General features: G+C 41.7%; 5 protein-coding genes across 10 annotated transcripts; 1 reads left to right on the forward strand and 4 right to left on the reverse strand.

Annotated features, from left to right (window-relative positions):
* Positions 1-9,025: 9,025 nt before the first annotated feature.
* Positions 9,026-57,974, reverse strand: OPA1 (OPA1 mitochondrial dynamin like GTPase). 4 transcript variants are annotated; one of them, XM_084212519.1, is made up of 31 exons: positions 57,846-57,974; positions 55,480-55,798; positions 55,078-55,174; positions 53,713-53,820; positions 52,443-52,496; positions 51,511-51,578; positions 46,774-46,872; positions 42,699-42,752; positions 42,218-42,322; positions 41,217-41,303; positions 40,225-40,338; positions 39,818-39,898; positions 39,357-39,431; positions 38,949-39,020; positions 38,707-38,806; positions 38,044-38,174; positions 37,442-37,514; positions 37,278-37,350; positions 36,399-36,514; positions 35,735-35,799; positions 35,077-35,153; positions 34,717-34,882; positions 34,055-34,207; positions 33,354-33,462; positions 32,641-32,720; positions 31,363-31,503; positions 29,925-30,041; positions 28,589-28,682; positions 28,161-28,271; positions 11,443-11,520; positions 9,026-10,933 (listed from the first exon to the last, which is right to left on the reverse strand). In XM_084212519.1, exons 1-30 carry the CDS (start codon positions 57,872-57,874, stop codon positions 11,456-11,458), a joined length of 3,033 nt encoding a protein of 1,010 aa, XP_084068645.1. In that variant the 5' UTR covers positions 57,875-57,974; the 3' UTR covers positions 9,026-10,933; positions 11,443-11,455. The 4 variants fall into 4 exon arrangements, with proteins under 4 accessions (XP_084068645.1, XP_084068646.1, XP_084068647.1 ...); XM_084212520.1 differs by lacking the exon at positions 52,443-52,496; XM_084212521.1 differs by lacking the exon at positions 46,774-46,872.
* Positions 57,975-61,496: 3,522 nt separating this feature from the next.
* LOC311157385 (putative cation-transporting ATPase 13A4) lies at positions 61,497-97,159 on the forward strand (the record flags this gene model as incomplete). Its single annotated transcript, XM_084212074.1, has 30 exons — positions 61,497-61,559; positions 69,045-69,218; positions 71,676-71,810; positions 73,980-74,050; positions 74,141-74,221; positions 75,066-75,135; positions 75,957-76,091; positions 76,501-76,573; positions 77,203-77,334; positions 78,512-78,682; positions 79,142-79,299; positions 80,746-80,934; positions 81,248-81,309; positions 82,038-82,188; positions 82,783-82,869; positions 83,526-83,679; positions 84,284-84,395; positions 85,500-85,624; positions 85,989-86,152; positions 87,156-87,278; positions 87,910-87,989; positions 88,774-88,816; positions 89,403-89,512; positions 90,314-90,410; positions 91,126-91,198; positions 92,461-92,635; positions 93,063-93,271; positions 94,219-94,307; positions 96,358-96,438; positions 96,938-97,159. The coding sequence occupies 30 exons, from the start codon at positions 61,497-61,499 to the stop codon at positions 97,157-97,159; spliced, it is 3,609 nt and encodes a 1,202-aa protein (XP_084068200.1).
* A 16,488-nt stretch (positions 97,160-113,647) lies between these two features.
* On the reverse strand, positions 113,648-115,421 carry LOC311157386 (phospholipase A and acyltransferase 1-like). Its single transcript, XM_084212075.1, has 4 exons — positions 115,385-115,421; positions 114,729-114,922; positions 114,275-114,543; positions 113,648-113,908 (listed from the first exon to the last, which is right to left on the reverse strand). Exons 2-4 carry the CDS (start codon positions 114,838-114,840, stop codon positions 113,801-113,803), a joined length of 489 nt encoding a protein of 162 aa, XP_084068201.1. The 5' UTR covers positions 114,841-114,922; positions 115,385-115,421; the 3' UTR covers positions 113,648-113,800.
* Positions 115,422-119,305: 3,884 nt separating this feature from the next.
* On the reverse strand, positions 119,306-125,973 carry LOC311157405 (phospholipase A and acyltransferase 1-like). 2 transcript variants are annotated; one of them, XM_084212099.1, is made up of 4 exons: positions 125,907-125,973; positions 121,068-121,275; positions 120,605-120,873; positions 119,306-120,226 (listed from the first exon to the last, which is right to left on the reverse strand). In XM_084212099.1, the coding sequence occupies exons 2-4, from the start codon at positions 121,183-121,185 to the stop codon at positions 120,056-120,058; spliced, it is 558 nt and encodes a 185-aa protein (XP_084068225.1). In that variant the 5' UTR covers positions 121,186-121,275; positions 125,907-125,973; the 3' UTR covers positions 119,306-120,055. The 2 variants fall into 2 exon arrangements, with proteins under 2 accessions (XP_084068225.1, XP_084068224.1); XM_084212098.1 differs by lacking the exon at positions 125,907-125,973 and adding an exon at positions 121,741-122,086 and having other exon boundaries at positions 121,068-121,277.
* On the reverse strand, positions 123,545-126,164 carry LOC311157406 (phospholipase A and acyltransferase 1-like). 2 transcript variants are annotated; one of them, XM_084212101.1, is made up of 4 exons: positions 126,123-126,164; positions 125,231-125,432; positions 124,765-125,033; positions 123,545-124,414 (listed from the first exon to the last, which is right to left on the reverse strand). In XM_084212101.1, exons 2-4 carry the CDS (start codon positions 125,346-125,348, stop codon positions 124,292-124,294), a joined length of 510 nt encoding a protein of 169 aa, XP_084068227.1. In that variant the 5' UTR covers positions 125,349-125,432; positions 126,123-126,164; the 3' UTR covers positions 123,545-124,291. The 2 variants fall into 2 exon arrangements, with proteins under 2 accessions (XP_084068227.1, XP_084068226.1); XM_084212100.1 differs by lacking the exon at positions 126,123-126,164 and adding an exon at positions 125,894-126,032 and having other exon boundaries at positions 123,546-124,414.
* Positions 126,165-143,723: the final 17,559 nt, after the last annotated feature.

The following is a 143,723-nucleotide window of genomic DNA, read 5'->3' on the forward strand; positions in this document are numbered from 1 at the left end:
GGCCTTAAATTCCTTTTTAGCATGTGACTGCATTAACCTCAAAGGCAAAGCTGTTGGTTTTATTCTCTGAGGCAGAAAGGAAAAGGAAGCACAGTAGTTCAACCCAAAAAAGCAACAAAGAGCATACGCTGTTGCTATCTGTGTCCCCATCAAGGATATAAAAAGCTGTGGATTAATTTTTTAATACTTCTGTGGAGGGGACCAATCCTCCAAGCTGGTGGGCACCAGTCTAGAGCAGCAGGATCCAAATGGCTGAAAATGCTCTTTCTTGCAGATTCACCTGCAGTTACTGCCTGGGCTAAAGTTTCACCTGTAATATTGTAACTACAGGTGTGCAGCCACACACTTTTCCAACAGGTCCAGTGGGTTATAGGTTACCAGTATAGCTTGCAAGCTGTTCTAAATAAAGATTCCATGCACTTTACATGCAAGACAAACTAGGGGAAAGTGAAGATGTGAGGCACAGGAAGGACAGATCTGTTTTAATCTTCATCCTTGACCTAAATGTGAAACAAATAACAAAGCTGTAGTGAAAAAAGCCCAGAGGTAGCAGGGAAGAAAACCATTGTGAATGACACCATTGCTATGGGACATGTCCCACTGGATCCCAGCCAGCTGCAGGGCTCCAGTCTGATCCACAGGGTCACTCCCAGGAGTGAGCCCCAGATCCTGGCAAAGCAGAGGGAGAGGCCTTGGACTGATGCTCTGGGTGCTGGGACACAAATGACCCTGGACCTTCTCTGCAGTCATGGGGAGGTTTAGTTTTGGGAAGGAGAAGGGAGAGGCAAGGAGCAGCGCTCAGCTCAGGTAACAGGATGTTTGTGATGGAATTTTTTCAACTCCATTTTGGCTCATTAGTCTTTTGTCTCTCCTAACATGCTCTCCTGGAAAAGAAAGAATTGCCAGTGGACTTGCTACATAGCATTTCCTTTCCAGTGGGATTAGTCTTAACTGTACCAATCCAGAGGGATTTTTTTTCTGTCAAGTATTATTTTTCAGATTCTTGAAGCCTAGTCTGGGCTCCTCAACATAGACCTGCAGCAAAATAAAGGAGGGTGGTACAGATAGCTTTCAAAAAGAGAAAAGAACTCCTTCAACAGCAGTCATGCTGTCATCCTCCAGTGTTTTCAGGAAGAGAGTGGATTGTTTCAATATCAGTTTGAAGTAACCATGGCAGAGACAGATGTTTGGTTTTAGAGAGCAGGCAGTAAGTTTATATTGTCAGAGCAAACACTTGGGACTCCAGAGCACAACATCCCGTGTTGTTTACCAAGTGTGTTATGCCAGAATCAGACGTGAAGATGCACTTCATGCTAACAAAGGGGGACAATGCTTTTATCCTGCAATTGTCAACAGTGTTACAGTGCTGAAGACTTTAGTTCAATATTTGCCAAGCAGTAAAATGAGCAACGCCTGTCAGTTTGTTGACCTAGATGCATCAGTTACTAGAAAAACTATATTGAGCAGACAGCAGTTCAGTTTCAATTGATGGGGACCAAATTCCAGCCACAGAATTAAGTGCTATTAGTTACATTCAGATTAACAGAAAGAACTGTTGAAGTATTGTTTGGATGCTGTCACAGGGACACAACAAACAAACACCCTTATGCTGAGACACTTCGAAAGCAAGTTTGTAACAACACTTTTGTCAGAGCCAGGCACTACAGCTCCTGCAGAAATTCCAAGAGGGATTTAAAATGATGTAAGCATCCTTCCTGGAAAGGCTAAAAACCTTTAAAAAGATGTTACCTTTGCCTTACTGCAGAATAATCACACTGGCTTCATGGAGAGATGTCCTGCAAGCATTAGGCTACAGCAAATGTAGGCATGAGGGTGCATTTTTACCAAACCATAATTCTGCAATCACCTGCCTCAGCACAGCCAGAAAAGCTTCAGCTGACCATCTATCCCTGCTGGGAAGGCTGATGGGCCTGGGAAAGTGCCTGCCCCTGTCATGTATCAGGGCACATATAGGGAGGATCAGTACTCCAGTTTCACCAGTCCAGGAAAAGTGGCACAAGCCTGAGGCTGACAGCAGCCTAAATGTCCTGTGCTTGCATTCACTGCAGCACCTCCCACTGCCAGATCACTGATCTATAGCTGCAATCCATGTACAAGAGAGTCACAAACCAGCAGAATGGGCTGACACCTTCCTGCAGAGAAAAAGCAACGACACTTTGCTGGAGCAAAGATCTAGCATGGTCTCCTCTGTTTACCACAGGCACTGTTTCAGGCTTCAAAGGTTTGACAATGCTTAGACTTCAGCTAAAGACCTGACAATCATCCCTACCCCACCAGGCTGAACATGCAACTTCGTGCCTGCAGGTAAAAGCTGTCAGGATCAGGACAGGATCAGCATTTGTGAGAATCCCTCTTCACCTACAGCGAGACAATTTTACAAAAGCTTCACTGATGTGATCTGCTATAGAATATGCCCTTGTGCTGCACTGGAGAAAAGCTGGCAAACACTTTTGCCCATCTTGTCCAAGGAATCTCCCTTTCACAGAGCATCCCCTGCCACTCACTGGCCTGGAACAGTGTCCTGCATCAACCCCATACTGCAGCTTCTTCCAACTGCATGGACTCCACACAAGGGTGTTTACTGACTAGCAAGCACACCAAAACAGGCATGACAAATACTCAGTATATTAAAGGCAGAGGCCCCCAGTTGGCTCCAACCCATGCTTTTCTGAGACAATGCACATATGTCACAGAGATTCCTCTCCAGCTTATCCAAGCTCTCAGAAAGGCTTTTCACTAAGTTTTAAAAGAGGCCTTGGATGCTAAGATACCATTCTGCTTTCTTAAGTAATGTCACAAGACTTCTGGTTTGGCCACACAGTTGCTTTTTAGAAATGAAAAGGAGATTCCGTGCTTCTGCTCAGGACAAGTGGCAAAACCACTGCAATCTTTTTTATAAAGAATGGAGGTGAAAAAAAGAGGAGAAAAAAAAAGGATCAGGAACTGAGTTCAGTCACTCTGGGAACTCAGCCTTTATGTACTGTTTACCAAAAGGATGAGCTGGGGAAAGGGGTGAGGGGCAATAGTGTGCATTAGGTCTCACCTGCTGATTCTCAGGAGTCATGAATATTCTCATAATCCCCATCTCTTGGCCCAACAGGCTACAGGCCTTTTCATCACAGAGCTTGATTTCAGTGAGGATCTGGGAGTTGCTCTAAGCTTCAGCAAGTGCTATAATATTCCCTTGTTTCCACATGAAAACAGCCTCTTGCCATGAACCACTCTCCAATGTTTCTTCTCTGTTACTCATCTACTAGAGGCATTTGTCTTTCAGACTGGATTAGATAAATTCTGGTTTGGGCTAGGCAGAGATCAGTCAGCAAGTCACGATTTCTGAGGCACTCAGCATGTTTTTTTCTTGCATAATTATGCATATGTAATATAAATGCTGAGATACAGGTATATTTATAAAACAAGATACATGCCTGTAGCTAAAACCAAGACATTAAAAATAAAACTGAAAAGGGACATGAGCAGTAATAGACAGAGAAATTTTACCATATATTTTCAAGGCAGATTATTGCAAGCATCTGATCTGACGTTCAGCACCTCACAGGCCAGAGAATGTCACCTGGTGAAGGTGTAATTTTTATTCCCATAGGGCAGAGAAGGACAGGGAAGGAGGTTGTGCTGGCAGGGAAAGCAAGCAGGGTGTGCAAAAACATCCAACAAAGCAGAGTCCAGAAATGAACCTCACCAGATAACCTATGGCTAGCTGTACTGCCATAAGCTTTATGGAATTCCAATTTTCAGGCACTAGGCAGTGGAAAATTATTTTCTTTTTCTGACAAGGGATGTGTTATTTCCTCCAGCTGAAGGGATGGACTTTGCATAAACTGACAGGAGGGAAAAAAGGACTTTTTAAAAGGGAAGCTCTTATTCTCCTTATAGCAATAGTTTCCAGTGGTAACGAGTCTTGGGTCATAAAAGAAACATTTAAAAGCTTAAAAACTGCTGTCTTGCAAAAAGATCTAATTGATCAGAACTTCCAGATAAAAACTAATCTTCTGACCGTTGGTGAGAGCAGAGTTACAATAAGAAGAAAAGGGATAACATTGTCTTCCTGGTTATTGTTGGAAGATTAAAAAAAATCAGTTATTTATATGTGTTCTTGAAGGGCCTTATAAAGATAATATTGCTGCTGGTCTTGCTTGTGAGATCATAAGGATGGCCTACACAAAGCTATACATCTGCAATGCTGGAATCTTGTGAAAGCATTAAGTGTTTTAGCAAGGAATTCAGGAAGTGGGGCAGCAAAGCTTTTATCCATTTGGATAAAAAATATAGTGCATAATTAGTCCCAAATTGCAAAATAGTTTGCACCTGCAAATAACTTCCAGTTTAGGTGGGTTTGAGATTACAATTGTTAGATGAACTCATCATCCCCCTGAGATATACAGACATAGCGCAGAGGAATCACAAATGAAGCATGAGCAGAGTTTGTTTTGGGGATGCCACTAATCTGTGCAGGATGTGGAAGTTTGCTTTTCAAACTTAATATTACTTACTCCATAACATGTCATTATTATTAGTCTATAACTGTATGCAGAAAATATGGTAATATGCATAGGCATGGATGTGATAGGTAACATCCCTTATGCTTCACTTTCAGGCTACAGTCCACCAACAGGAAATCATTAGTATCTACATTTTTTAAGGCAAGATGGGGTATGACCATCCTCATTCATCTCCTTTATGCCTGCGTCTTTTGTATCAACTCTGAGGCCTGATGCTCTTACAGATTTGTCCCACTGTCTGTTTTGGCTTGTGGAGCCTTCAGGAAAGGATACCTGCCCCACAAAGTGATGGGCTCAAATGACAAACAGGCCTCTCACCAGCTTTGTGCTGCCCTGGGCAGATGGGGACTTGCACTGGACACTCCAGGCATGGCAAACTTACCGTGTACACAATGAAGACGTGGAGGGAGCAGTATTTTTGCAGGGCCAGAAGCTGTGCTTCAGTGATCCTTGCGGGTCCCTTCCAACTCAGGGAAGACTACGATTCTATAATTTGTGCTCTGTTTGAGACCTTTGGAATCCATTACTCGGGAGGTATGAACAGTCCTCCAAACCTCATGGCACTGACAGTGCAGAGGGCACGTTTATGATTCTGCAGGCCAGCTGTAGTGGTATTTTCATCTTATGTTTTGCTCCTGGTCACATTCCTCTGGTCTTCTTTCTACAGAGGTATCTTCAAGGATTCAGAGCTCAGATGACTCTGGTATAAAAAGTCTCATTGCTCCCAAGATTCAGTCCTGGCATGCAGGAAAGCTTTGCCTTCCTTACCATCAAAGACATGATCCAAGATCAATCCCTAAAACAAACCTGACGCTCTTCAAGAAGTGCTGTCCCAATTTCAGACATCAGTCTGAAATACTCCTTTGAAAGGCACTGGTGTTTGGTATGTGCTGTAGTCAGCTTTTGCCTCAGCCTCACCTCCTGCCCAGCTAAAACACATAACGCTGGGCTGTGCAAAGGTCATTCTTTGTTTGCTTCTTGACTGCTCTTAAGGCAGATGTTCCAAGGCACGACAGAGGGTATAAACACGTGCATACTGGGGGGAAAAAAAGGTGTCCAGGTGTTTAAGCAATGCCAAATGTGAAAGAATTCCAATTCACTGCCTCCTCCTTTAATCTGGCAATTCCAAGGGACCAAGCGTGTCAAGACTTGTACCCAGAGCACTTTCCGCTCGGGTGAGTTCAGACAAGGTCTGCATTAACTCCCCAACCTGCGAGAAAATTATTTGAAACAAAAGGTTCAGATATGTCCTTCTCCCTCCAACAAGCCTGGAAACAAATGGTACAGGAACAAGGTCAGAAAGGAATCATCCGCCTACCATACCACTGAATTCATTTACCTACCTCAGAGCCCATTCAAGGAGAGGGGTGGGATGGGGAACAAGGAATGATATAAAGCGGAATGAAGCTCTGGGGTCGCTCGCTACATTACAAGATTTGACAGGCCTTTGCCAGCCTTCAGCTTCTTTGTGTCTTGCACATAATAGAGAAACACAAACTGAGCAGCCTGTGATCTGGGGGATGCACTATTAGACGGAGCAAACCCTTTGCAAATGCTAATAGTATTGTAGCATCCTGTCAGGCAGCAACACAAAAAAGGATGTTGATTTTCACATGAACCAGAACAGACTCATTGTAAAGAAGGCTGCAATGAATGTTCCATCTCTAAACATCAAAAGCTACAGGCAATTGGCTTGTGGACATGAGGCAAACACTGCTTCCAATGTTCCTAAATACAGGGGGCATACTGTTACCGTAACATTTATTTCATGAAGCTGGCAAAGAGAGGGCAGTTGCTTGAAACAGAAGTGAAAATGGTTTTCAGTTGTGATTACTCTACTGAAATAATATCTAGATCTAAAGAGGCTTTTGTTGTGCAATTTACTGTTTTCTAGCAGTCTGGAAGAGATGATCCTTTGTGAAACGTGAGTGTGCAGATTCAGTCCAAGGTAGAGCTTCTGTCACTTCCAAATTGTAAGGTTGGTAGTAATAGAGCACAAACATTGTCCTTTGCAGTTCTAAGGATGCAGCAGCTGTCAGTCCTGTCCAGTAATGCTCACTTAGTTAGTCAGGTGTTTCCTGAAAAGGTTTCTAAAATGGATGTTATCCTCAAGCTTCTACTCTAAAACTTTATTATAAAAGACCCTTTTAATTCAAACTTCACATCTTCCCCCGTACTAATAATGGTATAAGGCAAGGTGTTATTGCACCACACTGACTAACCTTCAAAAAGTTTGTTGTTGTCCTTTGGATGAAAAACCTGAACAAAGCTCACTTTGCTGGTTGCCACTACCAAGGATATTTTAGAAAGCTGTATTAAAGTCATACTGGGAAATCACCAGTGCTCTGGAAGTCCTCTTGGAGCCTACAGACTTCCAAGAGCAGCAAATAAACAGTCTTCTATCAGTGTTCTGCAACACAAACACACAAGCATTTGCAGCTCTGTGCAATGAACTGCTTTTCAGCAGGAAGGACTAGAAATATTTCTGGAAATATTGGAACAGCACCTAAAGCCAGTCCCAAGAAACTTGAGTCAATTTCAGAAATGTTTCTAGACCAATTTGTGAGTTTGGCTCTAGGACTGGTTCACCAGTACCTTCAGAACTACTTCCTCAATCACTACTAGTCAAAACTAAAATCATGTCTCTGACTTTCAGCACTTCTTACAGAACAACAGCCTGGATAATTTCACCTTCTGATGTGCTGAAGCACCGAGGTGATGGCAGATGCAAGGAAGATTTGTATACACAGAAATATGCATGGGTTTTCCATTCCAGCACCACAGTATAAACAACCATTACAATCTCCGTACCACTTCAGCTTCTTCCCATCCTTTCTGTATAATACTTTATACTAAAAATTTCCTGGCAACAGCTATATGCTGTGAAAGCTCTGTGATAACAGCCATCTAGACCTCATAGCACTTGTGAAACTACAGCTTTAGGACTTACCTATCTTGCAAAGGTTTTATGATGCATTTAATTTATCTTATTGAATAAAAACTAGCAAGTGATTGATCATGGTCTATAAAGATTACTGCAAGGGAAGATGGATTACTGGACTAATTAAAAGATGGAACAGGATCCAAGAACTTTAGACTGACATTTAAAAAGAAAAAGGTTCCTTGGATATGGTAATTCACCAGGTTGGTAAGTTTTTTCAGTCGGCCATTAATGTTAAGTTCTTGTGAGGGTATTCCCAGAATGAGTAAACTTTACCACTGTACATCCCATCTGTGCAAGGAAGCATAGCTGGAAGATTTCCCTGAAGCTCCTCAGGACCCAGAAACACATTCCAAACAGTCAAAAACCACTTCATGCTACAACTTCAAGGCAAGAACACAGAGGTATCTACAAAGACAGTTCACACAGCAGTACCTTCCATAACAACAACATCCCACAGACCTCTCCAGTACCAAATCCCACTGAGAACAAAGAACTCTAGATGACTCAAAGGGTCCTGGGGCAGGTTTAGAAATCCCCTTATTTTGACATTTCAAATTATGAAATCTCTTGCATCTTTTTAAATACAATTGTTAAGAATTACTAGCTACATTAAGATACATGAAAACTCACTAAAACTTTAACCTTGGAACTACATCATAACTCAGCTTATGTTCAAAACATACTCAGCAAAGAACCAGATTCATGTGGCTTTGATGGTGAAAGAGCACAGCCGTGTGTGTGAAATAACCAAGAACTTCATTGATGTATCCACCCTCTGTTTGGTTTTTATACTTCTAAACATTTCCAAAATATTAATTTCTCTCATAGTCTGATAACTTAGGATGAGGTTACTAGTAACCACTGAGAAGGAGTGATTCCTGACAATTGAAAAGACATTATTTGTATCTTTTTTATGAAAAAGTGTCAGAATACCTCTTGGCCATTAGTATTTCAACCTTGGCTCATAAACGGTTCATTTTATAAAAAAACAGAAATAACTTAGCATATCTACATGATAGTAATGAACATGCTTTGGAAATGAAATATCCATTTATGGAACAACAACAATATTTACATTTGGTGATTCTCCTCCCTCAACTTAAAAAGATACAGAAATTTCAGATTAGTCATTGCTCCTTAACAATGAACTGCTGTTTCCAGAATTTAAAGGTAGCCTATGAAATACAGAAAAATATTGTGAACTTGTGCAAACCAGTTTGGAATAATAGACTCTTCAGTACCACATGAATTTTAGGCACTTCAAATAATTGTGTTTTCTGTCTCAATACTGTTGGAATATTCAGCAAATCCTTATTATGCTGCTTGATATAAGATCTTTGTCTAACTGTATTACATAAATGGTACATTAATTTATACAGTAAAGATAACAGTTGGGACAGTCACCACTGACCTGGTGCTGACCCAGCTCTTCTCAATCAGACATTTTGATATCATCAACATATTCTGATATCATTAATGTACTTGTTCACAACTTGACAAACAAGAAAAAGAAAGTCCAAGTGACTTCTTAGTTAGGTGCAATAACACCATGTTCAAAACCCAAATTTTATTATTCCTTCAGTTACATTTTTATTCAATAAATACCTAGTTTCCATGGAATACATCATGCTAAGTCTTAGATGAGCAGCACAGAGAAGTTGGAACTAAACCCATAGGAACATCACACTAAAAGAAATGAGTGTTGGGCCACTGGATGCGATATTTTGCAACATTTACATTACACAGAAGTTTCAAACAGTGATCTCTAGGTAAATGCAAAAGTTTTTGTTTGTTTCTTCGTTTGGTTTTTTTTTACAAAGTACAGACTTCTTTCACTTGCTATACACAAAGGTGTCTGCCTTCAAAGTTGGGCAAACTTACATTCCTGAAGTTATCTTCAGAGGATGGTCATGACAAAAGCCATTTTTTCATCTTTCAGTTCTTGAACACTCATTTTCAGGAATTAATTTTAAACAGAAAATCTCCAAACATTCGGTTAGATCACCCTGAAATATTTAACCTTTCAACATAATCTTAGCTTTTTGTCCACATGGCTGAATATTTTATCTCCAAACATTTGGGGAACATCTTTCCAAACTTTGTTTTGTTTCCTCTCAGAGCAAACCAAAGGAATATCTGTTGGAAAACATTCAGATTCCTCTCTTTTCATTTCTACATATCAAAATCAATTGTCTTTTCAAAAGGGAAAATAAATCCAGGTCAGTTTTTCAATGTACATAATCAGACGACTGCAACACAAACTGTTTCAGGCCGAACACCTTCTTCCACACAAATATTCAGAAGTGTATCCAGATCATTTGTGGCAAATGTGGGCAGAGAAATATGGGGGTGATTAACCACCAGGCTCCTGTTATAGAGAGCCTATATCATGCTTAAATTTGGCTGAAGTAACATTTCTATGGCAAAACAGAAAGGCAGTTTTCAGTGCCTCATTGATTTTACTGAATGATAGACATCAAGTGGGTGTGGAAGGACCTTGTGCATAACATTCTTATAGAAGTGATTTTGGTCTTAGAGTAGCTATTAGTAAAAATTAAATAAAAGAAATTTTTCCTTTTTTTTTTTTAGTTAGGAAGTTGGAGAAGTTGGAATTGTACATTCTTTTTACATTTCACACCTATTCCATCAGGTTACTCTGTACCTATGGTGAAGGGAGGAGTTAACAAGGAAATCTGAGTCTCTGCAATCCCAGAAATGAAATGTAATGGGCTGACATTCAAGAGTAACAACATATATTAGGAAAGAACAGGTAAAAGGACCAGCTGCTGACATTATTTCCTGAGCCTAAACCTTTTAAGGTGTCATTGAATAGCAGTCTGTGCTTTCAGGTGAAAGAACTACAAGAATTGCTCGGCTGACATCTCTAAATAGTTTAGGAGTTTAACAAAATCCACCACTTCCTCTCAGGATGTCAATACAATGCTTTTAAATCTGTACCACAGTGATCAGCAAATGCTTCAACACAGAGCATAACAGATACAAATGGCATTACTTAGAAGGGCATTTTAATGTACATACAAATACTAAAATGTTATGTCAAACTCCCAGCATCATCCGCAGGCAAGAAAATGACAACAGATAAAATCATTTTATGAATCTGATCCAGCTCTACCATACAAGACACATACTAAAAATAACAAGCTTTTTTCCCCTTTCAGGAAAAAAACCCCTTAAATGTACAACTTCAGCAAGCTCCCAAGCTATCTCATTAATACACAAATCAGATTCTTCTGTGCATGTAGCTTCAAAAATTAAATGAGCAGGTGGATTTTAACTGAACTTCTCATTCTCACGAGACATTATTTTCTTTCTCCTTCAACATTTCAGGATGCTCCCCAAAAGACAGGAAAGAGAAGGGGACACAAAAGCCATTTCAATTCAGTCTTTGTGCAAGGTATCCTGGAGAAGGTTGCATTCTTGTGTAAAGTTGCTGTTGAAACAGAATGACAATTATTTTAAAATATGTACAAATGTATGACGGCACTTGAGCTTATGGATTTGAGAATTAACAGAGATTTGGAAATTACCTGCATTCAAATATTTTTGCTAGTGATATACAGTGTCGTGAAAAACAAAAGAACAAAAATGCTTCCATAGAAAAGTGTTCCATTAATTTTGATTCCAGCTAGGAATGCTTTCTTCTCGTAATACAAATAAAAATATTGAACTGAGAGTAATCAAATAGCCTACAATGATTCACAATACTTAAATAACTGGTCAATAATTGTATTTTTACTAAGTTTCATATCTGTAGTGTAAAAGCAGCAAGTATTGTTCTGCAGATTAGAAACAAGAAGCAGCAGCAGCCAGAGAATGGAATAAAACAAATAGGAATTTTCACAAAATCTGTATAAAAACATGCATTTAAATGAGATGTATAATTTTATATAGAGCAATGAGATAACTGTAGCAATCTCTTTATGATCAAAACATGATTACCTGCTTGAACAATCTACTTTTCTTGATGGAGGGCTTCTATGAAGGCTTCAAGCTTCTCCTGGATTTCCCGAACTTTTTCTGGTGGAAATAAAAAGATCCCTGTTCAAATACCTATTACTATTAAGTACCTGAGGACAGGTACCAAAAGAAAAGAAAACCCACACAAAAACCATGAACAAAAAGATGCAAATACAAACAAAAATTAATGCTGTCATCGATATTACCCTAAGCATTTTGTTTCTCAATTACAGAGGTTTACAACATTTTTCTGCATCAGAAAAAAGGAAACCGTCTCCCATTTGAAGAACTCCTACAGATACATTTCATGATTATCCTACTAATTTAATAATTCAAAAATTTCCTGAAGGAATCCAATACTAGAAATGTATTTCAAAACCCTGAAATTTCCATCAGATCATGCACAGCAGAACTACTGTACACTTGTTACACGCAGGGAGCTGTTTGGTTTTAAATAATGCCCACTAGCCCCTTTCTTCTTTAACCAAATGCCCTCATTGTCCACAGCAAGTGTAACAAACACCACTGATCATTCTAAATAAAGTTGAAAGCTCATGCCCTTTCGCCCAAGAGAATTTCAAGGAACCGCATGTCAGTATTCAAGACACCTCCTCCAAAGGGCACATATGATGTTAAGAATGTTTAGAACTTGCATTTTATTTTCTTGCATTTCAGTAGTAACCAGATGGATGCGGGGAGAATCTCATTTTATTAAGAACTAAATCTGGGAGTTTACTTCCCTACCAAAACAAGAATTGACCACAACTACAAATAGTTACTAGGAATGAAAAGGCAAAATAGATTGCAAAAAAATTCAGGGGTTTAGGCATTCTTCCACTCTTTTCTCAATTCCATACAACATTTGTCATCATATAACCTATTTGATTTATTAAATTGCTTATGAAGCAAGATTTAGAACACAGCTGGAATCCAAACCCTGTGAGATATCCTGATTCTCTCTCACCACATCCTCATTTGAAGCTCCTTCTGCGTGTGATTATAGGCATGAAAAACACACACTTCAGAAATATGAAGGAATGGGGGGAGAGCAATAGGACAGACAAAAATAAGTTAGACGAGCATAAACACAGACAAATATTTTTTCCAAGCTAAAAATACTATTGGATTAAAGCCATATGTTCCCTTGTCTGAGATACAGAGTTTGAGCTTTTTTAAAAAAACTTTTATTTTTTCTTCTCTTTATCAATACCATATGTTATCAACTTTGCTGGGCTGAAGTAACAGCAAAACAAAAAGAAAAATAAACCAATCAGCTTTAAATGGGATATGTACGAAAAAGTAGAAAAAAATGACCTCTAAAGAGAAAACTAATGTAGGTACAGGAACTGAAAGTTTGATCTAACAAAATGACAACCCCACAAACAAACATAAAACCCAAACATAAACATAAAATCCATTTTAGAGTAATAGTAATAATAATAACAACAAACTCCTGCAGTCCTGTTCTAACAGAAGTAGAGAATTTCAGTGAGCATTTGAAATAAAGTATGGGAAATAGCCTGCATGACCATGAAGAAACCTCAAGCTTCTCTCTTTATCTTGCAGCTCTGAGGTGATGAAGGGTAAGCCTCTGACACTTTCAACACTTCAGCGTGCCCTCCCCAGTGGTGCTTATCTACAAACACAAGTACAGTGAAGCTGAATCATACTCAAGTCCTAGAGAAAACACCAAAGAAGCTTAATGAATTTCAGCTGATTTTTTTTTCTCTTAAGGTACTTTGATATAAAATGAAGATTACAGTCAGTGTGAGGGCAAAAGCTGCACCTTGGCAATTAAGAAACTGCATTAGCTGATTTTTACGAGGTTAAAAAAAAAATTAATTCTGATTCAGTTCAGCAGAACCTTTGAAAGCCATCAGTGAAAAAAAAAAGGTACTCCTATGATCACTTCTCCTTACTAAGCACATTCAAAGTGCTTTCACTACTATATTTTTAAATAACAAAAAGAATATGGATTGAATGCCAGTATATAAACCTCTAGTGTATAGAAAATATTATTTCTATGACATTAATTCAGGCAACTTAATGAACTTAATTAGCTCAGCTCCCAGTACTGTTGCTCTATGAATGTTTACAAAATCAGCCTTTGAAATAACATTCTACTATTTTGGACAGAATTAATTAATTTTTTGACCACACTATGCTGCATGGTGCTTTGACCAACCTGGAAGGTGCCCCTGACCATGGCAGGGAAGTTGGAATGAGATGATCTTTACTGTCCCTTCCAACCCCAAATATTCTATAATGATTCTGGGTTTACAAATTATTAATCCTGGACCTGCTCTCCAAAATAACCAGCAGTTGCCCGTGATAACTGGGAATGAGATCTCACGACTCAGAAGCTCTCTTTATGTTGTGCTTTCAGTGGTTTTCTGTGGCACCTTTTTTCCCAATTGCCACATGTTTTCCCAAGTGTGTTCTTTGTATTGATCAAGCCATTAGACCCAGTGAAAGCAGGCTGATTTAGCAGGATTAAATGCAAGTATTTTCCTTTCTCAACCTCTTGCTAATGAAATATTCCAGCTCTGAAAATTAATAGCATCAGCAAAACCCTGTAATTATTATTTCACCCTTAAAAAAAGGTATGTGCCAACAAATCTATTCTAATTTTCTGATTAAGGCATATTAAAATAACAGGATAGCAAATATGTATTCCACCAGAATATACTGAATCAGCTGTGTTTGCTCAAAGAACATGTATACTAAAATTGACTGCATACTATGACCACTTTATTAGTTTTTATATTTGGACTGAATTGAGATGATTACTTAACTGTAGTAATTATGAGGTCTTGAGGTAATTTAATACTTTGAAATAATATGCTGGCTATTCTTAAAAAAGAACAGCTACAATGAGTGCCAAATAGCTGCAATTATTCATGCTATGTCCTGTGTTTTTAGCCATGGTAAAGCCTTTTGCAGCAGCAGATCCCAGGCAACCTGTAACACTCTTCTGCAAGTCCATTTTGTAACTCAGAGAAGCAGTCTGCTGAACTGGTTCACTTTTGAAATAGGCTGAGGGGGGAGTTATGCATTTTCACAACACTCATCCTAATAAACTAGTAAATATAAGTGCTTGGATAGAATTCCAATAGAGGAGTGCAAGTGCAGGCCCTGCAGTTCTGGGGTAACTGTCTACAGTTTCATCAGCACCATGTGACTTTGTATGTGCAACAACTATTCATTCCCACAATTCAAGAATCAGATGTTATCCACCTTTAGGGAAAGTGAAATGCACAAGCTCAGTACCCACAGTTGTAGGGTTTTGACTGACACCTAGATCAAGCTATTAGTCATTTATACTTGTAAATCACAGTACATTCTGAGGGAAGTTTATCAGCATGCCAAACACAGAAAAGCATCTGGGTTTCAGGAAAGAATACTTACTGCAGAAGTAAATTAAGGGGTAGACTTAGAGACCTGTTGCTCTATGTCTTGTGATACTGTGTTTTTCCAAGGATAAGTAAACCACAGATTAAAAGCATTCAGCTTGCTAGTAAATTACTTCTGTAACTGGTTGAACTACCCAATATACAATGCTCCCATGTCACATGTTAAGGGGACTTTAACAAAAGTGCTACACTTATTACAAGGTACTGTGTAAGTTTTAATACGCATATTGCTTACACTGGATTCTAGAAAGACGATGTGCTCTTTGCTAGCTCTAATGCAGACCTGAAGTTACAAATAAGCAATTCTTCCAGCACCTGTTAAACACTGATCAAAAATCAAATTAAATCAATGAAGAATAACTGTAACTAAACCCTTGTTTCCATCTTAGAACAGTAAAGTTCACAGGCCTAGGGGCCATGAATGGTTATTCTATTTCCCATTTACCCCATGTTTACCTAAAAGATAAGCTGGTTCATACATCAACTCATTATGCCTCTTGATCTGGTCATGAATATTCCCATAATCCTCCCTCCATATCCCATAAAACTTCACTGACAGAATGAGGAAATTCTTTATTCAGATGTCTTGAGATCCTCATTCATGCTCAGTCTCTCCTTATCTCCATATGAAATGATATTGCTACCCGCTCATTTTCTTTTCATTAATCCTGTGATCCCAAATCTAAGAGGCTCAAAACCAGACTAATTGAACTGTAATGAGGATTTGGAATACACTGTGAATACATAAAGATGCAGGCACAGATAGAGCTTGCTTTTCCTGCTATCATAACCTGGCCAGAAGGGAACCCCTCTGAAATTTTGAGTCTTACAAGGAAGGTTTGCTTTCTGATTGCTGCCTGAGACACCCAAGCTTAGCTAGCTAGCAATAAACAGTGCTAAAATGAAACGGCTGAAGCAAGTTATCAAGCAAATCTCCTGACGTAAGGCCAAATAATCCCAAATAAGAAACACAAATTACAAAAGCAAAGTATATTACTGATTTATTTAAAACACACTCCTAGAGGCAAGAAAAGGTTTTCTTGTACTTTCCAGCTGTGTTAATTGGTTTACTAAGACATGTGGCCTCTGTCCACAAAACCTGTCTTGCTTATGGTTCTGAAGATAAATTTATTTTGAGACATTCAAATACATATTCATCTGTAAAGAACCAATAATTTTAGCACAGAATTTTAAAGATGTTCATGTCTGTCTGTGCCAGAGTACATGAGTACTTTGGGCAAATCAAAAAGCTTTCCCTTCCCAATTCCAAATGTGCACATATGATATCAAATCTCAACTGCAGCAACAAAACAAATTCTAAGATCTTTCTGGACACAAATCCATTTTTATTTTGTACTTTGATGAAACCTACAGCATGAAATGACTATAAAAATGTGTTAATATCTTATAATAAATCCTCCCGTTCTACATTAAAGTGACTTCTATCTGCAAATCATGTTTACACAGCTTTGATATTTGAAAGCTCATGGTTGCTGCTCCTTTTGCTCTGGATTGTGTTTAGACTTGAGGAGTTCTCCCCTTCCCTTCCATTTTTTTTTTTTTTTTTCATCTTCCTTCCTTTCTTAATCCCTTCCTTGCCTATAAACATTCTCACTGCTTGCTGTGCTACTTCTATGTTATGGTTAGTTAACCACAGAGGCAGAAATTCGGAATTTACTGCTGTGAACGCATCATCTTTCCTCTAGTAAAAAGGAAAGCCCTGTCAGTCAGAATTCATCACAATGCCCAGAAATACACCATTAAAACTAGAGATGTCAATCCAAAGTTTTCTATTGAAAGCTGATTTTTACCTTAGGGCGATCTAAAACACAAACTCCATAGTTGTATAAACCCCTATGAACAGTCAGGTGGAGAAGGGGGGAGGGAGGAATCATCTCTTTGGAGTTCAGCCTTTTGTGCCACATTCCTTGATTTTCTAAGGGCCATGTGCAAGCTTTAGTTCTTGTTAAAATGGTATGAGATAGCACACTCCCAGGCACTCCAAATAATGCCTCAGAAAGCAGACTTCCCAGCCACAGCTACCTGCAGCAACACACTTACTCCGGCTTTGTGCAAATGCTGCCATAATTCCCTGATCACTGCAAGGTCATGTCCTGCTGAATTTTAGAAAATCCTTTGAAACTACCTATCACATATTTTGCCAGTTTGCTCTTGTTCACATACCATATTTTCCTCTGGATAAGACTGAGAGGAAAGCTAAAGTTTTAAGAGGGAAGAAGGAAAAAAAGGCAAAACCACCCAGGCTGCCCTTAAAGAGACAGAACATAATTTGTCAGCTGCAAAGACAGATTTATAAGTAGAGGGCCCCCTCTGGTCCTTTAAGGCTGCAAAACAGATGGGAAGTGAATGGACAGTCAAAGGGTCAAGAAAACACATGGGAGGTGCTGCTTGTATGCTGTATGTATGTTCCCAGCAAAAGAAAGAGGTCAAGATTGTAACTGCATGGCTGGGTGCTGGAAAGGTCTTTTCTTTAAGCTGTTACAAAGACAAACGCTGTTCTTCATCCTGCTGTCAAACCGCTATAAATATTGTTTGTCAAGAGAGTTTCAGCAGCTAAAAGTTTTTTTTTAAAAAGGCTGAGCAGAAGGATGAATCATGCGAATGATTCTTAAACAATTAGCTCATTAGTGTAATAAAAGCACTGCAGAATCCTGAAAAGTTTAAATGGAATTTATAATAGTTCATATAGTAAATCCACGAATCATTAAGAATATACAACCTTTAAAATGCAAGCTTGCAGAATGTAGCTGGCATGGTCATTAGTTACCAGTAGGTAGACTGAATGAAGATGCCAACTGATGCTACATGGTAGTACCTGTCCTTTAATGTTATGTTTTTTATATGTGTTGCAATCTATCAGGACATTTGAATTTGCATCCAGTTTGATCTCCTTTTGCATGGCCATAACAGAAGAAAACGTCAAGGAGCCTGTTTCCTACAAAGATACAGTTTTGTTTTCCCTGTTGTAGGCAAATCCACCTCTTAAACAGGATCCCCTCCAAATTGTATATTTAGCCTGATATAGAAATATAGTAAAATCAAGAAAAAAATCTTAGGAAAAAATCCCAAGTCACAGCTGCCATCGGTGAAGTTACTTTGTTGCAATATTACTATCACATGAATTATTAATCCCTTCATAGCACACCTGAACAAAGCTGTCAGCTGCCTGTATGAAACAGTATTACCTTTATTTCACACTAAAGATAACCTGGCAGCAACAGAAGCAGCTTGTCTGAAAACATTTCAGCTATTTTTGCAAGCTACTGAGCACTGCAACAATATTTTAGCATTACTAACAATGATCTTCAGCCCCAGAAATGGGAGCTGTGTATTGTGCTGTTGAAACAGTAGATTACTAATCAATGTCTTGATCTATAGCTGCTCCAGATTCACTGGCCAGAGCTCTCAGTTTAACAAAACAGTTTTGGCCACATGTTTTCCCCCTCTTTGGTGGAACAGAACAGAAGCTGGCTGAGCTTCTTGGAGCAATCCCTGAGGCTCCTCAGGCTGGTAAGCATGAAATCCTGTCTCTGACAGAGCATTTCAGAACTGAGCTATGAAGCTAAAGAAAAACTGGCAATTATGTAGACTACTGACTTTATGCAACAGACATTTCCATGAGCTAGCTATTCATGCTCATGGAAATCCTGCTTGTCTACAGAAGGAAACAAAATATTACCAAACTGTGATGTGAGGTCCCAAACTATTTCTACACTGTCATTGAGGTTAGCCTAATGTACCAGTGATCATTACCCTGTATTAAGTTTCAAGTTTATGAGAGTCACAAGGTCTGCAATATCAAGGTAGGACTTGGGCATCTTTCAGTCCTCTGTCTCCATCTCAGATGTTTTAATTAAAACTGCTCTAACAACTGTCTTTCAACAGAACTTAGCTGTGTTGCTTACTGGACAGCTGGAAAAAGCATAGTAGCAGAATGACAAGGCAACCTTACAAAACAATCTCATACTTTGAATCAGACTTAGAGATACAGGAAGATTGAACTTCCAAATCAAAACTGTTAAACTAGAATGAATCAGAACGTGGTGATGCTCATTATTTAGTGTGCAAACAGTGAAAAGTATAGAGGCAAATCAAAAATACTACCCAACGATTCATCCAGTGATGTAACAAAACATAAACTTTTCCTTATGCAGAAAGGATACACAGTGATGAAGATAAACTACTTATGTAAAGGCTACTGTAACCTTAAGGCTATAAAACTGTAAAGACTGTAACACAGAAAATAACTGGGATATTTTTGGGTGTTTCTCCACCCAAAAGAAAGCATACTCAGTAATTAGTTAGATAATGAAGTAATATGCCATCAGGACTATTTAAGTTAAAGTGTCTCTAGAATACGGCAGAAAATGAAATGGTGATTAGATGAATTTTTCGATCATAACAATGTTTAATAGTCAGAAATTTAAGTCACCTTATCCAAATGGTTCTATTATTTTTTCTTTGCTATCATTCCTAAGGGCAAAGTGGAGTCTACCACAATTGACAATGTGCAACATATACAACACTGACCTCTCCAGTTTTTGGAATGGGAATGTTACATTCCACAGTTCCATACTGCTTTAGAACAAAAGCATATATTGGTCCATTTGCAAGCCTGTAATTTATACCTATAGTAAATCTCTCCATGATAAGTAAATCTCTCCATGATAAGTACTTACATTTTGATTAATAAGTACCCTCACAAGGAACCAGTACTAAAGAGAAAATAGCATCCAATTTGATCCTTGCATCATTCAGAAAATTTTAGGAAAAAAATAAATTCAGCAGACAACACCACAATGACCCTCAAGTACAAGAGACATGGGTCTAGAGAAAGATTAATAGGCATTAAACATGTCATTATTCATGTAGCAGTTTATCACTATTTTTCAATGTCAACTTTAAGTGATAGGCTTCTTCTAGTCCGTGACAAATGTGGTGAACTTTGTAAGGATCCGTTTTAGGACCTGGACATCAGTGCCTAACTCTTCATCAATAACTAAGAAATCACAGCAGGCAGGCTTTGGTCATCGGGGATTCTTAAGTTAAGTAAACCATCACTCCATCACAGGATGTCTGCAAATGATGTATGCTCTCCCTTGAGGATTACTTCCCTCTGTGAGAAGATGCAGCTTTCTAAAGCACTTTCTGCCATGACACAAAGCAGGAACTACCTTATCTGCACTTTGACACACAGACCATCCTACACATTCTTCTGGTTTTAATTTATTAGTTTCATGCTGCTGCCCTAAAACTCAAGAGAAAAAAAAAAAAAAAGAGAACTTGAACATTTAACCAGTGTCTTTCACATCAAAGTACACTTGCTTGGGTCAATTTCTTAAATTATCTACAGGGAGTTAAAACCATGATAGTCATACAAAAATAATTAATTTGCATTCTAACAGGAAGTTTGCAAGGCTACTGTGAGATACTGCTTGGGTTCAAACTTAGGGGAAATCGAAGACACGACCATACGGACTGATTCCAAGCACACCGTCCCCAAGTTCCTGCATCACGGAGCACCAGGACCTCTACAGAGCTCAAAGGGAGCACAGGAATCATGCTGCCACCAGCACACTGGTGACACCAGCACAAGCCTGAACTCGTTAAGAAACAGACAGCCCACACTGTGACTGATTGAGGTTTGGGCAGAAATGAATGTGCTCTAAATGACAAGCGGCCCCTGATAAGACACAGGCCATACCAACGTCCTCAGGGAAGCTGCTGGCAGGGGACTGTGAAGACAGCAGCTCCCTGCACATGTTTAACAGAAGTTGGAGATCTGCTTGGGGATTCCCTGAGGGAAATGGCTGCTGTACATCTCTCTGGGTAGAAGGCCACACCATCTTCCTGGTGTAATGTTCTGCTAGCTCAGGACAACATGAGTGAGTGCTCCTCACTGCTACGACCAGGGGAAAGGAGAATGAGATCAAAACAAGACTGCTGATACCTCTGGAATTGTCTTACAACTATGAAGTAACCATATTTTTACTTAAGTAGCTTCTAAAACTCCAAAATTTAGGCACTGTGGAAGAAATAAGAGCACAATATAACCCTAATTAATCAGATTCTAATAAAATTACTGCTCCATTTCCATCTCCTAAGATGCTTTCCTCTTTCCTGTATCTGTCCCTGGGCAGCAAGGGTGGCATTTGGGCACTACCTTCAAATATCTTGAAAATGATACCTTTTTTCTGTATCGTGTAAACACTGAAAACCACTGTTTCTGATTTAAGAACTACTAACCACTGTCCTTTGAGCTGTTTTGTCTGCCTCTAGTTTCTACAGGAAAATTACCTATGATCTGCTTATTTGAGAGATCTTTCCCCCTACAGCTGAGCTTTGCCCCTATGAAACACTGTGACCTTTTTAAAAGAAGTTAAAGCTCATAACAGAAGAGCAAATGGAAGCAAAGGCTTTAGAAAGCCAAGTCAAAGCCTGATTTTAAGGAGCACATGTAATCAACAATGTCATGAAGGATGGAGGTCAAATCAAAACACGATTGGCAGTCGTCTGAAGGAACTGAAATTTAATTAGGCTACAGTAATGACCACAGTATAGGATTACTTTCACACAACATTTTTGTTCTACAGCTAACAGCAATGAAAGAAAAAATGTAACCATGGAGCAAGTAATTATATGCAAAGTACTCTTCACAGACCTTATCCCTAAGTTTGAATAAATGCATAACAAAAAAGGGGACTCACTTGGATTAAAACCAGTTTGTTACACAGAACAGACACAACAGAACCCACTCAGCTTAGCCAAATCACAGGAACTTCAGATCCTGAGTCAGCAACGTGCATATGGAAGTGCCAGCCTTAGCTTTCTAACTCCATTAAAATGGCAAGTTTATTATATGACTATACGATATTAAATCATTCACGCTCCAAGTTGGCAAATGGCTTACATTCAACAAGAGAAAAAGTAAATAAAAAATTTAAGGCTGCGACTGCAAAGCAATGACTTTAGATATAAAACTTGAAAGTATTTCACTGTAACTCTGGTTTGCTTAGTTTTTATATGTTTTAGTCTTTACAAGAAAATAATTAAGTTCTGCAAACTATTACATTTCATAGCTTGCAAACGTATGGCAGAATTGAAACAAATGGCCCTAAGCTGTATTTTCTTCATGTGAGGGCTTACTTCTCAAATGTATCAAAAAGCTTTTGTGCAGAACAAAGTCTCAGCCAGCCCATGACACCTGTACAGGTGTCAACATTACTGACAAATGAACTTGGAGCCTGATCCATTCACATTCATTCCTAGCAATTTCAGAATCAAGTTTCCACAGGCATTCTCACCTCCTGCCAATGACTCTCCCATGCACATGGTTTTATTTATAATTTGGTGAAGAACTGGGTTTTCTTTTCCAACTTGTAAGGACCCAGGATACTGGATGAATAGTATGCTGACCTAGGAAAGATGCTTTGTATGTACTATGCTTTGTTTATCCCGTGGCTTTGCAACATTCATAGTTTTGCTGTCCAAAAGGTCTAAAAGGAGAAGAAATAAATGAAGATAGGACATATGTATTTCGTTTGGGTGAGATTTCAACTCTAGTGAAGTGAATGGCAGAGCTCCTGCTGCCTGCCTGAAGCATGGATTCACCTGAAGCATTCAACATCTATGTGCACCACCTAGCAGGCTTTAGGCGCTACTGCAATAGGGAGAGATGGCACTTAGCTTTGGGATAAGACATTGGAAGATCTACTTCCTTTCTGAAACGATTAAAGGATTCAATTCTTAACAGTCTTTTCTTAATAAAGCTTACTAAACTGGTACTTTCCATGCAGTTCCTAACCAGAAATGTGCAGCTGCGAAAAAAAATTACAGTCCTTTACAATCTTCATAAATTACATGTCACACAAACAAACCAGAAAACCCCAAGGGGGAGTGGAGAACAAGAGGGACAAGGAGAGGCAAGCACATCTTCCTGCCGGCAGTGGGAGGGAGCCCCGGGAGGGGAGCCCTGGGAGGGGGCAAGAGTGTGCACGAGTGTGAGTAGCGTGTAAGAGTGTACGTGAGTGTGAGCAAGTGTGAGTAGTGTGCAAGAGTGTGCGCAAGTGTGCAAGACTTTGTGTGAGTGTGAGTAGCGTGCAAGGGTGTGAGCGAGTGTGAGTAGCGTGCAAGAGTGTACGTGAGTGTGCAAGGGTGTGTGTGACTGTGAGTGGCATGCAAAAATGTGCACGAGTGTGCAAGGGTGTGAGCGAATGTGAGTAGTGTGCATGAGTGTGCCCGAGTGGGCAAGGGTGTGCCTGAGTGTGCATGAGTGTGCCCGAGTGTGCAAGAGTGTGTGCGAGTGTGAATAGTGTGCAAGAGTGCGTGCGAGTGTGAGTTGCATGCCAAAGTGTGGGCGAGTGTGAGTAGTGAGCGAGAGCATGCGTGAGTGTGAGTAGCGTGCGAGAGTGTGCGCGAGAGTGTGCGAGGAGCTCGCTCCAGCTGCTCCGGCCCCGCGGGGAAACAGCACGGCCGGCACAGAGACATCCTGCAATCAGTGAGCTCCTTCTCCCAAGTGTTTTACTGGGAACTCAACATTTTCAAGAATGACCATGTTACAAATAGTCTACAGAAAGGTATGATTTATCTACGTGCTATCAGGTATTTCTGCTGAAATTACTAGTCTGTCATTTGTGTTAAAAATAAAACAGCAGAAAATACATTATTCATGTTGAAATTGAAGTCTTTCACCTAGGTATTATTTTCCTTTAAAAAAAAAGTATTTCCCAATACTGAAGAACATCATTAATACAGTTCGAGGGAAGGTGTGACTTCAAATAATTGTCTTTTATAAATAACCAACCAAGCCGCCTTTTACAAATACACAGAACATTTAAAATGTTCAGTAACTTCAGAGGCAGCCTGCACGAATATTCAATATCATTCACTTTGGAAAGTTAAACACAATTACAGGAGAAAACAGTAGGAACTTGCAAATACTGCAAATGTTCACTGATAAAATTAAAGGATATATATTGACTCATCCATTTTCAAAGGTACTGTAGAAATAAAGGGTAATTAATATCCAAAAAAAAGAGCAAGTGGAAAAGATTTGTGTAGAGGTGCACACACTTGTGTGTAACAGCTGCAGGATTTGAAGGGACTGACTTGCCACCATTAGATTTTCCCTCCAGCCCAAAGCAGTGCCTTAAAGCCTGCAATACAAACAGGGCAGTCTTGCCAAGAGGCTTTTCTGTGAAATTCTTCCTTTAAAAGACTAATGTTTACCATTGTACTTTCAGCTCTCCTTCTATCCCATTTTACTTCTTATGGAACACAGCATATTTAAGATACTGATATGGCTAAGCAAACACTTAGTTGTGTGAAATATAAATTTCAAATCAAAGTATTTTGTCCGTCAGCCATGAGCACAATCAAGATGCAGGTGCCAACTGGAAAGTAAATCCTATTTCTGGTGAAGCTATACAAGTCAGGGCTGTTTTTCCCAAATGGCAGACAACTTTGGTGAAGAACTTCTATAAAAATGATGCCCCAGTGTTGCAAGGGAGGTTGTGAACAACTGCATTAAAACAGGTTCCTATCAACTGCTGAATAAGTCTACAGTACCCAGTCAGGCATGTAAGAGACAGATAGCAAATTACTTTTGTTTCTGAATCCTCATATTAAAAAACCAATAAACATATCTCAACTGTACCTACAGTTTTAAAACATGACAAGAAAAGGAAAATATATCATGGCTGTTACTTTTCACACAAGAACTTGGGAGTTGTAGCAGATAGACAACTGCAGCATCAGCTCACTGTTCAGTAACTGGCAAAAGAGGAAACAACTACAAGGAATTACTGTAAAATACCAGAATAAACCCAGAAAGCATCATAACACAGGTGTATAAATCCATAACGTAGATACATTTCAAATATTTTGTGCAAGGTCTGCTCTTTCACCTCAAAAGGGGTTTAGTGGAACTAAGAAAGAGGAGAAAAGTGGCAAGGCTGATTGAAACCAGGAAAAAATGTCCATGCAAAGAGCAGCTACACCATGAGAACTTTTCAAGTCAGAAAAAAGAACATCAAGTGCAGGTAGCATACGCGTCTATAAAGTCATGAATGGCAAAAAAATGAAAAGAAAAAGATTACTGAATGTTTTTCACAGTGCAAGAATTAAGGAGAATCAAATGAAACTGGCAGGTGGCTCAGAAACAAACAAAAGGAAGTACTTTTTCTCACAATGTGTATTTGAACCCTGGAACTAATTGCCACAGGATGTTGCAGATGCCAAAGTTTACATGAGTTCAAAAAGCAATTAGAGAAATTCACAGGAGGAAAAAAAAAACCTCCATGAATGCCTATTAATCACAAAGATACCTCAGGATTAGGAAATCTTGGAAGCACAGACTGGGCTGCTGTGAGAGCACAACAGGCAAGTACTACTGTATGCTTTTGCTGTTCCCACGCTTGCTCACTGCCAGGGTCAGGACTCTGGGATACATCAACCACAGGTGAATCTTTCAGTACAAGCATTCTTATAGAGGGATTGCATTTTAAGACATTTTTGAATTCAATTTTCCCAATTCAGCTAATTTCCTCTGCCCCTTTTTGCACCTCATGATCCTTTCTTCCCAAAGGACTCTAATCCTAGGGCTTCTTTATTTCCATAAACTTAGTAACCATTCACTGGTACAAGTATCATGACAATACTTATATTAAGGAGTACATTTATGTTATATTTAAAGCTTATTTTTGAAGAAAAGCATCCTTCAGTATATTAAAAAATAACAATTTGTTTCAAAAATCTGTTCACACTCTTTAAAATACCTAGAATAAAATCTGACATATGAACAGTGAGAAGCAGCAAGAATCAGGGCATAAATGTCATATAAGGAATATTCTTATATAGGATTAAACTACCATTCAAGGCTGTAGAACACAGACAACAAAACCTGCTCAAGTAAGCTTTGAGTCCTGTGTGAGCTCTCATCATGAGTCTTGGTCACCCATGTGAGTAAGAGCCATTAACCAGTATCCTGAATAAACAATAAAACACTTTCAGTGCCTCAGCACTAAAAGACTGATAAAACAACAGAGAGACAGTGTTCCCATATAATGAACATCAAGAGGAGTCATCCCAACCTGAGGTGTATAAATAATTTACATTTGCAAGTTGAGTTTCTAATCAGGAAGTGAATCCCAGCCCCATATTTACAAATTTAGACTGGAAATTAGAAGTCTATTTGTAACCACCACAAGAATGACATCCTGGAACACGTTTTCAGGGTCAATACTGAGCCCCAACAAGTAACTGATTTTAAGACAGAGCTCAAGATACTCGAATCAGCTGGGTTATATAAACACAGCAGCATGGAATACAGAGACTGGACTATGTGAGATCACTGCCCTTCCTAATTAAAATATCAATATACTTTATGGAAGTGTGTCACAAGAGTCCTTTTCCTTTAGGAAAGTTCTGAACTTTTACTAAGTGCTACTAGAATGAAATTACAGCCATCTGAGAGTTCAATGCTCTATGCTATCAAAATCTATCTCAGGGGTATAAAAAAATCTTTTGCACCATAGAAAAGCATTCTATTTGCCAAGGGAAATGCAAAGAGCCCCCCTTTTCCAGTCATATTCCCATAAAAATCACTTAGCAATAAAAGCATGCAGAAAGAACACAGGTGATCTGAGTACAGAGCTAAGCAGCAGTAGTTTTAAAATCTTCCCACAGGTAAAATAAAGCAGAACATGTCATCATACATTGTTTTGCACTGAGTAACAATTATTTCTTTAGAATAATGTGTGGGGGATCTGTGACCTCCTGAATTTAAAGAAATACAGTGCAGTGACATGTTTTTGCTGTGCAGTAATTTATGAAATGCAAACAACACACTTCAAGCATTTACACCAGTGCACTGACACCTCAGGTTATGAACACACATGGGCTGCTCCTACAGGTCTAGTCTTAGTTTACAAAATAATGACCTCAGCTGCCACTGCTTTGAAATGGGAGCCTATTACTGAGGCTGGGGAAAAGCAAAGTTGACAATACAAAAATTCTAAGTCAATTTCAGTGCAAAATAAAGACATGTTAATTTAAACACCATGGGCATGTTAGGGTTTTTAAATTTTGTTTTAAAACACTGAATACTTGAGGATAAATCAAAACCACCAAGGTTCCCTCTATACCAGTGTTTGCACAGGAAAAAAGGCCAAAAAATCAGCATCCAGTATCAAAACAATAAAGCAAGAAGCACTGCTTGAAATAGAGAACTTCCTAAATTTTTTCCTTCAAAAAGTCTGCATCCTACTATGTAGCTACTACTCATTTTACCCCAAGATATACAGAGAGGAGGAGAACGGAGAACCTCTTATGCTGTAAAACATGTTCTATCTACTCTAAAAGACTGTTTACATAAAGGTTGATACAGGATTTCAAAAGCCACACAGGATGTTTGGAAAAATTATGTACCTATCATGAAAATTATACAGTCATAGCACCTGTTTCAGAGATCAGTCAAGAAAACCTAGGCAATTTGCCCTCGATCACCAAAACTTCTATTCACAATTCCAAAATATTACATTTTCTAAAGGAAAACAAATACAATTCACTGGGATTTCAGCAACAATACTTCCAGTACGTATTTTCAGTGTAGCCAAACCAGCACTATTAAAAGTAAATACTTAGATTTTGAGTTTATTTGAAATAAAACATTTACTTTATATTACATCTTAGATGTAAAATATGAAAAATATGATTCATACTTAGGTAACTAACAGTTATTGCAGACTTCTCTGTCCTACAGAACCCTGGATATAAGAACTTTCCTAATTACTTTGCTAATTGAAAGAAAAATCACTGATCACATTATTCATTTATTCTGAATTAAATATCCCAAGTCATGTTTTAAGACAAAAATTAGTTTCTACATCAAACACAAAATAGAGATCTAAGAAGAATGGTCACCTGTGATGTGAAAATGCAGGTATTTATGTAACTACAGGAACTTTATTTATCACTAGGTTTTTTATCTTTTCCCTTTTGCACAGCACTGTTTTTTCCCCTCTCAGACCAGGTACACAGCTGGGGTTTAAGCGGAAGTCTCACAGAACGGCAGAATGCTGCCAAAAAAACAATGGTTTGTGTGCAAGACAAAGTCCATCATCAGCTAAGTGTCAGTCTAAACCCAACTGTGCAGGCAGACAACAGGAGACAACCTCAACCTGGACTGTCACCGAATATTCTCAAGAACAGCAGTACAATTTACTTCATTTCAAGCTCATTCCAAAACACTGTAGAGTGGGTACTCACTGAGATCTTCTGCAAGCTGGACTCTCTTGCCAGTTAGGAGCATCACCTTCTTTTCATTGTCTTCAGCAAAATCTTCAAGCACTTCTTTTACATTCTTCTCCAAGCGCCTTACTGTAAAAGAACGAAACGACAAAGCAACCAAAAAAAAGTGAGTGGCAACACTTTTGCAACTCCAATGACCTAAGGACAGAATTTTGGGAAGGTCTGTTGGAGATACAATATATATTACCATACTTATTAATCTGATAGGAGAAAAAGCAAACTTCTGAACACAGAAGCCCCTTCTTTGGGCCATTAAGAATGGAAATTCTTTGAGAAAGATGTTTAAATTTCAATGGGTATTTCCCTCTAAGCAAAATTATTACTGGATGACTTCTCTAGAAGGAGATAATTTTTTGTTTCAAGCCCTTCCACTGAGGAAGCCTTACCTTCAGTGTTGGTGAGCTGCTGCCTCAGGGTATTTGCTGTAATGGCCAGCATTCGCTGTATTCGCCAGAAGAGGACGATGTCATTACATTCGAGCTGGAATGACAGAACTTGTGGGGTCAGATCCCTGATGGCCATCCTACACACAAGAATCTCTTGACACTTTTAGCAGCAACTGTAACCTCATGTATAAATACCCAGACCTTGCACAAAAATCCCACAGAATTACTGGTGTAGGTAACAAGGAAACACATCAAAAATACTTCACGAGAACCACAACAGCCTTATTTGATGCACTGCATCACCTTCACGTCTGCTATTTTCAACTGAAAGAGCTGTATCATGGGAAACCATGAACAAACAATTTGCACACACTTTATGCAGGCTGGGGAGCGTAACCTAATGCTCACTGGAACACCACTGCTGGTAGCAAATACTCTGAGAGACAACAGCTGAGCCCCAGGCTGCGCCTCCCCGCATAACAAATGGTTCTGAAGACAGGGCTGGGCCAAGGGCTGTATTTGCTAACAGAAGAGACAGTTTGTACACCTGCAAGGATGGCAGGTGGGAGCATTAAGTCCACATTAGGGCACCTTAGAAAAGACAGGAACACGATTAGGAGTTTAAGTGTCATGAAGAGGCAGCTCTCCATATTGAGATCTCCTTCTCTCTTGTCTCTTACAGGCAAAGATATTTCTAAAGTAACAAAGATTTCTGGCTTCATGGCTCATTAAGAGAAAAAGGTGAGGAGCTCTACCTTTCTAGCAATTTCTCTTTGATTTAAAATATAATGGTAAGAAAACAGTGCATTCTTTGAGTGATTTGATCCATACTGTCCTTTATTGCACAAGCTTGGGTTCACAAAACTAGAAAATCTATTTATAAAGACCTGTTTGGAAACTTCATAGCTGCTCATTTTTTTCTGCATTGATCACACCTGGTTCGAAGCATTAAACATTTACTGACCATAGTTTTCCTGAAAATCCATTGGGATGTTATCTATATTTTTTTGTAGAAGTGAAGCAAATAACTATCAATGGAAAAGTAGGAGAAATGGCTATCAAAACCATAACAGCTGTACACTACTGGTTTTAACCGTGCATTTTCAATGCACATGGATTAGAAACACATGTTTAGGTCATGGCTGATACCTAGTGGTCATTTTACATAATTACCACCAGGATGGCATTTTATCCATTACAAGCCTCATGTAAAACGTATCTGAGATCACCAGCTATCTGGTCAGGCTACTTTGAAGTACTTTTAGTTTCTTTTTTCAACTGAAATAGAAATATTAAGGCAAAACACGAGTGTAGATGAAGAACATCTGTTCTTTACCTCTGAGTCCACAAAATGCCTCTGATAATAATAGAAGCCTCTTCGACATAGATTGCAGTGGTTCAAAGCAGACTTCAGGAAGTATCTTCTATAAATTTGGTGCCATGTGTCTTTAATCTAGGAAAAGAGTATTTAAATTTGACTAAATAAATAAATACATACACTCACTATCGTGCTTAGATTAATGATTGCATTTAATTTTAAAATGTAACTCCAAATTCCACTGTTCCTATCATGTAACATACATCAAAATGTTTCTCAGCAATTTGTCTGCGATCAGGCTATGATTAATGTGTTAGTTACACTTGGCAAACACTACACATGACTTGTCAATTTAAAAACCTACTCTTCCAAGAACATAACTGAATGCTTAAAAATACTGTTTGTGGCCAAAACACGTTTAAATTATATATTAGAAAACATTCTTTACATTAACACTGAGAACATATTTTTGAGTTGTACCCATTAATTTACCAATTAAACCAGATTAAAGCTTAGAGAAATATTTAATGGGTCTTACGTAAACAAACATTTATAACTTTTCTTGATTAGGCTTATTATGTTTCAATTCTTCAAAATTAAACATGTGTATCAGGATGCCTTCCTGGAAACCCATAAAACATAATTAAGAAAATCAGTTGCTCAGCTAGAAAAAACCTCAGTTAGTACTCAGTCTCCTCATGCAGAGGATGTGGATCACTACTATGACCTTTATAAAAAATGGTAAGTGCTGCATAGGAAAGGAGTAGCAGATATTAAAACAACTCTTCTTCCTAGAAGTGCATGTATTAATGGTGCAAAGGTAGCCAAAGTTATTGCAGAAAATAAATCACTGCTATAGAAAATCTACATCTATTACTTATTAATGTCTGAATTCTCATTTATTTGAAATCTCACATTTAATTAGATAAGAGGTCTAATTACCCTTAGGGGCCTTTCATTGCAATGAGATATGTAATTTTCCAGAACATTTCAGATGTACAATACAATCTCTTGGGATACTCTAAAAGAATCCTGTCTTTTTCTAAGTATTTTTTTAAAAAATTCTCTCTATTGTACCAATGAACTGTAAACTTCACATACAACCACACTGAAAGCTTTAGGATACACACTATGTTTTTACTGTAACTTGCTCACAAAGGCCTTGATTACATCTGAACAATAATTTCTAACAAGCTTTGTTACAATGTAGGCAAGAAAGTCTGCTCAGCAGATTCTGATTCCAGTCTAAAGGGACAGATTCCAAAGTGCTGCACAGATTTTGTCTGCCAGCCAACAGAAGTGTGTGAATTGCGTGCAAGCAGTCACTTAGTGATTTGTTTGGACACATCTGCATTACAAACTCAGTATTCAGATGGAGTCTTTTCTTTGGCATCTAGAAAACATTCAGATGTTCACAGGGGGCTTCCATGCGTCTTGTTACAATTCTGCATCTCACCAGACATGGATCCACTGCTACTCCTCTTGCTTCCAGATTCTTTCTGACAGTCGTTACTTCATCATTTGCCAGATAAGCTGGATGATCTTCATTGCACTTGATTAATTTCTCGAGTTCATTTTTTGTTTCATTACGAATATTCTAGGATAGGAATGATTAGTTGGAATTTATTATTAGCAACACAGAGATCATCAGCACCTCCTCAATAAACACTCTATTTGCTTAATAAGCCAGGGCAGAAAAAACCTCTGACTCTATTAACTTTTACTTTTAAGTTACTTCAAAAGGAATTTATGCAAAGACACATAAATAAAGCATTTTTAATGGATAATTTACTGTCAATTTTATTTTTCCCCTTTTCAATATACACAGAAATGCAGAACAAGAGTAGAAGGGTGGGAAAAAAATCATTGGTGTTAGCCCCCTTTCCCCTAGATGAATATTTGCTAGCAGGTCTCACATTCATATATCACTTGTGACACTGATTAAAACTGTAATTTTTGACTATTAGCTAGCAGGAACTCTCCATGGGTTCATACCTTTAAGCTGCTGTTCATAAAAGTCAACTAATATAGGCTGAAGTCACTACCATGCTCCAATAGCTGGCTGCATATAGCTGACTGTAAAACTCCTTTCTCCAAAACAATTACTTCCTACTCTATCCTTTTAAATTCTGCTTACTTCTTTAAAGTATGAATCAGTTTGAGAAACATCTAGGAAAAGTAATATAAAAAGCCTATCATCTCTGGGCATTGAACAAAAAGTGCAATTAAAATTCAAAAGAAATTTCCAAAAGCTATGAGCAAATGAGAGGAGATGTTATGATGAATAGGGCCAATCAGAAGATACAACTGTGATTACAATGCAAATGATAATGCTATCACATACTAATTAAATCCAAGTAGAGCATGACAGGAAACTGCATCTGACTTCTGTTTAGAAGGCAGGCATGAAAAGTATAGAAGAGAATAGCCCAGTTTCCACCTGCTTACATTGATTTCTTTCTACTGCAAGAACTTCAATACACAGGTCAATGGCATAATAGCAAAGAGGTAACTCGGCTGAAAAATGGAAAACAGTTTACAAGTCACTCTGTAGATGGAGCACAGAAATGTATACTAAATTCTCCATGCTATTTAAAACAATGACAAGTGAGGTTTTTTTGTAGTCATCTAAATAGTGTGAAGAGAATTGATAGCTTTGAAAATTTATTGAGTAATAATCAAAGTTTTCTAAAAGTTGTGAACTGTAAATTCTTTATAATTTTTTTCCTTTTACCTGTTCTTTGGTGCGGCCTACCCAGTGCAACCATCTTTTTTTCCAGTCTGGACCCACCATATCTTCAATAACAGATTCAGCTGAAAAAGCAGGTATGATATTAACTATCAAACAAAATATATGCAACCAGCCAAATTAAAACTTTCAAAATTAGGTATGTGAATGAACATTTAATGTTGAAGAACTTAAAATACACCACACTGGGTTAAGTCAGGTGTATTTTACTTCAAGCGATGGTTGATGTATGTTATTAAAATGTAAAGATTACTTCCAACCAGTAGATTCTTCAAGAAGTATATAAAAAACACAACAACCCTCTACTGAGATCACCCTCCTGGTTCCAAATCGTGTATTAAAAAAACCTCAAATCTTACTTTGGCTGCAACTTGCATCAAAACTGATTATGTTAGAAACCATAAACAGACCAACTATTTTCCCTAAATTTATCCTGTTCTCCTACATGTGCATTAGACCACTTTTTGACTCTATAGATCTCTACTGCTTCTTATTCAGTTGTCTAATTTTAAGAGCAAGAGCATGAGAGCTTTTGAGGCTGTATTTTGCTAAATATTTCTGTCAGTATCAGTACTACCGCAAGCAGTCAGCACTGTGTCAGTTGGGCTGATATGAAGGCTGCCCTTCAGCGACGTGAGCTAGCTCAAGACTGGCTCAGATGAAAAGGGAAGAAGAGTGGAATACATGACACCACTTACTGTCTTTGAGCCGACTCTGAAGCGTCTCTTCCATGAAATGAATGGCTGCATCCCACTGCTGCTTGTCAGATATTGACCGATCTTCTAAAGCATTGTGCTGGATCACCCGCTGCAATGCACAATGTCACTTTAGCACAGAGCAAATCATTTGTTCAGGATTTAGTTAATAAGCCATTTCTAGTATTCTTTTCATTTTTAATGTCTGATAAAACAGATTCTATTGGGCATGCACAAGAGAGTCAAGAGGCACCTTTCAAAGCACTGCCAAAATTATTTTTGTGTGCCTCTGATTCTTTTCTACAGCCTCCATAAATAATGGAAAAAATAAAGCAAAAGATATGAAACCCCTCTGGATTACAGAATCTATTATGATGGAAATGAAATTATGTTATTTTATAGGGCTACACTGAACAGAACAAATAAGCTGATGCCGAACAATTCCCATCAGGCTGCCCTTGTGCAGCCAGTGGGTTATGGAGGACATTCATGAACCAACTAAACAGTTTTATTAGATAATATTTAGGGTAATAACTAATGAAAGATAAAAATGAAATGAGAAACACTAAATTAAAACATTATATTAAAAAGGTGAGATGGACACAACGATAATCATTTTATGATCACAGTGAAAGAATGCAAAAATACTGATTATTCAACTCTAATAAAAACATTTCAAGGCAAAAAAGCCCACTACATTATACCAGGCTATCCTCTGCTCTCTCATTCCATTTATGTCGCTTAATAGTTTCTTCTTTGACAGCTTGCTTCAGTTTATCAAAGATATCATCGTGCTCTTTTCCTTTTTTTTCTGTCATGAAACGGGAAAATTCTTCTTGCAAAGTCTCCCATGCCACCTGGAAAGTTAGTAAACAATTTCTCCTGAAATGGACCATTACACCATACACCAGCTGATACAGGCACATTTACTATAATTCTTTCAAGTTTGAAAATCTGGAGACTTTCCAAAAAAAACCACACAAACATAAATCCCTGGCTTTTCCTTTGCTGCCTTATCCACTGCTAATAAAAGCAGTGGATTGTACTGTAAAAAGCAGAATTCAGTTAAACTTGCATAAATCTATTAAATGGGAATACACCTACTTGAGGGGTTTGTTAACCTTGCAAAAATAGGTTTGGGGTTTTTTCTTTAATAGACAAAATTTACCAGAAGAGCAAAATACCATGATTTTGCTCTGAATGGTTCTGGGACATCAAGTTCTTCCCAGCCTTTTCTGACATGTAAGCTAGTTAAAAGAACTGCAGTTCAGCCATTCAAACATCATCTTACTTCTCTGGAGTTATGCTTTCATTTTACATTTTAATTAAGTTTTATTTTTTTTTATTTAAATAACTAAATTCTCACCTCTACTGCTTTATTAGGCAGTTGCTTGTCAGTCCACTGCTTCAGTTTGATGTCCACAGTGGTGTTAAATGTCCCTGAGTTTGCAGTCTGTGCTGCTGGCAGGTATATGTTCTCAATCACATGAGTAGATACCCTTTCCCATAAAGTTTTCTCAAGCATGTCCTCCCTAAAATGAGAATTATTGATGGTTTCCAGTACAAAAGTGACTAATAGGTGTGCATTCAATTTGTTAGGAACACAGAAAACAAGACAACAGATCACAGGAACACAATAATGTTGTTTCCTAGAACTCTATTTTAAAGGCAAACTTCTCCTAGTAAATTATGGGGAAAAAAAGAAAAAAGAAAAAAATTACTGTACCAGTGCTTTGGGGTGACCTGAGTCAAACTTATGACTTCATCAAGAATCTCATTCTTTGCTTTCTCAAACAGCTCATTCTGTGCAAAAGGAAATAATAAGATTAAGTGTCGTTTGATCACGTCTCCATACAAAAGGTAAAAAAATTCAAAACCTTTTCCTTAAGGCCTTTAAGTACCAAATGATGCCTCCTGGTCATGTGTGTGTCCATATCGTCAGCAACCCTGGTTTGCCATACATTTTCCCCCCCATCTCTTGCATGCCTTTGTCCAGGCATGGCATTTCAATATTCAGGATATCTATAAAAGAATTACAAAATGAGATCTCAATTGTTCTGTTACTCTGTCTGACAGACCAGGGAATGTAACTTCTCTTTGCCAGTTCTGTCATGATCACAAAGAAACACTGACCTATCCCTGGGGGCAAGTTAAGTCAGGTAACTGTATACTAGAAGAGTGAAAGACTTAAGTGATGAAGCATCACAATTTTGAAGAACAGTATTTCCTTCCCCTACAATAATCTACCCTGTCCTAACATTTTGAAATGTCAGTACTTTATGTTAACTTTAAGAAACCTTTACAAATGAAATTAAAAGGCATAAATTTAGATTCATAGTCTTCAAGCCTTTGTAGCACACAGTAAGAGCAGTAGTGTAATTTACCCTGTCAAGCTCTCGCAGCCGGGGGTAATTGTTCTTCCATTCCGTCTCAAGATTGAAACGTGTGGCTGCAAAAATCAGAAAAAAGGCCTTGTTTTTTTAATTGTCCATAGGCACTTCATGACTACTTTAGAAGTTCAGCAGGTCTTAAAACTGCCACAAATGTTGCTTATGAAAAACTCTCCAAGAACTTTAAGCGTGTCTGCAAATGAGCAGAATTTTTTTCTGTCTATGCCAAGATACTCTGTCTACAAATTGCAGAATTCAAGCACTAAAAAAGCACAGTGCAGTCATTCAGCTTCCAGCTCGGCACACATCAGCCCTGCCCTGGCTGACCAGACGGTACCTTTATATAGGAAGCCATTTTAAACATCTTAATCCAGTGGAAGAACTGTGTTTTGCCCACAGAAAAAAACCCAACTTGATTTTTGCTCTTCATAGTTTTTTACTCCTTTGGTTTCTAGAGTAAGTGGTACTTTGCAACATAAATTTTTTTTTTTAGTTTTTTTCTAGAAATTACCTGGGGCAATTATCAATGGGAAATGCTGATCATATAAAACATATGAAACAATTCCCAAGTATGTTGGCAAAACATCATATGCATATGGAAGAAATAATTGTTTAATAGCAAGTTGATATTTCCCTTTTTTTTCCCAAACATGTTTACCTTTAAAAGCATCTGCTTGCTGCTCCACAGACTCTCTCACCATTTTCCAAAAGCAGTCTGACACAGCAAGACTTAAGTTCTTGGTTGTTACCTGATGTGCTTTCAGCATACTTGTCCTGTGAAAAAAGACAGCCAGAGGAAGTTCTCTGCATATCCATGCTTGCAGGCAGGCCCCCAATTTCTGCTCTCTAGAATAAAGCTTTGCTTCTCAGAGCAGAAGATAACATGTAACTGTGTACCTAACCCAAATTCCAGTCTCTTCTTCTAAAATACTCAGCATATAGCAAGGAGAAAAAGCCCCAAACAAAAAAGCCCCAAAACAAAACATAGGAACAAAAAGGTCTACCCTAAGTAAGTTTTTACTCTAGAGGTTGCAGTGCAGGTACTATAGTCCCAAAGACCATGTACTGTACTTTCCTGAAGAATACCAGCCTGTGAAATCAAAACTCCACTCAGTGAGCCTCCCTCAGAACACACAAACCAACCCTCTGAATGCAACATTTTCACACCAAGACAACTGATGTTTAGAGGCCCTAAAACTCACTTTTGGGCTGGATTTACTCCTCTCAGCTCTAAATGCTTAGACAGGGTGAAACTTAATTCTTGTAGAGCTGATGGAGAGACACACAAACCTTGGAAGAGTGACCCAGAACTGCAGTGGAATCAGCTGCTGCCTGAAGATGCCTGTCTCCACTGACTTACAGCAAGCATTAGAAAACCAGGAAAAATTGGTCACCTCAACATGATACTTAATTTAAGCATATTAAATCTCGATTAGTGTTTCCACATTGCAATCCTTTTAAATTCCGCAAGAAAACCTGATGTTAGCATTTACCAATACTAGCTCATTTTAACAGAAAGGATAAAATAGCAACATACTTTAAAAGCTTTGAATTTTGAAAAAATTCCTCTTCATATTCTTTAATGGATTCAATGCTTTCACTGCTGTTTCCTGCAAAAAGAAAAGAGTGCTGCAACAGTTCCATTCAGACAGCTTTCTGGGCTACCAAGGACAAAATAAGCAGAGCTAGAGCTCTCTTTACCTTTTCCAGTAACAACTGCAAAATAACCCAAAGCTTTCATTGGGAAGAGTTTGCCTTCAATGATTTGCTGGATCTATGAAAAGAAAGCATTAAAAAAAAAACATCATTAATTTTGCACAGAGACATTCCACAGTTTTAAGGCCAGATCTAGTCATAGCTATGCATAGACTACAGCAGGAAGCAGTTTGTCATGGGACTATGAGCTCTACTGAGATTGAAAACAAAAGAGAATTAACAAAAAAAGGCATAAATCTAATAAGGCATAACACAGCAAAACACAAAACACAACAAAAATGCCTGTATCAGAATATCCTTAGCCTTTTTGGGAAATGGAACTTGCTCAGGTCACCTTCATGAAAGGAATCAGTATTATAGCAAGCTGAGACTGAAGTCTCATAGCTTATCATTAAAAGCAAGGCCTGAGAGAGATTAAAACAACAACTACCAAAAAAATCATCATACTGAACACAGAAATAAGCACACAAAACCATCTAGAATAGGCAGGTGAGGTCCAATATCTCTGCCAGCGTCACAGGTATTTTACCATGTGTGACTTCAGCCAGCACAATATGAGAAAAACAGTTTCACCTGTTTGGACTCACCCTGTTTGGACTAGCCACATTTTTCTCTGCAAGATCAACCTTAGTCAACACAAATATTGTCCTTTTTCCTTGGGGATCCATTTGGCTGACTAAGTCTGTGACAATACTGCGTTCTGCATCCACTGACCCATCTAAAATAAACACAAAGCTTATTTTAGGGACTATGTCATCTATGAGTACTGAAAACACAGTAAGCCATCATCAAGTAAGTTTCATGTTACAAATTTAATCCACTAAAAGTAGACTTATGTTCCATTTTTAGATACATTTTTAGTGGAAAAATTGCTTTGTTCCCAGAATCAAAACAAAGCAGCTTGTTATAGTTCTGTAACTTTTCAACAAGTACCAGCTTACTCAAAATATTCAACATTATATTATATTCAATATTATTGCATGCTACCTCCAAAAACACTTCTGCAGAAAATTTGCGTTTTAGTATCACTGCTATTTTTCTTTAATGCTACAAAAACTCTTAGCAAAAAGTTGCTTTTGCCACAAATTTTGCACAGATTGCCTTAATTTATAAAAAGACATTCCACAGCATGCTGTTTTGTACACTACACAAATTATCACAAAAGGAAAAATATCATCAGAACAGACTCTAGAGTAACATATGAACCATGATTAAAAATACAAGTGGATAATTGTTTAGACCCTTAATACCTTGAATACAGAGGATGATGGCATTAGGATTCTGCATGTAGGCTTTGCTGATACTAAAGATAGTTTCCTTTGTATCTGGAGCCATACCTGATGTCACAGTCTTTAATATGCATATGGAGACAAATATTTAAAGAAAAACAAAGAAAAAAAAAACATGTTAAAAAATCCCCAACAGCTAATGTTCTCATCAATAACACTACCTCATTTACATGTCTTCATTTTTGAAACTATTGCATACTCACACTAATGACTCCAGGTAAATCAACCAATACCATTCTCTGCAAACCAGGACCTTTAACACTTAAGGAGATGGTCTGCGAAATAAAATTGAAATTAGAAGTTTATACACCATCTACTTTGAATATAGTTACACAGACAAGCACATATACAAAACTATATGAACACATATTTACACATATGTTTTATTCAGCAACAACCCGTCATTTTAAATAGGAAGTACAACTTTTAATGCAAGTATAAATGCAGCATTGTTGTATGAAACTGATTTTAACAGTCCAAATACAGCTTGTACAATGCAAAACACAAAGTATCCAGCAGACTGGATGCATCACAGTCCCCAGTTGAAGAATACAGCCAAAACATACACACATACAGATATTTACCATGAAATATTTGAAAAGTCTTATTACCTCAGTGCTAACAGTGCACCCTTCTTTCACACTATTTCTCATTCTGATCTCTATTTCATTTCTCAAAGCTGCAAGCTGTTACAAGAAAAGCAAAATATCAAACAGAAAACTCTTTATAACAGTGATAGAAGAAAAATACTGTTAGTTAGGGATGAAGATCTCAGTTTATAAGTATTATTTCAAATGCATCTTTAGTAAGTCTGGTAAATAGGGAGGGCACTAAATGACAGATTACCTGCAGATCTCTTCATGCTTCAAAAAGTGTCTCGGCACAAGGAGCACTCAACATTTTATCCACTTCAGTGCCAGCCAAAGAGATAATTTAATAGCTAATACAATGCCTTGCCCCACTAAACATCTTTCACTCTAATTAAACAGGGGCTTAGAGATCACAGAGATACAAAATTATTCAGAGAATCAACACAAGTCTCATTAACTTCCAGTCACTTTATTATACTTACATCCTCCTCTTTGGTCAGATCAAACTCCCGAGAGCTGTCTTTGAATAAAGCCACATGGTGGGGACCTTCACTAAGGGTCACCTAAATGTTAAAAGTTTTAATGAGAAAGTATAGCCAATCTAACAGAGAGAAACATGAGAAGTACTTGACACATGTAGACTTCCCTCCGTAGAAACATAGTCATATGTAATGATCATTTAGCACAAACTTACTAAATGGCACTGCTACTACTCAGACATTATTCATGGATCATATACAGACCTGCAGAGCTTTTGTCATAGGCTGAAACAACTCCCTTGCTTACAGGCCATTTTATAAACCTATGTACATGTATGCTTCAATCAATGTCATAATCAGAGGGAGAACAATACAGCAAATGCTGATTCAGAGATGAGGATGTTTCTTACCTTGACAGGGGAACGTGTCATCATCTCCCCAGACCCTCGAGGGAATATGCGGGCCTGGGCGATCATTTCTAACACGCTGGTTTTTCCTGCACTTTGGTCTCCAACCACCACCACCTTAAGTGAAAGTTCAAACAAAGCCATTGGCTTTTGGAAGGATATTTTGGAAGTTTAGACAAAAGCTGACTAGGAAGACATACATCTGTATCAACATCAGCTGAATTCTGCTTGATAATAAATGCATGGATTTAAAGATGGAATCCCTGAAGAAATACTAACTCGTAGTCAAGCTAAAATATTGACTCATGCTTAAGACAGCACAGTCCACAAAGCACCCTGCAAGGGCATCTACTGAAGAAAGGGAGGGCTTGCTGCTCTCGTGGCAGACAGCTCTCCTCTTTCATGTACAAAATCCTTTCTGCAAGCAAAATGCTACTCATCTGGTAGATGCTGCTTCTGCCTGGAAAGAGCTGAATCCTGAGTTTCTCCATCTTAGTGGCTTCCTATAGAAGCTACCAAAGCTAGAGGTGGTTGTGAAAGCTGGAAGCATTCCTGGCTCTCTCCTACACCAGCAGTCAGGCTAACCCCCTCCCAAATCACCCCCCTCAACAGCAGCATGCTGTGGGGAGATGGACAGGGCACATTACTCACTCAGTTCTACTCACACACAGTGGGAAACAACAAACATTTTACAAAGTTGAGAAGGATGGGGTGCACAGAATGACCATTTAAAATGGAAAGCTGAGCACAGCAGCAGTAACTGAATCTAGACAGGGTTTATCTAAGTGCCAAAACAGGCTTAGCATGGTTAAATTTGTTATTTTCAAAAGTATCTTATTGCTTTTAAAATGAAAGACCTTTCATAGGCAAAAAGGTGGAGTTACAAGAAAATAGCCTAGCACTAACTCTGGATTATTCTGGAATATAATGAAATGCTCTATTTAATTGCAAAACTGGTGTTTCAGTAGAAATAATTGAACTTGTTATCTACTTACTCGAGGTAGGTGGTCTTGAGTGTTATAACTGGCATCATAATCAGACAGGATGTCAAGTACTTCAGAATACATATCAATCAAGGACTTCTACAAAAAAAGCAGAGAGAGAAAACACAGCCAAATAAGAGAACAAAGCTTTCAGACTACTTCTTCTGTAAATTTGTGTAAAAATGTTTTTACTTTCTCCTGATGGTGTGAAACCACAGCTGTCTATACTGCAGCTTTGTTCTATGAAATACAATACCAAGTAATGTCACTCCTTGACTCCTATGGATAAAGGAGAAAAATGACAGCTCCTATGTACAGCATAAGAGAACAACTGAGTGCAAACTTCACAGCTTTTAGGTTAAGCCAAATTGAGTTTCTTCCATTAAACATCTAGAATTATTTAGTTTGATGAACAATAAACATTAGCAAGGATACAGAGTTATCAAACTTATTATGCACAAGTAAGATTCATCTTTCAGTTCCCAGAGGAGAGAGTAAGATTCATACTGGTTAACAAATCACACAGAGAAGCAGAAAACATGTATTTTTAAAATGCTCAGGATGTTGGCAGACAAAAACAAAAGCCAGTCTCACTGGATTTTTACAGTCGTTAAATGATGTTCCCTGACCCCATAACTTACTCCTACCAAACTCAATGAGACCCATGACAAAGCACAAAGGTATCAGATTGTGTGTGCAAAAAGAGTTGGAAGCAAGATTATCTGAAAATATAGTGAAGCTACATGAAAAAACTGAGCCACATTTCCCAGTCTCTTAGGTAAGTTATTTAGTTTGACATGGTAACCCCTTTGTGGTTTTCAATTGAAGCCACTTCCAAAAGTTATATAGTTAAAAAATAAAGGATGTATGAAAGTCCTGATGACTCAAAAAATTAACAGAGGTATCTTAAAACAAATGTTAGAAGTTTATATATGAATTAGCAAATGCAATTTGGAATAGCATAATGGAAAATATGGTGTAATTATATTTCAATGTGGTTTTGTAACACTTACCTTTAACTTCCTCTGATGAATTCCCTTGTCATCTCTTTGCAGTACCAATTTTCTCAATTCTTTGTTCTCTTTCTCTAATCGCTCAAGCATTCTTTGGTATTTGAGCTATAAAAGCAGAACAAACATATTTGTGTAATTATGGACATAATAGATTCACATGAGCAAAGTTTTACCGATGAAAAACGTATGTGCATCATTCCTGAAAAAATCTAGCCTACAAATAACTAGTTCTGTCTTGCTAATCGAGGCGAGATTAAAACTTGGTTGGAATAAGGTCTTGCTTTCTGTAAGTCATTGTCAGAGAAGAACAGAGTTTTTGCTCTGACCTTTGCTCTGTGCCTACACAGGGGACTCTGCACTGATACATTGAAAAAAGCACTGCATTTTTACCAAATATACTTTGGGTGTGCTTTTGTCTAGTAAATCTGAGTCTGCTGCACATAAATCTCTACTTAAGGCATCAATAACTCAGAAAAGCCACCTGAGTGCGTAGTAGTTCTTCTTGAAGTTGATCAATCTTCTCTTTGTCAGAAACCTACAAAGAAAAATAATCATGGCTACCATCACTTGTTTAGTTTAAGCACTGTAAGCAACCAAATTATGAACTGAAAGTTTCATTCCACATAAGAAAAGTGACTTGACATGCATTTTACAGCAAGTAAAATTCTTCAATTAGCATTTGAAATTTAAAGCTGATGAAAAGCCCCATCTGCAACAGGAGCTTTACATCAAAGAATTGTCTGAATTTTAGTACATGCAAATGTAAAAATTAACCCTTCAAGACTTAATACTGGGAAAGTGGGCTTAAAGAAAAGTAGCTTCATATGGTGCTGAGATTTCTGGCCACTGAACTAAATGTAGTTTTAGTAGTCAAACAATCAGGATCTTGTATATCTATTTTCTGAATTAGCACCATCTTAATGTGATAAAATCAGTGAACAGCTGCTTGCTACAGAAAATACTTTTGGGTGAGTATACTATTTATGAATATTCATAAGCATTCTTATTTCATATTTGTTTGTCAGAATTCTAAACATGCTACACAACTTCATACATTTAAGATAGGCAGGACAGTCTTGAAGGGTTATTTCAAAATTATTTAAATTACATTAATACTACAAATATTAGGATATTATACTACAAGACATCTTGAGATTCAAGGAATTAACATAATAAGATCAAGCACTAAGAAACATTCTAAGCCAAATGTTCCTAAAATGTGTTCATCAAGATGCAGTAAACAGTTGTTTTAAGCAATCTCCTTTTAATTACACAAAGGCAAAAAGCATTAATGATGGAATACAAATTCTTATGATGTAGATATATACAAACAACAAAATCTAATGGTTGACTGATGAAATATTCAATTTAGAAAAAATGGTAACCTAAACAATTATTGTGTCAATATTTAAATAAAGTTCATGTGATAAAGCCCATGTGACATTTACAACTCAAGTTGGCTTCAAATGACAAAGAGCATATTATCTAATATGCAGAGGACAGCTGTCATTTAGACATAAATTAATTCCATTACTAAAACTTTACAAGAGTTGTTACAGACTGAACAAGAATTATAATCTACAAGTATTCATAGTGCTCAATATCATTTAGCTGTTAAGCCTGAGGAAATGTGTCTCCACTTTATAGAAAGAAATCCAAGCTGACACTTCCATCTTATTGCCATTATTTTCTTTCACAAAGAGCAAAGACAAAGTGCTGTAAATTAACTTTTGATTGCTGTTAATTAGTTCAGTGGTAGCAAAAGTACATCAGAAACAGGGTTAGTTGAACAGAGGACTTGATGCATGCAGCTACAAGTTGCTATATGTAAATAAACATTTACATATACTCACACCTCCAACACCCAGAGATAAAAGGGGAAAATAAAAACAGGAGGGCAAAAAGAGTGATGTGCAGAGCCAAAAGAAGCAAGAAAATTTAGGAAAGAAAAGGAAAACAAAGTGTTTCCATGTGCTGCAGACTTTCAAAGGAGGTAACATTTTCTTGCTCTCTGCTGTTCTCAAAGGACTTGTGGGGCCATGATGCCCCTCTGAAGTGCTTCCCAACAGACCCCTCCAACCACGGGCACTGTCTGTGGGCTGATGCTGCACAGCCTCGCATTGTGAGATCTGAAGCAAACATTCATCTAGCACTACATGATTAATTCAAACTTTAGGTAAGTTATGTCAAAACCAACAAACAGCTCTAGAATGATGCCTTTGCCTCAGTGCTCGGTGCAGGTGTGATTTCAATGTTAGTACATCCAGTATTTTGAACATGTAGTCCATAATATTGCTAGAAATTCTAAAGTTGCCAGTAAAAGCTAAAGTATCAATTTGAAGTACTAACAGTCACATCAGACTGATTTCTGATTTCTATCCTCCCCCCCCCCCCCCAAAAATCAACTATTAAAGTATGTTTATATAGGCACATGGCACACGAGTACTTGCTTAATCCAGTTCAATATGGTTTGTAGCTCAAGATTACTCCCTCTTTCCCCACTGCCACCATAAAGAATTAAGAGGAAAAAATGCTGGCGACTTATTTTTAATCAAGGGCCCTTGCACACAGATATCTGTTCACTGCAAATAATTTTAAACCGATTATGTGCAGAACTACAACAATTTCCAATAATTTAAATGAAAATATTAAGGCCCAGACAAAATGCATTCAAGCAGCCATGCACAGTGCAATTGTAAACAATTTTACTGCTAAATATTTAACAGGCTGCCTCCAAAAAAAAAAAATCAACAAGAGAATATTAAATTTTTATTTTTAGTATCTTCTCCTGATTATGAGATGGTTTGTACTGTTACTTAATTTACAACTGCAGTAGATTCAATACTGAGTAAATAAATTAAAATGGCAAAATATGCAAGTAAATTGGGCAACAAAACTTTCAAGAACTGAAATAAAAATACCATGTTTTATAATAGACATGCAAGCAAGACAACTCAGTTTAAAAATAAAAAGGGTTAGTTTATGCCCTGTCAGAAGGGCCTGCAATGACTTATTTCATTGACAGTCACAATTTGTTCTTCCAAAAGAGAATGTGGATCAATAATTGGATTCTTTGACCCATATACTCATATCAAGGTATTAAAGAAAATACTTTACCATCTCTTTCAAATTGATTCAAACATAAAAGTTAGTGTAACAAACAAGACTCATTCTTTGTCTTAAGGCATGTATGCCAAACAGCACATTGAACGCTAAGTGAAAATTTTCCATATGCAAAGGAAGGTAGACCTTCAATCCCATGAAAACACAATACTAGCCATGGAGGGGAAGATAACATTTACAAGGACAGCCCTTGCAGTTTCTTCACAGCTTGGGAATTGCGGAATTAGTTGCAACAAAGTACTAAAAAGCAGAATCTCAATCATAAACAAATGTAGTATCAAGCTCAATTTTTTCCCTGAATGTGTTTATCAGGCTGATAAATTTTTATATATCAAATATTGTGTTAGATTTCCAGCAATTTTACAAGTTCATACATTTTATCATTCAATCTATGAACTGTATACAATCTGACAAGGGAGCTTGTAACTCTAAACCATATAAAATAATATGGCAAGAAAGTAAAACACTGGAGTACTACTACACTTTCAGAGAACAGTGTTTTCCTCTGTTGATGGACGCAAAAGCATGACAATTACAGCTATGCAAATATGTCTAAAAGTTTAATTCATATTTAGTGCATTTCTCTTTCTGTGAGATTTATCTTCAGATGTACAGAAGATCAAGTTCTGTATTCAGTGCTCAATTCCAAAGCTGCTGAAAAGTATGACTAATTAGAAAGTTAAGGAGACGCAAAAGCAGCCAACAAAGCAATGCGGTCAAGAATTACAGATTGCCACAGATCAGACAACTAAAACATCCCAATTTAAGAGGGATTTCCAATCAGCCATATAATATTTAACAAAATGATCAGAGCTTAAATTAAATAAGTAAAGAGAAGTACAGATGTTCAACAAGTGCAACAAAACAGTAAAAATTCTGCTTTAAGATGGAGAACAGACAAGGGACTACCACTGATGAATTTACAGTAGATACTGTTATTATCAGCAGCATTCAATTGACTGTGCAAAATCATTACTAAGGAGATGCTGTCATTTTCAGATTGGCAACAGAGGAGCATCTGTCATTTTCAGATTGGCAATAAAGCAGAGGAGAAAAAAATCCCAGAGATACAGTCCCTGTAAACAGCTACACTCTTAAAAGACAGAGCTACCAGAAACAAGCAACACTAAACAGGTTTGACATTGATTCATATACTTTCCTTAAATGCATTTTTAATGTTTGAACTTTAAATAAAACTTTTTATAGAGGCAGAAATAATACCATTTTAAAGCGACACAAAATACTTGTTTTGCTTTTAACATCATGCTTTAAATGCAAATTGGTTAAACTGAAACAGGACTACCCATCTGTAGTGAAGCTGACCAATTACTTGCATCCACAATTTAATTAGTAAGATTTTTCTAGCTCAAATGCAGAGAGCTGAAGTATTGGATTAGAGTGAATGCAGAACATATCGTCCCTTAAGGCATCACCTTGCGCTTCTGCTGGGAAGAGAAGCCAGCGGCTCTGCGTGCTTCCTCTTCGTGCTGCTGGATTTGCTGTTGTAACAGAATGAGCTCCCCAAGCAGGCCCTGCCGTGAGTTTATAATAAAAAGGAGAGGAAAAATTTGGGGTGTAAGGAGAACAAAGTTAAACCAAAAGGCATGACAGACAGATGAAAACAGGTATGAACGGGTCAATTCAAATGCAAGTGGAATTTCATCAGCAAGATCTCTTGCTAGCTGGAGTGGACAGAGCCAGCAAAACCATGCATTTTGCAAATCCAGGCAGAACAAAGCAAACAACATTTATCTACATTTTACAATTATATTCAACTTTAACTAAGCATCTAAATATTTTAAAAATTCCACCTATCTCAGCTTTAAAATATTATCAAACTGTTCAGTTCAGCTTTGTCACTAAAAGTTCTTTAGGGTATTTTTGCTTTGTTTTTATTCCTAGCAAAATACAGACAGTTTATAAAAAGATTATTTTTGGCTGGTACTTGATTTTCTAAAACTAGGAGAAGAAAAATCATTTCTTGAGCATAAAAAAAAGAAAAAGCTCCCTCTCCACTTCCATAACACACTGCAATTTAAATTCATGCTGTCATAACTCTTCCTGATCATTCCAAAAATCCCTAAAACTTGATGCTTATTCTTTTACTCATTCAGCATTTCCACAAAGCTTAGTTCTCTTCTCCCTCCACACCAAACAATGGTGAGCTGCCTTTCAAAATTGGTTGAGAAATACAATGCCAGCCACTACCCGAAGCTTATGAACTGTTTATTTCAGAGAATTCAGAGAAGAATATTAATGAATTACTTAAATAAATCTCTTTAAAAAAAATATTACATCTTCTAAGAAAACATTCAGTGAAATGAAATGTTTCAAAAATTCACTTCAGGAATCAAAACAAGCTCTGAAACAGAACTTTGGTGTAAGAATTCAAGATATCCATCATCAAGGTATACATTTGTTGCATGAAATACACACACAGGCATGTACACATAAGGATAAACAACACAAGAGAATGGATAAAAGGAGAGACACAATCAAATGACCAAATATAAACATTTGTTAAACAGTGATTTGTATAATCTGAAGCAATTTGTTGTTTGCATTTTACTGAACCACTTTCAGATTTAATAAATGCCTCTAATGCCAGACTAGCAAATGCACTAAAACTGAGCCAGGAACTCAGGCAAAAGATTTCATTCCTACACAGCAGCAAGGAGAGGAAGCCTCATGGCTACATTTACTACTAGAAGAACAATAATTATATTTTGCAGACAAGGAAGCTCTTGGTATGACCCAACACATTCCCTTTAAACATTATGCTATGGGTCCAAAAATACAAGAAAAAACACTGAACAAAATCTGCCATCAAGGCCTTTCAGCATTTAAACAGGAAGTAACAAAAGGTGGAAGTCACCGAATTGAATTATTTAATCAGCAATTCCTTTCAAAGACATCTGGTACATGTGACTCCTATTCCACAATAAAGTATGACAAGAATAATTTGCAACTACAGCCACACCATTTTATTAAATATTCAAATAAAAAAATTATGTCATTTAAAAGACTTCTCTGATAGGTACAAAGAAGATAATGTTACAATCAATAATCACATTATTATTTCCTTTATATTTTAGATCTTAATTTACTGGTTTAGATTAAAAAATAAATTAATATTAAAAAATTAAGAACCTTAAATAGCACAGAACTATACACACAGCATCCCAGCTGGCACAAACCAAGACACATACAAAAATATTGATATCTCTCTGTCATTGGATACTATCAGTATCCCCTCCACCAAAATCAATCTATCCTTTAAAGAATTTTTTCTAGAAAAATCAACACCAATCAATTAATGCAATTTCAAAAATCAAGTTCTTTACAATCACTACATTGTTCTTTTCATTGTCAAAGAAACAATGTAAAGGGTAGGGAATAACGGGAGTTAAAAGCCTACAATAGTTGACATATTGGGACAAACCCTGACATTGTTACTATGCATTCTGTAAACTTCTCCCATCCCCTATTATCTTGAATTAAAAGTTAATATACTGTACTACAGCTGAGTATGACTCTCTCTTTATTTTAAAAGGAATACAAAGGAGTGAAAATTACAAGACAGGTAAAGAGATCAATTTTAAAGAATTTGAATAAATGTAACAATTTTATCCAGAGCATCTATAACATGAAACTGGAAATTAAGCTGGGAATATAATAGCACTCTTAATAAAACAGAGAAAATTATAGAAACTTTATTGCATAAATTGCAAGGAAGAACAAAACAAAAAAAATGTTAAAAAAGAATCCAAGTGAGTGACAGTCCTTACTCAAGTCTCTCTCATTCTCCAGCAGCTGTAGTCAAGGGCTGTGGGATATTGTGCAGCTTCTTACACCAACCGAAGGTGACCCTGGGCAGGCTGAGTGAGACAATCACACACTGCAACTGCTCCAGGGAGCAGAAGGGTCTCCACAGCACAACATGGTACCAAAGAACCAGAGCAGAGAAAGGACTCTACCCCCCACACCAAGACCTGAGTCACAGTTTTCAATCCATCCCCATCACAGCTATAACCACTGTATGCTTTTTTTAATGGTAAAGGCTAAGCTTTGGAATTTGTCTGCTTTAAGAGGAAACTATTTCTTAAAGAAAATTTTTGTGGAGACAGACAATAGTGCAAGATAACCTAAGAAGGTTACACAGCTGTTTCAAGCAGAAGCCTCAACTAGTTCGTCACTTACAATACAGTACTTTTACTTCACTATAGTTTTTATAACTTTGCTCTTCTTTCACCCAGAACAAAATTTCTTATTTAATCCAGGTAAAAAGAAATTTAGATGCCACATATTTAAACTACTTATCTGAACACTCTAGTAACTTTAGTTTAATTCTCTTTTAAAAATATTGTACTTTTTGGATTAAATGAGAGATCATGAGAGAAACACATTAGCTGACAAGAAGCAGTACAGCCTGATTTGGTGTTTAGGACATCCTTCACTCTCTTGAAGTTACTATGCAAAACAACTGGTTTCTCACTCAGTCTACTGGAAGCTTTTAGAGACCTGTCTGAGGATCACATCCTGTAACAATTCTTCAGAAAATTCCTCCAAACAAATAATTTCTAGATTTATTAGTTACTAATCTCTTCACAACAAAAAAAGAAAACCATCTCTCATCAGGCACATTGAGTATCATACTACAGCACACATACAATCATTTTATGAACCCATACAATCACAGTTTTTAAACTAGCATTGGTTGGCAGTGGTAAGCATTGAATGCAAAAAGGCCATCTTATCCATTGTCTTGAAACTAATAATTTTGCTTGCCAACAAACTTGATGATTATGCTCTGTTAGGGATTCAGATGTTCCTATAGTTTGAAATATTCTGTCCAAACTGATCATATTAATTAGCAAATTTACAGTTTCTTATCAGATATAATCATTAGACCAGACAAAATTTTCTTAATCATATTAATTTAATCTGGTGATATTTTCCACACCACAGTCAAAGTTAAAATGCAGATATCACTGCATCCAAAACAACCACAGGACCATAACAAGTTTTAATGATATTACTAGTATTCAATAAAAGTGTCAGTTATTTCAATCATCAGAGACAATAAACTAAGATGGCCACTTCTTCACAAATCAATAATAAAGTGTTCTTTATGTTTTATACAGTGAAACCTGTGCAAAGCAATCACTCTGGAGAAAAATATAGACAGTTTACAGACAAAGGGGAAATAAAAAGCTAGGTTAATTCTCATGTAAAAATCCATCAGTGTTCTACAGGGGGAAAAATGCTTGTAAGATCTGAGCTTTGTACATGTTTCACTATGCTACCATGCAGAATTAATGTAGAATAAATGTATACATGCCTGCATATACAGAAAAGTTGTTTATGGAAAAGCCCCAGTTATAGCTGAGAAAATTTCAGTTCAAAAATAATATGATAATTTACAAATTCCCTGATATACATTGTTTTCCTTCCACTTTTGTAAACCGATTTTTAAAAACAGAGACAAGAAAAATAAAAAGCTTTTAAAGAATGAGCAATATGACAATTGAGGAATTTAACAGAAATGTTCATGAAAACAGAAAAATAAACTCCACCTTCTTGACTTCAAGGAAAAAAGTGCTAAAACTTTAGGTTATCAAAATACAGTCACATTATTTTCCAGAAAATAGTAACAAAAATGTGATGTATGCTTTATCTAGAAAATGAAATTAAAAAACAGACTACTTTAAGAAATGGAAATTCTTTAAGGTAGAAATTCTTAAGTAAGAATTAAAACTGTGAAAATGTCAACAGAAATGTGTTTGAAGCAGAAATGCTAAAAAAATAAATATAAACACCTAAACCAACTTCAGTAATAAGTTAAAAACTCAAGTGCCATGGAGACCATGCCCAAAAAATTGCAAATGCACATACAATTCCTAAAATCACTTTCTTATAAAAGACCAATTTTCTTAATAATGCAATTACTAAATGTTTTCATGTCTGCCTTGTATTTCCTTACACCAAAATGTTTATTATCCCTGCAATACTTTTATATACAAAAAGCAGTAATGCATACTGAACTAATATTCAACAATAAATTCTTTTCAAGCTGCTTCAAATGAACTTCTGCAATGGCTACTGATGCACTTTTAAACAACAAATACCTGTTTATACAGACATTTTCAGGTTTGCAAGTGAGTAATTACCTTCTTGAACTGTTTGTCGTTGTCGTAGCCCTGGTCAGTAGCCCGGAATGCTGTTTCTCCTGGAGAACCTAGGACACAATTACACAAACTAATAATAAGATGCAAAAGGCACTTAAAAACTCTCAAACTATGGTTACTAGAAAATTAAAGCTTCAACCCTATGAGTTAGTAATTCAAGAATCTTTGAAGTTCCTATAAAAAAAATTCATCTTAAGAAATTGAAGAATAAAATCAGTTTAAAATGCATCTTGAAATTTTTATATCTAGTTTATGACTCAGATTAATTATATCACAACAGAGCAGGGAGCTTCAGTTAGATTATTAAAAGTTCTCAAAATATTGTAGAATTAGTTTTTGAGAAAGACAGAAGAATAATACAAAATCCACTGATGTTACTGTAATGGGGAAAAAAAAAAAATCTTTCCTATTGTAATGACAGGTTTCCAAAAGAAGCTTCTGGAACAAGCCTGAAATAAAAAGCATCTGCTAAGGACTACGGCAGAGATACATCAATCATTCATCTATTCATTCTCACAGAGGAGGACCTAAGTGAGGAAAAGGTTCTGCCCCCAGAGAGTGGCTGGGCACTAGAACAGGCTCCCCAGGGAAGTGGTCACAGCACCAACCCTGGCAGAGTCCAACAAGCTTTTGGACATCTCTCTCAGGCACACGGTGGGATTTTTAGGATTTCCCCGAAAAAGGCCAGGAGTTGGACTCGATGATCCTGATAGGTCCCTTCCAACTCAGCATATTCAGCGATCCTGTGATTCTGTGAAGTATTTTTAAAATAGTTGGAAAATTTTTATAAATCCGTATTAAATTATTGTAAATAGTTGTATTTATATTGATATTCACTCCTCTTAGTATAGTAGTGCTTTAACAGTTTGCTGTAAAAAGGCAGGTTAAGGGCAGGAAAAAGGGCTTTTACACACCTAACAACAGAAGTAGATCAGAAGCTCCTATGACTTCACTAACCAAATTGTAACCTGTGAAAAATCAGCAGAAGAGGGGAAATAATAATTATAAACACAAGACAAAATGCAAGATAAAGATGAGGGATCTTTGTTTCATTTGGAGGTCCACATAATCATAAATGGCCACTAGGCCAGTGTGAGTATGATAACAAGTAATAGGTGACATCTCACTATCGGTCAATAACAACACAATTTTAAACTGTTAGAATTTTGAACAGCCAGAATACATAGGAGATTGTAATCTACTTGTCACTCTGCTGACCTTGGCCCCTACTTAAATTCTTGCTGCATTTGTAAGATTAATAAATTAGGTCTGCCATTGACAGTATTTCAAAGAAACAAAACCACACTTCTTACACACACTGATATGAAAATATTTTCAAACACACTTAGAACAATGATATAACCCCTCACAGATAGAATCTTCCATGAATACAGATTTATGAGGTTTCATAATTACTAGGATATATATTACAAATAATGCAGTTTATTATAAGAATGAATAAGTTTTGAGTTGTGCTCATTAACAAGTCAGATATGAAGATCAAATCTAACTGTTCTCAGTTTTAAAAAGCCCAATGATAGGAATGTCTCATTTAAGTCTGCTAAAACCTGAAAACCATTGAGCCTCCTACTGCCTGGATACACTGAATAGACAAACCATCCCCATGCCTTTTCCGAAGGATTTAGAACTCTTACCTGCTCCTTTGAAACACTGCCCCACCTAACCTAAATCTCCAAGAAAGTTTTCCTGAGTCCATGACCAGATGGAAAACATCATTCAACCCAGAATACCTTTGTTACAAATCCCCTATTTCACACGCTTGGAACATTAAGAACCTTCACTGTTAATAATCCAACTCTTTTCTCCTGTAACAGCTGTGATATTGCTGCTGTTCAGTGGCACCCTCACCAAGTTCTAGCTGGACACATCCAGCTTCTCTGACTCACTGAAGAATTGAGCCCACAAGCTGAAGAAGAAGTTGAAACTGAATAGAAGTTTTCTATTCAATTTCACATTATAGTTCTCTGCACCTGCTACTAGAATTCTCACTTAAAAATACATTACACTTACCTGTGTCCACAGCTCTTTTGGGAGATATATTCAGTGCAAACACAAACATTTTCAGGATATGCTTTGGTTTAGTGTCTAAGGACATACCTACACCCTCATCTTCAAATATGTTCAGCTTTTGAAATAAAAACTTAGCTGAAAATTTGTTCTCACCAGGAGAAAGAAATCCTTTCAGTGAAGCAAGGCTCTCTCCAATCTTGTCAAAGTCAGGCATAAGTTTGGCAAGGTCATCTGCATCAGGGAGGGCTTTGAGAAGTTTTTCTAGGAAAACAGTACAACAGTTAGTGAGTTGGGCTTTTTTCTATTATTTTTGGGGGAAAAAAAGTCTTAGACTATAAAACCTAGCAACTGTTTCAGGACATGGCTTAAAAAAATTTTTTTAAACAAGTATGAAGAAGTTTCTCTCCATGTGCACCTCCCCCCACTACTGTTGGGAAAGACTATCAGATCTGAAAACCACTTGCTTTTTTAGACTTTGAACTTCCTGATAAGTTGGCTGCCTCAGGTACTTTATAATTGCCAAAAACTTATTGCTGCATTTTACCACATTTCATACATTATCCTTTCACATACTTTGTAGAGGATGTTTTAAAATTACATGACACTGTAACTATGCTCATGTCTTTAACCTTTTTAAGAAAAGCTTAGTTTTCAATTTCATAAACAAGCCAATTTTGTGATCCTTAAGGGTAAAAATCATTAGCTTTAAAGTACTATAAAAATGCAGTGTTCATTTGTAGTAAGAAAAAGAAAAACTTGTATCAGTTTTCAATATCTGCATTTATCTATGCAATTCTTACACATGGCATCGAGGCTGGAAGTAAACATCTATAAGGTCCCTCCCAATCCAAAGCATTCTACCATTCTGTGCAGTAAAATCTTAATTAAAAAAAAAATCATCACATTTCTACCCTGCATAAAAAATGTAAGTCAGAGCTTGATTTTCAAGTTTCTGTCTTTCATCTAAAAATACACAAAAGACTCTACTGCAACCTGAAGGGTCAGGAAAGCACATCTATATTTTTCACTTTCTTTTATTCTGTATCTTCAAGATAAATTTGTGGATAGGCAGGTCCACTATTCTGCATTTTCAACTAGTCTTTTACTCACACCTATTTTTTACTATCTATTTATATCTTCACTTGTAAGTCAATCATATAGAAAGAAAAAACCTTCAGCACAATACTACCAAAACCTGTGTGAGTCCCCTTGATCACGCTGCAACTCTCCTTTCTGGGAGACTAATGGGACCATATGGATTTATGAAAGGACCAAGAACCTCTTCAAATGAAAGGATGTATTAGGGAACATCCATGCTAAACAGAGCTTAATTTCTTCTTACAAACACACTGATACAAATTCTTTGGTGAAACACACATCAAACTCCAAAAATAAAAGTCCACTCAAATTACACCTGAAAAGCTACTCCTGGAGTGAGGCCCTGAGGACCTACACTCCTATGTTTAAGTTTTACACATGCCAGTCTTTAGACAGAGTAACATCATGGCTTTGTGATACCGATGTCAACAAGTTCATCAAGCTCCCAAATGAAGTCAGGAACAATCCACTTATAATCCTCGAGATCTGGTATCATGTCCTTCCACTGTTCAAATGTCTAACAGAGAAAGGAAAAAAAACATGGTAGAAATAGAAAAAGAAATGTACATAGAGAAGTGTATGAGCAACTACTACTGACACATAAAACATACTAACCCACCATCTTTAGCTATGAGTAGTACTTTGATCTTTTAAGACCTATAGCAGTTTCCTAAACAATGTTTTCCATATTCACTCATCATTATTATCATCAGTTACCAAGCAATGGCATCCCAGTATTTTTGTGGCTATAACAAGAACTTCTGTTCTGAAGTATGTAATAGCAAAGACGAAATGCATGAAGTAGCTTCCAGACATAAATACCTTCTTAGCCGTGTAGCCACCTCCTACTGCAGATCCTAAGATGAGATAGCGAACTCTGAGAAGCCTAGAGGCTAATCTGGCCAGCCAAAAGTTCCTGTGGGACTGGTATCCATGTTTTACATTTAAAAGTTTTGTTTTGTGAAGGGGAAGACGATTCAGAGAAGAGAACTGCTGAAATGAAATCCTTAAGGGAGGTCTCTGGAACTTTGCACTTGGATAGTAGGGATGATGTATACTTCGGGAAACAAGATGCAGGTTTTGAAGCGGTGATTTTCTCTTTATTCCATAGCTGCTGTTTGCTAGACTTCGGCAGATGACACTAAAAGAAAGAAATAAAAACTTCAACTGATTTCTTCAACACACCATTAACTCAAACACTTCTTTAGAAGCAATCCACATTATATTTCAGCTGGTTACAGATAATCTTATTACATCACCAGGAATCCACAATTTCCAGCTACGGCTGCTATGCTTATGAGGAAAATAAAAAGCTGCAAACATTGTTAATGGGTATAGTATTTCTAGTGGTTACAGACACAAAACCTTAACTACAAATTCTGACGTCTGTTATGGATTACATTTAACTTTCACACTGCAATAGGGCAACTAACATGTGGTAAAGCATTGTTTGGGCTACAGAGTCCACAAAACACTTCCAACATACAAGAAAACAGTCCGGCCTGTCTTACTCTCTAAATGAACTTTTAGAGAACATTAAGTTGGCACAGGATTTCCAAACTTTAAACCCAATACACAGAAAAAGATTCTTTGTAGAATACATTTGTACTATTTATGCCAAGCATGTGCTTAATGGCATCTTTCAGTTCCTTTCACTTGCTGTGGTTCTAGGATTACAAGATTATGGTTTGGTCTTGGGTCATGCATAGACAAGATTAGTTCTGGAGGTGGTTGCACCATGTGCATTGATGCTTTTATGAAGGAATTCAGATTTAAGAGGGAAAAGTCTGGAAGATTTGACTCTGAAAGCAGAGCTCATGAAAAGCACATGTTAAAACACAGGAGCCTAATCAATCCTGCCTATGTTATGTAAACACATGGTCTGGAATAATTGTGTACTATGTGTGAAATTACAGGCTTGAAATTTTGAAAGTTGAAATGAAATCTTGTCCTTTGATGCTTTTTTCAGGGTTTTCAATATTATCAAGTGCATTTACTTCCAAATGGGACAAATAAAAAAAAGAAGTGCTTTATATCATTGAAATGGCAAATTACTAATCACATAATCCTAAAACATTTAAAATTAACAGATTTTAACACGAACAAGTGAATCATACTTAGTGGAAAATATTACAGCACTTTCTAATAACATGCTTTATGAGCTATACAGTTCTTCTCTGTGATTTTTCTTTTAGAACATAGCATTGTCTGTGCGCTCAAACTGAAGGGAAAATTGAATTCCATTAAAGTTGTCCATTAAACTTCAATCCACAACTTCCTTTTGAGTGTTATTGCATATTTCAAATTCGGCTGCTTTACTTACACATCTGAAATCTTATAATTCATTAAAACCCCCACCACTCCTCCATCACACCAAAACGCCCATATTCTATTTCCTCCCTCCTCCTGCTGCTAAGCTCCTGATGAATACTGACCAAAAAATCACCTTGAGATCTCAGATGAAAAGTACAGCCAGATTGAAAAGGATGGCAGAACAATGCTATTAAATGAGCACTTAATGAGTTCCATATTTCAAGCTTCTGCTACGTTGGTTTTAACAGTAACAAAAATTATCCTTCCAGACACGAGTGGCTCTGTCTGATTACAGGCCTGCAACCTGCAACACTGCACTGAGATTATAAAACACAAAGTAAGTGGCTGGCTATGCCTGTGACTACAAAGCAAACGTAACCCAACAAAATGAACAGTGGAATTTTCTTTCTCCCTCAGCACAAGACAACGCTTATTTTCCTATTGCTGCTCCCAAATAGGGGCTGGAACTTGATGATCTTCACGTTCCCCTTCCAACCCAAACTATTCCATGACTCTATAAAATTTGCCAAGGAACATCGTGCTATTATCCACCAGTCACTGTCACTGCTCCAGCCGGGAATGCTGCAGTAGAACGGTGGAAAACAAGCGGGACGCAAGGCAGCTGCTGGCAGGGACAGCGCCTGGACACGAAAGCGGCCCGAGCCCCCCAGGGCGAGGATGCGGGAGAAGCAGCCCCCTGCACCGCCTCCCCCCGGTCCCAGGGGAGCCGGAGGGTGGGAAAGTGCCCAGCCCGGGGCTACCAGGCTGTCGCTGCAGCAGCCTCAGGCCCAGCCCTGCGCCACTCACACCCGCACCTCGCACCCCAACCCGCTGTGCTGCGCCGCCTGCAGCCCGCCGGGACCCGTCCCGCTTACCAAGCCGCCGCCGCCCGCGTCCGCCACATCGTAAGGGCCGGGAGGGAGCGGGAGCGGCCCGGGAGCCGCAGGAGCGCGGCCGCGCTGAGGGCAAGGGCAGCGGCAGCCGCTTCCGGGCACCGCGGTCCGCACGGCCCGCCCCGCCGGAAACCGCGCCTCACCGCGCAAAGGTTCCGGGCTCGGCTGAGGAGAAGGAGGGAGGGTTTAGAGGGAGCACAGCACGGGCTGGTCTGCCGGGAGCGGAGAATCGGGGAGTGCTGGAAATGTAATGCTTGGATCAGGGGGCCCCGCACCGGGATCAGGGGTACATCACACTTGGGTCATGGATCCTTCACAGTGGGGTTCTGGATCCCCCCACCACCCCCGCGATCGCCTCGGTACTCGTCCCGCTGTCCCTGGCTGCTCTCGGGCACCGCCGCGCGGCCCGGCCCGGCAGGACGGGCCTGCAGAGGGAGCTGAGGGGCAGCCCGGCCCGGATGGTGGTGCCCACGCTGTTACAAGATTCTGATGAGTCTCCAGCTGTTGTTGTGCCTGGAGAGTGCATGATATGGCTGGCAGCGCTGCCTTGAAAGCTGGAAAACACAAGGCGTTTCCCAGTGGGCTTCTGTGTGTTATTGGGGTTTTTTCCTGGCCACAATGAAGCAGGAGGCGAAGGCAGCATTAGAGGAGTTCATCAGCTCTGTCCATCTGCCCTCACACAGGACCACCTCTGGCTAGGGCATTTCTGAGCAGTGCATGCCACACCTGTCCCTAAAGACCACAGACACTGGAGTGTTCACCTGGCAATGCCAGCGCTTGCAGACTTTAACAGGGAGTATTCCCTTGTGCCTGATCTGAATCTTTCTTGTAACATGTCCACAGTGGACAGGGATAATGTTACATTCTCCAGTTACCTGTTGGAAGGTTGTTGCCATGACTCTTCTCAGTCTCCTTTTCCTTAGATAGAACAACGCTAAGTACCTCTTCCATATTTTATGACTCCTTTGTCATTCTTCTCGGTGCTCTTCTGTGGAATGTCACCAGTTGATTCACAGCTTCCTTTCTGTGATGTGGCCAGAACTGGGTGTCACGTGCTGAGAAACAGAAAATGAGATTTGGGGTGCTTTAGAGGTCAGGCTTCTGTTTATACTGTGAGATTTTTCAAAGCAAAATAAATTGCATAAGGATGACATAATACATACATGTATTTTCAGGACTGGGATAAAATTGGGTTGAGATGAGGCATGTGTTTTTGTCTCCTGCTTGCCTACTTTGTGACTATTTATTTATAAGTTTAAGGGACTATATTTTAAATCCTACTTTGCTTTTATATTTTAGCTTGACCAGTTATTTTTGTAATTTATGTATGATTTTTAAAGACACTTTTCAATTTAAAAATATGAATGATGACACTCCATAGGACATGCTAACAAATAACTTTTTATGAATAAATACTATGTAATTCTTACTCCAAACAGTAGAGAGCATCATATTACTAAAGATTCCAATTCAGGCTGCTTTCTCTCCAGACAATGTGAACGTGCTTAAGAAAATGAACAAATGTCACCATTTTCTTTGGTTCTAGATTAACAATTTGATGAATTATTATAACAGATTGTCAGACTCTGGAAATTATTAATGTTTTGCACCTTGAGACTGTTTTTCCTTCATTTTCAGTTGTGAAGGTATGAATACTCCTACAAGGGTGTTCTCTAGGAGTGCAGAACACCTTGGAGCTGGAATAAAACTATGAATAGTGAAAAGATTGTGTGAGCCTTTATTCTTCCCTGGACACCCTGCTTTGGTGGGAACTCTGCATCTCTCATCTCTGTGCCAGAGCAACCAAGGACCCCTGCTGTACCCTAGTCTGCTACAGGCACTAGAAAGAGCAAGGGTGATGTTTGGGAAAGCAGCAAAAGCTGACCAGGCAGAAAAAGCGTGTGTGGCCATCCTGTTTTCCACACCTGGCACCTCCCAAAATAATGAGTCATTTCCCAAAATCATCAGCCTGCCTTAGAAAAGGTACCTTTCCAGTTGTTCCCTGTCACAGCTTCTAGATAGCAATGCTCATTTTCCCCATGTAATCAGGTTTATCAGAAATGGAATTTAATATGTTCTTTTTTAGTTTTAGTTTATCTTGTGGCTCTCATATAACAACTGGAGTTCCCTTTGCTTGGTCTCAGAAGAATACAATGGTAAGTTGAGAGGCTCAGAGTGAGTTGCAGTGGGAGGAAAGAGAGGGTAGCACTGAAGTTGGGTCTGGAGAGAACCTTCTTCCCACTTGATCTTGTGCAATAAATCACCTTTACACAGCTTAGTACAGATATATCCTTGTCAGTCCAGCCTCTGGCCTGGGCTTCTTTTGGAGGTGTGGTAGGTTTCAAGGCAGAACAACTTGCCTCCAGTGCTTATCACCAGCATTTTCAGACACATCTGTCTCTGTGCTGGGCATGGGTGCACATCTCTTTGTATTAACTGTCCTAATTCCTTCATTTTCTCTTTGTTTCCTGCATTTCTCCATTTCAGATCCTCTGAGCCTGCCCACTGGAGGATAGGCAGTGCTCTTTCCTGTTGCTTGAGGTATGGACTTGGACAAGTCCATGCCTCATGGCAGCAAAATGCTGAGGAATAGGAACTAACTTGATAGCTCTTGATCTGTTTCAGTCACCCTAGAAGTAATGTTTTAGTTTTCTTAACATACTTACTGGAAGAACGGGTTTGCTTTTCCTGACCTCACTCCTGAAATATTTCTTGTGTAACTTCTTAAAAAGTAGCAAAGTACAAGGAAATAGTAGTGGAATGGGAATGAATCACAAGACTAATCAGCAAATGCAGCCCCAAAAAAAAAAAAAAAAAAAAAAAAAGAAGAGATGGGAAAACTCGGTGTTGTTTTCCTGCCAGCTTCCTTTTGGCTCTGATTTAAAGGTCAGAGACATCCAGCTTACTGACATCAGTGGGAAACTCCAGTTTTCCCCAGGAGTGAGTAAATAACCTCAGTGATGTCTCCCAAAGCTATATGGTGAGTTCAGAAGGCATTCTATGAGGAAATTCTCAATAATGAATAAAACTCCTGGTTACAGATCCCACCTGGCTGAATCCTGATACACAGTCAGTGTACAAATCCACCTGCACAAACTGGGGCCCCTGTTTACAGTGCCAGAGCTTGATTTATTTTCTACAGCTTATGTGGAGATCACTGCTGGACACTTAGCTCAGACTGGTTGCTAAGAGTGTTAACAACAGCAATGGCTATTTTGTTTCTTATTTGGACACACTCCTGGTCTCCAGTGATTCCATAATCTCTTGAAGAAAAATACTTCCCTCTTGCCCTCCCCTAAAAGTTTTGTGCCAGCAGTGCTTGCTTGCACCTACCAGAGTTATGCTCTGGAGTCATATTGTGTCAAACACTTGTAAGATTGAACTTTTTCTTTCTAGCATTTTTGACTGAATTCTGCATGAACCCTCACAATTGCAAAACTCCGACAACAGAATGGAGGGAGGAGGGATAAAGTGTTACCTGCTAACCCCAGAGAGGGAGGAGCTCCCTACTTCAAACATCAGAATTATAAGGAAGGTGTGTACTTAGAGCACTTCCTCAATGTAGAAGTTCAAGCACACTATGCTGAAGACCTGTCCTGAGGGTGCTGTAGAAAGTCTCCAGAGGGTCATTTCATGGGGGAAAATCCTGCCAAGAACCATTATGCACAGCTTAACCAGGGAGAAGAGAATGAGATGGTGAGTTGTATCTCTGTCTAGGTCTTTCTTAGCTTGAAGCAGAAGGTGGCACATGTTCTGCAATAAAATGCTACAGACTGTAATTGAGTTGTTGCTAGTTGGGGTGTTTCCTTTGCAGAAACATACAGTTAGAAAGGGATCTAATTTTTTTTTAGCACAAAGAAAATAAGGTTGATTGTGTCCATTGCATTTAAGTGGTTATCCCCTCCAACAGGGAATGGTGGCTCAACGGATTATTCATGTGGTGTTACAAATCTAGATGGAGATGGTTTAATATGAGCTTGAGGGATGGGCCAGACTGGCATCCCCAGCCATTTGACAGCTGGGTCTCCAGGATCAGCTCCAGTTAGAGAATTGGAAACCTTGGCTTTCTCCAAATCATAAAAACACCTGTTATGTTTGCATAAATTACTGACAAATGCAGTCTGTTGAATTGCCAACACTGTCTTAGAGGCTGGGATTCCTAGATACTGAAATACTATATTTCTTTCCAGAGTTTCCCAGGGAGAAATGTGTTTGTATGCATTTTGTAATATCTGGAAATAAGTCCTAAGTTTACACAAAATCTCTGGTCTCCTGCATGGCGATGCTGTTAAATAGTAAAGCCAGTACACAATCAAAGTGAATTCAGTGCTTCTGAGCTGCTTTGGCGTTACTGTGTGTTATGAGTCAGCTATTCACATGGATCCTGTCCCTCTGGTAGATTCTGCTGGAGATGTCAGATCCAGGACGCAGCTGTACAGCAACAGTTCTTAGGCATATCTGGTAAATGCAGTGCTTCTCAAAATTCCTGTGCTGCAGAGCCACTGGAGCACTGCTGTGAGCGCCTGCAGGATTACAATAACAAAGCTATTCAAACACAGTCACTTCCAAGTTGACACAACTGTTCACTTTCAGAAATCCTGGAGAAGTCTTCAAAATCTCCTCACTGACATTCCTGTTCTAGCGAAAGAGACTGTGTCACGTGCAAACATGGATACCTGTTATCTTGCAAAGAAAAAATGTAGATTTTCAGACTGCTCTCTCAGCCATCCAGGGAAGGGAAGATGCCACATTTTGCGTAATGCAAACCTGGGGAATGCAGTAGCGAGTCACCCAGCATCATGAAGTGAGCAGTGCAGGAAGCACAAGGCACTGGATCCACGGGTGGGGACTAATTAGCTCTGCGCAATGCAGAACCCGACTGGCTCCGCCGGCCAGTTACTAAACCTGCTGGCAGCACCCCGCTCTTGGCTCTAGCCCTGGTGCTGATGTGCCACTGCTCCCCAGCTCCAAACAGCTGCTGGGTTTGTGCCTCTGCTCCACCCCGCCCTGTCCTTCTAGGACTATAAACACCCTGTTGTGCTCTCACCACTATCGGTGCTGTCTCTAGCAATGCCAGAATTGAGCTGGAGCTAATTAGGTTTAAGTGGATTGTCTGGTGCTGCATACAGTCACACTATTGTACCCTGAATGTTCACTTCCAGCTGTGCACTGCAGGGGCACCCAAGCTGTGCTTGTATGGAGCCAGTTATCCCAAAGATGTTTTTGTTTCTCGCCAGTATCATACTGAGCCCATGTGTCCTGAATCTGGTGCTCAGGAATCTGTGAATCTGAGGTTTTCCATGCACAGCTACTGTGTGTGCCCAGTGTTGAGTCAGTCTTCACTATGAATCCAGAGTGTCTGGCAGTTGCCATGCTCTCCCTGCCTGTAGTGAGTAGGATCAGTGCTCATTCATCCAGGGTTTCCAAATGGAAATTGAAGAAAAAAGACTTGTAAAGCACTTGAGTTGAAAATGCAATTAAAACTGCAGCCAAATTATGCTAATTTAGGCAGGAATGCATGTGTGTTTGTTACATAGATGCAAGAGAGAAAAAAAAGTATGAGATAGAGGAAGATATCCCTGAGGATGTACGAGGTACTGTAAGAGGACAAGAAAAAAAGCAATGTGTGTATAGAAAAAAGAGACTAGCTAATGTGTGTATTTGTGTGAAAAGAAAAAAGAAAGTAGTATGTAAATGAGAGTAGTTGTGAAGAAAGAGAAGTCAAGTAGAGGAGTGAAGAAGAATATGTGAAGTAAATAGAATTTAATTTTTTTTAAATTCAAAGCCATAAAAATTACTTTTGATGCTGTTTTCAACAGTGAGTTTAATCTACCAAATTATTAACAAGCAGTTCCTGACTTTTCAAACAAGATCAGATCTCTTGATCTAATAATGTAACAGCTGACACTGTGCAAGTGCCAGTTCTTCCAGAGTGGAATAGTTCAAGTAATTTGAAGGAATGTCAGTAATTCACTTGAACTCTGGATGTGCAATGCTTCCCTCGGTTGAACCAGCTGTCCTGTTTGCTGAGGAAAGTTGGGGAACTCTAATAAGAGGAAATGCTTTGAAGCTTTCTTCTGTTATTTCCATTTCTTGGTACAGCTGAGGTGCTAGATAGTCCTGGATTTAAGAGTAATCACTCTGACTTAGGAAATCTAACCTGTATATCCTTGGTATGTCTTTGGGATTACTTTACAATTGCTGCAGAACATTTGCTTGAATTAAAGTTCACTCTTCTGCTATGTAGCTAAAACTTAGCAAAGTGTATTTAGAGCATGAGGTAAACTCTTCCTCCATAACCATTTGTAGTACCAGAAAGATCTTAGTAGTGTGAGAGAACTCTGGGCACAGCAGCTTGCCTCAGAGAGGGCTAACAGCATGCTTCCCTTCAGAGAAATCTGCCTGAAGATTTTGAGAAGAAGTACATTTACTGTGGAATACAAAGAGGAAGTAAAACCACAGCTTTATGCTCTCTGCCAATTTGATGTTCTTCTCTGCACAGCTTGGGAATAATCATTCCCTTTGCACAAAACCTAAAGTGTGAAGCTTAAGTCTTGCAGTGCAAAAGATTGTGATAGACTTTGACAGGCTGCTGCTTTGGGAAGGATTTTCCAGCAGCCTGTCTTAAGCATGTGTTCCCCCATTGCTTGTGGCTGAAGGAATGGGAGAACTGCAGTCAATCAAGAGGTGCACCCCAGTTTACTGCTGCACCTTGGCAGCTGTCTGCATCGCTTGAGAGGCCACAATTCTGAAGGGAATCTGATACAGGAATTTTATATACTTTGAATTTGAAAAATGTAACTTGAAAAATGGAAATAAAATCTGAAAGGTACAATCTTGTTGCTAATGGAAGAATAGTGAATGTCACTACTGATTTTGGAGAGAACAGGGACAAACCTCTGATGAAACAGGTTCTGGTTGGTAAGACTGAGATTCAGTTATTAAATTGCTTGTGAAACTTAGCCAGTCTTTCAAGTTTAATCCTATTAACTGTTGTTATAGCAACAGGTTGCTCATAATAGGGTACCTGGTGTTGCAGTTGCCAGAAATATGACCATTCCCAGGCACTGTTTAGGTTCCCTGATGGTAGCTACAGGCTTTGTTTTTACCAAAGAAAAAGGTGCTTGAGTTGGTTTGACATTTGCATTTAAATTCTGCTGTGCAGATGACCTGGCAGTTAGAGGCAGTTTTTATTTTAAACGTAAGTAACAAAGACGTGCTGGACACTAGAGTGATAAGCCCTTGAATGCTGGCTTTGTGTGATTGTAAAAACAACTAAGAACCTTACTTGCCACTGAGCAGGTCTGGCAGCTTTTTCTGTCCAATAATCCTGGCCCCTTCTTAGACCCTTCACTCACAAGTCAAACCATTTTGTTACAGTCACTCCTCTGACTGTTGCGAGTCTCAAGAGAAAAGGGATGTTAACAGATGAGGAAACAAAATTTTACTGTACGCGACAATTTATTAAAATTATTCTATAGAGATGAGATGAACACTGTATACCAGCCTATTCTGTAGATGGTGTTACCTCCTATGAGGAATCTTACAGACAGCTAGTCCTCGTTTTATTTTCCACCATTTCCTAGTCTGATGCACTCAAGAACCCAGAATTTTGACTGTGAACTGTTTTGTATGCCAAATGCACTCATTTGACTCTAAAAACTTGTTCATGCATTAAAAAAGTTGTCAAGGTGCAAATCTGTATTCATCAGATCCTCTTCAAAAGAAGCATGTCTGCACGAGTGCAACGAAATGAAACACAGCAAAAGTTATTTCCTTCACAACATAAAGCTAACCTGACAGACACGTTCTCACTGCAGTCCTCTCAGCAGGACTTCTGCCAGCCTTGAAAGTATTGTTTGCCATAGTGGACATGCATTTGCTTGGAGATCTTTGTAGCAGAGGCTGAGTGAATCCTAAATAAACTTCAAGAATTTCTAAGTTCATGTGGCTATACATACCTGCACCATGTGTGTTCCTGTTCCTCCCTTCTTCATGCACATTGTGGATACCTCTGTGATGGGTCTAATACTCACCTTTCTTGTGGAAGATAATAGTTTTGAGAATTCTTCTAAAGAATTTAATTTTTACTTATCTAATGAGTGAGGAGTTTCTGCTTTAACAAGGAGTTATTCATGTATTAATTTTTTTTTTTATGAATGCAGCATTCATTGCTATAATCCTTCCAGCTGAAAGCACAGGGTCAGAAAAACTCCTCAGCCTAACAGAACATTCTGTACTGAAGTTAAGCTTGAAAGGTTCTGGCTCAGAGAACTTTGGCACAAGTCAAAGTTGGAGCTCAGTCTATTTCTCTGCCTAACTTTACTTCTCATTTTTGTGGCCCAGGTGACCCACTCCAGACATTTCCAAACTGTGGTAAATTATTTCTTTTGGCAGTAGATTCCTTCATGGACACCCAGATGCATCAGTTAACATCTGATGTTTATTCTTTCCCAGCTTACTCATGGTAGAACTCCTAAACAGCTGTATTCAGAAATGTCACACTCATCAAGACACGAACCAACAAACCTGAACCAAAATCTCTGTTCATATGGCAATTCATGCCCTTCAAGGGTCAGAACAGCTCAATGGTATCCCTCTATCTGTCTGTCTCTCTGTCTGTGTCAGGAAAGTCCCTTGTGAGAAGCAGTAAGATCCAGCAAGATCCAGCAAGATATCTTAAAGAGCATGTCTTTTCTTCCAAGATGAGCTGCTTTCCTTGTTTCCCTCTCTTCTGTATTTCAAGATGAGGAATACTGATGCATGCTTGGTTCTGGGGAGTGTCTTGGAGTCTACGGATTCAAATTACTTTTTCACTTGCAACTAATCCGGAAAAAAGGCCTTAAAACATATGCTGGCATAGGGGGACTCAGATACATATTTTCATATATTGGTGCATGGTTTCCTAGGCAAAACCACAGAGAAATACAGAGTTTGCTCTAGTTTTGTGGTTATGTTGTTATATCAGACTTGGGAAACCATTGAACATTTCAGTGAAGAAGACTGCCAACAGATGATCCCAAATGACTGCCAATCATATGCAGAGCATTCACCCTCTCTCTTCTTAATTCTATTAGTACAGCCTCACTGACTTCTCAGACATCGGATGCAAGACACAAAAACTGAAAATTAAAGGAGTGATTCACGGGCAGAAGCTAGATGCACATGGCAGCAATCCTGTTCTTCCCCACCCTGATATTCATGCCCATCCCAACTTGAAAATACTATTCCAGTTATTCCAGATCTAGCCATATACTGAAGGGATCCGAAGGTGTGTTCTTTTAACAGTTCTTCCCTTAGGTGTCTCTGTCTCCTTGGGAGATCCTTTGCCTTGTTTACAAGCTGTGAAGTCTGGATCCAAGCTAGTAAGCAATCTGGATCCTGCTAGTAAGCAATTGCTGTGAAGAGTAAGTTCACATTGTCCTGTGTATTACTCTGCATGAGGGTGCTGACACTATTTCTTTAACCTTTTTGGTCAGGTTATAGCTAGAGAGAGTTGAATGGAGACTCTTTACCTTGTTGTAGGAGCATGTGAATATTAACTGCACGACTGCCACACCAACTGCCTCCTAGCAAGCTTGCCTGTCTGCTGTCCTCCATGGGCTTCCTTCTTTCTGCTGCAGAGTTGCCTTATTATCTTGGCTGCTTGGAGATTATAGAACCCTTTGAAAATTCTGTGTGTTCATCTCATAGATGGTATAACCAGGTCCTGTGCAGTGCAGGCCACTTTCCTGTGTTGTTTGCCATAATTTTTCCTCACAGTTGCCAATTTCTTCCCCTTAGAAACCTCTCGGAGATTGCCTAGGATGAGAGTGTGTCTTTTGGAGAATGCCACAGAGCAGGTGTGCCGAGGCAGCGTGTGGAACCACTGGGCAGGGCCTGCATTTCACATAACAAGCCAAGACACCAGCACAGAACCAGAATTATGCATTAGTCATCCTTACAATTACATTGCATTTTCTTCTCACCTTATAAATGGATCTTGCAATATCTGTGGCTGCAGATATCTGATCCTCAGAAGCAGATTATACAGTTGCTGCAGATATACTCAGAAGAAGGAATTGAGGAACCTTAACCCTTATGCTAGCAAATTCTCCTGGTCACCTGATGTAATTGCAGCTCTGGAATCTTCCATCTTAGCTTAGGCTGCAACTTCTCAATAAAGGCACTGTATACGTGTTTTGTTACACATTTATTGAGTCCCTGCTAGCAGTACTGAGAGGAAATTTGGCCATGATACCAAGACTTGCAGCTCTTAAAATGTAATGCTGACAGATGTGTTTTGGGCAAGTCACCTTACCTCACTGTAACAATTTCCCCAGCTTTAAAAATGGAATAATAATACCTACTCATACAACTAAAATGAGTAGCTTCCTTTGGCCTTCTGAACATGTAAAGCATTCTGCAAGGGTTCATTAGATGTTCTTTCTAATAGTTGTTATTATTATTATTATTATTATTATTGTTATTGTTATTATTATCATCATCATCATCATTGTCATCGTCATCATCATTAGATGTTAGGCCAATAGCACATTGACAAGCTCCAAAACCCCCATACTGGAGCTGTCATGGAAGTGGGTGACAGCTCCCAAAGCTGTGTCTGTGCCAGGTTGTGCACAGCAGCTCCAGCTGGTGCAGGCACGCAGTGTCCTTCGCCACCAAGCACAGACACTGGCTGAGTCCCTGAAGTGCAGGTCCATTAGTGCAGATCACTGCTAGAGGAGGGGAGCAGCCCTTCTAAGGCAGCAGCTCTGCACTGATCACTCACCATCTCCTGGTGCAGATATACGTAAGCACTTCAGCTGTCTGACCTTAAAAAAGCTGATGGTCAAATCAGATTTCCTGACTTGGAATAAAGCTTTGAACCTCTATATTTTGTCATCATCCCTGCTCATGCACACACAAAACAATGTCTCATGCCGAGTTTCAGAACTACATAAAAATAGTGGTCAGGCTACAGCAATCTGGATTTTGTGAAGGTGGATGAAAATTCTCTTGATTTTTGGTAATCATGCTTAGGATACTTAAAGTAGCCAAATGCAAGTTCTATGGCTTGTTTTTCACAGTACCATACCTAACAGTAGCTATGGCAGAGGAGGGAGTGACAGGAAGGTATAGTATTTCAGGCTTTTCTTTAAGAGAAATAGTAATCATTTTTGTCTTCTTTTTGCTGTACAGGAGATATTTGGCTACAGAACTCAAGGCTGCCGGAGGGCCTTGTGCATTGCTGGATACATCTTGTCCTGTGGGGCTCTGAGGCTGCTCTTTTACTGGAAGCCAGAGTGGCATGTGTGGATGAACTGCATCCAATGCAGCCTGGAAGAAGCAGATATTGTTCTGCTTAGGACAACGGTAGGTGCCTACTTTAATCTTTTAATTAGTCCCTGGTAGGTGGCTATTTGGAAGGTGAGTTAACTGTAAGGTATCCAGTTGGCTGAAATCTCTTACATTGCTGGTTTCCTGCAATAATATCTCATGTGTACCGTTGTTGATCTAAAGAACTTCAAAATATCCCACAAATTATCTGGATGATGATGATGATGGGAATGGAGTGTAACAGCTGATCAGACAAGGTGAAAGACATTGGGCTGATAAAACCTATAATATCTTGTGGTTTCAAGACTGTCATTTGTTCTCAGTCCTGCCTCCTCCCTTCTATGATTCCTTGTGCTTTCTACATTGTAGCCTTGTGCTCCAGATTCTAAAGCATCTGTTTGGCAGCCTCCAGCAGGTCCTGTTTCCATCACTTGGCTGTTCTGGCAAAGATGTCCTTCTCTCCCCAAATTTATCTACTGGGCCAAATTAAAGATTTGTCTAGCACTGTCCCAGCAGTGTCCAAGTGTGTCATGAGGGATACAGAAGTACACAGAAGAGGCCAATCCTACACTGACTGCTTATTTTCTTGGCTCTGTGTTTCCATTTCCCATCAGCCTTTCCCCATGTCCAATAAGCTTGCAGTCCTGCAGTTAATGCTTTCAGAACTGGCACATTTTGCTGTAGTTTCCCGATATGGGTCACTCCCTGTTGAGGACTGTACTGAAGCACTGCAACATATGCAAACCCTGGGTTTTATTTCATGGAAGCTAGTGCAACACTAAAGAAGTAAACTGAGACTTGGGTCTGAATACCAGCTGAGCCTGAATACTCCAGGAGCTGGCAGAGTTGGTTTACTTCCAGAAATTTGATTTGTTCTGCTTCAAAGATTTCTGAACAATGGCATTTTCAATGTTTGCAATTGCAAAATGGATCACTTGCTGCCTCTGTGTTTGAGCTGCCTTCTTAAATGAGCACAGCAGCATGTAGTGAAAATCCCAGGTTTTGAAAACCACAGATCTGCCTGTTGAATACTTTATAATGAAACAATCTGCATCCTAATAGTCTGGGGGTATGTTTTTTCTTTTATTAAAAACATCATATTAGGCTTAATATCCCTTCTTAATCTTCAATTCAGTTTGCATTTTTTAATTACCTATTCTTGTGTGTAATTTTAAAAAGATATGCCGTGCTAAGCACTTTTCAAATAAATGAGTTTTTAAATGATCCTTTGTGTAATTAAACAGGAATTGAATCATATTGTATGTTCTTGTTATCAAGAAGCTTTCTAAAATGTGCTCTGTTTGAAAATTTAAAATTTCCTTCATGATCCTTTGTGTTAAAATGACAGTTTTGTTTTGTTTTGCTACAATATGATTATATCAGTTCTCAAATGTGATGGCTACTGCTAATGAGGATATAAGTAATCTCATCAGCTTGATCCTTGGAATTATCTTTTGCTTCACATAAAACCTTAATTCTTAAGTCATCATTATCTCTGCATTTGCAATATAAGAGCCTATTAACTCACTTTTGTTATTGAATTTTGATTCACTTTAGTTCAAATGATGAGCACCTGTGTTATTCACTAGTTCCCATCTCAATCTGCATCCCAATGTCTACTCATTCTGAAATCTAAATTAAAGACAAATATCAGAAAATAAACGTTATTCTACTCAAAACAGCAGTTTAAGAAGAAAAACGGGCAAATAAGATATATAAACATTATTAAAGTTCTTTTTTTTTGCAATTAAATTATTCCAAAGGGTTCATATTTGGTACAGAAGTCTTTTTTATGCTTCCCTTTTCCCATTAAAGTTTCATAACAGCAAAACTGGTCACACACAGAGTGTAAGTCAATCTCATAGTTGGCCTTAATGCATGTAGTTCAATGTTTGGGGCTGAAACTTAGCATGAGGCTACTCAATACAGTAGTTGCTCTAATCTCTCAGACCAACCCTTGTCATCAGGCAGTTCTAATGTTCAACTTGCTTCATAAAAAATGGGAAGGTCGTGAACTCGGTTTGTGGTAAAGTTTGTCTAAGGTGCCATAAGTGCTGACACTTCTTCCAATGGAGTGTTAACTCAGGAGTGGCTGTAGAGGTATTGGCACTAAACATCCATTTTGCAGCACAGCACTGTGTTCCTTTTGATCTTCCCTTTACAGCACGGTCACTGCATCTCAGATTGTCCTGTGCTGTTTGCCTGCCCTAGATCTTGACCTGGGTGTTCACATTCCATCCTTATCAGCCAAACACCAGACCTGTGGTCACTGAAGTGTTTGCAGTACTCACGTTTTGACAGGACAGTGGTTCTGTCCCTATGCTAATGATTTTTCTCTAAATCTCAAGTGTTGGGAGGCTTCTGTTGGCTAATCCTTAAGAAAAGCCAGAGTAGTGCTCTAGAAAGGCTGCTGTAATCTTTGACTCCAAGGTGAAAGTGAATTTGGTCTGTGTTTGGGGCAAATTGTGACATTTCTCTTCCATACACACTTAGGATGATTTTCGGACTTATTCTCGTAAGACTGTGACATGGATCTCTGTGTCTGCATTTATCAAAAGTAGATCAGACTATCCAGCCACTGAGGAGGACTCAATCTTCAGCAAAGCCATAATGAAGCCAAGTTTGCTAGTAAGTAAAGTAATCTCTGCAGCCTCTGGGAGATGATGGCAAATCTCAGCCATGCTTCATGGAGTAAAAGTGAGCTGTGAAAAGAAAAGAACTGTATTCAACTGTACTTGCCTCTGTAAAAATCCTCTCTTATTCTGAGGGGAGTTATGAAATGAGAATTCTCACTATTTCTGAGAGAATACCTATGTTATAAGTAAGAGAGCTTCAGGAAACTGGGGTTTGCAGTGGAGGATCAGTTCCAAATTAAAAAACATTCTTGGCATAGGAATCAGGGAATTTAGGGGTGACTGTGTGTCTGAAAGGAGACTGTGCAGAACTGAATGCAGCTGCCCCAGTAACATGAAAACAGCAATGAATGCAGATAGTGAATAGAACAGAAAAGCACCTGAGCTAGATCAGTGTTTCCAGAAATGTTTAATCAACACATTTTGCTTCTTTACCTTTGTATGCAACAATTTCTTCTTTAAAGTACATTTGCTGGAGTTGGGTTAAGAGGAGTCACTGTTAACAGTTCTTGCAAAAAGGTATCCTGGTCTCTGCCAGTCCCATAGATTTGAGATCCCAGCGAGACATTGGGGAGAAGGTAGATGATGGATTGATCCAAGCAGATCTCAGTGTCCCCCATCAGCTGAGTAGATGTAATTATCCCATGTCTAAAACATGTACCAGACAGTTCAGCTATGTGCCTTGCTTGGCATTACATGCTAAGTTTGTTTGAGCAATAGGAATGCAAAATGATACGTTTGCTAAATCCGGCTCTTGATTATAGATACTAGAGCACTGCACTGAGGAATCCAGAAAAGAGCTATTTTCCCTTTCAGGAAATAAATTACTAACTTACTAAAATTACTTTTTATATCTACAACAATTTTTAGTAAATATTTTCAATATAAACCTAACTTTAGCTGAGCAAAGCTGTTGCTATTTCTACTGTGGACATATATTAATGTACATAGGAAAGTTTAGTGCCAACTAATTTAATCAGCTGGCACAATATGAAAAAACGTGGAGATAGGTCTGTAACATTCTTTTGAGGATCAAATTAGTAACAAAAAAAAGCCAAATATAGCCTCAAATAATAGGCCCTTCGAACACCACTTTCAACCTAAACATCTAGATAGAAAAGACCAGACCAAAAGCAGCAAAGAGAGAACAGTTTAATCCTTCCCTACTAATTCAAAAGTCCCTACTTATAATTAAATTTCAAAATGTTTTTTCCATTTAACTACCTGAGTGCACAGAGTTCTGTGTAGTGCCCAAGAGCTGTCCAAGGACCTCTTGGGACAGGGAGCTGAGTCCCTTTCTTCCCATTCCAGATTTTAGCATTGTAGATATTGCAGATCCTATTGCATGAAATCCTAACTTCAGATTTCTTGTTAAGTTAATGACTGTGGTTATAGCTCCACTTTGAGTCAGTGGATGAGCTGAGTCTAGATTTCATTGGCCTATAATAATGCTTATTGCGCTGGGTAGGGAGAGTTCCCTGGAGCAGATTTCTTTACCACTCATGTGTACAGGTGTATAGCCTTGCCTTCTGCCAGCTGATAGGAAGTGCCATTATCTTTAACAGGCTTTGTTATTGTTGTGCTGGACAGGACAGACTCCTCTTGCAAGTTATAAATGACAGCGTGTGCTCCTCATGGATAACTGCTCTGCAAGGGCTTAGCATCAGCAGTGACTCAGTATCCTGGGATGGCCTTTCTTGTCTGTTGGCACATCTGTTTAGCTGAAAGACTTAGCACCATGCTTGGAAATGCCCCAAAGCCCCCTGCTTTCCCCAAAACTAGACAGAAGACAAGGGAGATGTTGGTTTTTTCAGCTGCTTGTGTAGCCACCATGGCATCAGTGATCTCTTACATTCATTCTGTGAGATCAGAGTGAAGATTATTCCCTTCAGAAAGAACACTTCTTTGTACTTGCTTGACCTAAAGATCTGTAAAGCTTACTGGAACCTGCACTGTTCCCAAATTATAAATTTGGGATCCCAATCTAAAATTCATCTAGGGTGTCAGTGAATGCAATCCTGTCTCCTCTCCCTCCTTGCCCCCATAAAATTTCTTTATCTGTACTTGACCCCAGTGAGGATGCCCAGTTGAGCTCTGTGAGCAAGTCTCACAGTATTTTTGTTTGCTGTGTTGCATGCATTGTTGTACCTGTCTTGTTTTCCAGGTGAAAACTATCCAAGTACAAAAAATCCGCTATGTCTGGAATGTCTATGCAAAACAGTTCCAGAAAGTTGGGTGAGTTCACTGCACTGGTTGCACAAGTCTCTGAAGAAGTCAAGTGTCTTTGTGAATAACATCCTAAGGAACACATTCCCTTTCTTTTAGAGTCCTAGAAGACCACTACACTTGCTCAGCTATACATGATAAATTTGGTTCTGGTCTCACCTGCAATGAACAGAATGTCAGGTAATTATTGTAAAACATGAACACTCAGCATATTGATTTCAAGGATATGTAAATTTGATCTGCTGCTGCACTTCCCACAAGTTTTTTGTGTATTTATTAATATGCACATAATTTTAAATGAAAGAGTCGTGCATGGAAATATTGAATGAAAAGGGCTAGAGAATGTTGTTTATGCCTTGTTAAAGTTTTTGAAGTGTCTCAGTATTTATCCTTGTTATTGTTCTGAATCAGGAAATAACTATGTCCTGTAACTAACTTTAAGCAGTTCTTATTTGGAGTAAGAGAAAGCCTCTGTGGAAGAGTGTAGATAAATTGTGTGTTTGCTTCTTCACTGGAGCTCCAAATCAACTAGTTCTAGTCATTGAACTTATTCTCATAAACTACTGTATCATTAGGCAAGTTACACATGTGTTTATAAAACTGCTAGAGAAATAATCTTCAGTTGATTGAATACTGAAAATCCAGCTCCTGACCTTAGCTCATATCAAATCTTACATTCTGATCATTCTTAAATTTTGCAAAATTATTTGGGTTTAGATAATTTGGTTTTAGATGCAGAATTCCTTTGTTTATGGTCTCTCAAAGTAATTTGTGTATGATAGAAACATTTGCCTTAGAGGTTGTGTTACACCTCTTTTCTGCATAACTAAATGTCACTGGTACAGCCATCTTTTCTGATGTCAGCACTGGAGGGACATTTAAATTTCTTTTATTGAAAAAATATCCTCACAGCCTTTAGACTGGGATCTAAAGAAGCTCTCAGGACTACTGAAATCTGTATTTTCTTGAGCAAGTGACACTGTCACTATTTTATCTGTGAGTGATGTATCTTTATCCCATACAGGAGAGTTATGTGTGGGCCAAACACTATTGATGTTCCAGTGATCCCTATTTGGAAACTACTCATCAAAGAGGTTAAGCATTTCTGTTGCTTTTAGTCTAAGCTGCTTGGGAGGCCATGTGTGCATATAATTGATTCTATATCTGATTTGACTTCCCACTACTCACTCTTCAAGCACATTTCTTTTTTGCATCCTGTTTCAAAAGCTGTTCTATGAAATCATCATAAATTCCTTCATTCTCCCTTTTTCCTATCCTCCATCCCCATATCTGTGTGTCTGCTTGGTATTTCTATGTATCTGTGTCCTGGGAGCTCATTCTATTTGCCTTCTGAGGGCCCTTGAAGGTTTCCAAGCTGCACTGGAGATCAAACTTTCCAGACAAGGGCTGTCTTTTAATCAACAGAGGTTAAGTGAACAGCAGTACCTGGTACATGCCTATAGCTGCAGAGAGCTCCAATGAGCTCATGATTTTGGTCACAGCACCACACAAAGCACCAATATCTCTTTCAATCAGGAACAGCCTATACGTGGCCTAAACAGGGTGTTTGTGGCAGTGTGCTTATGGTAGGTGAGCTCCATGCTCACTGCACAATCTGCTCTTCTCTCACCTTTGTTACATTTCTTGTAAGAAGCAAACAAAACAAGGATTGGGCTGAGTCATTGACATCCCAAATAATATCCTATTGGTCCATTTGGTTTGTCCCTTCTGTCAGATGAAGATGGTTCGATCTGATTAGACTAAAGTGACTGCTGAGAAAATTACAAAGGGGGGTCAGAAGTCCCAATACTTAATGTCTCTTATTCCAGACCTTTTCTAACAGGTTGGACTGTCTAAATATATTGAGGCCATTTAAATGTGGCCACCTCTTTACCACTGCTATCTCTCCAAACAGGTCCTAAATCCATTTTACGTGTTCCAGCTGTTCAGTGTGTGTCTGTGGTTTGCTGAAGATTACATGGAGTATGCCATTGCCATCATATTCATGTCTCTCCTCTCAATATTTTTGACCATATATGATCTTAGAAAGGTGAGACACCTCACATTTTCCACAAGGCAGATTTAATGTCTGGGACAGGTCAGCATGTTACAACATGCACACAGTGCTACAAGACTTACTCAGAGGTTTAGTCTTGTGACATTGTGTAGTAGCAGGTGCAATGGCCTGGCCTCCTAGTCATCATAACCTCTGTGTGGTACCTTACCCACATCCTCCCTTCCCCATTCCAGTGCTTCACCTGGTAACATTTTGTTACACTCTCTGTAATTAGGGTGGGGAATTTCTTTCTCTCTGTGATTGTATAGTTCCTGGTAGAGCTGGAGCCCAGTTTCTGAAGGTTCTCATAACCACAAATAACAAAAGGAAATAATTGTTAGTGTACAAATTGCATCATGTAAGTAAGATGTAACACTTTTGTTTGTTCTTCTTTAATTTATAGCAATCTATTAAACTGCACAGACTGGTTGAGTCTCATAACAACATCATGGTCACTGTCTGCAGAAATAAGGAAGGTGACTCCTCTATGCTTCTTTTTTATAATGTTCTTTGTTTCTATAGCAATTTACATAAAGCATGTATAGTAACAGATTTATTCTAAAGTGGTTTTCATCTTCTGTTTCTCAGCTCAGTTAACTCACTTCTGCACATAGAGTTAATTTGACTTGGAAATATGTTGTGGCATATCAAACATATTAATAATTGAGTTCAGCCTTAGCTGAAAATTGTGAGGAAAATGAAGTAATTTTTCTTAAAGCAGTGCTGACGTAGCCAACAACACACCCATTAAATGTCCACCTAATTGCTCCCTGCAAAGTCTGTTCATTGTAAAGGTATCTAGAGCGCAATCCAAAGAGACAAAGTCAAATAAAGAAATTTAGATCCGAGGCTCTTCAGTTAGGTCAGTGAAATGGAACAGTAACCAGTGGTTGTGATCCTGGGTAGATAAGGAGGAATTCTACACTTGGAACTGAAGCCTAGGCTTGTCTTAAATATTGGAGGTTGTATACATAGCTCCTACTGTGGTCCTTTGTTTCTCATCCATTATAAAGAATTCTATTCAGCAATTAGTTCCTTGTATTTTTTCCCCCTTGCTACAGAGAAATATATGAAGCACAAAGTTTGCATTACTTTTCATTTTCAGGTTTCCAAGAGCTGGAATCACACTATCTTGTTCCTGGAGATTTGCTGATTTTGAAAGAGGGCAAAACCCTTTTGCCTTGCGATGCCATCCTGGTCAGCGGGCAGTGCACTGTAAATGAAAGCATGCTGACAGGTACAGCTCATCCCTCCCAGGTTTGCCACCTGAGCACCACCATTGCCCATGGCTTCAGCCAGGGACACAGGACAGAGTTATCATGCACATCCCTTTCTGTGAGACAGTCCATAGCTGGCCGAGAAGGGGATTCGTTTGGTTCCATATAATAGAGATTGAATTCTTAATTGTCTGAACAGACAATGTGGACTTGAGGAAGGGCAATTTATCCTTTCCTACTTTCATGGGATGCAGCATTTAGGAAAAGGTGATCTGATTAGAAGGAAAAGAGTGGACAGTGAAGAGGAGTGAGCAGGACGGGAGAGGAAAATGGATATGAAGCAAAGTTGTTCCTACACAGGGCCCATGGTCACTCTGGCTGCAGGGGTTTCTGTCACTTACTGGATGTCTCATCACTGTAACATCTCCTGTGGAGTGTCTGTCTAGCCTTCCAGACACTTAGCCTCACATTCCTGTGATAGCAGTGGAGGACACACCAGGTCAGAGAGGTTACTGAAAAGCAGGATTTTTGGTGCAGGAGGAGGTCACAGTTCTATTTCCTGTCTTTAAATTTGGTCTTGGTCTGAATCAAACTGAAACTGACCATTCTGAAATTTCACATAAATGAGAAATTCCGGAAACACGTTTCATTTAGAAAACTTCAGCTGTCACAAAACATTTCTTCTTCACCTTACTGTCTGCTTTGACATAAATAGGGTATTTGTCACCTGTCAAGCACTGAGCTAAAGGCTCTCCTTTTTACTAGAGAGGGAGAATAGGGGATATCATGTTCCCATCTGCTTGAGGGAATGTGTAGTGACCTGCACGTGAGGTTCAAGTTAGGTAAACAACTTGTGGCCATTCAAAGGCAGTCATGCAACACCAGTTCAGGCCTCTTTTCAAGTCTCTACATCTACATCAGGGTTTGGAGTCCTTGGACTGCTTTCAGTTCTCAGACTTACATGAAGCTGCTGTACTGATGCAGAGGAAAACTCTTCTCTGGCAGTCTCTTTGTTTGCTAGGCTTTAAGCTCTATTCATTCTGAAGATGTCAAAACATAAAAGTAAAATTTCTGTAAACTGCTTTCTCTAGTAAATACCTTTAACTTACCATCTAGATGTCTGGGTACTTATTTGAAAGTCAGCAGGCTGTTATTAAGTGTACTGCAGTTTTCCTCATCTGAACTAATCTTCCCTAGGAGAAAGTATTCCTGTAACAAAGATCCACCTACCACAAGGTGATAATTTGAAGTCCTGGAGAGTGTACTGTGCAGAGGATTACAGAAAGCACGTCCTCTTCTGTGGAACAGAGGTCATCCAGACCAAGGCAGATGACAGAGGACCAGTGAAAGCCGTGGTGCTGCAGACTGGTCAGTCAACACTCGAGTTCACTTTTCCTTCCATGATTTTTTTCACTGGAACAGTCTGACAAAGTATCAAATAACATTAAGTTAAAGGCACTAATCCATACTTACAACAGACAGATGGAGAATAATTATCCTGGGCTGGGCTAAGTTATTATGCATTGTTTCTTTTTGCTTGGCATAACTTCTACAAAAACTGCCAGCATATAATTACAAAGAAGAATTTTGCTTTGCTTCTTAGGCATTGAAAAAATCCTTCCCCCTAAGGAAGATAGGAAAAAATCCTTCCCCCCCGAGACAAAAATAACTCCTTTCTATATTCTGCAGATAAGGTCACATACACTACAATGAAACACCTGGGCCTTCTTCCATAAGTTGCAGAAATCATGAATAATTTTGAAGCCCCCCATTCTTTGCAGAGAATTTAAAAAAATATTTTCCCCTTGGAATGGTTTGTCTTTCAAGGTTTCAACACAGCCAAGGGGGATCTGGTGAGGTCCATTCTCTACCCTAAACCCATGAACTTCAAGCTGTACAGAGATGCCCTCCGGTTCCTGATGTGCCTCGTAGCATTTGCAGCCATTGGAATGATCTACACAGTGTGTGTGTTTGCACTTAATGGGGTGAGTTATTAATGCAGGAGAAATGGTTCACCTGAAACCCTTGTAAAACAGTTCACTCATTCTCGTGCATCAAAGTCTATGTGAGAGCAGTTATACACTGTACACAGTAGTTCTGCAAATTTTAAAGCCTAATTGATTTAGAGCTTTTTCAGAAGCCTTCAAGAAATCATTCATGCCATGATAATTCTCTGCCAATGTAAAGTCCAAGTCATGAGTTGTAAGGTTGATTCTGTAATTCAGCTTTTGAATAATCTTTCTCGTGAGGAATAATCTACAATCAGTTGGCTCAGAAGATTATTTCCCCTTAGGATATCAAACAAAGTGTGTTTAAGAACATATTCTTCTGTCTGCTTTGCAGTTTTTCCTTTTTTTTCCTTTTAATTTAACTTCCCCATTGTAATATGTAAAATACATGCTGATGCTATCTCAGTTGCTGAAATTGTCTTGTCAATCTTTTAAGATTGAATCACAGGATGTACTAAATGCTTTCTCTTCTGTGAGGGTTTATCTAAAGGTGGGTGGTAAGTACTTCATTCTAACATAAAATAGATACAAAATATGATCAAACTGGTGTGTTCTGTGGTCTGAGACAATATCAATGAAGGGAGAACCAGAACATGACAGAAATTCAGCACATCAAATGCAGCATGATTTGTGGCCAAAGTCCCAAGCTCAGAAGTAGTAATAGTAGATCTCTATGATGATTTGCAAGTACTTCTGAACTGCAAATTTGCTTTAGCTTGCAGTGTCTCATTCCTGGAACCCCAATTTGAAAAGCATTCAATTCTTTAGCATTCATATCAACTGGCCAGGATAACGGCATCCGCACTCAGCGTCCTGGCAGTTGGTTTTACACTGACCTCTAAGCTCCCAAATTATAGATTGCTTTTACAAAGGTAACTGTTACTTCCATGTCTCTTCCTGCAGGTAAAAGCAATTTTCTTTCACAACTCCTAGAACATAAGGTCAGAAGAAATCATTAGCTCATACATTCTGCCCTCATTTTCAGCACCATCCCATATGTCTCACCTGTCACCATAACATGCAGTCCAGAGCTGTGCCTATAGGCATTTGGATGAATGCCCACATTAATAGCAGATTCCTGTGTGCTGTGTCATGGGAAAATAGGTTTGACTGAGGGTGCAATGATCTATCTGGCATGTTTGAACACATTGTTTTGGAGGAGGCTGTGAACCTGGCAGGTTTGTTTGCATAGAGAATGGATGAAGGCCTGGAGGCTGCTCTTTAGCAGTGATGAGGATTTAAAGCCTCTGGTTAAATCAAGCCTATTAATTTCTTATAGAGATGAATATGTGGTGGACCACAGGCAGAAAACAGCACAGCCTGGAGGACCTGCAGAGGAGGGGAGGAGCAATGAAGTGGGCTCAGTGCAAGCAGCACTTCTTGCCACTCTCTTCCTGGTAACTGTCCTTGTTATTATGGCAGGAGGAGACAGGAGAAGTGGTGAAGAAGGCTTTGGATGTTATCACTATTGCTGTCCCACCAGCTCTGCCAGCTGCCTTGACAACAGGAATCATTTATACCCAGCAGAGGTTGAAGAAAAAGGGCATCTTTTGCATCAGCCCACAGAGGATCAACATGTGTGGACAGCTGAACCTTGTCTGCTTTGACAAAGTAATAGCTGTGTGGTGGTTATGCCCTCATTGGTAATGGAGCTATGCTGGGAGTGGGAGGCTGGGGTTTGATGAGCATTTCCATTGTATTTTAGAAACAAAATGAGCAGTGCTCTGTACTTCAGTTCTTCCTGTCTGAACAGAAGCTGTGGCAATTTCTTGTTTTTCTTGTAATCTAGGAATTGCCTGGTAGCACTTTTGCTCTGCACCGTGCTGGTATTTTTTGGACAGTAACTTCTTAAAATAAGTCTTGTTTTTTATTTCTATTGGAGCTCTTATGTGGGAAGTTAATTTAAATGTACATTTTAACTTAGACTGGCACCTTAACAGAAGATGGCTTGGATCTCTGGGGCTTGCTGCCCTCTGAAAGAAACTGGTAAGGCTCCTTGACACAACAATGGCATCTAAATTTTGTTAGTGATTGGATTTTTCTACTAGACAAAGGACCAAATCTGAAAGACAGTTATTGTTAAACAGTTAAGCATTTGAAGTTCCCCATGTTTAGATTTTAAATTTTATTTCTATATCCTCTGGAAAATGAATTGTTTGCCTTATCCCAGGGGTCCTGCTCCAGATGAAAAGATACAGCCACTGTTGCCAGCATTTGGCACAGCATGTCTGGGCAGATAGTGTTCAGTTGAAAGCCTGGGTTAGATCTCAGACCTGCAGTGTAACCCCAACCCTCTCTGACAGGAAGTCATTGTTACCCACAAGATTGACACTCTCTTCTTTCAGTGGCCTTGACTTTGCCCATTTACATTTCCAGAAATGTGCATATACAGACTTGCTCGAACTTATATCAGCTTCAGAACTCAAAGAATCTTTGCACAAGCCTCAAGAAATATATTTTATAATAATCTGTTCTTCCCTCCATCCCATTGGATTCCCTAACTAGCATAAGACACCTGGTTTGGTCATGTGTATCCCAGCCTTTATAGGTGTATGAAAAGCAGTTCATGTGGGAGGACAAGTCCCCAGAACATCCATGTAGTCCAGGCTCAGGATAGGACTTTAACTGCCCCCAATTTAGGATTTTTTTTTTCTGTTAGTCTTATGTTGTTTGGTGTTCTCTGAGAGTAACTTTTATGCTCTCTTTTGCTTTAGCTTTCAGAATATTCACAGTTTCCCTGCAGACCACGGCCTGCCTTGGGGCCCAGTGTTCAAAGCACTAGCAGTTTGTCATTCATTAATTGTTTGGGAGGGCAAGATCCAAGGAGACCCACTGGATGTGAAAATGTTCGAGGCCACTAACTGGGTAAAGCTGAGATTTGTTGTTATGCGAACAGTGGGGACATCACCTTGCCATCTCAGGTTTAGCCAGACACCTGTCAAAGTTATGAAAAACTCAGGAATTCTGTTAAAGAACTCTTGTGAAACAGGAATAATTGAGTTTCCTTCAAAAAAAATATTTTTGTTCCTCAAAATCATGTTGTGATGATAAAAAACCCAAATGATTTGTGTAATCCTTCAAGAACAGAGCTTTCTACATTAATGCAAATTCTTGTGTATTATTTTCTCATTGAGTCTATGTTATATCTAAAGATTTTCCTTTATTTAATTCTGTTGTAATGAATAAAGGATTTATTGTCTGTGAGAGGACATTGTCTATTTGCTGTGCAAGGGTACAGTAGTGTCTTAGTGAACCTGGTGAGGCTTTCTACTCGATTGCTAAGAGAGGCAGTGGATTTTCCATTATTGGAAGTGTTTAGTTTGACATCAGACAGACCCCTCCCAGGAATGAATAAGATACCTTGTTTAGAGGCAAGGAAGAAATCTAAATGGATCCTTGAGGTTCCTTTCAGCTGTACTGGTGTTTCAGTCTGAAATATTTTTGTCTTTCAATACACAGGTGATAGATGATGCGAGCGGACACCAGAATGAAGATCAAGGATCCACACATGTCACTGTTGTCAGACCTGGACTTCAAGCCACCCCTGTAAGTTACTTGCAAGATTCACATCCATGATCAAGTTAGACTGTCAGTGTAAGGGTTAGGAAAGCTTGGGTGTGCTGTCCAAGAGAGCTCTTCTCTACTTTGTCTTTCCTGTACTGCCTGTACAGGGATTGCCTTGCTCTATCTGATTACAGACGCCTGGGGGAGCTTGCTGCTCACACCAGAAACAGGGGGATGCTGCATTAGAGATTGTCCAGCTCAGGGATGTGCCTGTCCTCATGGCTTGAGACTCAGTCTGAACTCAGCTGAGTGGGGAATGCAGTGGGGTCTGCTGGCTGATGTCAGACCCTTACTGGTGACATACACTGGTGGGACACTTTCTGACAACCATTTTCCCTCTGCAAGACCAGTGTGAGACCTAACAGAGTCTTATTAAAGAAACAGGACTAGTAAAATCCTTTCAGTAAATTACATTTTGTAGTCTGCTAAAATTGTCAACGAACTTTTCCTACTGCTTAAGCTAAGTATTTCTGCACAAATTTAATCTCATCTTTATGCACCAGTCATTTCTAAGTGTGACAAATTAGCCCCTTATACATAGTTAGCTTCTTACTATGGCCCAAAGGACAGACCTAAAATCCTTCAGTCTGAGTTTAAAATCCTTGCTAGAGTATGTAATCCACTTGCTTTTCTCCTAGGCCCCTGTGGAAGGAATTGCCATTTTACATCAGTTTCCATTTTCCTCAGCCTTGCAAAGAATGTCTGTCATTGCCCAGGAAATTGGTGGGGACCCACAGGCCTACATAAAAGGGGCTCCTGAAACAGTAGCCATGCTGTGTAGAGCAGAAACAGGTAACAAACATTTATAAATGCATCCTAGAAACAGGTATATATTAGTGACTTTGGATGGTACAATGAAAGGGGACCAAAATTAGATTTCTGTCTAAGACTTTATACTAAAGCCTGAAAAGTGTCTCTGTCGTCTTCCAAGTCTAAGGCTAAGCTCTCACACAGCCCTTCTCAACAAAGAAGGATTTTGAGAGAGAGAAGAGATAAAAGTTACTACCAACTCCTATACGAGGTGTACAGTCTCTGGCAGAATAGATATTTGGAAGAGTTTTCTACAGGTACGCCTCCCTCAAAAAAGTTGGGGGTTTTCCCTCCAAATCTTGGGAGGGCATCTAGAGAAGCAGAGATCCTTTATGACACCCTGGAAGAAGGTAAGTCTTTGCAGTTTAGGACCGAAGTTCAAAATGATAAAGGAGAGGCAAAGATTTTCTTATTGAACAAAATTTCCTTTCTTTGAACAAAAACTCCTTTCTTTGACATGCTTGGCCTGTTGATAGACTCTAGGTGTACAGGTCCTCTGGGACATAAACCTTCCATGCTGCAAGGCTTCCTTTCATTAGAAAGCAGTTAAATGCTGTGATAAACTGTGTTTTCCTCTTTTGCACAGTCCCACCAAACTTTGAAAGCAAGCTCCTGCTCTACACAGCCCAGGGCTTTCGGGTCATTGGCCTGGCCTGTAAATCTCTGCAGGCAGGGAAGCTGCCTGCTGCTCTAACAAGGTAAGCCATAAAAAACACAGCTCCTAGCCACAGTCAGCCATGGGCCAGGGGTGCCTCACAAAGCACCATCACCACATCACCCTGCCAAGAGCAGAGTCATAGTACAGAGTTTTGTTAGGTTCAGGCCAGTGGGAATCTGATTTAAATCTGGATATAGGCTTGGGGCAAGGTAGAGGGCACACCTATGGCGCATGCACAGAATCCTTACATATTTATTCAGTTTTGAAACTCTGCATTAACATAGGAAGCATAAGCCTATAGCACTCTGAACACTAGCACATGCCCCTTCTTAATTCCATTATTTACTAGTCTCCTTGCAGATTTACCCATGCTTTCAATTGAAGAGAAGTATTTAAACACAGGTGTCGTAACAGACCTTTCCACCCAATGAGCAAATGTGTGTGAAATGGCCCAGATTTTGCAGCTGTGTGTGCAGTTACAGCATGTGTGATGTTTATGCTGCCGAGGGAAAGAAGAAAGCTGCTGGTCAAACACAAGATCTGCTGTGAAAGCAGTGCACCATCTGACTCAGCTATTCTGACTGCCCTGCAAGTGTTTGGCATCTCCTTGGTGCCTAAAATGAATGCTTGGAAGCTTTTCTTCTTTTCAGATTCTTCAGACTCGACCTGTGTCCCTGAGACACCTCTAGTTCATGACTCAGGGGTCTCTCAGGGACAACTGTAAAAAAGCAATAGCACAGGTGAAAAGAAAAATGTGGGGGAAAACAGAATTGGAGGAAATTGGGGAAAACAAATTGCCACAGGCTGATTGCTCTTACTGTCAAGAGGAGCAGGCACATTAACTAAGGTCTGTTTCTTTGTTGTACAGTCCTCAAATGAGAAAGTATAGTGTGCAGGGACTTTTCAAATCAGGCCACCACAGTTTGGGAGTCCTGCAGGAAATTCAGGGTTCTGGTACTGAATTAGCACTGCTGGTATTTAAATAACACAATATATATAGAAAAGACAGACATCCTGGGTCTGCAGAAAATAGACAAATTATTTCAATTCTTTTGAGTTAGTTGGGATGGTTGGTATCACCAAATCCAATGGTGATAAAGGGAAAATAAATAATTAAATCTCTCTGTCTCTTTTTAACTGTTAGGGAGGAGATAGAATCTGATCTGACATTCCTGGGCCTGCTGATAATGGAGAATCGATTGAAGAGGGAGACAAAGCCTGTTCTGGAAGAGCTCAGTGCTGCCCACATCAGGAGTGTTATGGTCACAGGTATCTCAAAAAGGTGGATTGTTTTTGTGGTCACTGGCCCAGACAGGGAGTCCAACAATGTTTAAGTGAAAAGTCTTCTGTTGTCAACACCACTGGTTGGAAGGCATGGATATCTAATCCAAGACGCATCTGTGTTTTAAAAATGCCATAAGGTGAACTATGTTGTCCCTGGCAACTTCACCAGGCCATGTCTGGTCTAATAAAGGCTTGTCATACAAGATCCCTTTTTAACAGGGCCTCCTGAAATCAGCAGAAATGGGGCATGCGTGCTCAGGATATATTTGAAAACTCAGAATTCAGGCTAATGAATAAACAATTCCTCACTGCAGAAATGTTTAGATAATACTTCCTTTGTTTTTTGTAGGGGACAATATTCAGACTGCTATAACAGTTGCTAAAAATGCTGGCATGATAGCTCCAACACACAGAGTGATTCTTGTGGAAGCAAACAAAGTGCCTGGATCTTTTTCAGCATCTGTAACCTGGAAATCGTTAGAAGAGAACACAATTGAAGACTACAGAAGCCTGGTGAGATATCAGAAGCAGGTTTTGTGCAGCAGGGAAACAAACTAGGATGGAATGCTTTAAACAAGGAGTGGGATTATGGCAGTACAACAGAGAACTGCCATTCACCAGCAGAATATGTGCTAGAAGAGTGTTTATGGGAGGGGATCCTTATAGAAATGTGCTCCCCTAGAGCTTACTGTCCTGTGAACGCATTTTTGCTAACTGCCTAGCTGGGTTTGAGACCAGCCTTGCAGAAATATCAGAAAGATTTATCTCTAGCCCTCATGCTTAGCTGATGCCAGCTTTAATGCTTGCTTTTCCTGCAAGACAAATTTGATGGCATAGATGTGAACTTAAAATCCGTGGAGCTGCATTGAACGAACCAGCCCTGTTCAAGCAGGGAGAGTGTTAGCACTTTCCCACACCTACAGAACTAAAACACGGACCCACTGTTGAGAAATTGTGTATACACAGTGAACCACAGGCAAGCCAGGCTAAGAAATTTATTTCATCAAGCATCTCCACAGAGAAGCTGGGAAAAAGACCAGTTACTTTCTCCCTGAAGAGTCAGTCTGAGGATGTGGACCCTTCTCTGGGAAGTACAGAGTCAGGCAGACGGCTGGGAATATCTGCAGTAGTTCCTCAGCCCGAGCAACTTCTGCCTTGTGTTTCACTGCACAAAGACTTCCTTAGATGTGGTGCACATCTGCTGTCTTTAGTCCCTCTCACTTCCAGTGCAGCCCACCAGGGTGGCACTGTTGCATGAATTCTACCAAATGCAACAATCCATTTGATAGAACTCATGCAGTGAAAACCCAGTTAACATTGAAATTACCGGTGTTATATGCCTCAGTCCCTTTACAGACCCAAGCAAAGGCCATGGGCCTTGAATCCAAGTTTCCCAGAGCCTTCAAAATTACCCTCTTCACGGTATGCCCTTTACTTTGTCTGTAGTAGGGTCTGTGTAAATGCAGAGTAGCTTTTGAGGGCCTGGGCACAGCACTCATTCTGTCTCATTTTATAGGAGGATGACAGTCAGACTGAGCCAGGAATCAGGCTGGCATTGGGATCAGGCCAGTATCATTTTGCCATGAGTGGAAAATCTTACCAAATTATAGCCCACCATTTCAGGCACTTACTTCCAAAGGTAAGATCTGGATTATGTAACTGGAATACCCTTGCCATTCAGGAATTGTCCAAGTAAAATTAGCTAAAGAGATCTGTATCAGGACATCTTTGGGAACAATTATAACCCTGAAATACTTACAGGCTGGATGAATCTCTGATGTTATTATATGGAGAAGGATCTGAAAGTCCCTGTATTTTTCTCTGCACATGAGAGGAGCAGGCATACCTTACAGTGTGAGGACATGATTTGAAACATTTGTGCCCATATCCCTACCCCTGGCACAGCACTGACTCTGACCTGTTTTGGAGAACAGGAGAAAATGTGATATTACACATGGTGCAATTCAGCATAGCTTGTCTGTTCAGTGGACATGATAGCCTCATGAATTTTCTTCTAACTCCTTGCCTGGCAATCTGCATTCATCAGGTAACTCAAATGGCATACCAGGTCTCTTGTCCTTATTGTCATTGTTACTTTTTCTAAATATTTTTTAAGATCCCCTTTATTTTTGGTCATCAGCCTTTCCTGCTTCAGAGTGTAGAATCAGTTGTTTACAAATGTGATATTTGGTGATTTTAATTTAAATTATTACTGAGATAACTTACTTCAAGTTTTTTTTTTAAATAATTTCCTGTTTTTCTCTTTATAGCTCTTGCTGAATGGAACAGTTTTTGCTAGAATGTCTCCTAGTCAGAAAGCCAGTCTTGTAGAAGAGTTTCAAAAGCTGGAGTAAGTTCCTAATGAATTTGGAAGTGTTTGTTGAATTTACAGGCTTGTAAAGAGTCTGGTAAGAGCTAGCTTTTATCTAGCATAGTTTCATGGAACTGCACAAAACTGAAACCCTCACACATCTGCAAGTTGGCAATTAAATTCCAAAGTCTGTTAAAAAAGAGACACTGAACTCAATTCTGGTTTGGCAACCTGTCAAAGATTAAATACTTCCATGGTCCTGGATTCTGTTTGTTCATATCATCCTTCATCTTTACTTCTCTCTGGGCCTGAAGGACTGACACTTGTCTCCCCAAGATTTATAAGAATCTCTCCCAGCACTGCAGCTTCTCTGAGCTTGCTGTCTTTTGACTGTGCTACTGCTGGCTCAATGTGATGGGTTAGAGAATGTGTCAGGGCAGTCTGGATTGTTCACAGTCACAGTGATATAAACAAACAAACAAACAAATATATATATATATATTATATATATATATATATATATGTGGAGAGAGAGAGAGATTCCTGAATCACAAGCATCTTGTTGCCTGTTTTTCAGCTGTTTCCCAAGTCTTTTGAAGACCCTCACCCTTATTTTACCTAGCTTGCCTCAGGCCTTGTCCCAGAGCAAGGTGAGCTTTAGGGCATTTCAGGTGTGCAGTTGTGAAGCACCTCAAATGCTGTCTGGCCAGACAGACTTTAACTTTCCAGAAAGGCTTTTAACAAAAATCTTGTATGACTTGCATAAATGACTTGCATGGAGCAGGGTGTGATTCCTCATTTGCCTTATCACTTTATTTTTTAGTTATTTTGTGGGCATGTGTGGAGATGGAGCCAATGACTGTGGTGTAAGTGAAATTTTTTTACAGTATATATTAAAAATGATAAATTAATGCAATGCCAGTAGAATATTCCAAACTGAGCACATGCTGGAGATGGGAGTGTACCACTTATTTACAGAGCAGCTGTACTGTCACCAGTATTGATTTAGACCTGATCCCACTGTGTGGTCCTTACCATGCAAGAGCTGTCCTAGACAGGGATTTTTGCAGTTTGTTATCTCAAAGACTGGTTCATTTTCCTTGCAAAAACCACCAGAAGATTCTCCTGGGGGGAGCAAGCAGAGAACCCAGACTAGCTGCATAAAGCATGGGAACAAACAAGTGCTAAAAAAGGAGGCAGAGCCAAACGTGTCTTCTGCAGCAGGTAGTGGATGGCTGTGGGGTGTGTGGAAAATGAACTTTCCCATGCTCTCATCCCCATTCTTTCCCTGGACTCGGCATCTCACTGGAGGAACCCTCAGGGTGGAGCACACCCAGGGATGAAGAGGGACTGCTGTCACAGAACACATCCTGTAATAAGGGGTCACTGCTTGGCTGACATGTGAGTTGCTGTGTCTCCCTGGTGAGCACTGAGGAGGAATGTGCCTTTCAGGCTTTGAAAGTGGCACATGCAGGGATATCCCTGTCGGAGCAGGAGGCGTCGGTGGCTTCACCTTTCACATCCCGAACGCCCAGCATAGCCTGTGTTCTAGAGCTGATCAGGTAGGCATGCGGTTTTCTTTCCTATTTCATAAAGGAGGAAGTTCCCACTCCTCTCAAATATTAGGCTTGGGTGTTCCCATCATGTCACAATATGCATATCTAGAGAAAAAGAAAAAGTCTTTGACCCTGAAATTGCCATTTACCAAATCCCTATCTGAAATTCATTTAAGATACCTTAATTATCATAAGAGGAAGACATTTACAGTTGAGCTCTATGTCATCAAAAGTATTTCAAATGCAAAAGAAATAACAAAATTAACAGTTCTCCATAAAGCTGAAACAAATTCCACCAGCCAACCCGAAAATGAATTTTAGGTCCTACCTCTGATACCCTATGCTGGTAAAATATGGCATCTATTATGCCAGGATCCTGATTTTCCTTACTGGGACATTTGAGTAGCCAGAGAGAGAGCATTATGCTGACTGGATTTGTATGCTCACTGTAGGAGTAGAGGACTTAGTTCTGAACTCACTGAGCAGCTGCTTGGCTTTGTAAGTTTTTCCTCATATAGAGTTTGCTACCTACACTATTAATGTCAGCAGAAAAAGTTGCTGGGGTAAATTGTAGTCTACTGAACACAGGTGACAGGAATCAAGCCCATTTCATTGAACAAGATCTCTGCAAGTGAAGATTTTGCTTTCATTTAGGTCAGATTTTATTTATTTCACCTCCCAGCAAGATACTGGTAAAGGCCTCTCTGCTTGTGACACGTGCCTTGTTTTTCAACAGCCTTTTGGGAGAACAGGCACCAGGACAGACCCACCACCTAATTGCTGTGCTTTATTTATGTCTTCACACAGGGAAGGCCGTGCTGCTCTTGTCACTTCCTTCTGCATGTTCAAGTACATGGCACTGTACAGCATAATTCAGTACCTTGGTGTGCTCCTGCTTTACTGGGTATGTATTGGGAACACCTTGGCTGGAAGTGGATAATCTGCTATTTCCTTGTAGGAGAAATAGGGCATAAAAGCCACATGAGACTGGGAGATGGAGATTTACCTTTACTTGAGCTGCAAACTTCTGTGATGTGATCACATGGTCCTCCAGGAGAAAACTGGCAAGATTTTTCCCATTAACTTCAGCCAGAGGGCTTGAGATCCAAGCTGGGCAGAAAGGAAGCCGAGATACTGAATGGTGTTTTGGATGAGGGCATATGTCTGTGAAAAGGAAGAATCTGGTGTAAGCATATGCTGTTACAATTTATTCAGCATTTAAAGCATGAATTAACTTGACAGTAAGCAAATCCCCTGGAGTGCCTTAAACCACTTTTGCATGGCTTTTTCCCAGATGGAGAGGAGGGCTTTGTGTTCTGAAGTAACCCAGCAGTGAGAAAGCAGTCTCTTCAAATATTCTTCTCTTTTATTGCCTGAAGTGAACTGAAAGTGCAGTTAGTCCAAACAATGTGCAAAATGAGAATATTCACCGCAGGCCCAGTGGTGAGGAACCTATTGGCAGAGTGGTGAAATGTGTGGTCTCCTTATCTGCAGAGCAGCTTTTCAGAACAGAGCAGGAGTTCCATGGATATAATACGGCTTTCTGGAGACGATATAAACATGCCCATGGCAAATGTCTGATTTGTGATATTTTTTTTTCTTTGTTTTCCTCTTTTCAGCAACTAAACTCCTTTGGGAATTACCAATTTTTGTTCCAAGATCTGGCTATTACCACTGTAATTGGTGTGACAAGTAAGCCCCTTAGACATCCTATGTATTAATGAGAGAATGATCTCAAATACTTTTCTCCTCTTTGGAAATACATAACTGTAGATCGAGAAAGGAAGAAAAAGGAGGCCAAGCTTTCTGCAGGGTAAAGTTCCTCTGTGTGGAATACAGGATGTTTGGATTAGTAGAAGAGGGGTCTTGTTTGAGAAAAGCCCTAAATATGGGAACTACTTAGTGGGGCATTTCCTGAGTGTGTAGGTTGTTACTAACTGGGCTGCTATCTTTAGGACCAAGGAGTAAACCCACACCAAGTGCAGTGGAAAGTCTCTTCAGGCACTTTCCTGTTAACTTAGGAAGGTGGATTAAGAAGACACCTGACTCCATGCCCAAATGAAAAAGCAGGGATTAGCTTTTATGAGTCCAGCTCACATTTGAAGCTGTGTAAACCACAGCCCTGAAAGAAAAGAGAGGTGAAAATTGAGAAGAAAGAAATGACAGATGTCAGACACTGCAGAGCAGGGAGCTGTAAGCCAAGAATAAGAGGGGAAACCAGTGCTGAGGCAGAAAGGCAATTTTATTGAGACAGAATAGGTGCAGGGAAAGTTTTAGAATCAGGAATGGCAAGGACAGGACCATGAAAAGCATATAGCAAAACCACATCCTGGTATGTTCCATCCTTGCTGGAATACAGACAACAGGAAAAGACTTTGATGAAATCAAGCCTTAAAAGGTCAGCCACAACAACACTGCGTGCCAAAACCTACATTGCTGTAAGTAGTTTATCTGGAATTGCATCAAAGCTTTGTGCATAACTCCTTTACTCAAAGTCTACATAATTTTGTTAAACCTGAGAACAGAGGAAAACCTGTTGTGTCAGGTAATGCTTCTCCACAATTTGGTCCTTCTCCAGCTCAAGTAACTTGGTCAGGTGTTTAGTTCAGGAGGATGAACAGAACATGGGCAGCAAAAAATCCCAAGCCACAGGTGACATGTGACAGAAGGAGAATAAAAGAGCATGTGTCCATAATCTTGGGTCTGCCAGTAGCCAAATAAAATAAAAGCATTTTATTTTTCAAAAACACCTCATGATAGATGACATTAGTTCACCTCTTCTGTGTCAATATGATTTTGTATAAAAACAACTCTGTGTTTTGTACTTGATACAATCTTTGTATGTTTTATTAAGAATATTAAAGACTGCAAAAGGGCCATTGATACAGTCAGTATTACACAGCATCACTGCTTGTATTTTGGACACACTATAAATACATCTGTGCATATTTCAGTGAGTTTCACACGTGCCTATCCAAAGCTGGTCCCCTACAGGCCTCCAAGCCAGCTCATCTCACCCCCATTGCTGCTCTCTGTTGTGCTTAACATCCTCTTCAGCCTCAGCATGCAGATCTTCGGGTTTGTGGTGGTCCAGGAGCAGCCTTGGTATTCCCAGACCGATATACACAGGTAGGATCCCTTTCTGGGACTCTGGATACCACAGGGCTGACCCAGTGGGGCAGTTCTGTGTGAAACCATTGATCAGCTGCACTGCAGGCCTGATGAGCAGCTGCAGCAGACTGTGCTGCCCACTGGGTGCAAACACTTTAACCAGTGTTGCCTGAGGTCCCTAAGCTCTCCAGCAACCTGCCGTGCACAGTTCATGTGGTGAGAATGCTTCTGCTGAGCACAGAGAGGAGGATTTGATTGCAGGAGAGAGCAGGTCTGAGCTCAAGCTCTAACAAGTTCAGTAGGCTCAACCAGTGGTGAGGTTGTGGGCATTGCCAATAACCTATACCATGGCTGTGAGGGAGGATTCCTGATAGCTAATAGTGGAAGCTGGGGGAAATAACCAGGACTATGACCATTCCCTGAGCAGTGTGACACTCTTTTTCAGTGCCTGCCTGTCAGTGAAGAACCATGAGAAGAATTCATCCTCCAGCCTGGGGCTCCAGGGGGTGAGAGATGGAGCCCATCAGCAAACAGACAATGGCTTCAAGAGCTATGAAAACACCACGGTGTGGCTGCTCAGTACCATCAATTGCCTCATTGTAGCACTAGTGTTTTCCAAGGGAAAGCCTTTCAGGCAACCCATCTACACCAACTGTAAGTATGGGGGTAGAAGAAATTATATATAAGTCAACTTATATAAGGAGGGCAGTTTAATAGGGAAAAATTAAATTTGACCAAAATTATGTCAGCCAAAAAATCAGGAGAGAGGCTGTCATGTGAAAGGAAGATGAGCACATATGTTTGTGACAGTTCCAGAAGATGCAGAGAATCATGGAAGAGCTGTACTTTTTCTCTTTGGGGCAAATACTGCAGCATGCTCTTAGACAAAACTCTCTTCAGCTCTTTTAATTTTTTTTCAGTGAAGAGTTAAAATAATGCAGCAGGTTTCATGGCTTTGGTGTTTCGGTATAGCAATAGTGAGGAGGGGAAGTTCCTTGTAGAGAGCAGAAAAAGTGAGCCACCAGTCTCCCAGAAAAAGGCAAAACACAAATGAGTGGGTGGAGGATGAATTTTGGTGCATGCCAGCTGAAGAGAAAATGAATTTACTTATCATTGGAACATTTACCTACAGATGGAGAAGGCAATAGGTTCTCCATTACTTAGACTCTCTAGATCCTGATCAAGACCAAAGTCTTGACATACATCACTGAAGTTGAAGGCAGCATTCATAACCATATTAACAAGGTCTATATCCTGGCCATTTTTCTGAATCACAGAATATACTGTGATCAGAGGGAGACTTACTGGAAAGCTATAAGGCTTCTCAGATATAGAAGGTCAAATCAGTTGTTCAAAATACCCATTTGGTGTTTTAAATCTGTGGCTGCAATGCTTCTCCCACACTCATGTATAGCACTTGATTTATTAAAGCTGGGGTTTTACTCTGTTGATTTTTCTCTTGCTCAAAATTCCTTTATATCTCATGGATTCTTTTGATGACTGTGTAACACAGAAAATTAGTACAATCTTCTACAGTAAAGGCAAATAGCTGAGATTGCTCATGAACCTGTGGGTTTCTTTCTTTGCTCTTATCCCTTCAGATGTGTTCATAGTGGTGCTCATAGGGCAGCTGGGCATTTGCCTCTTCTTGATGTTTGCTGACATTGATGCTCTCTACTCCAAGATGGATGTGAGTATTGTTCCAAAGGGGATTTTCTTCCTACTGCCAGTCCATTGTAAGCACACTGGGATTGTTTTAACAAAAGGCACAGACTTTTGCAGGGAGATATGGCATCTCTAAAGACAAATCATATTTAAAGAGGTGGATTTTAGATGCTGGGATTGTAGAAACTTCTAGAAATACAGTGACTCCAAACTAGTGTCTGTGCATTCAGCAGGACAGCTACACATGTAATTTTGATTGTTTCAGCACATTGTCCAAGCAACAGAAGATAACATCACTAAGCTTTCGTGTGGTATATTGGTGGCTTGTGAAGCCAGGAGCAGAACAGGGCTGGGATCTGTGAGTTTAAAATAAAGCACTATGTTCTCGTGTTTCTCAAGTTGTGCTATCTGAATAAAGGTCCTCTTGCCAAAATCTGCCAGTTGGCACTCAGAGCAGCTCTCAGTTCCAGTCCCCAATGTTTTCTGACTCCCTCTTTAAATTTTAGGTAGCCTGCAGTTTCCCAAAGCAGGATTTGGGTTTGGAGCAATTGTAGGGAAAGAGTAGTGGGGCTGTCATGGCAAGAGAGGATCTGTCTTTATCCTTGATTAATAAATACCAATAAGGCTTGACTTATGTCATCTAGCAGAATGGAAGCTGGGAGTTGTCTTGTGCAAATCCATCCCAAGGGAAGTGTGAGGGAAGGATAAGATCTACATCAGCTGAAGGATGGGGTTGTCAGTGGAGCTGAGAATTAGCATGTTGAGGCTGGGAGATGTTAACCTCCTCTACTGTGACACTGTCACAGTCTTGCTGTAAGAGTCACAGGAACAAAACATGAAAAGCACCACACAGCTGTTTTTTCTGTACATTTGCAATCAGAGCAGTGGCTTTGAGTCACAAGTGCTGAACAGAGAGCAGCTTCCAGTCCTGTATGTTTGCATGTCAGGTAGCAAGTCAGTTTAGACATGGGATTAATGGAATTTGTAAAGGGAAAGATAGTCAAAGGGTCCAGGGCTCAAATTGAAATGTCAAACAGTCCACTTATCGCTGTTGCTGTGACTATTAACAGAGCTCGTCTCAGCAGGCAAACCCAGTTAGAGAGCCTGCCACGAGATGGCACTTTAAAGCAAGTCATCGTCCTGTTGTGGACTGTGGTGGCGCAGGACATTTTTCAGCACTGCAGCTGCAAGAGGATAAAATGCATTTGGGGAGAACTGCAAAACTCCCAGCCCAAGAAGTCTGGAGGGAATTCACTGGAGTCGCTGAGAAGAGAAAATGAGGGAGTAGCAATAAAAACCTCTGCAATAGCCTAGCCCTGGAGAAACTGCTGATCCAAATTGTGGATCTGAGCTGCATCTCCAAAAGCAGAAAGAAAGCCAGACCCATCTCTGGGAAGCTAGAATGGGTTTGGGGCTGAAATACTCAGTTTGAACCATATCTTAATATTAGGAAGTAAAAAGGCAGTTAGATTTCCTCTTGCAGTTCTAAAGAATGGTTTTCTCTACTGCATCATAGATTTAAAAGGATCTTTATCAGTAATTCCTCAAGAAAAATAGCAGTATTAGCTCATCAGCAGGGTAAGCCAGTTTGGGAGTTTGGCTTTTTATGACATGAAGCTGCTGAAGATCTGGAACATAAGTCATGTAAGGAGTGTCTGAAGGAGCTGTGTTTGTTTAGTCTCAGGAAAAGGAGGGGAGATCTTAATTCTACAGTTACCTGACAGGAGGTTGTAGCAATGTGGGTGTCACTTTTCTTCTCACATGTAACAAGTAAGAGAGGAAATGGCCTCAGGTTGTGCCAAGGAAAGTTTAGAGATTAAGGAACATTTTTGACTGAAAGGGCTTCAGACTGGAACAGACTGCTCAGGGAAGTGGTTGAGCCATCATCCCTGGAAGTATTTAAAAGAAGTGTAATTGTGGCACTGCGGTGGACTTGGAAGTGCCAAGCTTTTGGTTTGGCTTAATGACCTTTAGGATTTTTCCCAGCCTAAATGATTCTGTGTTCTATTGCACAAGTGTCCACCAGTGTTTACTGTGGATTCACTGCTGAATAGCTTCTTCTGCTTTTTCCCCAGCTTGTTTGCACCCCTACCACGTGGCGAATCTCCATGGTGGGAATGCTTGCAGTCACACTGGCTGTGTCCTTCCTTGTCGAGGTGAGTGTGCATCCTTGGATGTGCTGGTCAGCATTATTGGAGAGATAAAATTGTCAAGTCTTGCTCTCTCTCCTTCCTCCTCAGCTCAATGTGGGAATATCTAGTAAAACAGGAGTAATTGCTGCTACCTCACCCTTGCTCCCTTTTCTTAAAGCATTCCATCTGAATGATGAGGGAATGCAAGGCATAGCCACCTTTTCTTTCCTCTGGTGAGTAGGATCCATCAGGCTCTGCCCCAGGTTAGAAAATATGGGCACTCTGTGGTGTTTTCTGCTCAGATCCTGAAGACTCTTGGAAGGAACTGGCCACAGTTCTCAGGTGGAGAACTCTGGTGGAGCTGGTATGAAATGTGGTCAATAAAGGCTGTTTAAGGGACATGGATGAGCAGAGCAGGTGGGAGATCTGGGTCTCTGCTGTTTGCCCCATGTTTGTACTCTGGATGAAGGGTAAATGGCTGTCCAGGTCCCCTTAAACCCTCTTTTTGCTTTTACCTTTACAGGAAGCAGTCATTGAGAACAGACCCCTGTGGCTGCTTCTGAAAAAGACATTCCGGTACCACTCAAAGAGCCACTACAAGAGGCTGCAGCACGAGTTGGAGCAGGACTCAGCCTGGCCCCCTCTGAATGAAACCTTCTTCTCAGATTCTGTGGCAGTAACAGTAGAAGGAAATATGGGAGGCCATAGCAATCCAACATTTGACAGCAATGAGGACTCGCTCTGAAAGAAACTGCAGTGAGCACATCCAGGACAGTTGAACTTGATCGTAAAAGGACTCAGTGACTTAGGAAGAGGAAGGGCTGCTCTCCCATTCTGGGAGTAACCAGCTCTTGCTTACATCTAAATTAACTGGCAGCACGAAATCTTCTGCAGTAACATAAAGCCACAGTGATGTTTCCTCTGTCCCCTTGCCCATGTACAAATGGCTGCCAGCTGAATATTGGTAAAGCATTTGTGGTTGAAACACCCCATTGCTGGGTCCCTCTGTTGAACTGCATTATGCAGTCCCTAAGGGTGGGAGATGCTCCAGATGAAAAGTAGCTAATTGCAATAGCAGCACTCCCCTGGGCAGATCTCCTTTGAGAAAACAAGTAGAACCTTCTCCTGATAGAGGCTGCTGAGCACAGGTGTCCCTGGGATTCTTCGTGGAGTTTCAGATACTGCTGCTTGGTGTCTTGCTTCTTTTGGGGGGTTTTAACCCTTCTGGCAATACTTGGCTTCCAGAGCTGAAAGGAGCTGCAAACAGCCAAAGCTTTCTGGAAGTGTCCACTCCCAGCCCCGTTGTGCTTTTCCCATGATGGGAGCAAGAAGCACTCTCTTGCTAGCTCACTGCTACCAGGAAATGTGTTTGCCCTCTTAGTTTTTAGCAAGTGATATTTGTACTTTATAGGTAAAAAATTGTTGACCTGCAAAGCAGAATGATTTCATTATTTAACTTTTTTTTTTTTGGCAGGAGATATTTTTTTGGGATATTAAACTGTAGAATGGAATGTATTAATTACAAATTATGATCTCGTCCTTCAAGGCCATGCTGTCCCTTGTGGTGTGAGCTTTCTTTACCAGGGCAGGTTCTGCACAGCTGGGCTGCCTCCTGGCATCAGTTTTACCAGTGCCAAAAGAAGCAAACATTGAAGGGATCATTAACTTCAAGGACCTAAGGCCTGAAATAAAAGATGTGGACCCAGCTAGGCCTCAAAATAATTTTTTAAAAAATCTGTGGCATGGTCTTAAGTCGAACCATCTGAGGTTTAGTCTCTGGTTTCTCCATACTTGTAGATGCAATTCAATCATCAGCTCATATCCCTCATCTGTTAACCTTTGACGGAGAATTTTACTCACTTTGCTGTGCTGTATTTGCCACAATACTGCACATTCCCACAAGTGTTACCTACTAAGAAAAAAAGCAGCTTCCACCTGCACATACTCTCTTAGCCCACTGATGTTAATCTGCTTTTCTCCTCACTGCATTTGGCAATTTTGGTCCCCAGCTGGATAAAACAACAAGATAGTTAATCAGAAGGGCTTTGGACCAAGAGGAACACTTCCTTCCTTGGATAGGATGTGCGGAGGAGCTGTGCCTTTTCAGTTGACTTCACGGTTTGTTTTCCACTCTTGGAGCTAACCCATGTTTTTACTGGGTGGGGCTGAGAAGCACTTTGTTACTGGAGACGGTATTTTCCCGCCATTGTGTGCTAAAGCGCTCATGTGCTGCCACAAAAAGCCAGGAAACAGGCAAACTATGAATCAATTCAGAAAGACGTTTTTGGGTTTTAGATTTAAAAATCAGCTTGGGAAACAGAGAACAAATCTGAAGAAATCATTAATCGTTTTGAGTCAACATACCTGCACCAGAGTAGAGTCTGAAAATAATCTAGCCCGAACCTAAAAATAACTAAGAAAATAAAGAAACAATAGCTGAGAATAAAAAGAAAAAACCCAACAAACTTAACCAAACAATATTTCTACTTGAAAAAAAAAACATTTATTTGACTCAATGCGATTTTGTCATCTGTTTTTGACAAGTTTGACATAAGCAAATTGAGTAAATACTTTTCTACCTACAGTAGTTTACCTAATGGCAAATGCCTGTCACAAAGCCACACAACTTGACACAAGCTAAAAATATTTCATATTAATTCCTAGAAGTGTCTCCAAAGTTTCCATGGGTTCCCAGTTCACAGCAAAAGCCACTGGAAGGGGAAGGAAGGCTGGATGCCCTCTGCATTCCTTGCAGTTTGAGGCACCCAAGAGCAGGTTTAGTGGAGGTACTCCTGACATCCTGTCTTTTAGGTACAGTAACATTTTCTGAAGACAAAGTTCACTGTCCTGTTACAAACTCCCGGACAAAACTAATATGTTGCTGCATGTGATACAGTGACAGCAGCAGGAGCATTGCAGACCAGGCATGTGATTTATGTTTAGATATCACTGACACTATAAAAGTATCAAGTCTCGGTAAGCCTGTGGTAATTGTTGGGTTGAGGAGATAAAGAACTGCTTGCCTGCTGCTGAAATACAGCCTTGCCTGCAAGGGAGCAGAATTCAGATGCCAGGTAATGTTTAACCTCTGCCTCTCTAAGCACTGTGATCACCTCTGCTCCTTTTCGAAGAGGTCAGTGAGTCAGGCCAGCAGCTGGGGGGACAGTTATGAAGATTTCACCTGGGTGCTTTGGGATGGGGTGACTGACACTTCACAGACATAACCCAGGGTGGAGAGCTGGTGAACCTCTTTTTTGGCTATCAGCACACATCCCTGGCAGAAGGTTGCAGGGAATGATAGGAAGCTAAGGAGGTGCTGCATGCTTGTAACAGCTAAATATTTCCCTTATGGTGGCTGTGTCCCTTCTAGGAGAGCAGTACTGTCAAAGACTGGTGTCCTTCTCCTCTGCTGTTGGCCCTCATTCCTGACAGAACTTTTCCTGTGGACGGGGACATCTTGCCTCCTGACTGAGCAGCAGCACAGGCCTGGAGTGCTTGTGGTTTTTGCAGTGCTGGAACCACAGCCAAATCATAACTGCCCTTTCATGGAGGCTCTTGCTAAAGATCTTTATTTTAGTCTGGCTAAAGCACACTCATTCCTCTTTAACAGCCTTGGTTTAGTAGTCCAGAAGCTAAACATCATCAGAGAAATGCTGCTGCTGGGCTTGCTTGTGGCTTCAACAGCAGAGTAAAGCACAGAGGGAAATGTTTGCAAAATTGCTATTTTTATTTTATTATTCACCTCATAACTTCCTTTTCTCCCATGACATAGACACAGGATGTTTTTTCCTGCATAAATAAGGAAATACTGCAGGACTGATCTTCTTCTACAGAGGACAAAACAAATATATCTTGTGGATAAGAGGGGGAACAGTTATGGATAGTTACTTGCTGAGTTTGCATAGAAATTCCAGGCATGTGTTTCTGTATACAGGATATTGTCATGCCATCTGTGTTCACTTTACTCAGCTATGGATGCTACATGAGTGTCCTTAAAATGGGAGACACCTCTGAATGGGACTCTAAACTAGTATGTTCCTGAACTTTTACTGAAGTATGTTTGAAAGCCTACAAAATTCATGAAAATTCCAGGGCTCTTGAGATGGGTTAGATTTGATGTTACCAACCTTTCAGTGCCCTCTGGAGAGAGGTTTTGAAGAGAACTCCAGCACTCCAAAAATTTATTTTATTTGAACTTTGCATTTTCATCCAAGGCTGAAACCTCATGTTTGAAATACTAATGGTTGTGCCTGGAGGCAGACTGGTCCTCATAAGCTTGTGGTAGTTCAGTCCAGATACAACTTCAATGTCCAAGGGCTGGCACCCTGATTTAGTGTCTTTCCCTTTGTTCTTGTGAATGTTGAAGAATGCATTAAATTTTCAGTAAGGGACCAAATTTGTCAGATGAATAATTCATTTCAGTTCCAATCTTTATGCAGAAAACACTTTCAATGGCTCTTTTAGTTCTGCTAGCTCTCCAGAATAGTCTGTCACTAGTTCAGAGAATCCGAGCGGTGAGTAAATCTCCAGAAAACACCATCTAAACCTTTTGCTGTTATTTGGGTACCACAATAACCAAAATTATGCTCTCAGACATCTGTGGGGCTTGTGGCCTGTTTTAACATAAAACATAAAAGTGAGCGATGACTGCTGTCATAAGCAGCTAAAATATGCAAGTACAAGAAAATCAAACCATTATTTTAGCAGTAGTCTAAGGCTGATTACTGCTGACCTCACAGACCATTAGGTTTTCTTTTTTCCAAATAAATATCATATTTACAGTGACTTCCTGTAATCATAAAATATCAAAGACTTATGCTAACTCAGTCTTCTCCCTCTCCCTTATTTGGGTACTGTGTCCTTTGTAGCAGTTACATATCCTCAGAGATGCTGCCTCTGTTAGACGGCTCTACTGGAAATCACATGACTTACAGTCCTAGCAAAAAAAAGTTACAAACATGTTACAAAGTCTGACTCTCCCTTCCCAACAGAGTTGCTGCCAAAGAGAATTGTCTGCCAACATTTTTTTAGCTACAGACATGTGTAAGCTGATAAGCTGTTCTCTGGCAGTCAGGAGGAGCAGCCCTGTCCTGGGGTGCCCCCGGCACCGCATCGCCAGCCAGGCAAGGGGATTCCTGTCCCCTGATATGTTTTATTATTATTTAGGTAGACATAAGGCTTAGAGGTCAACACAGAATTGCAATTCCTGAAAATGGCATGGTGTGATTAGAGGTGGTGGAGAGAGTGAAGGGATGGCAGCTCTGAGGTGCACTGACCTGTTTGCCAAGATCATGGTCTGCTTAGAAGCAGGCAAAACTTATGCTGCCTCCAAATTCACTGCTAAAATCATTGTTCCTGAGCTGAATTACGGAGCAAGGGCAAGATTCAGCCTTTTGAGAGGTTCCTTTGGAAGCTGAAGTGCTGTCTGTGGAGTGCTGCCCAGGAGAACTTTTATTGCTGCCTCTCGCTGCTCTTGGCAAAGTCAATGTGAAAAGCTGGGGCTTTTACCTGCACAGGTGTGTTGGCTGCACGTCACATTTTTGTATCTCCAATATCTGTAGGATGAGTAGCACTCCCACACTGAAAAAATGCTCAGAGATGCCAGTGTACCTTTGTACTTAGAGTACTCTTGTCCATCATTTTGCAATTGCAATTTTTAAATCAAGATAAGGCATTCTGTCTAATGGACTTGCAATGACAATTAACTTCATCATTACCTCAGGAGATCCAGTTGTATGAATTGGGTTGCAATAACTGCCCAGCTAAATTAGAATTTCTATATTTCTTCTTGCAATGGCAGTTTTGTAATGATAGTCTTTACAACTTGGTGGTTCTGTTGATGTCCTGCAACTGTTGAGCACAGATAAACCTTCTACTAAGGGACTGCAGACAGCAAGGCTGCATTTAAAGGTGCTGACTCTGGCATGAAGCAGGAATTGCTCCTTGAAGGCCAAGGGAGATACAGGGGCATGAACTGGAATCAAACAGACAATCAAACATTGGATCCATGTTCCCACCGCAGCTTCTGTGAACCACATGGTTCTATGAACAATGAACTTGCATCCTGACTTTTAATGAGTGATGTGACACTCCCCTGGGTAATTCTGAGTTCAGTTTCTGTGCAATTAGCACAGAACTGTAACTTCTTGTTTCTTGTTGACTGCTGGTGTCTCGCTGCAGTCACTTCCCATCCACAGCAGCCTCCCAAGCTGCACCGCCTCGCTGAGGAGCAAAACAAAGTTAGGTTACCATCTGCACCAAGAGAGGAGTGAGTCACCTGCATCTTATTTTCCTCACCTGTAAGATAAACTAACATGTTGAAATGTATCTGGAATTGCACACCAAAGGAGGAATGGGGCAGAGGGAGGTGAGGTGGGCAGGGCAGCAAGAAGTGTGGACACAGCCTGTATGATGCAGTGATGATGCATCTGTATCTGCAGCATCTGTCATTATACAGCTGAAACCAGTAATTTGTGTTAAGAGTCTAGAACAGCTTGGAAATTTAATTTCACAAACAAAAAACCAGATAACAATTCTGGCCTTCCAAGGCCTGCTTCCTGGCTCTGCTGTAGGCTGATGACACAAAAATCTTGTCGAGCAGTTTGCGAGTGGTTTTTAAGGAGCCTAGACACATGGCTCCCATCTAGGCATGTGCTTTCTTTCCCAGCCTCAGTTCCTCACCCATGGTCACTTGGAGAGAGACTGATCTTTGGGCTGCTGTTTTTCAGCCAGTATTATTTCTAAGAAGCACTGGTTTAAAATAGTACAGTCTGATACTGTGTATGTCTTGAGACTTAGTTTAACTGCTCAAAACTTGTGCACAAGTAAAGTTTATTTTTGTATGTATGGTCTACAGGAATCTTGTTACTTATTCCCTGGAGACACATTTCTTTTAGGCAGGAAAAGGTTTTGTCTCCTCTGTGGTGCTGTCCTGATTGATGGAAGCTGTACTGTGAATGAAGGGATGTTCTCAGGATCAGCACAGGAGATAAAAATGCAAAAGTTCTCTGAAAGGCAGGGGTCTCTATCTGTTCTGACAGCAAATTATTTACTATTTATTAGTGTAGTTTGCAGCAGAAGGGAGAAGACTGTGGCTTGAACAATTCACAGTTGTCTTAAGCTTTTGGACACTGTCATTGTGTAATTTGACTTTCTTATCCACATTAAAAACAAGCAGCAGTTATGTACTCTTAGGAGTAGAAGGTGGAAATGTATACATAACTAAATGGAGTTACTTGACAGAATATGTATTTTTTTAGTTTTTGGATTCTGCTGTTGCAGCAGTTCAGCTCAAGCACACAGAGCAGAGAGGCCAGTGTTAGCCCCAAACATCAAGACACTGCAAGGCATAAACTTGGTTCAGGGACAAAATGTGTCCAACCTCCTCATCCATAATGTACAGAACCTATTGTACCATGGAGGGGAGGAGGGAGCTGCTCTTCTCTCTGCCGTGTCCCAGCCTGGTGTGGTTCTGGATCTCTACAGTTAACCACCTTGTCATTTCTTCTCCTTCCTTGTCAACCTTTTTGTCAAGAGAGATACCCAGGTGTTTATGGGGAGGCAGAGTGTGATGGGTGTCCCTGCTTCCTACTCAGCTCCTTCTCTCTGAGGGAGACACCTGGGCACTGCTGTGGCAGGTGTAGCCACACAGGAGGCTGCTAATTCAAGGCAAACAGAACTCAGCGGCAGCCTGAGTGCTTTTAATTACCCTGAGGGCACTAGGAGAATGTACACAGGGCTGTTCAATTATGTCATTCTCAGCACAGTTAATAAATATTCTTAATCTGGTCAATAAACCTTTCATCTTGTAAATGTTAGGATAATGCTCCTTCTGTTGAAATTAAGTCTTGCTGATTTTGGTGCTTGTCAAATATCACCCACCTTCTGCAAAATCCATGAGACCACAGATCAGAGCTGCAAAGGTCACATGTCTTCAGGGACTCCCCTAAATCCTGGCAAGCTAGATCTCAATTCCAAGCCTAAAGATCATTCAAATCATAAAGGAATAACCACATGAACATGAAAGTTGATTATATTAAACACTGTACTATTTAATTCATATTGCAAAATACAAAAACAGACTTCAGCACTTCAGTGCATGTGATGCCAAGCTCAAAGTGTTAATCTTTTCCAGTGGCCAGGACAAATCATACACCCCATATCAACTCCCAGGATCATCAGTAGTTATTAGTATACCTGATATTTCAACACCACAGAGATAATCATGCCATAATAAATGAAAGAAGAAATTCATTGCAAGAGGAGAATAATCGCATTCCCAATACTTCTTAAGAAAGCAGAGAGGAAATTACTATCTGATGCAAATTAATGAGATGAAATTAATAAGTGTCAACCAATAAAACACTCCTCCAGTGGGACCAGACTGCAGGCACATAGTACAATCTCTGCTTGGCCCCCCTCCAGTGCTCTGGGGAGGCCCCACTAAGGAGGTGCACGTTGAACAGGCTCAGAGCCCACCAAAGGGCAGGCAGCTCAAGCACTGCCAGAGTGATTTTCACCAAGGTACCCTTGCAGGCAATGTCTCACTTAAGCAGCAGAACAAAACTGGATCCATGTGTCAGAATAAATTCATGTAATTAAAACCATCCTCTGGAAGGTATGACAATGTAAGGCTTTTTTTCAGACGTGTCCAATGCGCATCCAGCTCAGAAGGTGCTGGTAACCTCTCACCAAGAACACGAGGAGGAGCTGCTGCTGTGTGCATGGATCTCATTAGTCTATTTGCATAATTACCCTTTCCTAAATGTTCACATTTTTTAATGTATTGTAAGACTAGCTGTCAGCTAAGCTTAAAACTGTGAGGCAGTAAAGGAATTTAATTCTACTTACAAAATATCCTATTTTATGTTTAATAAGATATAAATATTTGTTGGTTTTATGTGATGTTTAGCAGCTTCACAGTGTCTCTGAAGTATTAATTAATTAAGAAGCCAATTATGATCAGGCTGAGAACAAGGTATAATGTGCTGGATACAGAAGAGGCTTTGATGGCCCAGAGGCACAACAGGTCCTGGATTCATTGTGCTTTGTAATAGAGCTCCTTGCTTCCAGATTAATTTCCCTGTGTCTGTGCTAGTAACAGGGGATGCTAGCAGTGATCAAGATAAATAAATCTATTTAAAGTTCTCCTTAACAGGCCGGACTAAATGGTGATGGGCTGTGTTGTGGTCTGGCAGACACACCTTGTCAGCCAGCAGTTCCTTAGGGGGGAATTAACTTCCATTATGACATTACAGTGTCTTCACCCAGCCCAGCCTCGCATGTCTTCAGTCTGAACTGCATGCCCAGGAGGGAACAAACCTCAAGGCTGGGCTGAACGACAAAAGAAAGAAACAGAAAGAAGTTTCTTTCATAGAAAGAGTCTGGGGCATAGATCTCTGAGTTATGCTGAGGCATGGTGTCAAAAGGGTCTAACCAGCTTACCCATTTTTAACACCAAGGCGGAGGGACAAAGTGCCTGTGGCTATGCAAATGTAAAATCTCCAGCTGGAAGTGAAGCTGGGGTTCCTTATGGCTTTCAAATTGCTCCCAGGATCACTGGGAGCAGGCTAGCAGTGCTTATCCAGCCCTGTGAGGGAGCAGCACCAGCCCAAGCAGATGCACTCCCTTTGCACACGGCAGCCTCACGACCTTTCTCCAAGGGCACATTGCCGGATATTTTGAGATCCCTGATGTGGGTTGTTTCCTCTCCAGTAGGGCTGTTTCTGCTCACACAGCAGTAGCTAAATAAGACTCCTGTCTCAGCCCACCAGAGTGTTCTCCCATCTAAGTTACTTCACACCAAGAACTCATGAGAATTAATTACTGAGTACTACTTAGCCCTCTTTAAAGCAGTCCCACCAGCAATACGCTTTCCATATTCAAGTTTCAGAAACTCCCTAGGTTTCCATCCTCTGCCTGGGGAACTGTATGTGAAGGCATGGAGACCTGTCACATGCTGGTTGTTTTGGATAAGGAGATTCAGGGAAATCCCCTGGATCTGAAAGGGTTTTGAGTGACTCAGGGCTGCCTGCATTTCCTCTCTTAATTTGACTTGGAAACACTGGAGTCTAAGGCAGGGGAGGGAGAGCCTGGCTGTTGCTTGCTGAAAGATGACCAGACCACCCTATGGACTTCACCTTCAAAGTCCCTTGGGAAGCCCTGTGTTCTGACAGGTGAAAATACATACCCAACCAGCTTCTTCCAAGCAGAAGCTGCAGGATTTCTTGTAACAATACCAGGAAGACACTGCTATGGCAACAATGAAATCAGTCTTGTTTCGCAGGTTGCTCTATTCCCATGACAATGTCACTGTAACTCATCAAATTTCAGCTTCCAGTTTTCCAGGACTGTAGATTCAGGAATTAATAGATTAATATGTGTTTATTAAGAGAAAGGCTGGGACAAAGACTGGAAAGCAAGTGAAATGTAAAGAAAAAACACCAAGATTACTGACAAGTATGCTGAGATTACAGTTGAGGCAATGGTTCATAAACTTGAAATCAGTGGTCTGATTACACAGCCAGAAGACAGAGAATGTCAGTTTGTCAAAAACAAAACAGTCACCTGTTATTAATAATTCATTTTATCAAGACTGATATTAGTGATTAAAGATCAGGATGGAATTCGTTTGGGCAATCAATGACCCAGACAATATCTCATTTTCCTGACCTCTTCTGGGCTCCTGTGGAAGGAATAGCAATCCTACCTCAATTCCCATTCCTTCTGGGCTGTTGTTTCACAGAAGATTGGGGAGGAACAGTACAACATGTATGTGAAAGTACCACCAGAAATATTGTGCAGCTTTTGTAGACAAAACACTCATGTGGAGTTTCTATACTCATACAAAAAGAGCAACTTTATAGTGTTTTTGACCTTAATCAAAACTTTAAACAGAGCTTATGTTGGAGCTGAAATCCTAAAAGGATTTCCACTACCTCCACTGCAACTGCATGTATGTGACTCCTCCCGCAAAGAAGCCTTGGGCTCATTAAATGTCATTAGTTAATTCTACAAACAAGTTTTCATTGCTTGGAAGTTAAAGATGCACAGAGCCCAGCAGCTAGAGAGATGCACAGCCTGAAGTTCAGCTGCTGTGTATCTCTTAGCTGACTTGCATCTGCTGGAGATTTAGTGCATCAGTAATATTGATAGGTCAAAACATGCCGAGCAGATGTAGGCTCACGGTAATTGCCTGTGTCACATCAAGTGTGTTGTGCTGCACAAGTTCTTAAATATCCTCCTAACTTATTGCCTTGTAAATTCAGCATTGAGTTACTGACTCAGCTTGTAGAGGCTTTAAATCTTAGCAGTGCAAAGCTCACTGTGGACATGGAAATTACTGTTATTAAGGATAATTGATATTAATACTCGAGCCAAGGCTTCAGTCCTCTTGCTGCAAGAAGCACAGGCTTTTCTTTTTTGTCTATCAAGAATATTATAGGCTTGTACTCAAATTTGTCTGCAAATTTGATACTCAGGTCACTCCTGTGACTCACTGAATACCTCAAAACAATCCCAAGCAAACCCAGAACCAGTGATATGTGGCTCTGTGGTCTGTTATTTTAGGTGTCACTGACCTGCAAAGAGGTGAAGAGCTCCTCAATGCAAGAAAGACAAGGAGCTACCTGAGAGTACAGCAAGACCACAAAGATGATTTGGGGTCTGGAGCATCTTTCTTATGAGGAGAAATTCTGGAAGCTGGGCCTGCATAGTCTGGGGGAAAGTGAGAGGAAATCCCATTAATTAATATAAATATGTCAAAGGTGGGTGTCAAGAGGAAGGTGCCACACTTTTTTCAGTGGAGGAGCAGTGGCCATAAACTAAAACACAGACAGGTCCACCTCAATATGAGGGAGAACTTCTTTCTATTGAGGGCAGCAGAGCACTGGAAAAGCTGCCCAGGGAGGCCATGGAGTTCTCCCTCTCTGGAGATTTCACAACCCACATGGATGGTTCCTGTGTCCCCTGCTCCAGGTAACCCTGCCTGGCTGGGGGGGTGGACTGGATGATCTCTGGAGTCCCTTCCAACCATAACAATTCTGTGATTCTGTGAAAACAGTTTACGCAGACAATAGGAAGATTTCATTTAGAAGCACATAAGATCTAATTACATAAACCTCCAAACAAACCAACAGCAGCAAGAAACATTTCTTCAAAATAACATTCTACTTTCCTAGTTTCTCAATAGCTCCACTTATCCTATCTAGATTGTTTCTCTATTGATTCCAGCTTAATGAATCATTAGGTACTACACTGTAAAGCTGTGATTGCAGTGTGTAGTAGAAGGTATACACACAAAAATGCTGCAGAGTTAAAAGGAATTCTTTACTTTTAGAAACACAGGAATCATCAGAAAATTGAAAATTTAGTATTTAGAAGAATTCTTACATTAACACATAAGCGTTAAAGCAATTGCTTCAGTCATGTGATTTACTACTGACAGGCAGCATAGTCAGGCTCATTGGAGCAGACAAACTGGAGGGTTCCATTCCAGCTGCCATTGCCTGGAGATTGGCAGAAAAATGCAAGGCAAACACAGCTGCTCCCTCTGTAAGCACAGCCAGGGATGGCTGCTTTTGAGTGCCAGGGGAATTCAATGCTTTTAATGCCTAATAACTATCTCCTTGCTGGGGATTCAGAAGTAGCTCTGAGGAACAGAGGAAACCCAGGTGTTAGTTCAAATCTACCCCAGGGTATATGGAAGTGTGGTAAGGACTATGCATCCATTGGGGAGAAATCATTAATAGAGGGGTTCTTTCCTCAGGACTTGTGACATTACTCCATGAATAACTGGCAAGGCTTTGCAGATGCAGTGGCTTCCTCAGTCATGCTTGAAGTGTGCAGAATTAATGCAGTTACACATACTTGTGTGTGTGACAATTTGCGGGGCCAAATTTCAGTGTCTGAAGTAGCAACCTGCGGCTAACAGCAGGCTGGTATGTGTGAAAATGTCTAAAGAATCAAGTCTTGCCAGGTGAATGTTTTACAAAGGGAGCTTGCAGAAGGCTGTGTCCCTGGTTTCCTGGAGGGGGGCTGACAAGGTGGAAGGGAAGTGGCATGTTATGACCTCAGTCTGAAATGAAATGCTGTCTTATTTCTAGTAGGTGCATGCTCATACTGAGGTAAAGATCACCTTGGAAGAAGTCTGAAACCATTTAGCAACGAATGGAAAGATTTCTCAGATTATTGTCAAGCACATCTGCAGCTTGCTGTCAAAAGTAGGTTCAGAGAAAACAATGCACTTACTTGTCCCCCTATTTTATTTCATGTCAGTGGTGTTTTGTGGGGAAAAAGTGTTTTTCTGTCAGCAGCTGTAACATCACATTTTGTCAACTCCAGGCAAACTTCCACCATGCCTCAGGTTTGACCTGAACAGCTTGCTTTCAGCATCTTGTAACCCCTCAGATGACAGGGGTGGCTGTGGTGCTGTGAGCAGCTGCACAGTGGAGTTACTCCATGGTCACCTTCTCAATTGCAGTTTAATTAAAAACATCAACCCCATGACCATGTGCCACTTCCACAGCCAGCAATGGCCTTGCTCAGCAGGACCACCAGGAATGCAACATAACCATCTCTAGCAGCAGAGATATTCAACTCCTATCACTCGGTCCATAAAACAGCTGGAGCTGGGAAGATTCTCAGATTTTATACTGTCTAGCCAGAGTTTCAGGTAGAAGAAACCTCAGGCTGAGCAGGGTTATTGCTGCTGTCATCAACCATCTGTTCTGCACTTGGGAAGCCCTTGCCATGCCTGGCTGCTCTGAAGGCAGCTGCACAGCATGTGGTGATCACTGGCACCTCAGCACCTCTGACAGAACAGGCGAGGCAGAAAACAGCAGGATAAATATTCAGTTAGAGGACACCTAAACCCTAAGGGGAGCAACACCATGTCAAGGTTTGAGAACTGGGATTAGGACATTTTACAACTGTCAGGGACCCACCAGAGAGGTCTAGTCCTGCCTCAGTGGAGCAATGGAAGCACAAATACTGCCAAGGCATTGCTCTTTATTACAGTTAATGGTGAATGTGACTATCTTTGGCCAGAAGTCCAGCCTCGTTGAAGAATTTCAGAACTCAAATAAGGTTCCCTTTTATTTTCTCCTGGAACCAAATCAATAAGGTGTTTTCTTGAAGTGTGATTGTCCCATCTAATGCTGCTCCAGCACCACCCTGCCTTATCTTAGCAGAGTTGACTTTTTTAGGAATTTTGTTAAAAGGCAGGTCCCAAGCCCATTTCACAGAGCATTGATCCCCTACAGAAGACAGCTAAGACCAGAAAGAAGCTGCAAGCAGTTCCCAGGCTGAGATGAGACCGAGGATTTACCAGCTGTGAAATCTGCACATGCTTCTCTGTGTTTTATCCCTGTTTGGCAAGCACCCCGAGCCTCGTCCTCGACGGGTCACAGCTGCGCAGGAGGTGAAGAGTATGGAAGGCAAGGAGACACGGAGTGCCCAGCTGCACTGACCAACTACAGAAGGGTACAGAGGGCACACAGGTACAAGGCATGTAAGATGAAGGGTATAAAAGCTTGGCACCAAGAACAAGAAAGCACAGGTGCTTAAAGCCTTCTGAAGTGGTGTGGTCTTACTCTGTGTATCATGGCTGCCTCAACTCCGACAGGATGTAGCTGATGAAACCAGGATGTGGGTAGAAAGCCTGCCCCAGTCTTCAGAAAAGCACTGAAGGGAAAATGGGGTGGGGGAGGTGTGTAAAATTTGCTTGAAAGTGTTTGTGCACTACCACAAAAATCACTACAGACAATGAAATAAAAGCAGATGCAGAAACCAGGCTAGTGCTGCTGGGCATCACCTTGAATGGTGACATTCTTGACTTATTACTTCTAGTGGGATGGCAGAGAGGAGCAAGGCAGAACTGTTGAACTTGCACACAAAGCTGTCCTCAAACAGATAAAAGACAATTTTAGGCAAGATGAGTTTGGATTTTTACATTTTAATAAGTCTTTGAATTAATTATCACAGCAGTTGCTAGTAAGCCTTCTTTAAACTTGTGGCGAAAGCTGAACAGTGACCAGGGACTCCATGTCTTGCTTGAGCTCTTCCTAACAGCACGTCTTTTCTAGTATATCTCTCCCCGCCTTTTCAAATTTGGCAGAAGTGATGGAATGAGCAATATTGCTGGGAGTGAAACCAATACTGGCAAGAAGACCACCACCACCAGCAGCTGCAAAAGAAGCAGAGGCCACAAGAGGAAAACCAACCACAGAAATACCGGCTGCTGCAATAAGACCCATAACTTCTATCCCAGCCATCGCTACAGAAGAAATGGAATTGATATTTTGAAGTGCTGTCTTGGCCTATAAAGGGAAAGTAAAACACAGGTTAGAGACATTATAAGCACTTATATTTACCCCACCATACTAACTGAGAAGAGGCAAAGTTAATCAGGGTAATTGAATCTGGGTCATACGTGCCCCATTAGCAGAAGGGGCAGCAGCCAGGTTTGTAGCCCGAGGAGGTGACACTCAGGCAGAGGGCAGTGTCAGGGTGCAGACAGAGCACAGGCACCCTCCGGGGCAGGCAGCGCTGCCTTGGAGCCCACGCCTGGCACTCGGCTGTCCCCTGCAGGCTGCAGGCTGTGTCCCAGTGCCCGGCTCACAGCCAGCAGCTCCGGTGCCGGGACGCGGCTGCCCGGGGCTGCCCGCGGTGCCGAGCCCTGCCCGGCCTCTGGGGCACCTCCGGCCGCCCGGCAGAGCCGCGCCCGCCGCCGGCAGCCTGGAGGGGCCGCATCCCGCTGGAAACGCCCGCTCGCATCCCCCGAGTCCCGCTCACCTCAGCACCTGTCCCGCTCCTGCCGGGGCCGGGATCCCGACCCGCTGTTCTCACTATAAATAGTTTTTAGAGGCGATTGCGCTATCGTTCCGCGGTGACAGCCATTTCTGCCCCCCAGATGCACGGCTGGCACCACCCATCCCGCAGTGGCAAGGCCCCGCTCCCTAGGGTAGTGCCAAAACCACCCCTTGAGTGGAGCACGTGACGTTGTTGCCGAGGAAGTGGGGCCACCACTTCATTGTGGGGAGAGTCTATATCCGAGTTAACCCTCATCCTGTGAAGGGCAACAGCCCTGTCCCTGTGCCCTTCACTCCTCTGGATCTTTCCTTGTAGAACAACAACCACTGGATCATGCTTAAAACCTGGCTTGGGTACCAGGTACCAGTTGCTACCAAAAATGGCAGAGGATGATGCAGAGGGACCCCAAATGGCCTTGGTTAAATGCAAAAGACTTTGAAGCAAAAAGCTGTTGGAGAATATTTATGTTAACCCCACCCACAAACACAGACAAGGGGCCCAGGCTGCATAATACTGAGGCTTCCCTAACTTGCCCTGAATCAGCCCAAGTTTTCAACCTCTAATGTGCACCTGGACAAGCTGTTCAGAGCAGACAAAACCAGCCAGCCTCTCACACTCAGCTCTTCTGCTCCCTCCTGTCCCTGCAGTCCAGGCAGTTGCCTGTAACTAAAGCAACACAGGATTCTGTGTCTCACAGGTGGGATGCAGGTGACCTGCTTCCAAACACTCAAGGCAGATCCTCCAGATAAAGGACAATAAAGCACACACAGCCTGAAGAGTTTTCTTCCAAGACAATGCACACATCAGCTTTGTGACAAGGAAATGGTGGGGCTCCGTACATTGGGAGATGAAGCACAGTTGCTGCACAGCTCATTCTGCACGTCCCTGACTCCCAGCACTGCAGGGACCCTGGCTTTGCCTTCCTGCTGGCTGGGGGAAGATTGATCTGGTGTTTTAGAACTCTTATGAAGACACTGGAATCAACAATAGGTCACTGAAAGGACCTTGCCCCAGCTCTGGCAGGCAAAGGGGTTGGAAGGGATCATAAAAATCACCTGGTATGCTTGTTCAGGTCCAATGCCAGCAATCACTGCACTTACACGGTCATGGGAGAAAACTTTGGTGGCACAGTGGAACAAACACCTGATAGAGAGAGACCCCATTGGGTTTTCCTGTCAGACTACCCCACACTGGAGGTCTGCTGATCCCAAAGAGAGTCAGAAGAGCCTCAGAAATGTACACTTTGTAGGCAGGGAAAAAGTGAGTAAAACACCATCATGCCAAAATTAGAGCACGCCTGTAAAACACTGATTTTTTTTTCTCTATGGAATGGCAGGAAGAAGGAAGGTTGGACTGCTGAACTTGCACACAAAACTGTATTCAAAAAGAGGATTTTAGGGCAATATGATTTTGTATTGCAGCCATTTTATTAAGGATTGTTTAATATTTACAGCAAGGATGGCAGGGTTACTAGGAAGCCTTGATGGCAGGTGCAGCAAAAGCTGACCAGTTACTGCTGTGGCCAGGAGCTTTCCTCATCTTGGTCTGAGCTCTGCCTGACAGCCCATCAGTAGCACTATTTCCTGGATGCACCTTCGGAGAATGCCATTGCAACAAGAGCAGCAGCACCGAGAAAGACACTTCCAGCAACTGCTGCAATACCCCCAGCAGCTGCTTTATCAACCTATAAAAGGGAAAGCAAAGTACAGGCTAGAAACATGAGGGACATTTGTATTTACAACCCACTAGCATGATAATCTAGAAAAGGCAGGGATATTCAGGGTAAATAAATCAGTGAGAGCCATGTGCCCCATTAGCAGAAGGGGCAGCAGCCAGGTTTGTACCCCGAGGAGGCGACACTCAGGGAGAGGGCACTGTCAGGGTGCAGACAGAGCACAGGCACCCTCCGGGGCAGGCAGCGCTGCCTTGGAGCCCACGCCTGGCACTCGGCTGTCCCCTGCAGGCTGCAGGCTGTGTCCCAGTGCCCGGCTCACAGCCAGCAGCCAGGAGCTGCTCTGGGAGCACCCAGGGGCTCACTCCTGGCACTCACCTGGCGAGAGACTCCTTTTCCATAGCGGAGCTCTGTCACGAAGTGCTCACAGTTTCTGCTAAGCACATCATATGGCACCTCCTTGCCAATCCATTGCTCAGCACGCTGGATGATCTTCTTCACAGGGAAAGGAGTGCGGGAACGGTCATACTTGTTGTTGACACGCCATTTATGATTTCCCACCACTTCCCTCAGGAGCTGCTTCTTCACCTTGGCACTTGTGGCGCATATTGAAGAGCTGCTGAGCGAAAGGGATGAGGCTCCTTCATCTGGGGAAGCCAAGAAGGAGATAATGCAGACAGGCAGACCCTCTCTGGGCCCTCCAGGACCTCAGATGGGATTCTGACTGCTCCTGGAACAGACAACTACACATACAGCAGCCCAGGGAGGGAGACAGGGCAAATGGGGCATCCCAACACTCACTCTACACCTTGCCAGGCGGCACAAGCCTTACCTGTCACGTGGATAACATATCCATCCCCCACGTAGAGGGCCCAGTGCTGGTAAAGAGGCCGGTCGATCTCGATCAGGTCTCCGGGTTGGGGTTTGCAATTGTCCTGTCCCATATCGGGCTGGTGCCGTGCGGGTGCCGCTGGGCTGGCTCAGCGCAGGGCAGAGCGCAGCGGGGAGGCGAGCGCTGTGCAGGGGCTCTGCCGGGAGCGCAGGCACGGAGGGTGTCTGTCAGTGGCGGGCGCCGAGGGCAGCGGCTGCCGGAGCGGGGGCCCCGCTCGGCCGGAGCCGGCTCGGGGCCGCTGCCGCCGCCGGCGCAGGGCGAGGGAGCGAACGGCCCCGCTCGCAGGCAGCGCATCCGCCCGGGGCCGGGCCGGGCCGGGCGGCGTCCGGCTGCTGCCGCCGTGCCCGGCTGCCCCCGCCGCCCGCCCGCCGTGCCCGCGCTCCCCTCCCGGCCGCGCTCCGCCCGGGGCTCCGCCGGGGCCGGGCCGGGCCCGCTGCGGTGCCGGGACGCGGCTGCCCGGGGCTGCCCGCGGTGCCGAGCCCTGCCCGGCCTCTGGGGCACCTCCGGCCGCCCGGCAGAGCCGCGCCCGCCGCCGGCAGCCTGGAGGGGCCGCATCCTGCTGGAAACGCCCGCTCGCATCCCCCGAGCCCGCTCACCTCAGCACCTGTCCCGCTCCTGCCGGCGCCGGGATCCCGGCCCGCTGCTCCCGCTATAAATAGTTTTTTATGGGCGATTGCGCAATCGTTCAGCGGTCACAGCCTTCCTGACCCGGCAGCTGCACGTCCGGCACCACCCATCCCGTACAGCGGGGAATGCCCCGATCCCCTAGGGGAGTGCCAAATACACCGTGGAGTTCAAAATGTCATCTTGGTACCGAGGAACTGGGGCCACCCCCTCATTATGGGGAAACTCTCCCCGAGTCATCCTGCCATCCAGTGATGGGACAGCCCTGACCCTGCGCTCTGTCACTCCGCTGGATGTGTTTTCCTGCAGAACAACAACCAAGGCATCATGATTAAAACGTTCCTCGGGTACCAGTCTATCAGTTGCTACCAAAAAATGGCAGAGGATGCTGCAGAGGAATCCCAAATGGCCTCGGGTAAACACCAAGGACTTTGCAGCAAAAAGCTGATGGATTAGATTTATGTTAACCCCACCCACAAACACAGACAAGGGGACCAGGCTGCACAGTGCAGGGGCTTCTCTGGCTTGCACAGAATCAGCCCAGGTTTTCATCCTCTGATGGGCCCCACCTTCAGATGCTTGAAATGTCTACAAAAGCCCTTCTGTTTAGGGACAGGCTGTGGCCCTGCTCCTGACAACAACCAAGGATATTTCTGACACATCTTGGGAAAAGGGCAGCCTTGACTCTCTTCCATGGCACATGCATGTCTTGGGCCTTGCCAACAGCTCCTGGAAAGGGTCAAAATGCAGCAAGTGATGGATTCTGCTGCTCCTCCTCACACTCTCACCACATTCTTCAGGCAGTGTTCCACCAAATCCTGTCAATGCACGCACCAGAATCCAAGGAAAAACAGCCCATGATGAGCAACATCATCCTGACTATAAAGAGATGGCCGGTACATCTGCAAACTTCTGCATTTTGGGAAATGTTGTGGCTGTCAGGAAGAACAAGACAATTCCCCAGATAAACTAATGCCAGTTCTCTTTATTGTAGGATGAAGTAGAGATGCGAGAGGTCCCTATGCTGCCCTCAGACAGCGCTCCCTTGTCAGGGTGTGCAGAGAGAATGCTCTGAGGGCAGAAAGCTTACTTAGGTTACTATATATAACCTAAACCTTTTGCCCTTGAAAGAAGTCTCAATGGCATTTCCAGGAATTCAAAAACTAATTTCACTTTCAGTTTCATTATGATGTATTCTTCTGTATTAAAGGCAATGTCTGTACACAGATGTAATAATGAAGGGCAGAACAAAAATAAAAGAAAGATTGACTCGGTTATTTTGAACCAAGTAAGTTCCATATATGGTAAAACTGCAGTTTAGAAAAGCAGCAGAAAATTAATTATCCTTTGCTTCCCTCTATTGCATAGCTTTTGGTTACCTACAAAACCAACTTTTTCTCAAGCCACAAGTTTTTCACTTCAACTACTCTGATTCCCTCCCTGATGGGGCTGGCAGGGAAGTGAGTGAGCAAGTGGCTGCCTGCTGCTTTGCTGCTGGCTGGGGTAAAACCTGGACAAGCTGTTCAGAGCAGATGAAACCAGCCAGCCTCTCACACTCAGCTCTTCTGCTCCCTCCTGTCCCTGCAGTCCAGGCAGTTGCCTGTAACTAAAGCAACACAGGATTCTGTGTCTCACAGGTGGGATGCAGGTGACCTGCTTCCAAACACTCAAGGCAGATCCTCCAGATAAAGGACAATAAAGTACACACAGCCTGAAGAGTTTTCTTCCAAGACAATGCACACATCAGCTTTGTGACAAGGAAATGGTGGGGCTCAGTACATTGGGAGATGAAGCACAGTTGCTGCACAGCTCATTCTGCACGTCCCTGACTCCCAGCACTGCAGGGACCCTGGCTTTGCCTTCCTGCTGGCTGGGGGAAGATTGATCTGGTGTTTTAGAACGCCTATAAACACACTGGAATCAACATTAGGTCACTGAAGAGAGAATGGCCACAGTTTCGAGGGTCGATGTCTCTTTGATGCCTTATGAATTCTTCAAGCACCTCAGTGTTTTGGCAGCTGAAAGAGGAGAATCCTAGAATGAGTTGAGAATGGGTTGAAAAGGGATCATAAAAATCACCTGGCAGGCTTGTTCAGGTCCAAGTCCAACAATCACTGCCCTTACAGAGGTGAAGTGGGAAAATTTGCTGGCATAGTGGAAGAAAAGGCTGATTGAGAAAAAGGCAATTGGGGTTTTTCTGTCAGACCTGGGGTTTTTCTTTCAGACCTCCCTACACTGGGGGTCTGCTGCTGCTAGCAAAGAGTGCCAGAAGAGCCTGGGAAAGGAACACTTTGCAGGCAGGTAAAAATTGAGCAAAACACCATCGCACCGAAACGAGAATGACCCTGTAAAACACGGAAGGATACAGCCTGTAAGACCTGCACTTCCTTCCTACCTCCCCAGCTCCCAGGAGCTGCTCGCTTTGGGCAGCACAAGCTACCGAAGGTTTCAGGACACGGCACATTCCCTGCCCGTCCTTTTGCAGACGTGGCCGCCAGGGCTTTCGCACTCTTACGGGTTTAGGCTTCTAGGTGAACTTTTCCCATCTAAGCCTTCTGATGGTGAAGACGCTGGGAGTAGGAGAGGGTGACTGCGTGGAGATGGATGGCGGGTGAATGAGTCCTTTAAGGGAATTGGCTGGTATCCCTGGCACATCAACGGAATGGTTTGGGCAGGGCAATGGGGGGTTTGGCAGTTTTGTAGCTGGTGGTGGTCTCCAGCCCTGGGGGCATGCGGAGCCGTGGCGCGGTGCCGCGGGCAGTGCTGCGCTCTGCGCCGGGACTGGGCCGCTCTGTGTGCCGGTCCCGCGGTGCGGCGGTGGCCGCTCTGTGTGCCGGTCCCGCGGTGTGGCCGCTCTGTGTGCCGGTCCCGCGGTGTGGCCGCTCTGTGTGCCGGTCCCGCGGTGCGGCGGTGGCCGCTCTGTGTGCCGGTCCCGCGGTGTGGATGTGGCCGCTCTGTGTGCCGGTCCCGCGGTGTGGCGGTGGCCGCTCTGTGTGCCGGTCCCGCGGTGTGGCGGTGGCCGCTCTGTGTGCCGCTCCCGCGGTGTGGATGTGGCCGCTCTGTGTGCCGGTCCCGCGGTGTGGATGTGGCCGCTCTGTGTGCCGGTCCCGCGGTGTGGCCGCTCTGTGTGCCGGTCCCGCGGTGTGGATGTGGCCGCTCTGTGTGCCGGTCCCGCGGTGTGGCGGTGGCCGCTCTGTGTGCCGGTCCCGCGGTGTGGCGGTGGCCGCTCTGTGTGCCGCTCCCGCGGTGTGGATGTGGCCGCTCTGTGTGCCGGTCCCGCGGTGTGGATGTGGCCGCTCTGTGTGCCGGTCCCGCGGTGTGGCCGCTCTGTGTGCCGGTCCCGCGGTGTGGATGTGGCCGCTCTGTGTGCCGGTCCCGCGGTGTGGCGGTGGCCGCTCTGTGTGCCGGTCCCGCGGTGTGGATGTGGCCGCTCTGTGTGCCGGTCCCGCGGTGTGGCGGTGGCCGCTCTGTGTGTCGCTCTGTCGCTCCCCGCCCGTGCCGCCCCCGCCGCTCCCTGGCGGGTTCCCCGCGGCTCCCCCGGCCCAGCCCCGGCACGGCCGTGCCCACCCGGCCGGCAGCGGCCCTGCAGCCCGCGGCACAGCGGCACCGGGCGGACAGCGGCGCTCCGCGCCTTGCGGACTCCGCGGGTTGAGCTCTTGGCCGCGCTGGGCTGAACTTTTTCTAGTAAAAAACTCCGATTCATCTTTCCACATTTCTGCCTGAAAGCCTCGTACTTTCCAAGTCATAATTCTCTGGAAGGAGGGGTCTTCTTTCTCTTCCAGGAAGGTTCCTGCCTTCTTTAGCAGACTTCTGTCTTTTGTACCAGAACACAAACACACCGAAACTCAGCCGGTAAAACCTCAGCAGTCCTTTTTATTGCAGTGATACACAGAATGAGCCTCCAGGAGCTACCTGATACAATCAGGAGGAAAAGTCTGCACCAGCGCTCAGCAAAGCACTCGAGGGGAGGTGTGTGGGATGGGGAAGGAATGGATACCTTGCTTGCAATTTCTCCCAGACCACCACCAAAGCCATCCCACACAATAAAATAAAAACTCACGTGGCAATCAGGCTCGAACTGCTGGGGATCGCCTTGAATAGTGATCCCCTTGTTATTCCTTACTGGGATGGCAGGGAGCAGGAGGGCTGAATTTTTAAACGTGCAAACAAAGCTATACTCAAATAGATAAACGAGAATTTCAGGGAAATGTGAGTGTGGAGTTCAGACATTTTATGAAGGCTTATTTAATGTTTACAGCAAAGGTGGCATAGTTGCTAGAAAGCCTTGATGGTGTTTTGCCCTATTTTTTTTAGTTTTTCTAAGCCTTCTGATGTTTACATTCTTGTAACTAACTTTCTCTAGCACTTTATGTCAATAACTTATTCTTTTGCATTCTTTTATGGAGGAGGAGAAATCTGATGGACTGTTGGTTTGTCCAGTGTCATTGGAGTATCACTTTTGGAAATCTATAAAAGTTGGAGCCAGAAATTAAAGACCCTCTTTTTTACCTTGGAGAGCTGCGTGTATGCGTCGTTTCATTTCGTGTCCTATAGCGTCAATGGTGTGTGTAGCAAAAGCTGACCCGTGACCACTGCGGCCAGGAGCTCTGCCTGCCTTGCTCTGAGCTCTTCCTGACAGCCCATCAGTCGTATGATCGCTTGGACTTGACCCCGCACACTGCATTCCGAACGGCAGCACTAACGCCAGCAACAGCAGCAGTAGTAGCAGCAGCAACAGCACCAACAACAGGAAAAGCAATAGCAAAGGGAGCCAATCCTAACGCTACAGCGCCGCGAACCAGTGCGTTTCTGACCTGTAAAAGGGAAAGGAAAACACAGGCTGGAAACACGATGAGCACTTATATTTACACACCAACCCTGCCCCCCTCAACATAATAATCTAGAAAAGGCAGGGAAAATGAGGGATAATAAATCAGTGAGAGACGTGCCCCATTAGCAGAAGGGGCAGCAGCCAGGTTTGTAGCCCGAGGAGGTGACACTCAGGGAGAGGGCACGGTCAGGGTGCAGACAGAGCACAGGCACCCTCCGGGGCAGGCAGCGCTGCTTTGGAGCCCACGCCTGGCACTCGGCTGTCCCCTGCAGGCTGCAGGCTGTGTCCCAGTGCCCGGCTCACAGCCAGCAGCCAGGAGCTGCTCTGGGAGGTTCCCAGGGGCTCACCCCGTGGCACTCACCTGGCGAGAGACTCCTTTTCCATAGCGGAGCTCTGTCACGAAGTGCTCACAGTTGTCGGTAAATGGACCATATGGCATCTCCACGCCAATCCATTGCTCAGCATCCCGGATGATCTCCCACACGGGGCGAGGAGTGCGGGAGCGGTCATACTTGTTGTTGACACGCCATCTATTATTTCCCACCACATCCTTCAGCCGCTCCTTCTTCACCTTGGCACTTGTGGCGCGTATTGAAGAGCTGCTAAGCCAAAGGGATGCGGATCCTTCATCTGGTGAAGTCAAGGAGGAGATAAGACAGTCATGCAGATCCTCTCTGGCCTCTCCAGGATGTCAGATGAGTTTCTGACATCTCCTGGAAAGGACAGCTACACACACAGCCTTCCCCCACAGCCCGTGGAGGGGACAGGGCTCCTGGGTCATCTCAACACCCACTCTGCACCTTGCCAGGCGGTACAAGCCTTACCTACAGATGTGAGGTGAATGACATATCCGTCCCCCATGTAAAGGGCCCAGTGCTGGTAAAATGGCCGGAATATCTCGATCAGGTCTCCGGGCTGGGGTTTGCAATTTTTCTGACCCATCTCGGGCTGGTGCAGTCAGGCCGTGCAGGTGCCGCTGGGCTGGCTCAGCGCAGGGCAGAGCGCAGCGGGGAGGCGAGCGCTGTGCAGGGGCTCTGCCGGGAGCGCAGGCACGGAGGGTGTCTGTCAGTGGCGGGCGCCGAGGGCAGCGGCTGCCGGAGCGTGGGCTCCGCTCGGGGCCGGAGCCGGCTCGGGGCCGCTGCCGCCGCCGGCGCAGGGCGAGGGAGCGAACGGCTCCGCTCGCAGGCAGCGCATCCGCCCGGGGCCGGGCCGGGCCGGGCGGCGTCCGGCTGCTGCCGCCGTGCCCGGCTGCCCCCGCCGCCCGCCCGCCGTGCCCGCGCTCCCCTCCCGGCCGCGCTCCGCCCGGGGCTCCGCCGGGGCCGGGCCGGGCCCGCTGCGGTGCCGGGACGCGGCTGCCCGGGGCTGCCCGCGGTGCCGAGCCCTGCCCGGCCTCTGGGGCACCTCCGGCCGCCCGGCAGAGCCGCGCCCGCCGCCGGCAGCCTGGAGGGGCCGCATCCTGCTGGAAACGCCCGCTCGCATCCCCCGAGTCCCGCTCACCTCAGCACCTGTCCCGCTCCTGCCGGGGCCGGGCTTCCCTCTACACGCTATAAACAGAGAGCAGGTGGCGTTTGGGTGTCACCCGCTGGGCTCACTGCCAGCTTTGGCCCGCAGCCAGCCTGTCGGGGCACGCCCGCTGCCTGCTCCAGGAAGGCTCTGCTCTCGAGGTTTTTGCCAAAACCACCGTTGGGTGAAAAATGTAGTCCTGTCACCATGGAAGTTGGGCCACCCCCTCTTTGCCAGGTGCCCCTGCCCTCAAGGGGTGCTTCTGTTCCATGGCAGGCAACAACTGTGACACTGCTCCCGTACATGTGGCAGGATGTCATCTTGTAAAAGAGCAACCTCTGGATCGTGTTTATAGTCTGGCTTGCGTGCCAGTCAGCCAGTACCAAACCCAGAGAGGATGTCAAGGGCCAGTGCAAATGGCCTTGTGTAAATGCAAAAAACTTTGCAGCAACAATTTGATGGATTAGATTTACATTACCCCACCTACAAACAGAATGAAGAGGACCAGGTGAGGCCCTTGAGCCAGGCTCGGGGCTGCACAGTGCTGGGGCTTCCCTGTCTTGTACTGAATCAGCCCAGGTTTTCATCCTCTGATGTGCACTAGATTCAGATAGTTTAATGTCCTACAAATTCCATCCTTTTTAGGGACTCACTGTGCCTGTGCTGGGTGTGCCTCACAGCACAGGCAATGAAAGTTCTCTCAGTTGTTGGGAAAAGAACAGCCTTGACTCTATTCTATGGCAACTTGAGCAGGTCTCAGGTCTTCCAGCATTTCTCAGAAAGGCTCAGATGTGCAGAATGCAGCAAGTGACGGGTTTTGCTGCTCCTCCTCACACTCTCACCTTATGATTTGGGCTGTGTTCCACCAAATCCTGTCAATGCACGCACCAGGCTCCAAGGAAAGGCATCCCACAATGAACAACATCATCCTGACTGCAAAGAGATGCCCTGTACAACTGCAAACATCTGCATTCTGTGAAATGTTGCAGCTTTCAGGAAGAACAAGACAATTCCCCAGACAAACTAATGCCAGTTCTCTTTATTCTAGGATGAAGTAGAGATGTGAGAGGTCCATATGCTGCCCTCAGACAGCGCTCCCTTGTCAGGGTGTGCAAAGAGAATGCTCTGAGTGCAGGAAAGTTCAGAAGTTCTGTATAACCACCTCAATAGCTTAGCCATGAAAGAACTTCCAATTCCATTTCCAGGAATCCAGAAAGGAGTTTCACTTTCAGTTTGATTGTAATGTGTTTTCATGTGTTAAAACTAAGAACTTTCTTCAGATGTAATAATAAAGGGCAGTACAAAATACAACTGGAAACTTTGGCTTGGTTATTTCAAACACTGAAAAACTGCTGTTTAAAAAATCAATGAAGTAATTCCTTGTTTTGCTTTGTTGCATACAAAGCTTTTGGTTTACCTACTAAACCAACTTTATCTAAAGCCACAAGTTTTTTACTCTTCTGATTCCCTCCCTGATAGGGCTGGCAGGGAAGTGAGTGAGCAAGTGGCTGCCTGCTGCTTTGCTGCTGGCTGGGGTAAAACCTGGACAACCTGCTCAGAGCAGATAAAACCATCCAGCCTCTCACACTCAGCTCTTCTGCTCCCTCCTGTCCCTGCAGTCCAGGCAGTTGCCTGTAACAAAAGCAACACAGGATTCTGTGTCTCACAGGTGGGATGCAGGTGACCTGCTTCCAAACACTCAAGGCAGATCCTCCAGATAAAGGACAATACAGCACACTTAGCCTGAAGAGTTTTCTTCCAAGACAATGCACACATCAGCTTTGTGACAAGGAAATGGTGGGGCTCAGTACATTTGTAAACACTTTGTAGGCAGGGAAAAACCATGCAAAACACCATCATGCTAAAACCAGAGCACTCCTGTAGAACTCTGATGGGTACAGCTTATAAGACTTGACCTTCCCTCTGACCTCCCACGAGTTCCTCAGTTTTAGCAGCAAAAGTATGGACTGAAGACACTGTACATGCCCTGCCTGCTCCTTTGCACACATTGCAGCCAGGGCTTTCCCACCTACATAGACCCTCAGCTGGAAAACCCTCAGCAGTACGTTTTTGACTTTTTTTGAAAGTTGAGGTTAAAATCACAGATAAACAGAAAAATGCCTATGGGAACCAATTGATGAAAATGGGTGAAAAGCCTGCACCAGTGTAAATGCACGCAGACTATCACAAGAATCACCACAGGCAATGAAATAAAAGTAGAAATAGCCACCAGGCTAGTGCTGCTGGAGGTCACTTTAAATGGTGCCAATCCTGACTTTTTGTTTCTTAATGATACAGCAGGAAAAAGCAAGGCTGAACAGTTGAACTTGGATTCAAAGTTAGATAAAAGAAGATTTTTGGGCAATTAAAGTTCAAATTTCTGACATTTTATTTAATTAAATATTAATTATTTCAATATTATTTAATGATTACAGCAAGGGTGGCACAGTTGCTAGGAAGCCTTGATGGCAGGTGCAGCAAAAGCTGACCATTGACTGCTGAGGCCAGGAGATCCCCCTGCCTTGTTCTGAGCTCTTCCTGACCATCAGTAGTACTTTCTCTCTCTTTTGGATGAGTCCCCAAACAAGCCCTTCACAACAACGGTGGCAAGACCAGCAAGAATGATACCTCCTACAGCTGCTGTAGTACCGATTACTGCTTTTCTGACCTATGAAAGGGAAAGTAAAACACAGGCTTGAAATCTGTTTACTCCCCCCCCAGCATGATAATCTAGAAAAGGCAGGGATATTCAGGGTAAATAAATCAGTGAGAGCCATGTGCCCCATTAGCAGAAGGAGCCAGGTTTGTAGCCCGAGGAGGTGGCACTCAGGGAGAGGGCACTGTCAGGGTGCAGACAGAGCACAGGCACCCTCCGGGGCAGGCAGCGCTGCCTTGGAGCCCACGCCTGGCACTCGGCTGTGCCCTGCAGGCTGCAGGCTGTGTCCCAGTGCCCGGCTCACAGCCAGCAGCCAGGAGCTGCTCTGGGAGGCTCCCAGGGGCTCACCCCGTGGCACTCACCTGGTCTGAGACTCCTTCTCCATAGCGAAGCTCTGTCACAAAGTGCTCACAGTTGCTGGTAAGCACATCATATGGCACCTCCCTGTCAATCCATTGCTCAGCACGCCGGATGATCTCCTCCACAGGGAAAGGAGTGCGGGAGCGGTCATACTTGTTGTTGACACGCCATTTATGATTTTCCACCACAACTTTCAGGAGCTGCTTCTTCACCTTGGCCTTTCTGGTGAATACTGATGTGGTGCTCACCAACAGAGATGGGGCTCCATCATCTGGGGAAGTCAGGGAAGAGATAAGGCAGGCAGGCAGACACTCTCTGGCCTCTCCACGACCTCAGATGGGTTTCCTCTGCTCCTGGAAAGGTCATCTACACACACAGAGTCTACCAGCAGCAGCACATGGAGGGAGACAGGGCTCCTGGGGCATCTCAACACCCACTCTGCACCTTGTCAGGCAGCACAAGCCTTACCTACAGGTGTGACGTTGATGACATATCCATCCCCCACGTAGAGGGCCCAGTGCTGATAACCTGGCCGGTCGATTTCGATCAGGTCCCCGGGTTGGGGGTCGCGCCTGCCTTCTGCCATCTCGGGCTGGGGCCGTGCAGGTGCCGCTGGGCTGGCTCAGCGCAGGGCAGAGCGCAGCGGGGAGGCGAGCGCTGTGCAGGGGCTCTGCCGGGAGCGCAGGCACGGAGGGTGTCTGTCAGTGGCGGGCGCCGAGGGCAGCGGCTGCCGGAGCGGGGGCCCCGCTCGGCCGGAGCCGGCTCGGGGCCGCTGCCGCCGCCGGCGCAGGGCGAGGGAGCGAACGGCCCCGCTCGCAGGCAGCGCATCCGCCCGGGGCCGGGCCGGGCCGGGCGGCGTCCGGCTGCTGCCGCCGTGCCCGGCTGCCCCCGCCGCCCGCCCGCCGTGCCCGCGCTCCCCTCCCGGCCGCGCTCCGCCCGGGGCTCCGCCGGGGCCGGGCCGGGCCCGCTGCGGTGCCGGGACGCGGCTGCCCGGGGCTGCCCGCGGTGCCGAGCCCTGCCCGGCCTCTGGGGCACCTCCGGCCGCCCGGCAGAGCCGCGCCCGCCGCCGGCAGCCTGGAGGGGCCGCATCCTGCTGGAAACGCCCGCTCGCATCCCCCGAGCCCCGCTCACCCCGGCGCCTGACCCGCTGCGGCCGTGGCCGGGCTCCCGGCCCGCTGCTCCCGCTATAAATAGGATGAAGATGGCGCTTGTGCCGATCCTGTCGGGCTCACGGGCGACGCTGACCGAGAGCTACCCCGTCCGCCTCCTCTTCCATCTCGTCCCAGCCCACCGCCCCCGCCTTCTCCCTCCCACCGTCCCTCCCATCCGGACGCTCCGATCCCGAGGTTGTTGCCGAAACCTCTGGTTTAGTGGAAAATGCGATTCTGTGCCCGAGCAGGACGTGCCATTGCCACTTTCCCGGAGCCTTCCGCAGCTCCTCCAGTGGCTCCGGTCCCGCTCGGCCGAGCGGTGAGTGAGCACCCCACAGCAGGAGACCTTTCGTGAGAAAAATGGGGTGCTGCCGTTCTACTTCTTCACCGTGATGAGAAATAAAGGAGGTGGAGCTCTGAGTGAAATAATTTTGGGGCAAAGGGATTTTTAGGACGTGTTTTTATAACGTAGCCTGTCCATTTCCTTTGGGACAGCAGAGGAATTTCATGATTGTGCCCCGCCAGGGTCCTGGTCCAAGAGATAAGCACAGCTGAGCCCGTACAGCCATCTCTTTTACTGCTGCTGGCACAGTGTGCTAAAACTAATGAGAAAAGTGTCCTCTGGGTAAGTTGAACTGAGCAGTATTTAAAGCCTTGCATTTCAGAAGTCAGGCAAGCAAGCTGGTTGATATAAAAGATGAGAGCAGTGGAAGATTTGCCATCTTTCTCTTCTCCAGTGACATTGTTAATTCAGAGGAGCATTGAACAACAGTTCTGCTTTCTGTATCACCCCCTTCTTTAAATCTGAACTATTTGCAAAGATTTGCAGTGGAAATTTAATCACCAAGGCAATTCTTGTGGTGTGGAAAAAACCACAAACACATACATGGAAACCCAGATATCTGCTTCACCTGGGCCCAGCAGGGTCCTGTTGCTTGGGGGAGCCTGGGCTGGGATCCTGCAGGGCAGGGACTGGCCTGTGCTCCCACCCAGGGCAAACAGAGGTCAGTGTGGTCAGCACTGCTTGACAGCCATGGAATCAGTCTGTGGCAGGCACGAGAGTGCAATAGAAACTGCCACTGAACAGGCAGCAAAGATGGTATTATAAACACAGTGAAATTCCAGCATAAAGTTGACAGTTCATTTGTGCATGAGTAGGCCTCTCTCACTGATTCATTTTCGTTGTGTAATGAGGTTGAAAGGCCCTTTCTATTCATACCCTTTCCAAAATAGATGTAGCCTGTGTGTATGGACAGCTGCTATGCTCTTGAATGGACCAGAATAACCTAACTCACCATGGAGACTGCAAATACTTCTCTGGCTAACAGTACACATGAGTTTATGGACACAAGGGAAAGGAAAAAGGGCAATTAAATAATAACAAGCATTACAGAAGAAAAAACAGCAAGTCCTGTTAAGGAAACCCTCCTGTCCAGCTGTCCAGGACCCACTCTGGCAGTCACACATGCTGCACTTGAGCTGGGACTGAGGGCCTGTCAGAGTTCCTTTGAGGTGCCCCCCTTGACTCCCTGTACACTTCACACTCACACATCCAAAGTTTTCTCACCTGTGTGGCCCCAGGTTTGCCATAGCAGAGTCTCAGACATCTGGATCCTTAAAATAAATTAATCATGTCCAAGGAGGAGCCCCAAACAAAAGAAGCCCTGGGAATTTTGTACCCTAGCAGTCTGGGGTCCTCAGCTCCTGCAGTATCTCTGAGTGTCTGTACATGTGCTTGTGTCACAGGTCCCCCTGCCCTTTGTTCTGTAAAGGGTGGGCATCAATTCAGCCAGGCCTTGGCACCCAGAGCTCAGTCTGCATCTTACACTGCAGCTGCACACTGAGCTACCTGCAGTATGTGTCTTCCTCAGCAATCAGAAAGTAACCCACAAGGAAGTGGAGAAGCACCAGAAATATTTTCATGGTGCTTTACATCTCAAAGCTTCCCTCATAGCCCTGCTAATCTGTTCTGGGCTTGGACAAGGCTCAGGCAATGCGTCAGTCCCTGAGCTTTGTGAGTGCTCTGTCACGGGGTGGGTCTCACACACAGCATGTAACTAGGCACTGCTGCAAATACCTTTGGTCTCCTGATGTAGGGGAGTCCTAGGTATGCTCTGGGGCTGAGTTGATGCAGAGCTCCTCTCACATTCATCGGTGTGGCAGCTTCTGAGTTTGTAAAGACCCCCAAGGAGACGTTATGTTACGATCTCCCTCTTCAGAAAGTTTTGTTAAGTCATGCTCTTATTTAGTCCCCACAGGTTGGGGACTGATGACAAGCCTGCTTCTTGTCCCCTCCACTCTAAGAGGATAATGGAGCTCATCCTTATATTATATCTGTCCTCAGGTGAGCTCAGTGTCTTGTTTCTTTCTCTCCCCATTTGGACATGCCTTGCCAGAAGCGGGGTGAAGAACTGTGTCCATGTCAGCCAACTAATCCCCACCCCATGGAAGGATTTGGGTAAGATCTCATGAAGACCTGCCTGGGATGCTATAACTAGTTCATAGAATCATAGAATGGTTTGGGTTGGAAGGAACCTAAAGACCATCCTATTCCAATCCCCTGCCATGGGCAGGGACGCCTTTCATTAGAGCAGATTGCTCCAAGCTCTGTCCAACCAGGCCCTGAACACTTTCAGGGACAGGGCATCCACAATTTCTCTGGATAACCCATTCCAGTGCCTCACTGCCCTCATAATAAGGATTTCTTTCTAAGATCTAACCCAAACCTACTTTCAGATATGTAACCTTAACCTACTCTCTTTCAGTTTGATTTCTGACCACATCGGCCTATGGTTTGTACATCTCTCCAAGGTGTGTATGTCATGCTGTGCAGCACATTTGTGACATCAAGGTCTGTCTGGAATTTATGCTTTTCAAACATCCTTTGAAGACAACAGAGTCTCTTCTGTCAGTTAGAATATATTTCAGTTTTGGGCCTACAATGTGAGATCTGAGAGCTATTTTAAATGAACAATTACAAAGGCTTTCAGCAAATGCAATGATAAATTTATTATTATTTCTTCTCAAAATATTAGAAATATTATTAAAATACAGAGTAAAAAGTATGACAAATTATTAGGAATAATATTGTTAACTATAGGCGTGTATTTGGGGATTCATTTTGTTCAAATGCACTGTTCATGATGCAGCCATAATCTTGCTCACGTACTCTGGCATCCAATTTATCCCTGGATCCTTTCAAAGAAGAATCCCTTGTTATAACAACGGTATCCACCTTTCTCTTCCTTCTGTACAATGGGAAAAAAAGAGAAAAGAACAACCTATTTTAATTTCAATTCTTATTTATAGTGAGAGATCAAACAATGCTGTGAGCCTGAACAGAACTGGGTTTTGGAGGAGCTAGAGTTTTATGTTAAGTGATGCATATGCCCTGTGTAAAAGAAATGGAATGTGCTCAATCCTGATAAAAGAAGTTAAGTTTTCCCTCAGAAGAGATCCCCAATGGCTCCTTTCTGCTCTTGCTGATGAGAGTTTTGAGGTTTACAGGTGCTAAAAGAGGTGTCTTTACTTTGCTGCATGAAGCAAAGCTGGAAAAGCCTTACCTGAACAGGTACACTGTAGAGGAGATGAGAATGACAAGAACAGCTACTCCTGCCACCACTCCGATGACAATGGCAACAGTGTGGTTTGAATTCTCTGTGGCAGGGTCTTCAGCTGAAGAACAAACAAGAGCCCTGTCACTGAAAGTGAACTATGCTGTGAACAGAAATGGGTTTTCTGCACCCTTTTCTGTCTGTTTGGTTTTTCTGTGTTCTCTGTGGCTTTCTGGAGTGATGTCGGACCCAGGTCCTGTGTGCTGTACCAAGCCCTGCTGTCCTGCTTTCTGGTACCTCCCCACTGGACTTCTGACCCTTCTCTCTGCTTGGATGACCACAGGCTCTCACCCACTGGGTTACTAACCTACATCATGAAAATGAAGAGCAAGCCCAGTTCTTCTCCACAACAACATCCATTTTTGAAAATGTTGTGTTTAATGCAGACAGAGAAATACAGAATAGTTTTATTACCTATTTTTTCAGCCTCACAGTTTTGTCCTGTGTAAAGTTCTGAACATTCACAGAAGTGGAGGGAGGTGCTGTTGGAAGTTTCAGAGCAAATGCCATCATTCTTACAAGGATTTGGCATACATGGGCCACCTGGGAAAGAAGGAGAAACACTTGACTCTCAGATAATCCAACCCTGAAGAGAACTGTTCTTGCTTAGACTACGCTGACTCCTAATGCTGCACATCCCCTGTATTTTAGCATGTTTCTTGTACCTGACAACATGAATAAGGGAAAGAAACACTGTTTCTCCAGTGAAACACCAGAGCAAGAACCCTTGAATGGTTCTCTTTCTGTACACTCTCTCTTGCAACTATCCCTAACCCAATGATGCTCTTTAAAGTTAGTCAAGATTTCATAGCATCAAAGACAATGTGATAGTGGTTGACTCACTCCTGTAGCATCCACGACTGTAGTTTGAAATGTCACAGATTTCTCCAGACCCACACACTTCATCAGAGCAGGAAACAGTGGAGCTTTCTGTGCACTGGCATTTCTGAGAGCAGTCATCAGTGGTGAATATTTCTCCAATCTGCAAAAACAGGAGTTAGATGTTAAAAAAGATCAAATAAAATCAGCCAGAAAAAACATGGATGCAACACTGGAGCCCTCATTATGCTCTCTCCAATGCTTTCCTGATGAATGGCAATAGGGCAGGTTGAGTTTTTTCAAGTAGTTTGTAAAAAAAACCAAAGCAGGCAGCTTATTAATGCAGCTCTGAAACTTGAGGATGGCCCAATAAAGAAAGCAAAAGAAGAGTTTGGGGCATGAGATCCTAGCCCCAGGCAGGGTACATGTGCAACCAAAAATGGGCAGCTGTTGCTTGGGCTGAGTGGCAGATGAATCACATCATACTCCAAGGCAATGTGGAAATGCTACCTGCCATTTCAGAGTTTCAGAGGGAGACCAAGAGATCTTGACCTCTCTTCCCTTTCTCCAGAAACCAGAATTTTATTAAACTATTGCTCTTTGTTTCCAATGTTTCTACTTCAAAATTACATGCTGAGGATTATGAGGAGATAGTCAAAATAACTAACAAGAGAAAATGCAGTTTAGTGCTGTGGGAGCTGTCTGACCCACAGAGAGACCATACCTCATAGTATTTGTTAAGGTATGTGCAGCCACACTGTTTGTAAGGCACACATTCAAAGCCACTAAGAACATAACCAGGGAGACATTCACAGCCTTCAAGACAGGGTGATTCACACTCAGAGGGGCTGGTCAGGTCGCTGCAGGATGCTGGACATGCAGACATGCATGAGCTGTACTTGCTGTTGGGAGGACATGACATGCCTGTAAAAATAAGGAGTCCAGTTATACCAGGTTGCTGTGTGTTGCTTCTTACAGAATTCCCTTTCTGATCCATTGTGTAGGAGGCAATGTGACAAATACACACACACAGATGTGCATACATATAGAATAGCTCTGAAGTTGTAAGTAAAGCACTCCAAAGTCAGGAAATGCATCATCCAAGCTATTTGTATACTGTGCTCTCGCTCCTGGTATACACTGCTCTCAAAACAACTTCTCACACGTTCAGGGTTGCCATCCCTGCAAGTGCCAGAGCTGGTCCACAACTTTGGGAACTTTGTTTCACCAGAAATACAAAGTCATCTAACCATAGCAGACACAGGGAAAAGATGGTTTGATGAATCTCCAAACTTAAAAATAAAATGAGGAAAAATATGTTTGAGATGATTATAAGTCTTATTTCAGCATTTTTTTAGTCTGAAAGTTTTGAGTTTTCAGTTGAATCTTTTTTTTTTAATCTTGAAATATCACAGGCAAAAAAAGATAATTAGAATATTTTGTAGATTTAAAGAGAGTGTGAAATGCAATGTTTTGCCTTCAGATTTGTAGCTTGTGATGGTCTCCAAAACTGAAACTCTTTGTCCCATTGGGAATGGGGACATCTTTTCACTCACAAAACTTATGATGACAGGGAGTTGACGGCTCTGATTTCCAAAGTGTCTCTCAAAGCTGGAGTTTAAATGCAAAAGTCAGCATAGGACACAGAACAGAGGCCAGAAAAACAAGTGTGCTCAACTGTGAAGAGTGAGTAAGTGTGAATCAACATGTTTTTATTCCCTGAGAAGATATGATCTAGGAAAAGGCTTAAACTTCAGATTTAAAGAGTCCTGTAGGTAGAATCCCTACTTTCTGTTGCTTCCTGTGCTTACCACAGTCTGTCTGTTGCCTCCAGCCATCCATGCTGACTCCTTGCTGCTGACAAGCCAGCACATATTCCTCCAGACTGCGACACAAGATAGCAGCCTCATCTCCTTCCACACACATGTCGAACAGGCAGCTCCTGTGAGCAACAGGAGAAAACATTAATTCCCAGTACATTTGTTATTGGTGGTTTTCATCTGCTTTTCTGCCTGACTCTGAGTTAGTTTTGTTTTCCAACAAAACTATCTGGCTGACAGGAAACAGAGGAATACCCCAAGCACGTGATTGGAAAGATCAGGTCATTTGTTGTGCAGCTGCTGCTGCTGTGTGAGGTGTCCAAATAGGATCATATCATCATTAAAGCTGGAAAAGGCCTCTAAGATCATCAAGCCCAACCTTTAACCTAACACTACCAGGGCCACTACTAAACTGTGACCCTAAATTGAAAGTTTTCCTCATATGCAATCTAATAAAGTTATAAATAGTAGTTATAAAGTTATAATAGTTATAATGTTATAATAGTTATAAAGTTATAATAGTAATAAACAGTTACCTGACTTAACACAGTAAGTTCTTCTTTGCCCTCTCCTTCTGTTACAGGATACATCTTGCTTTTACAGCACTTTTTAGTGCTGCTAAGACTTACAGGTGAGCTATATGCCTCTTTCAATACATGGGTACCCTCCCCATGTCCATCTGCCTTGAATATTCACCCAGAATTCTGTTTTATCCAGTGTTTGTCTGCCAGTGCTACCTTCTCAGTTTTGCTCATCATTTGAGTATTCATAGCCTGATTTTCAGAGGCACTGAGATCCAAGATAAATGGAATCAGCAAATATTCCGGATCTCAGAAAAATCAGGGCAACCACTGAGCAGGTGGAGCAGGATGCCCAACCAAATTCTAGAGTGAGGAGAAAAGTAGGCTTATGTTAAGAGTATGGATAGTGGTCCACTTTATTTGGCTTAAAGTACTGTAACATTCTTCTCCCAGATAAGAGGGACTTTGGGGTGAGCATTGTGTGTCTTTAAATATTAGGCACAACTATGTAACTAAAGAAAACTGGCAGCTACTTTGCAAAGTTGTGACTGATGATGGATGAAGCGTGAAAGACAAATGTGGGAATGAATGCAGGTCAGAATTAGGTATGTTGGAATTGCATATGCAAGAGGCAGAGCAATCTTGAAACAAAGCAGAGGGAACTTCCTTGAAGATATCAGGTTAATTAATCTTCACTAATCTGTTTTTTGTACTTCTCCATGAAACTGTCAGCTTCAGCCTTTGGCTAAGGCACGATACAAATTTTATGAAGCTAGAACTGCTACCCAACAGACCCAGGTTCTAAAGACTCACTGAATGTGGATGAGAACTGTAAGCACATTGGAAATTCCAGGCTGCAGGGATAATGCTTAACACTGCTACTTTATCTGGGTGGGAAAAGAGGAAAGCTGCTTTGTAGAAGTAGCAGAGAAGTGAAACGCTGAATAGATGAAAGATAGATAATTACAACTATTTAAAAATAAATAAGGGGATGTAAATATATCAATAATGGAATCATTGGGTTCAGTTCTACAAAGACACTATCTTCAGCTCCTTTTAATAGCCTGAGACTCCAGATGACTGAAGAAGGTCTTGTCAGAAGCTATTGCCAAAATTATTTTGGAAATGAGGAGAACAACTGTCTGCAGTAGACACTTACGTGAAATAGAAATCTGGTGGGACTGCAGAATGACACTGGGCAAAAGGACCATTCAAGTCAGTCAGGATTTGACACTTGGAAGTTGTGTATTGCTGCTCCAGCTGATTTTCACTGCAACCTTGGAAAAGCCCTGGATCTGGTTCCTCCTCAGACTCGTCTTCTGAGTTGACATCTCGTCTGTAAATGAAGACATTATGAAATCATCATGTTCTGTGAGCCTCCAGCATTCATGGTACTACACTGAGCAGCACTGCAAGAATACTTCTGCCTTGTGGTGTAAATGTAAGATAAATTTATCTTTCATGTTTTTTCCTGAATGGGAAGGAGATACAGCAAATCCAAGATGTACTGGAACACTTCCTACCATCTCAGAGGTTTATGGATATTTAAAGTAAACGGGATATCTGTAGTTATCTCTTTGCAAACTCAGAATGATACATGTCTTATCCATTGCCTTCTACATCCCATCTATTCAACAAAAGTTGAATATTAGTCACAAGGATGCAGCTGGAATAAAGCCCTATTTCTTGGATGTATGCTCACTTTCACTGAACAACTCACTGCATGCCTGAAATGCCAGAATTTTCCTATGGGCACACACTCCAGAGCCCCTTTATGCTCAACACTGCCCTGTATAGTGTTTTCTGCTATTCTGGCGGGCAAATTTTTGCAGCCAAAATATATCCAGACAGCTAATACAGTTCCATTTACTTTCTGAAAAAGCAATGTGTTAATGGCTAAGCAATTTCCTGAGGGCTTTCAAAGCAACAGGGATAAAGGAAAAAAGGCAGGAAGGCAGGAAGGAAGGAAACCTCAAGGAAACAAGAAAAACTTTTTTCAATGTTGTGTGTGGACTATTTAGCATAGAATTTTCCTGACCACAAATATTATCCTCATGTATGGTGAAAAGAACATCCTTACTTTTTGTGTACTGAGAGAAAACAAAATAGACAGCCATGAAAGCAAGAAAATCAGACTCTTCAAGAACCTTTTATGGGAGAAACTGTGAATTTATGCTGATGGATTTCAAAGCTACCTTCATGTTCCAGAGGAAAGACTGATACTGAATCAGGATTTGCACTCACTCAGGCCCATCTAGCACATGTATTTATCTTTGTCAGGAATCATGAGCTTGGCAAAGATGTTATTCACCCCTGTGCCCTAACAGTTGTAATGGCTGTGACTCCAAAGAGGGAAACTGAACTGGAATTCAGCCCTCTTTTGGCCAGAGAGAAGGGCACTGATAGCTCACCTTAGCGATGAGCAGGAGAAGTCCATACACACAAAAAAAGGGAAGAAGAAAGATAAGAGAAATAAGGCAGTGTAGTTATTCCTAGAGGTTAACTATGACTTAATTCACTCACTTCTAGTGGCAGTGCTTGCTGTGGATATTAAATAGAAAATCAAGTACCTGAGGCGAGAGCTTCTTTTCAGAGGAACTTTCCAGCTGTCGCCAAATACATTCACATTCTTCACCCAAACACCATTTGGATTTTTGAAGTCATTTCTGTGTATCCCATCAAAGTCACCACACAAGCCTTCCACTCTGTTTCTGTAGGTGGTAGCCAGCTTTATTTCTAGGCAAAGTCAGAAGGAAAAAAAGCTGTTACATAGAAATTGTTGCCACTGAGTGTATGGAAGTGGTAGAAATCAATGTCAAGTGCCACATATCATGATTCAACTTGCAGATGGCAATATGGCATGGGTTTAATATGGAGCATAAGAGCACAGCCCTGAACATACCTGTTCATACAGGTATTCACGGTTTCTGTGCTCTGCAATGTGGATCATGAAAAAAGTAATTTTTCACAAGTTTTTATATAACATGATATCACTGCCTGGGTGCTCTTAGTGCATGCTGCTTACTGCTTTGCAATAAATGGAATGCATCACCCACTTTTTGCCCTTCACCTACAATCCACTTGATCACTGAGAAACAGAATTTCTATGGGCAGACATTTCGTTTCTGCATTTGAATTTCAGGGTTTGGAAAGATGGCCATGTAAATACAGAGCCTGACACTTCCACCATGCACTCAGAAATACTACAGCTATATGCTGCTGTAAATCAGGAGTAGCTCTGCTTTGAACAGAGGAGGTACCATGTGTCCAGCTGACAGGAGTGACTGGTGTATAGGCCATGTGAAGTCCTGACAAACACTAAAGAATGGGATTATCTGGAGTAGGCTTGAGAGGAAGCATGCAAAATGATACACTCACAGTGTATAGCTTCAGGATCTCAGTCCTACAGCCCCTGTGACTGGGTTCAGCTGGCAATAGGGCAGATCCCCATTTTGCCCCATCATCCCAATTGACAATTTGAAGTGATTTTCTTTTGTTTTTTTCATTCAGACCTTAATGAAACAACTATATGACAGTCTGACTCTATACCTCATTTCTCCTAAGTTCAGTGGGATCCAAATAGACAAATGCCAGTTTTATGGTGTTTCTGGTTCTGGTTCCTTCTTTCTGGTATTTTCTGATTGTTTTCTGGTATTGCATATAACAAAGGACCATAAGAGCAAAGGATGAAGATTTCAAATTTTGCCTTGAGTTTAGACCTACTCTGGAATGAGAACATTTTTGGGGGTTGTGCATAAATATTTCTGCAAAGTTTTGTAGCATCACTTACCTGCATTTTCACTGCCATCAAAGCTCACGTACAAGCCAAAATCTGTCTCCAGGTAAATTCTTGTTGTCCTCTGATATATATGAATACCCTCATGAGGTCGAACAGGGGGCCACACTCTCACACCATCCAACTAACAAGGAACGAAAAAAATAAAATTCATTATATATAGGCCAAATTAAAATCTGGTTTCTGTACAGGTCAATGCTACAATCCAATACTTCTCTGGTTTTATGATAAATATATCAGATAATTTAACAACATTTATTTTTTTAAGTTAACAAAGTCATGTCTTGAGGAAAGTGATCTGAATGCAGTACTTTCATATCATCCAAAGAAATATCTATTATTGAGCTAAAAATGTAATATAGCAGCTATGTATGCTCTTACACACCAATAAAGAGGAAGGAAATTAAATTATCATAGCATAAAGCAAACCTTTCCTTACCACTGATAAAAATTGGTGTGGCTTTATTGTAAGCCTTGGGATATTTGGGGTTTCATTGCTAAAACTATACCTATTGATTTATTTGTTTGATGTAGAATTGTATCTTTCATAGCTATGGAGAAAAAAGACTCCACACGACTGAAAATCTCATTTGTGGTTGCCTCACGGCACTGTAGTAATAATACAGTTTACTTCAATACTTTAATTTAAAAAAAAAAATGTCCATCACTCAAAAGTGTTTTACTCCAAGGGAGGGCCTTCCTTGTGCTCTGCAGTCAGGGAGGGACTTACCAGGACCTGCTTGTTCTGTCTGAATCGCACTGTGTGGTTGTAAACACTGATGAGCATCTCTTTCAGGTAAGTAATGCGCCGAATTCCACGTAAAGGATAGTTCGTGCCCTCAATGCTGAACGGTGTCAGAGTGTCAGGTAGGTCAGGGATGCTCTGAGCCACAATATATGTGTATTTCCCTTGGAAGTGGTGCACCAGCCCGTCAAAGGTGATGTAGTGTGGGTCACCTATGACCTGGCATTTCCCAAAACCTGCAAGGGAAGGGCTTCATTACTCGCCAGTCTAAATGTGCATGTGCCAGATGGAATGCCTGGATTTGTCCAAACTGTTAGATAAAAATGATTGCTGCTAGCATGCAGGGCTGAAAGCAAAGATGGGTGCTCAGGCTGCACTCTAGTGAATAGATACTCAAATGGAGAGATGGACAGAGAAACTCATTCCTCTGCTGAGAACTGCTGTGAGCTAACTGAGCTGAAGCAGAACGTTAGAGTTTATAGAATTCATTGAGACTATGTTGTGCACATTGGCCCTCTGCAGAGGAATGGCTCTGACACCAGCACAGCTTGAACTGGCCTAATAAGAGATGTTGTTTTTATAACCTCTGCCATGTGTTGTTACATAATTGAAAAGCAATGTTTAATTTTGGCTGACTCGGTGCTGTCACTATTTCTGCTGAGGTTACTAAACTGATCATTTGGTTTACCAGATGTAACAATCAGATAAAGTGACTATCATCTATGTATTCTCCTCGACCCCTGGGCACAGAGTAAGCCATTATTCCAGGAGCAAGGCATAGGAAGGCCTATTACATATCCATACCCTTAACTGCTGGGGTGCCTCTGCTCAGATATTTTGCCAAAATGAACCGGGGACACTGAATTTGCCTTATGCTTTTGTACTGATCCTCAATACAGTAGGACTGATGCCATGCTATTCTTCAAAACTGAAGTGTAGGGACACTGTGCAACAAGCTCTCTCTTAATCAACCCAACCTACCTAGAGAATATGGGATTAACTTTGCCTAGCCAACACAAATGTTGAATGAAAAGCACTGAAGTCCTCTGACTGGCCTATCATATATCTGTCCAGATCTTCTCTGTCCTGGTTTTGTTTATTGGTTTTTGGTTTGTGGGTTTTTTTTCTGTTCTCAAATCAACATGCAATGGAAAAAAACAGGGTCATTGTGATAGGATTCACAAACTGAGTTTTGGGTTCAGTAGATGCGGTGGGAATTTTTTAAAAGAAATTTTAGTCAAACTAGTCAGACTGAACTGTCAAATTTCTAGATATAAGTAAATTATACCCAGGTATCTATTTCCCTCTACAAATCCTCTGCATGTAATAGAAACCTTCTGTTATAAGAAACTGAGGCCTTTTGGTAGTCAATAACGTAGTTAACAAAACAATCAGAGTTTCCTTCTTTCCCAGTGAAAGAATGGAATTGCCATGAAAGAAAGTATGTACAGCCACATCCTCCCTCCTTCTGCAGCCCTCAAGTGAACCCCAGGTGAAGACCTGCTTGCACATACCTGTTGGATTGCACTTGTATTTTCCATCTTTGGTCACGCAGGTTTCTCTGGAATCACAGCTGTAGCTCCTGCAACTGATGACACCGTTCTTCTGGCACTGGCATCTTTTGGTGCAGTGTGGAGTCAGCCATGTCTCCCCAGCCTGGACACAAGTTGTGTTAGTAACACATTATCAAGGTGCTCAGCTTTGCAGTGCAATGGAAGTTCAAAAGCCACGGGTGTGGACACTAGCTAAGTGCAACCCTGTCCTGTTGGCAATTCCACAGCTCCTTGGTTAAATGTAGTCTCACCAAGAGCCTGGGAGAAGGGATCGCAGTCCATTTATCCTACTGTCTTCAACATAAGAATTTGAACACAACACTGGACTAGCACAGACTGCCTGAATAATTCTGATCAAATGACTGTTTTAAAAGAGGCCTCAGCTTTGGCCTCATGTGCAAAGTACCAAACAAGCTTCTTTATCTCCTGATACCCAAGGTAGCAGCTTTTACTAATCAGATGAAAGGTATTTAAGAGGTAGATCCTGAAGTCTTTGATCTCTCTCACTCTCTCTTTCATACTAAGATGGGCAGGAGACCAATTTTCTACGAGTTTTGAAGTCAGAGATTTGCTCCTTAAACTACTTACACTGTAGTAATTGTTGTCATCGTCCCTGCAGCCACAACTGCTGAGAGGCACACAGTTGCCATTGCTGAGCACATAATTATCATCACATTCACAACCTTCTGTGCACTCTTCTGTCTTCTCACAAAGGGAAGAGGCAAAAATGTCACTGCATGTTGATGGGCAGGGAGAGACACAGTCTTTGTAGTGGCTCCGGGGTGGGCAGGGCAATGCTGTGGGGGAGAACAGAGCCAGCCTTATTAAACACATTTACAAAGTGCGCTGCAAACACTGAAAGCTACACCTTGGCCTATGGTGTAGGAATGGTAGTACAGAACTGCCTTTTAATAGCTGATTTTGATCATCACCTGGTTTGTTTTGTTTTTTTTTTTAATTTTACTTTTAAAAACCCAACAAAAAAAACAGAACAAGGAATGCTCTCTGGAACTGCTTATTTGGTTTTATTACAGGTATGACTGAACCACCTTGCACTAGATTTAGTATTCCAGTTCAGCTGCAAATGCATCTTTGGGCACTGCTAGAAATGAGATTCTTAAAGGCAAATTCCTTAAAATATTCAACCCTCCATTGACACAAACCAAATGTAAATTTAGCTTAACTACAGACATGCAAGAGCAGCAGATATGCATTGTCAGACTGCAGGTTCATCTAGCTTTAAACCCTATTTCTGCCAATGGCATGCATAAGAGGACATGCCAAGAAAGAGTGTAACATGAGAAAAGGTTAGTCCAGTATTTTCCTACACTCATGGCAAGGAGGCAACTAGGGATTTCTGATGGATCTATTAAACATTCATCTGACTTGCTTTTTAACCAGTTAACTGTTCTGTCCTCCACAACATTATTTGATAATCCCACAATGTAATACTAAATTGTAAAAGGTCACACAGACAAAACCCCTCTACATTATCTTTACCAGTTGTTATATCGTATGTTTGTAACTTTGTTGAATGGGTGAAGAATATACCCTGGAAATTAATCTGAGAACAGGGTCCATAATAACTGGGCAAACTGACAGTTTTTGTTCCAATCACTGTGAGTGGCATTGAGTCCTGTGTCCTAAAACAGTATCCCTCTTTCTTTTAGTCTTCTGGTTATATTATTTCTCCATTTTAGGCTCACTACAATATCTCATTTGGCTACTAATGCCAACATGGCTTCTAACTCCACATTAATATCCATAGCTTGTCTAGTTCTGAGTTATCTCTGGGTTTATCTGAACCTGAACACCGTTCAGTGGAGCAATGAAATTGTGATAGTAGAATTACATTTTGTGATAATTGAGATTTAATTTTCTTTTACTTGTTCAATTAATTCTGCTATTTTTTTCATGCTATCAGTCATTCAGGTTTCAGTTTTTTCACTTGCTTGTGTACTTACGACAGAATGTGCTATTCCTCCATTTAATGGTGATTCCATGATTCTTGCAGGTGTCCACATAGACTTGAACTATATCACAGAGAGCAGACTTCATGCCATCATACTGGCACATATCATAGATGCAGATCTCTATGAAGTCGTCAGGGTTGACTAGGCTATGGCACGCTTTGAATTTGTCTGATTTTAGAACATTGCACTGTCTTTCAATGACTTGTTTATTCTCAGCAGTGCAAGGAGGCTCATCATCTTCTCTTAAGTCTGGCAAACAGCTGCAAGAAAGTACAGACACCACGTGCTATAAGACAGACTGAAACGGAAAAGTTTCTTTCCAATGAAAAGTAGAAAATTCTGGATAATCCAATTTCCTTCTGTCAATGGATGAAAGACTGAGCAGAAGTTGACCTGCCTGACAACCCCCATGCTGTGTCTGACACCTGTTACTCTCATTGAACTTGACCCTGACTAGAGGATTGATTTCACAGCTTGACCTTGGATCTGTCTCATCACTATAAATTTCTGTGTGGTGACCTGAGCCAGACTGACCTTAGCTTCCATCTGTGGGACTTCCCTGCTTGCTTTGCTCAAGTAGAGTGGGATGGACCCTGCCTGGTGAGGCCACAGTTTTTCCAGCTGTGCTGTCACATATGTATGTCCCTGTCAGCCAGGGAGCAGCTGGCCCTCACCATTCCCCAGTACCATCATCTTGCTCTGGGTGTTACCAGTGTGAAATAAACAGAGTCCACACTGCAGACTGCCCCAAAGACTCCTTCTCCTAGCGTGCATGTAGATTGATAGAACAGCTGTGATTTTCCTGTGCAGTGGTTTCCTGTGGGAAATGGCTTCCTGTGGGAAAATCCTGTGGGGATGGCTGTTTTTTGAGCTACAAATCCAAGAAGAGAAAAGTCTGGTATACAGTGCTTATATGTTACAAAGTAGCAGACAGTCAAAACAATTGAAAGAAATTCACTGTGTTCCTGAAGCAAGATAGGAGATATGAAAATGATTTAGCATTTACCCCTTATCACTATCTTCCTCCACTTCCCAGCTATTTCCAAACTGTGGGGCAGTGACAGCTGTTCCATTGGTCAAGGTCAGATCATCTTCATGGTTATCATTGAAATTGCCACACATGCCATGCACCTGCAGATGGAAAAGAACCATATTCTAAGCATGACCTCTTTGCATCAACTTCCCCAATAACTTCTTATTTGTTGCCTATGAAATAGCATGACCAAATCACCACCAACAACCAATCCTGTGCCAGACATTTCAGACATTTTAACTGCATCCATTGAGAAACAGAACAGAAATTACAGTAAATCTGTGATTCCCTAGGGCTTCAAGCTGTTTATTTCTCTAAGTTGGAAGTATTCCCCTAGACAGGTAATTTTCTTTAACTACCCCCTTGGAACACAAAGAAACTGTTGTGAATAGAAAAAAAAAACCAGAAAGGAAAAAAATTACATTTGGTACAATACAGCTACAAAGAAAGATGCAACAGCAAAACACAGGAATAAAAGGAACTAGAAGTAAATGCACGAACCAGCAGGTTTGAAACAGCTCCAGATGTTTGTATACTAAATCTTACCTGTGAGAAATAAGAGCGTGGGAGGGTGATTTCCAGATGGTGATTGCCATCGTATTTCACTATCACACCAAAGTCAGTTTCCACTACTATAAATCTGCCAACATTTCCAATGGACACGCCTTGCATTCGGTTCTGCACTGGAGTGTAGACTCTCTCATTGTTCAGCTGGAGAGATGTGTCATTTGTCAGTATGGGCATTCTTCCATGGAAACTCACAGTCTATATTAATAGCAGTGCTGAAGATTTCTCTGTGACAGTTTTAGCTCTTTACACTTCCACCATTGCATATTCCAACTATGGGTGGCAGGAATCAGCCTTTTAGCTGAGGAGGGCTGGGCAGGACTCATGTGCAGTGCTTTTAACAGGGAGCTGGAAAGATCCCTGGTTGTGAACAAGCCCTTTCTCACCCTTGGGGCAGATTCCCTGCCATGGCTCCCCATGTTTTTCTAGGCTGATACATTATGCCTTGCTCTCTATAGGTGACTGTGTTGATAAAAACTGTTGAAGTGGGGAGTCTCATATTTTAATTCAGGCAATAATTCCCCAGTCTGGAGGCCCTGGGTTTAATCTCTAAGATAAGGACAATAGGTCAGTAAACCCAAACCAGAAGCCTTGGGAACTAGTGAGAAATTATATTTCCTCATGACATCTACTTTATGGGGATGCCCACAATTGTTAAGCATATGCATATATGTTCCTTAGGACATATATGAAGAACCTTTTTCCTACAGCTCTTCTAAGCGAGCTAATTTTAAGATTTTTTTTCCAGAAAAAAGAGCACCACCACTTACCAGGATTCCTTGGTTTTTCTGAAGGGTGATTCGTACACCATACACATCAATGTAGACTTCTTTCAGGTATGTGGCCCCTCTTAGTCCTCTGTCTTCATTCTTGCCAAGTATGGTTATAGGAATGACATTGGTGGCAGTGTTGACAACCTCAACCAAAGTGTAGGTGCAGGTTCCCACAAAAGTGTACTTCATTCCATCAAAAGTGAAATAATGGGGATCTCCTACCACTTGACATATTGCTTGACCTGAAGGTGAAAAAAATGATCTAAGAATTTTGTACTGGATTTCACCACGGACTCAGGTGACCAAAGCAGTTGGCATTAGTACAGTGACCTCATCCTGATTGTAATTATGTGGGCCAACTTTCAGAAAGGCATCTCAGGTCCATGCCAATGATGTTTATTTTTAAGTAAGAAGTTTACAGAAAGCATCTCTTAAATTTAATTTGCAAATTGTATACAAAAGGACTACTTGGCAGCAAATGAACTTCTGCACACATATCTATATGCAGTTGTAGCTATGATTTATAGTATAGTTGAGAGTACTTATCTATATAAAAATACATAATTAACTGTACAAATACAGATGTAAATATAAAG

This window comes from Fringilla coelebs (assembly GCF_963513975.1).
Source record: "Fringilla coelebs genome assembly, chromosome: 10".
Classification (NCBI taxonomy): domain Eukaryota; kingdom Metazoa; phylum Chordata; class Aves; order Passeriformes; family Fringillidae; genus Fringilla; species Fringilla coelebs.

Coding starts and splice junctions, on each gene's coding strand:
- OPA1 (XM_084212519.1), bottom strand. CDS start 57,874: ATGTGGCGGACGCGGGCGGCGGCGGCTTG. Junction 55,799..57,845: donor ACGCGGGCGGCGGCGGCTTG/GTAAGCGGGACG, acceptor TCTTTCTTTTAG/TGTCATCTGCCGAAGTCTAG. Junction 32,721..33,353: donor TCAGAGTCGGCTCAAAGACA/GTAAGTGGTGTC, acceptor CTGCTTTTTCAG/CTGAATCTGTTATTGAAGAT.
- LOC311157386 (XM_084212075.1), bottom strand. CDS start 114,840: ATGGGACAGGACAATTGCAAACCCCAACCCGGAGACCTGATCGAGATC. Junction 114,544..114,728: donor ATATGTTATCCACGTGACAG/GTAAGGCTTGTG, acceptor TGGCTTCCCCAG/ATGAAGGAGCCTCATCCCTT. Junction 113,909..114,274: donor GAAAAGGAGTCTCTCGCCAG/GTGAGTGCCAGG, acceptor TCCCTTTTATAG/GTTGATAAAGCAGCTGCTGG.
- LOC311157405 (XM_084212099.1), bottom strand. CDS start 121,185: ATGGGTCAGAAAAATTGCAAACCCCAGCCCGGAGACCTGATCGAGATA. Junction 120,874..121,067: donor CATTCACCTCACATCTGTAG/GTAAGGCTTGTA, acceptor TGACTTCACCAG/ATGAAGGATCCGCATCCCTT. Junction 120,227..120,604: donor GAAAAGGAGTCTCTCGCCAG/GTGAGTGCCACG, acceptor TCCCTTTTACAG/GTCAGAAACGCACTGGTTCG.
- LOC311157406 (XM_084212101.1), bottom strand. CDS start 125,348: ATGGCAGAAGGCAGGCGCGACCCCCAACCCGGGGACCTGATCGAAATC. Junction 125,034..125,230: donor CATCAACGTCACACCTGTAG/GTAAGGCTTGTG, acceptor TGACTTCCCCAG/ATGATGGAGCCCCATCTCTG. Junction 124,415..124,764: donor GAGAAGGAGTCTCAGACCAG/GTGAGTGCCACG, acceptor TCCCTTTCATAG/GTCAGAAAAGCAGTAATCGG.